The sequence below is a fragment of the Tenrec ecaudatus genome, chromosome 6 (assembly GCF_050624435.1).
Source record: "Tenrec ecaudatus isolate mTenEca1 chromosome 6, mTenEca1.hap1, whole genome shotgun sequence".
NCBI classification, from domain to species: Eukaryota; Metazoa; Chordata; class Mammalia; order Afrosoricida; family Tenrecidae; genus Tenrec; species Tenrec ecaudatus.
The window spans coordinates 36547364-36691542 of NC_134535.1; the positions used below are offsets into that span (position 1 = coordinate 36547364).

Consider the following 144179-nt stretch of genomic DNA (forward strand, 5'->3'; position numbering starts at 1 on the left):
ATAAACTAAATCATCTCTAATCATCATGGTTTCTCCAAATGACCAGAAATCTCTGGAGGGTAGTAAAGATAAACATGATAATAGACTTTGACTTTTAAAAAATAATTTATTATATCCAATCAGTTAACCTCTCACTCTATTTTCATAAAGTTTTAGCTTAAATGGCTGGAGAGGCAGTAAGGAACATTTTTAGTATTAAGTCATTTCATTCTGGCAACAAAATTGATTTCATGTCACTGATAAGAATCCTATAAATTAAGAATTTGTCATACTATAACAGAGTGTGGGTAGTAGAAGAAAGGATTCATTCTGGTTGGGGAGGGACCGGTATAAGCTATGATCTGGTTCTTTATTTGCCTCACAAGTTGAAATTATAGGAACTCAAACACTTTCTGTTTTTCTGTGACCAAGTAAAAGTCTTTAAAGGTTCAGAAAAAGTTCAATGCCATTGCACAAATATGTTTTCCACTTTTCCTTGCCAGAAAAGGGAGACAAGGGGGCCAGAAATTAGTGAAAAACTCTGATCTCACTTTGTGTTACTGGCCTCCTCTAGAGTAGGAAGTACCAAAAATCACACTGGAGAGAAGACTAATGCTTTTTTCCCATTGTTTTTGCCAGGAGTAAAAAGCATCTTACATAGCTCTATGCCTAAACTAACAACAGGCTCTCAAATTTTGGATTTCTTCAAGCTCTCAACCACTGCAAATTTTCATAAACCCAACCAAAAATCAAATATTAGACATAGTAATAAGCAAGAATTGCAGATTAACCATGAAAGGGGCTGCATTTATATGGAGCTAACAAGATTTGTTTTCTCCTAAGGAAAATGATCTTCATTTAAAATTAAGAATACAGCTCCCTTACCAATAACATTTGATCTGTCCTCATTTTTTCCCCATAAATTTGATTAAGATCCAGATTTTCTCCACAATGGCTTCTCTCTACAAGTTCTAATCAAGCCTTCCTGAAAGGAAGCCTCGCAAGGACACCACCATGTCTCCGACATACAGTTGTTTGATAAATTAGCATTCAAAAAATCCATGAAATTATCCTCCACAACATGAATCTTTCACTTAGAATAAATTATTCAAACATTATTAGTGTAACAGTTGAAGTTTTACCAATGATAACATTTTATTTCCTCGATTTAAATGCATCTTGAAGGAATGTCTTTTCATGTTGTGGACTGCAGATACATGCTCTTCAACAAGTGGGATCCTGCCTTTCTGTTGTGATTACCTTGATATTCCTCTTTTGAACTACTTAGTTGATCGTGGGAAAATGATGATGCTATGAGGGTTTTACTATTCTTCGATAAAATGTTTTAATACTTTTATTATGCCAAATGCTTTAGTTGATAAACTAGTTTGCCTGTGGAGATTGTGATTTTTCTATCTTGTACTCTGAGTTTTAACAGAACAGTTGTGATTTCACTAAAATAGCTATTTAGCATGTTTACTTTTAACAAAATTGCACCTAATATTTCTGGCATTGACCTCACTAAGTCATCCAGATTCTTTGTTTAAGTAATTGAAAATGCCATAGTAACGAGTGGTAATTTAGACTTTATTTTTGCACAATATCTGAAATGTACTAGACTGAATTTTATAGTTTATATTGTGTTTTCTGTAGGTTCAGAGACTCAATGCTTATGAAACTGAAGATAAAGTTCAAGATATTTATAGCAAGGCTTTTGTCTGTTTGTGTGGTTTTACGACATTAAACTCTTAATTTAGTCATAATAGATTATTGCACTTGCTAGCTGGCATGGGGAAGGACCATACCCGGGTCAAACCCAGGTGCATTAGGATTGGACTATTGGGCTCCATGTGGTTCTCATTGGCTGGCTTTTGAGATGTGGATGTCTAGACCTTTCTTTCTAATCTGTCCTGGTCTTGAATCTCACTATAATCTGTTCAACGTCATAGAAACACAAAAATCTCCAATGATACATAGTGACTGTGCTTGGAGTATATTTGTTGGGAATCAAACTTTGGTCTTCCATAGTTAAGGTGAAGCTTCTACCATGGAAGAGCCATAGAACCCTAGATTCCTGCACTCTCTCCCTGCTGTGCAGTCAATGTGGCCTTGTAACACCATCACTCACCCTGTGGGGTCGAGTAGAATGACCCTGTGAGCGTCGGAGACTGTAACTGTGCACAGTTGGAGAAAGGCCCTCTTTCTCCCTTGGAGGGGCTGGTGATTTCAAATTGTGGACCTCAAGGATCGTGGTCTATTTCATAACCACTATGCCATGTTGGTTTGTGGTAAAATTGCATGGCAGACTGAACAAATGATTTGATCTTAGAATTCATCGGAATACTCATTTTATTATTACCATCACACAGAATTATTTGGATTCTAACAAATCCAGCAACCAGGCTGCAAAACACTGTATTGTGTCTGTTTGTGACTCTTCCTCAATAAATGTCTTGACAAATTTTGTCCGCCCAGGCTCCTTCGGATGACTACACATTTCCTACTAAATACATAGTATCCACAAAACGCTCATTGTATAATTTAGCAGCAGGGACAACTCGTGATTTGTGTGGGTAATAATTTGGGTAATTGCGGCTTATTTACAGGCTGACCAAATTATTCATCTTTTAAAATGGGGCACTTCAGCGTGTAGAAGAGGATATTGTTAATGATGAGGCAGGAAACCTTGCATAAACCGATGTTAGTTCTCACACACAGGAAGTGTTCTGAATGAGGAACGGGCCTCAGAGCTGTGTGGTCCACCTTCATGGAACGATTTGGCAGCATATGCCGTGTTGGTTTCTGGTAAAATTGCGTGGCAGACTGAACAAATGATTTGATGTTAGAATTCATTGGAATACTCATTTTATTATGACCATCACACTGAATTATTTAGATTCTAACAAATCCAGCAACCAGGCTGCAAAACACTGTGTATTGTGTCTGTTTGTGACTCTTCCTCAATAAATGTCTTGACAAATTTTGTGCTGACAGTAGCTTTTGACTGGAGTAAATTTAACAATGGCCTTATGCCGTGGTGCTGGAAATCTATTAAATGTGCATCATTAACTTCTTTCCTATTTTACTCTGTCTTCAAGTTCCAAGGGTCCTTTGTTCATTTATAATGTGTTCCTATTTAGACATTTTTATGCATCGTCCAAGATCTCAGCGTTCCTTACTGACCAGCGGCTCTCCCCTTTGATGTCCTCCTAAGCAAGGAGAATCCCCCTTCCTGGTGCCTCCCCTCTCGGCACATCTTCCATCTCGTCCATTTCACTCAGAGTTCTGGGTCTGCTCCACTCACCAGACTAGTGCGCCTCTTGCCTCTATTTTAGTTTGGTATACATTTATTATGATTATTATTATTTTCTGTGATTTCCTCTCTTTCATCTTAGCTTCACAATATTATTTTTAGGTATTTTAACATTTTCAAAATAGAAAGGTGGAGGAATAACAAAACTAAGTGGCTACACATAAAGAAGAGGCACAAGACGTCTCAGAGATTCTTGGAATGGAGGGCATTTGTAAACATGCCCGGATAAAGCATGAATTAATCCCTGAGCCAATGACCCAATGAGTCTTCCATGACCCTCATTAGTAAGACACTAAGCGAAGTATACTTTTATACACTGCATCTCAGGGTGGGCCTATATGTGGTGCTTTGGCACTTGTGTGAGAAAGGACATTCATGGATTGCACAGACAACCCAGTTACTAGCCTGAAGTTTGGCAATTCAAATTCATCTAGCAGTTCATTGGAAGAAGGTCTGGCAATATACTTTTGCCACATCACAGGCATTGAAAATCCTAAGAAATCCAATTCTGCTCTAACACACACAAGGTGGCCAGGAGTGGGAATGAACTCAAGGGCAACTTAGGTTTTGTGTCCACGCATGTGTGTGTGTGCGTGTGTGTGTGTGTGTGAGTGTGTGTGTGTGTAGGGGTTGGATGCATGTATGTGTGCACAAGAAGGAAAAGGAGGCAAATGGTGAAAGAGGAAGGCCTTATGATATGCAAAATTATAAAAAGACAACAACCTACCACTGACATCTCTGAGCTGGCCCTCGGGATGAGGAAGGCATTGGCAGTGGACAGAGATACTCCTTTCTTCTTCCACGTGTCTACAGCCAAAGTAGCATTTCAACAGCATGACTCAAAGTTAAACCTCTACTTAGCATGGTTAAGCACATGCTGTTTGGGATAAACCCAACCCTGATAATGTATACTTACTCAGGTTCAATGACAACCTCATCTTCCAAAATGCAAAAAGGGAGACAGATGGAGAGTGGGAAGTGGGAGACATCTCAAATATTTCAAGAGTGCCACTGGCCAACTGTAAGTGGATAAAGTCTATTTTGGTACAAAAAATATAGTATTTTTCCACCATCTAGTAGACACATATTTATATATCTGAGACATCAATAGAGAAGAAAAGAATAAAATGGTCATCTCCTCAGATTAATATTATTATTGACAATTTATATGGCTATTTACAAAACAAAACAAGCTCACTGCTCAGTCAGTTCTCACAGTAACCCTTTAGGAGGGGGTAGAACTGCCCGTCTGTGTTCCAAGTCCATAAAGTTTTACGGAGTAGTCTCCTGTATCACCTTTCTCATGAAGAGCAGCTGGTAGTTTCGAACTGTTGACCCTGTGGTTAGCAGCTCAAACTATAACCCACCACACCCCATGACTCCTATATTGCTCTTTAGTAGTGCAGTAATTACATTACAATAATTATATTTTAAAACACTAATATTTTTAGAAGCCTTGGTGGTGAAGAGGCTTGCTCATGGGCCGCTCCCCATCAGATCCGTAGTTGGAAGCCAGCAGGCACCGCACAGGAGAAAGACAGGGCTGTCTACTCTCAAGAGTCTCAGTCTTGGAAAAGCAAAGGGGTTAGTCCTGCCCTGACCTGTAGGGTCACTATGAGGCAAAATTAGCTAAGTGGCAGTGAGGATCTTTTTTTTTTCAGTCAAGTTTTTTGGTTTCCTTTTTTTTTGGTTTTTCTTTTTTCTTTCTTTTCCAACCATTCTATTGGGGGTTCCTACAGATACCATGTCATCCCATAGTTCAATCACATCATATAGTAGTGTACAATTGCTACCACAATCAGTTTCAAAACAGTCCTTTCCTTCCTGAACTCCTTGACATTTGAATCCTTCCCATCAGCTCCCTTTGACCACCCCCACCTCTCCCACTGTACCTCCCCAAACCCTTATTCTACTTGCTGCCGCCATGGGTCCCTCAATCCTGGGTTTATATATTGAACAACAGAAAGGCATGTAGCAAAATTCCAGAGGGTGACCCCTAACGACATAGTACATATAAGATGAACCCCAATATAAACAAACAAAAATATATAGAAAATGTTGAAAAGCAGATCAGGCCTAATGTGCATCAAAGTGGGGATCAACTGACAAGGTTTTAACCATTCAAGTCTGGTCTGTCCCTTTGATCTTCTACAGTCATCTCACCAATGCACTCTGTTTAGTAACCACTTTCCTTCCAAGTTAATTTTTATCTCATCTATTACAAATAATTTAGATATTCCCTTAACAGTGTAATAGTCTACTAGATTAAAAGTGACAAGTTATGTAAATTATGTTCTTTATTTTGAATATAGAATTTAATTATTAAAATGTACATTTCCATGCCATAAATATAATGTTATCATGCCATGCTTTACACAGAAAAAAACTGAAGTAATTCCACTCGCTCTCTAAATGAGACAACAATCTTGTAGCAAAATGTGGAGCCATCATTGTCCCACATTTACTTTGCATCTACAGGATACACTACATGATTCTTACAAAATGAGGTTTGAGGGTTGGATCTCATATAACCTATTGGCTATGTGTACGTGTGTCTACGTCAGACTATATGATTAAGTACATGGTGCATTTGGCACAACTGAAGAGTTCTAATAGCACTGTAGCTAAGTATTGGGCTGCTAACTGAAGGGGTGGTGGTTCAAATACACTGGCCAACTGACCAGTGGGATAAAGATGAGGCTGTCGTCTCATGTTGGGATCAAGTTTGTTGTTGTTGTTGTTTCCATGATCATACAGAAACTAGGGAACACCTACTTCCTGTTGTTAAAGTATCTGCGAATCAGTTCTGACAAATAATGAACTAGTTACAACAAAGCAAAACCCTGGGCTCCTGCCCCATCCTCACAATTGCTCCAACATTAAAAATGGTTCCAAAAGATTTTCAGTGAATGTTGAATAGTCTGTTGATGAATGTTGAGCAGAACTTCCTATTGTGATGCCGTGAACTACTGTGTGCTGAGCGTGAGTTAAGTTTTTCAATGCACACCCATATGCATATTAATGAGGCAACCGAAAAAACACAATCAAATTGAAGATAAATATGGGGCATCTAATCATGTAAAGTTGTTTATGTTGAATGAAGTCAAGGTTATAAAATAATAAGAACTCAATAGAGATGATAAAGGCATTTGGGATCACTCAATTTTCCCAGTGAAATTGCTACATACTATTATTGTAAAAGATGTAATAAATTAGAGCTAAGCAGAACATAAAGATACATTTCAGTTCAGAAAATATCCCAGAGTTTAAGATCTCCCTATGGCCACACAGCAAGTTACTGGAAGAAAGAATTCAGAATGGAGGCTTCCCAAAACTAAATTACATCTAAACTCTTCTCAAACAGAAACAGTAGGAAAGTCAAGCAGAATCCTTGTGAACATGGAACAGAACTTTCCTCTGTAAAGCAATGAGCCATGGTATGTGCAACCTGAATTGCATTTTTAGTTGGAATGATAGGTAAATTCCCAAAGGTCATAGTTCACTCTGAGGAAACAGTTCCAATGGCCACTTATTTTCCCCATCCACCCAACCAATTTCCCTTTGGCCGACACGGTTGCAGACAGCTCCCGTCTTTGTGGTGTGGCAGAGATCCTTTGCTGCCGGGTGTGCACCTTCTCCCTGTGGAATGTGGACCAAGGAACAAAAGTGCAATCTTTTAAGTCTCAGCTTCTTTCCCCTAGGGCACGAAACCGGGAAAAAGTCACAGAATCACGTATTGACATTTTCTTGGTAATGTTTTTAGTACCTTCTCCCATATTACAGCTTTAGCGTATCTCTCATCTTACAGCTTTATAATGGCCTCTTTTAAAGTAAAACTATTGAATTTTGAACTTCTAGCTTGCCACCTTGAACGTCACTACTTCAAGGATAAAGTAGACCCTGGAAGTTGTCAGTGCTGATCCATTTTCTAACCAATTCAAAATTACTTCCCACTGAATAGCCTAACATTCTCATCCTTAGTATGTCAAACAAAACCTTCTGAACTATCTCTCACATTGTTCCTAAAATCTAGTTTTCAGTGTACTTTCAATTTCCTCAAAACAGGCTATATCTATTCTTAGACTCAAAGTTTATCCTACCAGTTATTGCATGTGTGTATGTTTCAACTTAAATATGAAATGCATATTTTTAGTCTGCATCTCTTAACTCAAGGTGCCTGGCTTATCTGCCTCTGTTATGCCAATTATCACATTTTTGTCAATTATTTGTCTGTCTTACTACCATATTTTATATTTTTAAACAAATAGCCCATGTATTTTAGGTGTGTGAACTTTCCCTCAATCTAGATATTCCTTAGCCAAAAAGTTAGTTTGATAATAATTTTTAAAATACAACATAGAGATGTGGCATGTCATAATTTGAAAAACATCTGGAAGGATGTGAATGCACAGTTGGAATAAAAATGTCCAAAGTATAAAGACAGGTAGCATTGCTATTTCCCTATGACTTGTTTACATATTGTCTTTGTCTCTCTCGCAGTAGATTTGATAAGGAGAAATATGAGGAGTAGAATCAAACATGCCTTCATTATGAGATAGAGAATTGATTGAAATAAAAAGTGTCAGATAATATGGAAGAACACGAGTAGAGAAATTACTGAAAGATTGTAAACATATAATTCATTAGTAAAATGACAGTCTGGGAAAATTTCTTAGATGAAGTGAATTTAAAGTATTGTCTTGAATCAATACATGTAAAAATAAATCTTAGCTCAGTATAAGAATGGTTTGTTCTAATAATGTGGCATTGTCTTTCACATATCACCTACATGATATTCTCACTAAAGACAAAATGTGTGCATAAGCAAATGTGGTGAAAAATGCTGATGGTGCCCAGCTATTAAAAGATACAGTGTCTGGGGTCTCAAAGGCTTGTAGTTAAACAAGTGGCCATCAAGTAGAAAAGCAACAAGTCCACATGGAAGAAGGACACCAGCTTGTGTGATCACGAGGTGTCTATGGGATCGGTATCAGAGTTCAAAAACAAGCAATGAAATTGATGTGAAGGGGCATGGAGACCCAAAACCCACCTGTGACATAATTGGACAGAGCCACACAGAAAGGATGCTAAGTCCAGGATGCAGTATAACACTGATGAACCACATAACTATCCTCTAGTTCCTTAATATTTCTTCCCTTTACTATTATCGTTACTATTATGGTCTTTATTTGTTTTACCTCATTAATCATGTTAGATTTGTGCATGTTCACTTGCATATTTAAGATCGTTTGGGGCAAGAAAGCAAAGATAGATAACCCTTCAGGAAGAACAGGAGTAATGGTTCCCGAGGGTATGGGGAGGAGGTAGGGAGAGGGAATAAGAAGCAGATAGCACTGATCACTGTATTCCCACATTCAATGGGATTAAACAACAGAGATATAAGTGAATGGATATATTGCATTGTGTAAGATATGTCAAAAAATAAAAACTATTATGGGGGAGAAAAAAGTGTTCTGGGTGGTAGGGTGGGGTTGAAAGGGGCTAAAGGGGAACTTAAATCACAGAGTTGAAGAAAAGGGAAATATTTTGAAATTGATTGTGGTAGCAATTGTACAACACTGATTGATGTGATTGAAATATGGAACATGATGATATTTGTAAGAGCTCCCAATAAAATGATTAAAGGTGAATATATATATATATGTAGTACAAAAATAAAGAAATTCAATAAGAGTCAATAGAACAAGGTCAAAATTATGAGAATCAAATAATGTTACAACCAGTTTGCTGCTTTAATGATCATTCAAATATTAAAATGATATATCAAGTGTAGTCTATTATTTCATACATTTAATAAATAAATACAATTAATAAAAGTTACACATCTGGATTATAGAAATATTTTAAAATTATTAATGAAAATATATTAACTAGGATCCAACAAAACCAATAAAGCTGTTATTTAAGATATTTTCATATTGTTTCTTATTTGTAATATTCTTCTCTTATACTGAGAATCATTGGCTGTGTGATTTTTCCCTAACCATCTTCTCACTGTAGGAGTAGTGTGCCATTCCTTTAAACATAGGTCAATTAGACAATGGGCATTGGGTTTGATGTATTAGAAACAATTAGTCACCTTCATTCCTCTGAACATATTTTGGTCATCTTTGAAAAAAACTCTTTCAGTTTCTGCTGATCTTACAACAATTGTTCTGATAACATTTTTAGCTCTTTGAAAATTTTTAGGAACTGTCTAATTCTCTCATACTATCTCATGGGAATTTGGTACATAACACCAACCTGAAATAAATGGCAGCTCACCCCCCTCTGGTTGTTTGACACTTTTTCTCCTTATGTATATGTTTGTTTACTGAAGTTGCAAACACAGGGGAAAATGCAGTAATTCATCAGAAGTATAATGATTTTTATGAAATGAATAAATTAATATTACCACTATAGTCTTATCTCATTTTTTATACCTATGGATGGAAAGAACATTACTACAGGCACTTAGAATAAGCTGTTAAGCAGCTGAGCTTTAAAAAAGTGTAAGAAATGTAAGTTTGTAATTTCCACATTGGATGGCTGCCCACCCACCCTCTTTAGAACTCTGATTACAAGTGCCATTTTAACAACTGGTTCTCCAACCTCAACAAAGAATTCAACATTGGTTTTATCAAACTGGTATAGACATGCGATCTCACCAACTGAATTAGAATTATTAGAAGAGTGAAGAGGAAGGAGAATATGGTGGGATATGGCTCTTCGAGTTTGGCTCTGTGTAATTGCCACCAAACAACTGACTGGTCCAGACCATGTACTTTGGGTGTTTTTCCTAAGGAGGCTAAGAAAAAGAAGGTAGGGAAGATGATAAGAACTACATGATTCTACTGTAAATGACAACAAAGTTAATTGTGGTTATAAAAAGGTAACTCTAATGAGAAGATTAGGCAACTTTGCAATTCTACTGGGTATAAAATGAACCACTCAGGAGAAAAACAGTGGATCTTGCTCCAATCATCAGAGAAGAGCTGGGAGTCACACTTGTCCTTCGGACCCAACGATCTCTGTGTGCTGAATTCAGGAGACAGAAAGCTGTGACAACAGAGGGGCAGCACAGGAGCAGCAGTGACTAAACCAAGAGCCAGAGCAGGGCCAGAGCGATGGATTTCCCAACCCATGAAGCAGGAATAGCTGAGTGTCTTTGGGCGGGAGACTGACTGATGAAGAAATGATACCTCCAAGGCTCTTAATTGGGGTGATTTTGCTGCCCTATAGAACTGAGTTTTGCTGCCCTATAGAATTGAGTGCCTTTAGTGAAGAGGCTTATGATGGAGTAGTGTGCCCTTTGGGAATTTATGGACAGCGCTAAGAGATATTTCTAACATTGCTTGAGCAGGGCAGAGGTCAGAAAGTCCAGATCAAAACCAGAAAGAGGTTTGCTCATAAACATGACTCCAAAGAGGGTATCCTTACCGAAGAGCTGTATCCTGAGCATTTCTGATCCTGAATGTGCTCTAAAGTTCCTCTGTCAGCGCTGTAATCATTGACATTGTCCAAGAGCTCTGTGTTGTCACTGCAGTGCAGGCTTGAATCCAGCAGAATAGTACAGAGTCTAGGGTAGGAGGAATGGCTTTTGCCTGACCGCCCCTTCATCAGAATCATTCTTGGGCTGATGAGTGTGATTCTCGATCTACGTAAAGAAGTGAGAGGAGGTCAAATGTTGACTTTCTTACAGATGAGAATTTTTGTATGACCTAATCAGAGAAGCCATATTATGAATCAACAAGATGTAGAGGTAGATGGGAAGCAGCAGGCAAAGAGATTTTATTGTATTGTGAGACTAATATATTGTTGTAGTCCTAGGGAATTCTGTTACGTCCCTCGTGGTGGTTACAAACCTAACAACTAGAGAATTGAAGGGATTGCAAAGCCAGGTCTTGGGTGTGGCATGGATAGTATGACTTGGTGAGCACTAGTGGAAAACCACGCAAACAAATGGGAATAGTACTGACAAACATTTCCCTAATGTTTTGCAAGATCCAGCTTATGAAATGCTCATCCTGTCATTGGAGAATAATGGAAAAATCAGAGGACCAATCCTCTTCATTGGGTTATTATAAATATATTTTTTAGAGATGAGTGTAAGCAATGTTCTAGCACTCTACAGTTCTCCTATTTGTCTTAAAACCTTGTGAGATTTTGCAAAACTCTTAAGCACTCCGCTTCTTTAAGGAAAGCAGGAAAATGTGTTTCATTGGATAAAACCTCAGCAAGGAAAAGGAATTGCAATAAAATTATGATTGCTTTGACTCATTTCATTAGACTTTTGAACAACTTCCAAGGATCACAGGACTTAAAGACAACTCTTGTTTTAAGAATACTGTTGTCTTGCAGTGAATCCAGCGAATGACAATATCAGCCATTCGACTGCCATCCCCATTATTTCTTAGGGAAGGATATGTCTTTGCAAATGGCTTTGGCCTGGCAGACACCCTTTGCAGGTCATGTCTGCTTCAGTAGCTTTCTATACAATATGGAAAATGGAAACTTACAACCTCACATTGTACATATGTGGATGGACTCTTATACTCCGTGACACATAAAAAACATTAAAGTTGGAATAAATTTTGGATGGGAATGTTAGATGCATATTTATATTTAGCAATATGGAGATCCCACAAAGAATGACCAATTGGAATATGTTAACTCCAATAATCTTTGTTATATAGAGTGGCAAGAAATTGTGTATCAATTGTTTTATGACACTCTACAGGAACACCCTGACTTTTAAAATTAAGCTCAAGAATAAAATTAAGCTCCAGAATAAAGATCAAGAATTTTGTTCTATATCTGTATCTCAGATGTAATGAAAAGATTTGATTAGCCTAAGGAAATATATTTTATCTGAAAAAAAGCATTTATCTCAAAAAAGCATTCATTTCATAAAACCTTATTAAACCAGAAAAACTAACAAACAAGCAAATGGAACAATCTAACGTTCCTTATAGACAGTCACCACCACAATCGCTCTGCTGAACTAGCTGCTTCAATCAAATTAGCCTGCAGATTCCCTCAGAGGGCACTGTCTTGAGTGACCTCTTTCAGAGAAGACACCCTAACAAGAGTGATATGAGTGTATTTTGGAGACAATTTAGCAGGCACATCTACTGATCACAGATACATGTTTAACCTTATCTACTTGACATTACTGTGTTAATATGGACTGAAACTCCAGTAGCAATCCAAGGACTGAGCCTTGCATATCCTACATAACTGAAGAACTTTCTATTTTCTGAACACTTTGGTGCATAATCTAATGTGATTCTCCTCACACAAAGCTAGGAGAACTTTTACTTTCATGGAATATTAAAATGTAATATATCACAAATAGAAGAAACTTCACTGAGTTCATAACCCTTATAAGAAGACCTTTGATCAAATTTTCATCTCATTAATGGAAAGCCTTTTATTTAGACAGTTGTTCATGTTCTTATTGTCTACCACACCAACCAGAAAATAAGACCCAAGACAAAAAGAGAATTTGATTTCTGTATCGTCTTGTTTATATCTCTGTACCTGGAGTAGACGAATCCTTTGTGAACTTAATAAGTTCTTCCTCCCTCTCCCTCCCTCCCTCCATCCTGCCCTTCCTTGCCTTTCCCCTTCTTTCTTCCTTCCTGCCTGCAGTACTCACTCACTCACTCACTCACTCACTCACTCACTCACTTCACTGAATAGAGTAAGGAGTGAATGAATGAATGAACAGATGGGTGGAGGAATAAATAAATAGAGACCTTGTTTGTGCCAAATTCCAAAAGAGTGAAGGACCAATAATCTGATCTGGTGTCTGTCTGTGCATGAATCATTATCAAGTTACTTTTAAAAGAGCTCAGGAGCCCTCTCTTGGGTTTGACTGCATCAACTATCTGAGTTTGCTCATCCTGGGAGTTTGGGAAGGTGTACTTAGTGGGCAATGGATGATTCCTCACAGATGACACATTTGTACAGACTGCTGGGAATTTGTGGTTCGGAAGGAGACGTCTGGAAAGTGCAAGTCAGTAGAGTGGTCCAGTAAAATATTTCTATTCACTTTGTAAACTCTGGAGGAAAAAATAAGTCCTTAAAGTAATAGTCAACTGAACTCCAGATGCCTTAAGCCAGGAGAATGGCCCATCTCTGGGAAAAAGGCAGTTTAAATCTTCAGAATGCTTAGAGTTGTTGATGAATGTCTCCCATCCCTTACTCCTGTGCGAAAAACATCAAATAAGACATCAGGTAAACTCTGTCCCTATTATCAGCCCTCAGGACTCTATTGGAAGTGCATTTGGTTGGGGCACATATTTTATTCTACAATTTTGCTAACTTGAATCTCATTGAGTAGCCATAGTTCAGAGAGAATGATTTTTTAAAATTAAAATGTCTATTTAAAATATACTAAGAACGTGTTTTCTTTCTTTTTAATATTATTTTAGCAACTTTATCAAATGCATTAATATGCTTTGTGACTTCTGTAATTTAAACCAATATCCACCCAACTGCCATTGAGTTGATTATGACTCACAGTGATCTTATACAGGATTATCCTAGGAGTGTAAAAAACTCTTTATAGGAGTAAATAGTTTCACCTTTCTCCTGCAGAGAGGCTGGATTGTTCAAATTTAATACCAATACTTCAACAGCAACTCTTCCTCTAGAAATGTACTCTCTTTTCTTTCATGAGAGGTAGCTCCATTGTAATACTTCTGTGTAACTGCACATATGAAGTTGTATCACATTTGTAGTGATAAAATGATAGCACCTATACCTCTACCAAGTCTGGAATTTACTTTTCAATGAATCTTCTCTATTAATATATTTGTATTTATCCTTCGCTTGTTCAGATAATTAAATACAAATTAATGTAGGTTCCTAATTTATGTGGTTATAGTCTGTTGGATTTATGTTTTACTAGGTTGAAGATAAAATGAAACAATTGAACTAAGTGAATATCCAAAAGTAAGAATAATTTGTATTTATTTTATTCAAACAAATAATAACTTCTTAAGCATACTGAAATGTCATTAGGAAAACAAACAAGCAAAAAAACAAAAGAACAAAAGTCAACTATCAAATCAAAACACTATATAGTGTGCTCATTTTCTAGAAGAAATTCTAGTACTTATTGCCTAAAGGAATATGAGGAGGTGTCTTCAATTGCCAATTAGTTTGTAGGTCTATACTTTCTTTAAGGAGCAGCTATGACCTCCACATTTAACGTATGACAACATATTAAGGAAGACACTAGACTATTTCTACCTATTTTAAAACACTGTATTTCGAGTAGAAACAAAAATTAAGGAAAGCCTGATGTGCCCCCATGAACTTATCACTCAGTAGTGGCCACAGTCGATTTGGTTCCCTTTAGTGACATACTGGTTACTTGCTTGGCTGCGATCCCCAAGTCTGCAATTAGAACCCACGAGCCACTCTGAAGGGAGCAGGACTGGGTTTGCTACGCCCATGAGCAGTAAGTCTCTGAAAGTCACAGGGCAGTTCTCACCTGGCCGATAGGGAGGCTGTGATTATACATCCACTCGACGGCAGTGAGTTAGGTTTGTTTTGTTTTTAACAGTTGCCCACACTTGAGTGCATTCACTCTTAATGTATACATTGAGTGTTTGGGTAGAAAATCTACTGAATCGAAACCAAACTATCTGTGCCTAAGTCTTTGCTCCAGTGGGCCGAACCCTTTAACCTCTCTGGAGCTCACTCCACATGCAGCACATATACCCAATTATCTTTAGACTCTTCTGAACCTTTTCATCCACTACAATGTGGTAGCATTTCTGGATCACTGAACACTCTCTTGCATCTTTAATGACCTTTCGTTTTCTAAATAGAGAGATGGGTATAATCGACCTATACCACAAGGAAAAATTATAACCAATTTAAAAAAGAAAAGAAAACTTACAACGAAGTCATTCTTCTAACCACAACTGTGCAACCATTATTGTGATGTCAGTGCTCACAAACAGCTAGTGTCCAAAAGAAGCATAAATACATTACGTCGTTTATGTATTTGATACAAATTAAAAACCAGTGAAAAACAAATCTGGTAATATAAATATGGTATAAAAATAAAAAGTCCTGAAGTGGGCTGGTCGAATTCATGAAAATATGAAATACATTTTTCTACTTCAGTAATTGAATATAGCATTCTTAAATTTATTCTAATATTATGAGAAGGCAGTTAATCTAATAATTAAAATTGATTTCCCATTCAGAATTACTGAAATAAAACAAAAGTAAAAAGTGAAATGGAATCAGCCCGTGTTAAGGTTTGCCACGATTTTTGCTTGTCGTTGGTGTTGTATTGCCTAGGACTTCTTTGTCTGTATCACAGTTCTGTTCCTTACACTAAGCAACATGCATCAAACACAATTTTGGTGTTTTAATCAGTTTGCATCATGAAAGAAAGGTACACACGACAAATAAAGCCATACACATCTGGTTGGTTGGTTTAAACTCATTGATGTACTCAGAATACACTTTTGGGTACTGATTATATTATAGACAATTAGCCTTGATACTGTAATGGTTAAGTGCCCAGCTATTAACCAAAAGTTTGGCAATTCCAAACCACTACTAATTCCATGATAGATACATCTACTGATGTTCTTTCACAAAGATTTACAGCCTAGAAAATCAACTTGATGGAATACAAGAAAAATACATGATAGCTATATCTACCTCTTCATCCACACACGGGTAAAGATCTACATGGTTTTTGTAAAATTAAATAAGTTGAAAGTAAACAGGTAGGAAGAAAGCGTGGATGCCCGTGGACAGAATTTATCCACAAAAAGTTTCAAAGAGAAGAACATTTCAGGAAGTTGTTATGAGGGCTAAATATGAGCTCTTCCTTCATAGGCAACCAACTCAAAAAATGGAAATATAGCTGAGCAAGTATTAATTAAAAGTAAATTCAATATCATGTAAAGGGTTGTTTCAACACTAAGAGGATGATATTAGGTGGTATCAAAATTCATGGAAAATGGAATTACAAATAATACATTTTTCCCATGAGTTTTGGAAGCCCCTTTGTATAATTTCAAATGTTATTAAGGAAAGTAAAACTGAGGTGGTGACAGTCCACTTTTGTTCTTTTTGGTCACTTTTTGGACTGTTGCTTTCAGAAGATTGTGGCTGGATAGGAGCCATCAGAGCAGTTCCAACTTGTAGCCACTCTGCATGCGACAGACAAGACACTGCCTGCTTCTGCCCCAGCCCCAAACTTGTTCTCTTTGCGCCCACTGTTGCAACCATTGCGTAATCCATCCCACCGTCCATCTCACTATCCCCTCTTTTACCAAGCATGATGTTCTTTTTCAGGGACTGTGTACGATGATTTTAGAAGGTTTGAATTGGTTAAAATATATTTACACAAGACTGGTTTGAAGACGTGAGGAGTTTAAAGGCCGAAGAAATATTTAGGTTACAGATGTGTAGTTTCATAAAGAGAAACAGTGAAGTTTAAAAAATACATCCATTCATCAAAAAGAATTTCTGTCCACTTTAATTTCTTGTTATGTCTTATTTTAACTCTGTTTTCTCCAATAGAACTTCTCTCTCCCTGACCACAGTGCCTTTATGGCCTCGACAGCAGTTTGCATTTTCACATCAGCCTTTACTCCGTATTCTCCATTTTCCCTATCTATTGGTGGTCGCTAGGTGTCATCAAGTCAGCTCTGACTTATAGCGACCATAAAGACAACAGTATGAGAAACTGCCCTGACCCGTGACAGATTCACAATTGTCCCTATGTTGGAGCCCAGCTACGTGGCCATTGTGTCAATGCTTCTGTCAAAGGCCATCCTCTTCATCATTGTCCCACTGCATTGCCAAATTGATGTCCTAGGCCAGGGACTGACTTCTCTTGACATGTCCAAGTGTTGGAGGAAGTCTAGTCCTCCTTGGCTCTATGGGGATCCTGGCTGTACTTCTTTCAAGACAGAGACGTTGGTTCTTGATCATTCAGTATTCTTTGCCAGCACCATAAGTCAAATGAATTTAGTGCTCCTTATTGAATGTCCATCGTTCACATGCATATGAAAATAAAGGAGAAACAGCACCAGCAGCAACAACAACTACAAACAACCCTGAACTCAGACTGCCATGAGGACAATTGCAACTCCAGCAACCCTGTGGGGCAGGGTAGAATTGCTCAGGTGGGTTTCCAAGAGTATCACTCTTTATTGGAGTAGAAGGCACCATCTCTCCCCCAGAGCAGCTGGAGAATAACCACGGTGCCACTGGGCTCCTCGCCATGCATGTGAGGCATGAAGATACCATTGCGTAGTCTACAAAGTAACATCCTTGTAGTTGATGAACTTTAACAATGCAATGTGTCCTTTGATCTCTTGGCTGCTGCTTCTATGAACATTGATTGTGAATCCAAGCAAGATGAAATCCTTAACAATTTCAATCTCTTCTCCGATTATCATTGTTACCTACTTGACCAGTGTTAGAATTTTGGTTTTCCTTTCAGTGAATCATAATCCTCCCTCCAAAAAAATCATAGCATTGTGAATGAGGGAGACTGCAGAGTGGGGACCCAGGGCCCATCTGGGGGAAATTGGACATCCCCTTGCAGAAGGGCTGTGGGACGTGATGAACCAGTCAGAGTGCAGTGTAGCAACGATGAAACATATAACTTTCCTCTAGTTCTTGAATGCTTCTTCCCCCCGCCCCCAACTATCATGATCCCAATTCTACCTTACATAACCGGCTGGACTGGAAGATGTATACTGGCATGGATAGAAACTGGAAATATGGGGAATCCAGGACAGATGAGCCCCTCAGGAACAGTGGTAAGAGTGGTGATATCAGGAAGGAGGAAGGAGGGTAAGGGAGAAACGGGAAATAGATGACAAGGTCTACATGTAACCTCCTCCCTGGAGGACAGACAGTGGAGAACTGGGTGAGGAAGATGTCAGGTGGTGTACGATATGATAAAATAATAATTATTTATAAATTATCAAAGGTTAGGAAGGAGGGAGAGTGGGGAGGGAAGGGAAAAATGAGAAGCTGATACCAAGGGATCAATTAGAAAGCAGGTGTTTTGCAAATGATGATGGCAACAAATGTACAAATGTGCTGGACACAAATGATGTATGTACGGATTGTGAAAAGAGTTGTATGAGTCCCTAATAAAATGACTATAAAATAAGCATAATCCATACTGAAGGCTTTGGTCCTTGATCTTCATCAGCAAATGCTTTACTGTCTCTTCACTTTTGTAAACAAGGTTGTGAATATTGCATGTTGTTAATAAGCCTTCTTCCAGTTCCATATGTGCCGTTCTTCATTTAAGTCGGTTTATCTGATTATTTGCTAAGCATACAGATTTAATAAGTATAATGATAGGATAAAATTCTCACATATACCTTTTCTGACTTAAAATCATGCAATAATCCCTCTTGGATCCATAACTGTCCGTGCCCAATGAGGTGTTCTAGAACTCCCATTGTTCTCAGGGTTATTCATGGTTTCTATTATCCGCACCTGAATGCCTTGGCATAGTCAACGAAACACAAGGAAACAGCTTGTCAGTATTCTCTCCATTGAGTCAAAATCCATCTGATGTCAGATATCCCTGTACCATGTCGTCTTCTGAATTCTGCCCGAAGCTCTGGTAGCTCCTTGTCAATGCTCTGTTGAAAATGTTGCTGGATATTATTGAGCAAAGTGTTACTAGTATGCAATAGGATAAATTATATTTTTCTATATTTTGAGCATACTGCTGAGTCACCTTTTTTGGGATTAAGTGCAAATATGGATATCTTCCAATCATTTTGACAACTATGTGTCTTCCAAACTTCCTGTCATAGACTAGTAAGTTTTTCTTGTGCTCCATCAGCTTGTTAAAACATTTCGATTCATATCCCATCAATTCCTGGAGTTTAGTTTTTGGTTAATGCTTCCAGTGTACCTTGGACTTTTTCTTTCAGTACCATTGCTTCTTTCTCATATGTTACATCTTGCAATGGTTGAATGTTGACTGGTTCTTTTTTGGTATAGTGACTCCCTACTCATTCTATCTTCCTTTGTTTTTTCCTGCATGATTCAAAATTTTGTCCATAGAATCTTTCAGTATTGCAACTCAAGCCTTGGATTTTTTCTTGTTTTTTTTTTTTTTTTTCAGTTTAAGATGGGTGAGCTTGTTCTTCCTCTTTAGTTCTTTGAACATTTCATTATACTGTTTTTACATTGTCTCCTCAAACTGACCTTTGAAATTTTCTATCCAGGTCTTTGACTTTATCATTTCTTCCATCCGCTTTAGCTACTCTATGATTAAGAGCAAGTTCCAGAGTCTTCTTTGATCTCCACCTTGATATTTCCTGACTTTCCTTTCTTTTTAGTGACCGTTTGCTTTCTTCATTTATGATGTTCTTGATGCCATCCCATAGCTCTTCAGGCCTTCTGTCAGTGTTCAATGTAAAAAATCCTTGAGATGTTCTTGAAATTCAAGTGACATAGTCTCCAGATCATATTTTGGTTTTCATGGACTTGTTTTAATTTTCTTCTACTTTAACCCAAACTTACATAGAACTATTGATGATCAGCCTTGACCTTGAGTTGGCTGTCAGTATTGAGCTTCTCCATCACCTCTTCCTACTGATACTGTCATTTTTATTTCTGTGTATTCCATCTGGAGAGGTCCAAGTGAATTGGACTTTTGTGTTGTTGAGAAAGTTATTTATGATGAAGAAGTCATTGGTCCTACAAAATTCTACCCTGTGATCCACAGTTTCATTCATATCAAATCACCATGGACACATTTCTCTTCCAACCCCCCCCAATTTATGCATTCAACCACGAATAATTATTAATGCATCTTGGAACAATTTCAGACTTAAAAGAATGGTAGAATTCTTCAAATGTTTCATCATGAGATTAGTGGTTGAAGTTGAATGGTAATTTTGAATAATAGTTGTATAAATTGGATTTCTTGAATATGGATTTATATAACCCCACACAGACAGTAGTTTGGTTGAAGAAAAATCTTGTAATATCCTTTTGGAAGATGAAGGAATTCCTCGTGATTGTGTCATTCCCATCATAGTAAACCACACGATTTCCTGTTTCAAAATGGTCAATACCAATTCATTTCAGCTCACTAATGCCTAGAATGATGGTTTTAATGATCAATTTAGTAGTTACAGAATGTCTTCTAAAGGGACATTTGATGTAAATAGATAATGACAATCAATTTCAATATTATATTCATCTTGTTTGACCTTCATTACATACATATGAAGTAAATGGCATTAATCCAATTTTCCTGGAAAAAAATACATTTTCAAACTGTCAAATGGCATGTTCACAAGCATACAAAGTCATAGATCTCCAATTAGAAAGTAGGCTTATCTTATTCTGCACTTTATAAGAAATAGTTAAGTGCTCATTCTGGGACTAGCAGGAATGTGAGTTTGGGGCATCGAGAGTACAGTCTGAATCAGACTTGCATTAATAGTTACCAAATAAATATTTCAGTGAAGCAGATTATATAAATTGTTAAGATTAAAGAGTGTAATGTGTATTTATAAACTTTGACACATTTTGACATTTTGGGGAGTAACTTGGCTCCGATCTCTGATGAAATTGCATTCCAGATGTTGGCTGCAGCTGCAATCATGTGGAGCTGAATATTCTGTTTCCACGATGTCATGCTCACATAACTGGCACATTGATGCTGGTTGATGGTTTGGAGAACTACATTCCTCCCTAGTATCCCTTTGCACAGAGCAGCTTGAATGTCTTTACAACATAGAAAATGGTCACACACACACACCAAAAATCAAATAATCCAATGGAAGATGGAGGAAGCTACATCTTCTATGACTTATTTTTGGAAGTCATGCCCTATCATCTCAAGGGTCATTTGCACAAAGGCGAAAATTATACTAAGAGACAAGAGAGACTGGCAGGCTATCTTGGAGGCAAGCTACCAGAACTCCTCTTGAACACATTTAAATCAAGATAACATAATTTATTTTATTTAAGCCAACCCAATTACCTCATCTGTTTTATTCACTTTCATTTTGCTCAGTTCCATGTCAGTTCACTCTACATCAGTGGTTCTCAACCTGTGGGTCGTGACCCCTTTGGGGGTCTAACGACCCTTTCACAGTGGTCACCCGATTCATAAGAGTAGCAAAATTACAGTTATGAAGTAGCAATGAAAATAATTGTATCGTTGGGGGTCACCACCACATGAGGAACTGTATTAAAGGGTCACGGCATTGGGAAGGTTGATAATCACTGCTCCCCATTCTCAAAAATGACACTTTCATTGCTTCTCGGCCTTTTGGCTAAGATCAAGTGTAGTATCTGTTCTTATCAGTTTAATATCTGATACGTCCTCTATCCGAGGACAATATATTAAATGGATTTTTGGAGCAGGGAGTTGGAATAGGAGCTTGCTCCGTCCACTCCACGCATCGACCTGGTATTGCAGTACCTCCAGGAACGGTGCACCCCCTCAGGGGGATGTATTTCCTTTGTACAGAAGGTCAGACGGTAATCCTTGATTTTCCTGCTGCTTGTTTTTCTCTTCCATTTCTTTTCATTTTGTACTTATCTTTAGGCATGTTTTCGGTTTATTGGCCAGTGTTTTGCTAGTAATTTCACTTGCTACTCCTTTCTGTTTGTTGCTGCTGCTTTTGCCTGCCTGGTCCTTTACCACACGCTTTACAATGATGCAGAAGAGATTCTAAAACAAAGTCAAGAAAACAACTGGGATGGATCATTCTGAAAGGAGATAACATGACTCTGCTACAAAGTGTGTCCAACTAGAAATGACCATTGAAGCCAGAAGCTGAGCACAAGAGCTCTCCCACTCTCCCTTTTAAGTGTTCTTTGTTGTGAATATAGTTCTAAATTTTAAAAAAATGACACTTTCAAAATGTTTGACTTTTACTGCATCATTCCTAACATAGTTTAGGCACTACCACCAAACACACTGACATGGGAATTCATATGCAGGTGGTTTTATTTAAATGAGGCTTTTCTTAGAAGGAACATCTGTGAAGAATTGAGGGAAACAGAATTGTTCTAAGAGAGAAATGAAACAGCAATGCAGGTTTTCAGAGTTTCCAACTGACTTTATGTGAAGCTGAAATAGCCAGAGAAATGTTCTGAATTGAGGCAATGGGTAGAATTTTTCTTATTAATATTATCTAGACACAGGCACAAGTTATTATCAAGAAGGGAGCATAGTCTTTGGAGAGATTGTTCCATTTGTCCCAGCATAACTCCTGTCACAAGTCTTAGCTGTCACCTGTCAGCAGCCTCCACTACCTGAGAGTAAGTGGTTGGATGCTGGAGGGCAGATCTCAGTGATGGACACAAAGTCCACTGCAGACTGTCTATATGCTGCTCAGATCAATGTTCCTCATATACTACGTGTTTTCCCCATATGGTATTATTTTCTGTACGTTTAAATTAGTTTATGTTTTCCTACAGACATTTCCAAAGTGGAAGTTAGTTGAACAAACTGGAGCCACTACTACAAGTTCTAAGGTGAAGCAAATTCAAGGGTGGAACAGCACAAGAGGCTGAATACAGATAGGTCTACACAATGAGAAGCGGGGCTCAAAGTAACAGTAGGGCAAAGAACTAACCTATCTTACTCCTGTATTCCCTTTCTACACTCAAGTGCCTGACACATGTTGGAGTTTGTCGCCATTGTGTCAGCTCCAACACATAGCAACCACGTGTATAACAGAATAAAACATTGCCTTTAGGAAATTGATGGGATTCCATTGTTGAGATTATTCTATGAATTCATCACATTGAGAATTTCACCTTACTTTCACTGGCCCTCCATTTTTACCAAAAAAAAGAGTATATTCCAGCAATCAGTGCTTTCTAACGATGCCCCAAAGATAGCAAGTCAATGTCTCAGACAATATTTTGTGATATACAGGTTTTCAATGGCTACTTTTTTATAAGTGGATCACCAGACTTTTCTTCCTAGTCTATCTCAGTCTGGAAGGTGTACTGTAGCCTCTCTACCAGGTATAATGCTATTCATATTAGAAATACTGGTGGTACCATCTCCAAAAGTCATAGCGACTCACAGTCACCAGCGTACAACAGACTGACAGATCTATGACAGATTTAGCACTTAGTGGGTAATTGAAATATGCATGGAAATGATTGAATAAAGGAATGAATATACTATATGAGAAAAAATTAAATGTCAGTCATTTAAAGAGAAGAAAAATGAAATGAAGGATGCCATAAGTGATTTTTTTTAATTTTGAAGCTATTTAAGCGTTGGGGAATTCATCGGGGAGCTTTATGAAGGTAGATGTCATTGGGAAGACAGGAAGCTGCCAGAGAGCCTGACCCAAGGGAAATCTGTCATCCAGAATCAAAAACATCAAACTATCTAAGCACTTTAAAGTTATGGCATGAGCCATGTCATCTTGTATTCTTCATTCTCTCAACATATGGCAAGCAGACATAAATGAGGTAAGAATTATATAAAGAAATAAGAAAGGCTGCAGAACAAAACAGTAAATGATCATCACCTATGTAAATGGTTGACTTTTGTATGAATAAGGGATCTATCTTAGTGGTATTGGTTAAGTTTAGAGGGAATGAATCAAATCCAGAGAGATAGAGAGATAAAGCACTAAGTAGCCAAGAAAGAACTATCTCTCTAATGTAGACACTAATTTCTTTACAATTTTATGGGTATACTGAAGTCAGGGCTATCCATCAACTTGGATGTATTTTTTAAGTTTAAATGTATATTAGTATGTCTCTTCTTCAGAGAAAAATCATATATGTCCATCTATTCAGCATGGTCCCATAGGGACAACTCATGTTTCAACTGTGATAATCAAATAATGAAGCATATATTTTGAACTTTATCGCAACATTTTTTATATCCCTGAAACTTGGACAAATGTTCTGAAGACCATGAAGGGCTTACTAATAACATGCCTATTACACCATTTTTTCATTCTCATTTGACAGTTGAATTTCATTAAAATGCAACAAAATACCAAAGAATTAAATATTAAAATAAAAATATGCTCAAAATTAAATTTGTTTGTCAGGAATGTTTTTAGCAAGGAACCAAATAAATAGAAGTCAGCATGGTAGAAAATAGAGAAGGATCCAATAAGACAGTTTTCTTGCTTGGGTTAGTATTCCATATAGAATAAGCTTGAAATCGAGACATGAATAAATGGATACATCTGTGTAAGCTCCTTCGTTCATTCACTTTATATGGAGTCTATCATGTGTCAAGTACCACTACATGCATTTATAAAAGCAGTGAACAAAATATTAACCACTACTCTTTTGAAATTTATATTCTGATATAAAATGAGGGGAATGCAGATAAATGATAAAGTATAATGGTGGTTGCTAAGGAGTTAACAGATTTGAGAAAAAATGTAAGTAGAAGAGGAAAAGGGGGATGAAGGTCACACTGAAAGGAAAAAGAGGCTCACGGTGCTAGGGCTTGTGGAGAGGTAACATCTAAATGCAACTTGAAAACAATGGCTCATGGAAAGGGAATTGCTCAGGGAAGACCATTCTTCTCAGAGCAAGAGCAACCAGGTCACTGCGAGTGGGGATTTGGGAGACAGTGGGGGGAGAAAGATGGTCATAGAAGATGAAGTCAGAAAGGATCGTCTAGTGCTGGAAATTATAGTGGGCAATATCCCTGAATGTCTCAAAGGCTGTTTTATATCTTTGTTTCTAAAAAAATTGGAAGCCATTGTGGAGTTTTATATCTTTGTTTCTAAAAAAAATTGGAAGCCATTGTGGAGTTTTTTGCAAACGAGTGTTATGACATGCATAAATTATAACAGGTCGCTCAATTTGCTACATGGACAATAGCCTGTCCTATCTTGTTCCTCCTGTCATGCGTCTAGTGTGTTCGTTCACTGGAATTCCCTCCTGAGTCATCGGATGCATCTGATCATGCCGCTGCACACGTAACTGGAACAAGTCTGCGGAACATATGTGCTTTCTGTTATCCCTGTTCTCTTTTGCCATGCAGGCTAATCATTAGGAAATATTTTTTTTGGAAACCCTAGTCATCTAGTCAGAACAAATGTGTTTGTTTTTCCCCAATTTCTACACTCAATCTCCCTCAGTGAAGTCCAAGCATTGAATATGCAAAGTAAACTAATTAACCTACGTTTTGAATGTCTCCTATAGATCAGAAGCTGTTCTGAGTTGGAGATTCAGTAGTGAAAAAACAACACGCAAGGATGTTTTGTCCTGCGACTCATGTTGCTACTGGAACAGCACATGCAACTTACTTCAATAAGTGTGGAAATATGGAACTAACACACAATACATGTTCTCTAGGAACCTTTGAAATGCCCTCACATGTGAACATCTGATTTTTATACATATTATTATATTTTCATTGCCAAAAGGGAGACATAGGACAGTATAATGTTTAGATACCACATAGCAACATAAATGTCATGAAACTCAAGATCACAAGATATTTTGAATCAACTTTTGTGCCTGCAAAGGGAGAGTAGGCTTCCGATACTTCCCTCTTGCCTGGCTCGTTCCCTTAACAACAGTAATGCTCACTTTGCTCCAGTTCTGTCTTTATCCATGTAAGTCATATAATGAGGGGAAGACAGCTACATTCAGACTCCAGTTGACCTCAACTAATATGTTTCACCTCCAAACCTGGCCACTGTGCTCTATACTAAGATACACGCATGGCCAAAAGTTCTCTTATTTTTCTTTTCTAAAAGCCTACTGATATTAAAAAATCTTTAAGTTCTCCACAGACAGACACATGGAAGCATGTTCTCTCCTTTGCTCATTGCCAATGGAGAGCCTTATAGCCACTAGCCAGTATGGGCACCTGTTTTACAACTCCAAGAGAAAGTTGTACGGATTGAAACTGCGCCGAGAAAGATGCTGTCACAGTTTCCAAAGGGCTTCCTTAGTACAATAACAGAACATGAGTGACTTTATGGTGTTCATGCTGACAGTCTCATAGGTCGGGAGAAAGCCCACATGTAGGTGTCAGTAGGCTATGCGCCCTCTTTCTATCCTCTTGCAGAAACTATTTTTATCTCTTTCAGTGAGTTCCTTTTAATAGCTCATGTCAGGCTGCTGACTGGAAGGGATTGAATCCAAGAGTGGCAAATGAACGGCCACTCTGAAGTGACAAACTACCAGGATCCACTGGCTCAAATTCAAAGAACTGCAAGTCGCCTGATGATGAGCCAGATCCAGCCACAAGCAGGGGACATTTGCAGGAATACACACCACACACACACACACACACAATCTATCTATCTATTTATACATAAAATATTTCAACTAATTGGTTGATCAGGGTTGGTATCCTATCATACAGGGGTTACATTATATCAATGAGCTGAAGTCAATTAATATGACTTTTCTAGCCATAATTCCTGTGTGCATGATAATTTCAAGAGGTGTCTTAAGGAAACTTCTGTATGCATATTCCTGACATATTCTTCTTTACCTCCATCAGGTAATGTAGCTCTGAATTCCCCTTGGTAATCAAGGAAAAACACCTGTCATATTATAATTACTGTCTTTTCTTATTGATCCAGTGACCCCCAGATTGGCTAGGTGATATTAATTTGCAGGTCAATGTAATTCGCATTTTGTCTGCATGGCCTCTACGTCCCAGGGAGGTTCTTTGAGTAGTGGGCCTCCATTTGTGCTGTGGGAGGGGCCATGTGCAAGGATTTATTCTTCACTTTAGAGAGAGGATCTCAACGTGCCTCACACCAGACTCCTAGAAACTTCACTGCGGTGACAGGGACCTGAGTTTGGGTCAGGTACATTCTCCAAACTCTAGAATGCAGACGTCCTGATTCTAACTCACTCATTCACTTTCCTTAGTGGAAGCAATGAATAAAATGCCATAAAAGCAATAGGACAGCATTGGTGCGTTGGTGGGATTAAAATAATTAAACAACAGGTTCACCGCCCTAAAGACCATTTTGAATTTAAAATAAGGATTTAGGGAATGGTAGTTTATTACCTCATACAGTTAAAACTTAAATAAGAACAATAAAAAGAGGTACACAAAACTAGATTCTGTTATAAGAAAGAGTTTTGAAATAATAATGAAAAATAAAATACCTGACCAAAATAACTTTAAAACTGTTATTCAAAATATATCCATATTGCTTCTTGATTTTCGTCCTTACTTCCAGTGCTCTTCCCCTTCCTCTGAGCACCGTGGCTGTGTGATTTATCCTTCCCCACCTTTACCCTGGAGGAGTTGGCTCCGCATACTTTAGCGGCGGCCAATTAGACAATAGTTACTGTGTCTGATGTATTGAATGTCAGATGCTTTCTCTTCTTCGAACATAATATTTGCATCCTTGAAAACCCACTTTCTGCTTCTGCTGAACATACAGCAATTATGCTAACATTGTTTTTAGCTCTTTGAACACTACAGGGATTGCATAATTCATTCAATACCTGTGGGAATTTGGTGTGTAACACAAAGCTGAAATGAATGTTAGGTTTTACCCTTGTTATTTGACACTTTTTTTCTTCATGCTAACTGAAGTAACAAACACGGAATAAAAATGTAGTGTTTCAACAAAAGTATAATGGGTTTTGCGAAATGAATAAATATTAAAAGCATAGTTCTTTCTAACTTTTTATACCGACGGATGGAATGAACATTACTATGGGCGCTTGAAACACACAGCTTCCCAGAGGAATCTTAACACAGAAGCGTAAAGAACGTGAACTTGTGATTTCTGTATTAAGTTGCTCCACAGCCACTCAGAGAGACTCCTGATTCTAAGTGCCGTTTTTTTCTATTAAATACATTTATTTCTAAGTGCTATTTTAACAACTAGGCCTCTGAATTCAACAAAAGTTAAATAGCATTTCTGCTGAACCGGTATGAACCGGCTGAATCCGTCCACTGGGCCAGTGTGAAATTTTGAGGAAAGGAACGTCTCTACATTTCCCGGCCGGCTAAACAATGACAGACCCAAGTTGCCTGCAGACTCAATTATGACCTCCAAACTCGGAAAGCGAAGATGCACCGCTAGTCTTGAAAACGTAAGGAAAAATACTTCCGGTGAATCTTTGACTAGTCACCAAAGAACACTGCTTGGAGAGGATGATACCGGAGGTGCGTTTATGAATGAGTATAATTAATCAGGCAAGGAAAGGAGAGAAGAGTGGCCAACCAGAGGAAACAAGTCTACATGATTAACTATCATAATTACAGCTAAAATACATGGCTTGCTAAATACACCTGCTGTGCTAAAAGCTTCGAAGCTTCTGTTTCCTTTAATGTCTGTAACACGTCCATCAAGCACTTCTTTTAGTGAGTGAGTTAAATAAGTTTGAATAGAGACAAATGACATAGATTTCAAAGAACAAAGAAGTGGCATCTCTGGGAGCAAGCCATGGCAGTTTGACCCTGGAAGCCCACCCAAATCCAAGAGAATCCGACCGCCTTCTAGAAGTAGGACTGATGACGTTTTTCTTCCCTAGAGCTTTGGATATTAGTTGGCATTAAATAAGTTGGTGGCCATCTAGCTCAGAAGCAACAAAGCCCACAGAGAAGAAGCACACGGCCTAAGTGAATACAAGGTGTTGAATGGACCATGTAGCAGACACCAAGGAACAAAAACAATCATTGTGTGATCACCTTCCTCACATAATTGCTGAAGACGAAAGTGTGCATAAGCAAGAGTGGTGAAGAAGGCTGATGGTGACCGGCTACTGAGAGATATAGCATCTGGGGACTTAAAGGCTTGAAAGCAAACAAGCGGCCATCTAGCCCAGAAGCAAAAAAGCTCACACGGAAGCAGCACACCAACATAGGTGATCGTGAAGGGCAGAGGAGACCAGGTCTCAAACAACAAAGGCGGGGTGGTGGTGAGAATCACATCACCGTGAATGATGGGGAGTGCATGATGGGGACCCAATGCCCATCTGTAGACAGCTGGACATCCTTTCCAGGGGGGTAGTGGGGAGGAGATGAGCCACTCAGGGTTCAGTGTAGCAATAATGAAACTCAAAATCTTCCTCTAGTTCCTGAACGCTTCCTCCCCTCCCAATCATCATGACCCCAATTCTACCTTGCAGACCTGGTTATACCAGAGGATGTACAGCGGTGAAGTAGAGATCTGGAAACACAGGGAAACTAGGACAGATGAACCCCTCAACACCTGAGGTAGGAGTGGCGACACCAGGATGGAAGGGGGTGTAGAAAGGGAGAACCGATCTTGGAGATTTATGTGTAACCTCCTCTCTGGGAGATGGGCAATGGGAAGGCAGGTGAGGGGAGACACCGGGGAGTATAAGATATAATAATTATTTATAAACTATCAAGGGACCAGGGGGAAGGGGGGAGCGGGAAGGGAGGGGGAGGGGGAAAAAGGGAAACCGAGCTGATTCCAGGAACCCAAGTGGAAGGTGAATTATGAGAATGAGTGCAACGAATGTATAAGCATGCTTTGCTCAATTGATGTATGTACAGATTGTGATAAGAGCTTTATGAGCCCCAATAAAAAGATTTATTAATTAAAAAAAGAAGAAGTTGGTGGAACATTCGGGGAAAGTATACCATGCTGAAGAATTTCCATTTTACATTTGAAAATGTAATGTGTTATGAACTTGAATCTTAAGTGATATATTTATTGGATCTCATGCATATATAAACGATCATCAGAAAACATACAAAATGAGGGCCAAATACTAAGATTAATAATGTCAATATGATGCATGATTATCTTGAAAATGTGGAAATCTCTGAAACTCATTAATCTTATGCATAGCTCAAAATAATACAATATAAGGAAATAACATTATCATATAGATAGTAGTGTTCTTAAAAGATTTTATGCAAAAATCACAATTTTCACATAAATAGAATGTGTTAGATATACAGTTTTTCAAATAAACAACAAACAATATTTTCAAAAATAATTTTATTTGGGTCTCCTACAGCTCTTATCAGAATCAATACATGAATCCATTGTGTCAAGCACATTTGTACATATGTTTCTTTCATCCTTTCTAAAACATTTTCTATCTACTTGAGCCCTTGGTATCAGTGCATTCCCCCCTGCCACACCCTTCCACCCTCATGAACCCTTGATAATTTATAAATTTTCCCAATGTTTTGCACTGACCAATATCTCCCTTCACCCACTTATCTGTTGTCCATCCCCCTTGGAGGGAGTTCTATGCAGATCATTGTGATCAGTTCCCCTTTTGCCCACTTACCCTCCTGGTAACGCTACTCTCACTATTGGTCCTGAGGGGTTTATCTGTTCTGGATTCCCTGTGTTTCCAACTCTTATCTCTACCAGTGTACATGCTCTGGGCTCTGGTCTAGTCCAATTTGTTAGGTAGAATTGGGGTTATGATAGTGGGCGTAAGTGGTGGGTGGGAGGAAGCATTAAAGAACTAGAAGAAAGTTGAATATTTCATTGGTGCTATACTGCACCCTGACTGGCTTTTCTCCCCTTTGTGACCCTTCTGTAAGGGGATGTCCAATTGTCTACAGATGGGCTCTTCACACTCCTTCTCATTCACCTTGATATTATTTTTTTTCTGGGTCTTTGATGCCTGATACCTAATCCAATCGACACCTCATGATCACATAGGCTGGTGTACTTCTTCCATGTGGGCTTTGTTGTTTCTCAGCTAGATGGCCGCTTGTTTGTCTTCAAGCCTTTAAGACCCCAGACGCTATATTTTTGATAACCGGGCACCATCAGCTTTCTTTACCACATTTGCTTATGCACCCATTTTGTCGTCAGCGATAGGGCGCATCACAGAATGCCAGGTTATTAGAACAAAGTATTCCTGCATAGAAGAGTACTTGAGTAGAGGCCCAACATCTATCTGCTACCGTAATTCTTAACATATAAATATATGTACAAAAATCTATTTCCCTATAATAATAGAGAAATCTATTTACATATGTTCATACATGTATTTAGACGTCTATAAATGTCCTTTGCCTCCTAGTTCTTTCCTCTATTTCCTTTTACTTTTCTCTTGTACCACTATCATATTTGGCCTTTATCTTACTTTCAGTAATTCTTCTGGGCTACGTTTCCCTTGATCAAGCCCCACCAGGCATCTTATACACTCCTTGCCATTGGTTTTAGATAACTTGTTGTTCCCTTTTCCCTAGGTTGGTTGACAACCCCCTTCCTTTCCCTCACCTCCCCCTCTCCCATCTCCCCCTGGAACAGTTGGTCTCATTTTTTTCTCCTCTGGATTGTTTATCCCACCTATCTTATCTAGATAGACATACAAAGACAATAATAAGCACGAAAACAAGACTGAGCAAAACAAAACAAACAAAAAACCCCAACAATAATAAAAACCAATGACAAAAAAGAAAAACCTATAAATAGTTCCAGGTCCATTTGTTGACATTTAGGAGTGTTTTTTTGTTGAACCTGATGGTGCCAGACCCTGGCCCCAAAGTCTATTTTGGTATTCCCTGGGGACTTTATTGCTTTGCTCTACTTGCTGCTCGGTGGAACCCCCTTAATGTTTCACCCCGGCGTGATGGGGTCAGATCAGATACAATTCCCACACTGTGTCTCTAGTGTTGTCCCCCATAGAACTATGGTTCAGTGTGGGATGTCGTGTCTCCTGCTGGGGCTATCCCTAAGATGAAAAATTAGAAAAGGGATATATATATGTATATATACACACATATATATGTATATACATATAATTTCTTTGAGTTGTCAGATTGCTTTTGTTGGGGGGACAGAGTGGGGCTCAGGGTTGGGCATTAGAATTCCTAAACCCTTGAGTTTTATAGTTTCTTATTTGTGGGAATTTTTTTTAATTTGGCAATTTCCATATCCGAACCCAAGAAAATCTGTTCTAAAAAAATCTCAGAAAACTTTGAGATGTTACTTTACAACTGAGCCTCAGCTAGGCAAAGCACAGCTGGATTATATTATTTTGTAGCTATTTTACTTGCATTCCTTATTCTTCAAGAATAAGTGAATTCCCACCTGGTTGGGATATTATATCATCACTTATTTATGATGAGGGTAAAGTATAAAAACAGTATTACTAAAAGAATTAACCATTACAGATAAAAATATTAAAACTTAAAAAAATTAACTTAGAAATGCAATGAAGTCTCTACAAAAGAAATAATTAAAATATGATTATAGTAATAGTTACATGACTTTGTGTAAGTAGTGTTAAAGTGAAAGAAGATATAATGTAAATACCTTTTATTCAATATGCTTTAAAATCACATATCTTAAAAGTACCTGGTATCTGTTTGGTGTTCAGTAGCCTGTGTCTAGACTCCAAGATAGTCTATACATAAATTGTGACCAAAATTCCATATCTTCCTTGAATTCAGCACAACAGGCTTATGCGGCTTGAAGAAAATATAAAAAAATATTGTGTTTCCCAAATAAATATGTCTACTGAAATCATTTCTACATTTAAATTAATCTAATAAAAATCCTTTTTGTACAAAGTACCATCATTTACATAAAACGCTCATATTTACTTTAGGATTTCACCACTACAAATTACTGTTATGTAGGCAGGATGAGTAATAATATCTAAATGTTATCAATAAAATTATGGACACTCTGAGCTAGTGAGTGATGGAGTGGGAATTTACCCCAATTCCCTTCTTTTCAGGATCATGTAGCTGCCTTTAAAGCAAATGACAGTAGAAGTTATGAAAATTTATTTTAGCTTAGTTAAGGATCATGCCAATATCTTATTTTTTCTTAAATATTTTTGTGGATGAAACAATTTAAGAGAACCAGCCATTTCATTTGAAAGGAAGTTTCTAACTTGAATTTATTGACACATCTTATGTTAACTAAGTCAACCTTCTGGTTCAGAGTTTTCTATTGAAGTCCTTCACAGGCATGAGGTGCCTCTTGGAAGCTGCCCCCAAAAAAGATGTCTTGGAAAAGCCTATGGGGGGAACAAATAGAATTCTCCTCCAGCCTCTGTCACTAGAAGTAGCCCATCAGACTAAAATCAATGGGCCTACGCCTTGTGTTCAAGTGAAAGTACACTTTGCCAGGATTGTCTACTAACAGACCAGACTGAAGTATTCCCAGTATAGAAGAATTTGTGAACTTATGACAAGATTCTGGATTTCAGAGAATAATTCAATAAAATTGAGACAGCCTGGAATCCAGAGCACCTCTGAAGGGTGGGGACCACGGTCGTGCCTTGGGTGGGACAGAATAAATGTTCACATGGCCAGCTGTTTGTGTGTCAGTAGATAAGCCTGTCTGTGTGCGTCACAATAATTACCCAGTGGTTTCTCTGCCACGGCTATCATTCTTCTGAAATCTTTAGTCCCTTCCCTTTCAGCTCTAGAACTGGGAATTCTTTGCCTCTTTGGTTGGTCCTTATATATTCAATCATTCTATCTTGGTGTCCTTTGTATATGAATGAATTCTTTATTTATTGAGAAGATAGAGGATTTATAAATAGCATGGAATCAATTCCAACTTATAGAAAATACTTGCATATCAGTGTAGACTGCATAGGGTTTTCAATATCTGATTTTCAGAAGTAGGCCACCAAAGCTTTCTTCTTAGGCAAATAACTGGACTCCATCAATCCTCTCCATTACCAGCTGAACACTTGTTTGAACTACTAGAGTATTCTACCATTTCATAGCCTTTAATGAAATGTTTTTTTTCAACGAAATACTTTGGGTATACTATAGGTTTCCTCTTTCCACCCATCCACTGCTTTTAAGTCAATTCCAATTCCTATTGACCCTACAATCCATAAACGAGAGTGAAAATACAACTTAGGGTTTTTCAGATTGTAAATCTTTGTGGGATCCCCTGGCTATGGGCAAAGAGACACCTGATTGGTGGTGGTTCTCTTATATCAGTCAGGGGCAGAGCAGACTGGCAGCCCTTTGTTCATCCTAGCTTGATGCCTAGATCATGGCCAGAGCTGTTTCATGCCTAGGGCACATTAAATTGTGGGAGAAAAAAGAAAAAAAATCTTTGTGGGATCAGACTGCTTCATCCTTCTTCCTAAGAGTGATTGGTGAGTTTGAATAGCCAACTTTCCACTTAGTAGCCCAATGCTTAACCCACTGAGCCACCAGCGATCCTTTATGATTCTGCTTAGACCTTAACAAATGTAATGTAACAATAATAGTTAATAAATATCACTATATAACTGGATTTTTGTTATTGAATTAAAATGGCTTTTATAAATGCTTCTACTAACCCCCTAAAACTGCTATGCCCATTAACTTTATTTAAAAACAAATATTTTGGCACTTTGAGAAGCTGAACGACTTCCTAAAGGTCATGCAACTTCTATGGATGAGCTAAAATTCAATCTCAGATGTTCTGGCTTCTGAGCCAAACTTCTAATTATTGTATGAAACTACATTAAGTATAATAACACCCTTAAGCAAATATCAAAGGAATCTTCATATAAAGTATGTTAGAAAAAATGTGCTGAGAACATCCAACCAAGACTGACTTTCCAAATCATTTTTCCAAAGGGTAAATTTTCCACATTCCATCTATCATGGCATAAGAAGATACAGCATGTATTCATACTGGTTTTTGCATTAGCTACATGGAAGCAGTGCCTATATAAATCTACTGACACCAGGAGCAAATGATACAACATCTGTCACGATTTTTCCTCACAGACAATAAGAGCTGTGCAGACTAAGCCCTAGAGGCTGGCTGCTCTCATCCAGCATTTTGATGTCCTGAGAAATAACTCTTCATCTATAAAAGTTAGCAAAAGCAACAAATAAAATGTGACTATCAATGGTCAGTTAGAATGTGTTAGTATTTACCTTGGCCAGGAAATCATAGTATGAATATTAAGTGTCTTTGTATACATTGTTTTAAATAAATGAAAGTGTTGTCTTAGCCTTGTTTACTGTAATACCAAAATATATTACTGTTGGAAGATGTATGGATACTTTTGTGATGAGGTCAACGGAACTAAAAAGAAAAAATGACTACAAATTTGAATATGTATTATAAATCCCAAACAGTCTGATCATGATTGGTTATGTTGAATATCAGAAACAATAAAGGAAAGGTTAGTTTTGAGAGTTAAGGACTCATTTGGTTTCCTTTTCACTACTTTTGTTCATATTATTAAGCAAAAAATGCCACACTCATAATCAGATTTGAACCCCCCAATCTGCCCTCCCCACCATAGATAAAATTGAATGAGTGTATGAAAGGCTAAAAATATGAGCAACAGCCTCCCACCAATTAAAATTGTTAAGCTGATTGATCTAGCAATTACCTTATATTGTGTGCTTAAAATTTCGAGCACTTTTGACAGCCCCTGACTCCAATCTCAGGTAGTATGAGGGAAGGAACGCCTCCAACAAGGACTCGGCATCAACTTGGAAAGGTCGTTGCAATTGCAAACACCATGGCCCGGGTCAAGTGCACCTTAGTCTTAGTCTGAGTGTCCTCCTTACTTTGCACACTTTATGTGGGTCATGTGCAACAGATCTACCCCATGCAATGTGTCATCTGATGTCTGGCTGCTGCTTCCATGAGCATTGAGTGTGGATCCAGCAAGATGAAATCCTTGACAACTTTACTGTCAGTTTATCATGATGTTACCTACTGATCGAACTGTGATTAATTTGGTCTTATTTACACTGAGCTCAACTGCATACTGAATCCTGTTCACTTTCAGCAAGCAAGGCTGTGTCATCTGCATATAATCCTTCCTCCAAGGTAGATGCCACATTCTTTCTCATACAACCCAGCTTCTCTGATTATTTGCTCACGACTTGGAAATATATTTGATGACATGAGAGATGAATTCCTCAGTTCAGACAGCTTCCAACTGGGAGAGCTCACTACTGCTTTTTGACCATGCTCCTTATTTTGGTGATGCATATATTCTCTGCTGCCTTTGGCCTCCCCACCATTGGCCTCACTACTGCTAACTAATGCAACCCATTGTTAGCAAAGCAGCCCAAGTGGTTACTAATCCTTTTTTGCCAAGACACCCAGCTCTGCTGCTGGATTCCTCTTCCAGGGCTCTGCTCAGCAGGCTCCTCAAGCCATCTTGTGTTGTTGGTGTTAGTTCTCTACATATGTTACTGCCTTTCGTGTTATGGCTCTGTCTTCTTTGTCTAGAAGGTCCTCAACTCAGAAATCCTGGATCCAAAAGATGCATTTCCCCTGCAAATTCTTCTTGGTAGCAGTGATTCGTCTCCTTCAACTTCTGTGGAATTGGTCCTTAGATTCAATTTTAAAACAGGCCCTTCCAGCTGCCTAGGAAATGACCATTTGCCATATAAGGTCATTTCATCTTTATTGGGTAGTTACATGCATCTTATTTGCATATCAAACTGAGCAATGCTGGCAAGCTGTGTAACATAGACCAGTTACTGGACAGACGCTCACCCAACCAATTTTTTTGGCAGAATAAAAAACATAAGGCCAGAAAGGTTGTGCACAAAAGAATCCCATTGCCCTGTGGGGCCTAAAAATAAAAACAAAAACTCTTAAAAAGAAAAAAAATCCCGGTCATAATATAAGGGCCCTTTAAGGAGGAAGAGGTAGATAAAAGAGTCATTCCCCACGAAACCCCTCTCACATTACAGGCCTCACCAAAGCAAAGCTGGTCCAGCCACCATGTTAAGGCTGAGTTAATTAAATATTTGACCAAATATGGCAGGCTTCCTTTTAAAGTGATAAGTTTGTGTGGCCAGCAAGTGATGTTATAAATATCCATATGGCCCTTGGCAGAAAAAACGCTTCCCCACCCTGTTCTAGATGCTATAAAGGCAAAACATCATCATCATCTCCCACAGAGTCTCCACTAAAGAATATAGTTCTTGTACCACTTTAATTTTAGGAGGTTATTGGGTTTTGGTGAGTCAGCTCTGATTTATAAGAGACACTTGTCTCATCCTGGGCCATCTTCACAAAAATTTCTATTTAAAGCCCATTGCTATTGGGCTCATTGAGGCTCTGCCTCTCCCTTCCAGCCCCACCCCCAACCTCTACTTACTAAGTGGAGCAAAATGAGAGCTCAATTGTACTTATGACTTTTAGGAATATATTTTTCTTTTAAGGAGCAATGGAAAAAAAATACAGTCTGCAAAGACAATATTCCCTCCCCAACATCACATTCTTTCCCACTTTCCATGGACAAAGTTTGCAACTAAGTATAAGATCAGTGGGCTGGCTTTGACAGTAAAATAGCAGGAATTCCAAAAGTGGAGAATGAGTATTAGAACAGATACCTTAAAGCATCTGGTGTACTCCCGCTGATTAGTTTGAAGGTGCAATGTCGGAGGCGTTAAAGAGGGAGGCCTATAAAACATAAACCGTCCTATCTCAGTGGCAGGCTCGCTTCAAGAAAGACTGCGTAAAATGTTAAAGAAAAGGCATTTCTGCAGCATTTTTTCATGAACACATTGTGCTTTGTAGGCAATTTTAACCACACTGTCATTCTGTGGCTCTGTCTGTAAAAACTGGTTACAAAAATACAGATTATTCCAAAGCAAAACAACTCCCAAACAATGTATCATGCCCTATGTCTGTTTTAACTCTGCCTTTTAATCTAATTCAAAACCAATACATTTTGTGGGGCGAAAAATTGAACACTAAGACTAACTTGTTCTATTTTAGAAACCAGTTGAAATGACTCTTACTAGTTTAGCCTAATGGTCTTTTGGGTACAGATTTGAGGACATAAGTTGTCTTTATTTGGGACACATCATCAGAAAAGAACAATTGCTTTAAAAAAAAGACTTCATGTTTGGTATAGTAGAAAGAAAAAATGTGGCAAACCTTCACTGGGATGGACTGACACACAATGCACTCAAACATACCAATGACCATGAACTTGTCTGGGTTGGACAATGGTTGGCCAACAGAGCTGTTCTACAGAAGCACTCACCGACTTGGAGTCAACTCAGTGGACATGAACAATAGAAAGATGTCTATTTTACTGGTAGAAATCAAATATTATTTGGTTTCACCTAGGGAGAGCACTAGATTATGCCAATGAGATGACTTACGGATGAGCCTCACACTTCATGGGGGAAAGTATTGTCAAACAACAAAATCTGCTGCCACTGACTTCATTCCAACTCCCAGTGTGCCTACAGCACAAGGCAAAGCTGCCCCAGTGAGTTTCCAAGACTGTAACTATTAGGGGAGTTGAAGACTACATCTGTCTTGCTCAGAGCTGCTAGAATTGAGAAAGAATTTTAAGGGGTTCTGCCTCTCAGACCATTTTTCTTCTCTCCAGCATGACATACAATTCTGAGAGAGTAATTTGCAAAACTGAATTTTCCTCATCTTTCCAATGTTTCTCAGAAATACAGCTTATCAAAAATATCCAGAACACACTTTTATGAAACAGGAATTCTAAAAGTGGGTGCAACATTTGGAGTAATCATTAAGGAAATGCACAATCAAAATAAATAGAAATTGAATTAATTAAAAGAGCATATCATTTTCATAAAATTAAGCTATTTCTGAAGAACTAAAATTTCAACATGGCCTCTGGATTCCAAGGCAGCCTTGCTCCAGAGTGGACATTTCATGGTCTGCTAACAGGGCTGATGCTTTTCTAGAGCTTTCCTTCTCAGTAAACAAAGCCTCTTGGAAGAAACTCTGTGATTCGCGAATTAAAAACAAAATTCCATAAAACACAGCAACCATGCTAAGAGATGTTGAAATACCCTTGTATCTGAAGAGCACTGGAGATGGCACGGATTAAGCTAGCCACAAGGTCCGACAGTTGAACTCACCTGAAGCTCTGTTGTAGGAAGTCGAGGCTTTCTGCTCATGTAGGGTTGTAGCCTAAGAAACCCAAAAGGCAGTTCTATTCTGTGGCATATACCCTGATTAGTCAGAATAGACTGAATGGCGGTGGGCATGGGTTGGATTTAGTATAGTTGAATCACTAATAATTGTCTCCAGTCAAGCCTATGTCATGGTGGCCCGTATGTAATAGGAGAACTATAACGCCACTGGGCTTTAATTTTTCAGCAGCAGATTTTTTCAGTGTAGTAGTAACCACAATGAACTCAAACATAGCAATGATTGGGAACATGACTGGGCTGGATAGTAGCTTGCCAACAAAGCTGTTCTACAGAAGCACTCATTGAATTGGAGTCAACTCAGTGGACGTTAACAATAGAAACATGCCTGTGTTAGTCCAGGTAGACTAGAGAAGCAAATCCATAGAAACACATATATATATATATAAAAGAGAGAGTTTTATATAAGGGGTAATTGTACATTAAGAAAGCATCCCAACCCAGCCCAGTCCAAGCCCATATGTCTGATTTAGTCCATATGTCCAATACCAATAAGTCCTCTTCACATGCACTGACACCGATTGCAGGATAATCACAGGCCAGTGGGTAGGAAGTCTTTTGGATCCAGTGGCATTGTAAGCATCCCTGCTGCATCTCTATGCAGCTTCTCTGGCTTCAGAGGTCTGGTTGCATCAGGGTAGGTCCATATGGCCTATCCAGCTCATAGCACTAGCAAAATTTCGTGTGTCTTGTCAACTGCAATGTCTCCCAGGGAGTGAGCAAAGAAGTGTCTTCTGCCTCCAAGGCAGGAAAAATCGGATTTCCCAGAATTCTCAGGAGAAGGCCAGGCCACACAGAAATCTCACTGGCTATGATCCAATTGACAGACTCGACTCCACCCCTTCACTCATAATCCTCTCACATTGACACCAGATTATGTAACTACCACAGTGCTGATTTTACTTATAAAAATCAGATTTTACTTTGGTTTCACCTGTCTTCAGAATTGCTTCTGATTGAACTGTTAGAACATTCATCCCTTAGGGTAGCAGCTAAGTACCTACTCATTCATACTGTGCAAGAGCAGCCTGTTGACAGGATTGGACAAAAGGCAAGAATCATGGAAATGACAAACAAATGAACAAACAGTAACATAGCAATTACATAGAAAAATGTTAGTAGTAAAATTATCATTTACTTCTGTGAAATGCTTTGTCATCAATAAAGGACATTGAAGTAGGGGATTGGTGCTTGGTTCAACATGGAGTTCAGTTATATTTTGACTCTAGCTTTAAACCCTTTTCTAAGAAATCCCCTTGCCCAAATCAACAAACTCATTGGATCAATTTTCTCTAGTTCAAGTTATAATAGTAATTTTTAAACTATTAGATGGTACTATGGAGTGCCATTTTTATTGGCCTGTAATATTTCTCATCTGATTTTGACTAAAAAAAGAAATCAATATACTATGCTCCCCAGTATTCTGTCCTAATATGGAATTCTGTTACTGAAGCAATACTACTCTTCTGGGTTCTGCCATCTTAGTAGAAACTTTGCTTGAAGAATCCCATTTAAACAAGAAAATGTCCTAATTGATCATGTAAAAAATTGGACATATATTTCTGACAGGGAAAAGAAAGCAGGGAGATAGATACGAGATACAATCTAATGAACTGAGATAATGAGGCACAGAGTCCTCACTTATAATGTTAATGAAATCTCATAATCATGCATCTATCAACAGATTCTGCTTTAGATTCACGAATGGGAAAAGAATCATGCCTTACAGAATTAATTTCTAAAGAGGTAAAATTAACTGCCTGGTGGAGGTGTTTAATGGTTACTGCTATTTATATTATTCCTAGAAATTCCCATAAAACAAATTAATTATTTTCTGTGTGATAATGGTCTATATTTTAGGGCAATAATAAATTTTGTATTCTAACCTTCATCCACGCTATACCTATAGGAATTGTGTGTCCATATATCACACACAAACACAAAAGAAGTTCAAGTAATATTTTCAGTTAGATTTAGGGTATGATTCAATGCAAATGACAATATGGGATAGTGTATGTATAGAAAACACTTAAAGTACCTATCTTTATGGCTTTATAATCCCTTGTTCCAAACAAATATTATGAGAAAATGAACTTCTTTTAAAGAACAACAAAAAAATTACTTAAATGGGAAAATTAAAATTGGTAAGGGATTTGGAAATTTTGTATTAAGAATTTCAAAAGACATATCTATATAATTTTATGTTCACAATGTATTTGATTTTGTTAGGTGCTATCTAGTGAGTTCTCACTCTTATCAACCCTATAGATGTACAATAGAACTAAACATTGCCCCGTCCTGCTTAATCGGCACATTGTTCCTGTGCTTCAGCCCGTGGGGGCAGCCACTGTGTCACTTCATCTCTTTGAGGATCTTCCTCATTCTTTTGTTGCCCTTCTGCTTTACCAAGCGTGAGGTCTTCTCCAGGGATTGGCCTCTCCTGACAACATGTCCAAAGCATGTAAAAGCAAGCCTGGCCATCAAAATGTATTATTGCCCTTATGATTGCCACTGTTGTTTACCTCTCCCAACACGGTTTTTGTTTTGGTTTTCGTCCTTTTGGCTGCCCATGGCACTCTCAATGTTCTCTGCACGCACCACAGTTCAAACGCTTCAATAGCCAACTTTCACGTGTATGGTAGTTACATAATTTTGTGTCAACTTGAAGTGTGGATGTGCTTGTCAATCAGGACACAGCCCATGGCACCTCATGATAGGTGGGACCTTCTCACAGGGAGGATCTGGGAACCACCCCACTCGCTCTCCTGCTGGCAAGCTACTTGGAGACCTGCTGAAGACCTGCAAGAGCCCTGGAGATGTGTCCACTGCCATTGGATCCACGGGACATTTCATCCACTGGTCTGTGATGTTCCTGCATTCTGCATGATTGCATACCTCTTCATGAGGCTGAGGAGGGGATTATGGACTCGAGTTGGACCTGTGGACTTGATCTGGACTGGGCTGGGATGTTTTCCTGATATATAACTGCTTCTTCATACAAAGCTCCTTCTAACAGCTAGATGAGTGTCACTGGATTTGTTTTCTAGTCATCTTAGTCTAACACAACATACTTATAAGGTGATTGAAAATATCATGATTTTGATCAGATTCACCTTAGTCCTCAAAGGAGCATCATGCTTGGTCTTTGAGGCAGTAGATTTTTATTTTAGCACATATCTCAGGTTGCTAATAAGCCTTCCTCCAATCCTGATGCCACATCCTTTATCATACAATCTAGCTTATTTGATTACTTGCTCTGCATATAGATTGAATAAATATAGTGAAAGGATAAAGCACTGGTGCCCAACGTGCCTGATTGGAAGCCACCACTATTCCCATGTTCTGTTTGCACCACTGCCCCCTTCAGCCATGCACAGGTGTCACATGTGCACAGTGAAGTGTTATGGAACTCCCACTCCCCTCACGGCTATCCATAGTGGGTTATGATCTACACAGTCGTGGTCCATACAGTCAAATACCTTAGCATCGTCAATAAAATCGAAGTAAGTATCTTTCTAGTCGTCTCTGCTTTGAATCAAGGTCCATCTGCTGTCAGCAATGATAGCCCTATTTCCGCGTCTTCTGAATCTAATCTGAACCTCAGGCAGCTCCCTGTCAATGTTGCTCTGCAACTCTTGTCTGATGATCCTTAACAAATTTTACTTTCAGTACTGTCAACGATCTTTTTCTTTGAGCAATTGTTGGGTGACCTTCCTTTGCCATGGGTAAAACTGTAGATCTCTTCCATTCACTGAGTGAAGACCGAGCAGCTGTCTTCCCTATTTCTTGGCATAAGTGATTGTTTCCAGAGCTTGCTGAAACATTTTAATATGCCATTAATTCCTGCAGCCTTGTTTTTGAGTAATTTTTCGATAGAGCTTAAACACTGTGCCTCCAATACCTTCCATCCTTGCTCGCATGGGGCCTCCTGAAAGGGTGCAGCGACAGTGAGCCCTTTTGACCCAGTTCTTCTGGGTATTCTTTCCATCTCCTTGGACAGTTCCTACATTTTGCTCAGGGAATCTTTCAATATTGCAACTTGAGGCTTAAATTCTTCCTTTAAAAAAAGACATGCGTAGGCGGGGAGCAGGGCACTAACTCATTGAGGGGAGGGTTTTGTTTATATCTCTTGAGATAGTTAACGTTTATTGTGCCACCTTGGCCGATAAACACATGTGGGGTCTATTGAAGCGTGTAGAAGTTAATGGCTCAGTGAGCCTCAGCATTCTAGTTCTCGGGTCTCTTGCTTCCTGGTGGTTGGAACAGAGAGCAGCTGCCTTAGCCAGTTCCACGCCTTAGCTGTCAAGGCTCACTTCTTGCAAGACATCCCCGAGGAGAAGCCATATGGACCTACCCTGATGTAGCCCTGGGTGCTGGAGAAGCCTCATGGAGACTCCTGCCAGCACTGAGATGCTTACACTGCCACTGGATTCAAAGACTTACTCCCCACTGGCCTGTGAACCACCTGTATTCAGCATCAATGCGTGTGTTTTTGTGAGTTTGAGGAGGACTATGTAAATCTGTGTCAGACATATGGGCTAAGTCCTAAGGGCTTCGATCGGACTGAGTTGGAATGCTTTCTGAATGTAAACTTATCTTATGTATAAAACTCTCTCATATACATATGAGTTTCTGTGGATTTCTCTAGCTTACCCAGACTAAAACATCTCCACAGGGGAGGGACAGAGAAACCAGACTTCAAGCCAATGAGCCAAGATGTAAATACAACATTCTGGCATGTACCAGGGAACTAATAGAGAGGTCTGCTGACCTGGCACCAATCCAAATTATGTGGATACTCCCACAAACCCTTCAGAAGCAAGCACTTCAGAGGAGAGCACTGGGGCTACAGCTTGGGAGAGGGATGCATCTGATTAGAGCACATGGGAGAAATGAAAAGGGATGGAGAAGGAGGGGGAAGACATCCTGGCCCCCCAAACCCCAAGGATAATAATTCTGATCAGAGCAGATAATGCACAGAGAGGACCAAAGAGCCAGCCCCACCACTGGACACGATGTTCTTCACTAAACATAGCGCTGTGAGGGACAATACTGGAGACACAATGTGGGAATTGTGCACAATATAATCTGACCCCATCATGCTGGGGCAAAACACTAAGGGCATGCAACAATGCAGCAAGGGGAACAAAGTGATGAAGTCCCCAGGGAATACCAAAAATAGACTTTGGAGACAGAGTGTGGCACCCCATCAGACTTAATGGGAAAGCACTCGTAAAGGCCAACAAACAGACCTTGAACTATTTAAAGGGCTTTCCATTATTTGTCAAATGCTTTACTTTGTTGTGTTTTTGTTGTTATTGTTTTGTTGTTTTATTTGACTGTGCTGGGGTTTTGTGTTGACTAATGTATCTGCATGTCGACCTAGATAAGCTAGGTGGGATAAATAACTTGGAGATGAAAAGAACAGGACCGACATCTTTTTACCAAGCAGGAGCCAGGAGTGGAGCAAGTCCTCTAGACCCAAGATTCCTTAAAAAAAAGAAAGGACCCAAGATTCCTTACAAAAAGAAGAGAGAGAACAGGACCAATGGTTCTGGGAAGATATGGGAGAAGCGGAGGTGGGAGGAAGGGAGGAGGGGGTACCAACCTAGGGACAAGGGAACAACAAGTGAACTAAAATCAATGGTGAGAAAAGTGTAGGATAGTTATACTTTTAAGTGGGGCTTAATCAAAGGCAATGTAGCAGTCAGGAATTACTACACCTGGATGAAGGCTGAACATGATTGTGGGACAAGAGGAAAGTAAAAGGAAATAGAGGAAAGAACCAGCAGGCAAACGACATTTAGAAAGGTCTAAATACAGGCATGTACATATATAAATATCAATCTATCTATCTAAAATGAGAAGGGAGTAACTATGTATGTTCTCATATCTATGTGTTAAGAATTAAGGTTGCAGATGAACATTCAGCCTCAACTCAAGTACTCTCTCAACACAAGAGCACTTTGTTCTAATAATCTAGCATTCTCTGATGCTCACCTTCCCAACAAAATCGCTGAACACAAAATGGGTGCATAAGCAAATGTGAAGAAAACTGATGTACCTGGCTATCAAAAGACATAGCATCTGGCTCGAAGGTAAACAAGAGGCTGTCTAGCTGAGAAGCAACAAAGCCCACATGGAAGAAGCACACCAGCCTGTGTGATCATGAGGTGCCGATGGGATCATATATCAGGCATCAAAGACCCAGAACAAAATCATACCCAAGTTGAAGGAGGAGGGGATTGAGTGGAGATGCAAAGCCCATCTGTAGACAATTGGACATCCCCCTACAGAGGGATCACAGGGAGGAAATAGTACTGATGCGGCACACAACTTTCCTCTAGTTCTTTGGTGCTTCCTTCCCTCCACTAGCATGACCTCTATTCTGTCTTACAAATCAGGTTAGACCAGAACATGAACACTGCTACAGATGAGAGCCCACAACACAGGGAATCTAGGTTAGCTAACCTCCACAGGGCCAATGGTGAGAGTAGAGTTACTAGTAGGATTAGGAGAGGGTGGGGGAGAAATGGGGAATTGATTACAAAGATTGACCTATAACCCTCTCTCAGGGGATGAACAATGGAAAGGTGGGTGAGGGGTGATGGAGGACAATGTGAAATCTGAAAATAATAATCTATAATTTATCAAGTATTTGTGAGGGAAGATTGGCATGGGAGGGAGGGGGAAGGAATGGGGAGCTGATATCAGCGGCTCAAGTGGGAAGAGACTGCTTTGAAAATGATGATAGTGGCATAAATACTTGACATAATGGATTGAAGTATGGATTGTGATTAGAGATGTAAGAAACCCAATAAAACTATTTAATAATAATAAAAAATATATTTCCTTAGTTCATTCAGTTTAAAATATGTTGAGCATGCTCCTCCTTTTGGGTCTTCTACCTCTAGGTCTTCACACATTCCATTATAATGTTTTGCTTTGTCTTCTTGATTGCCCTTTGAAATTTTCTTTCTTTTCAGCTCTTTGACTTCACCATTTTTTTCCAATTATTTTACCTACTGCATGATTAAGAGCAAGTTGCAGAGTCTCTTCTGACATTCACTTTGACCTTACTTTCTTGCTTGTCTTTTTAATTACCTTTGTTTTCTTCTTGAATGTTGGTCTTAATGTCTTCCCACAGCTCATCAGGCGTTCTGCCCTTTAGTGTTTCATGGATCAAATCTGCTCTTGAGATGCTCTGGAATACAGACGGGCTCTCGTGGACTTGTTTTAATTTTTTTCAATTTCAACTTGAACTTACATATGAGCAATTGGTGGTCTGTTCCACGGCTAATGCCTGGCCTTATTTTAGCTGAAGATATTGAGCCTCCCCATTAGGTCTTCCCACAGATGTAGTCTATTTGATTTCTGTGTATTCCAGAGATGCCCATGTATACAGTTGCCATTTGTTTTGTTGAAAAAGCTCATTGCTATGCACAAGTCATTGGTTTTATAAAATTCTATCATGCAATCTCCAGTTTCTTTTCTATTACCAAATTCACATTTTCCAATTCCTATTTCTTCCTCTTTGTTTCCAACTTTTGCATTCCAGTTGCCCGTAATTATCAATACAGCTGAACATAGATGCAATAACATAGATAAATATCAGGAGTAGCATCCTGAATAACCAGTGCTACACAAAATCTAATATACCCTCAAAATTCTGAAATAGCCAAAGCTATATGTTGTAAAAGTCTGGGGAAATTGCCTGAGGACAGGGTGAAAAACAGCCAGGAAGAATCAGAGGATCATTTTTCTCCTTCTTACTGGCTCATAGGGACCCTGGAGGAAAGAGTCCCATGGGTTTCCAAAACTCAAGGGAGTAGAAAGGTAAACACTGTACGAGATCATTGCACACTCAATAGAATGGCTCTACAGCAGTTGGAACTCTCATCTTCCCCTTGATGGCTACAGGGGTAACTTTTTTTTCAGGCTCCCTGAATATAGACTAACATGAGTGCATATATATATATATATATATATAATAAATCTGATTAAAAATAAAAATACAGCTAGATTTCAAATTCAGTGCAACACAACTTCATCTTTTAACCTTAATTTGAATTCATACAATTCTTATTGTTCCACTCAGTTGATTTTTAACTTCTGGCAACCTTACATATATAAAAAGAATTTCTGATCCTGTGGCATATTTATGACACTGGGGTACTTGATAACAGTCTAATTTTTAATCATAGTTTGTCTTTAAATCCATGGAAACCTGAAAACATGGTTGTTTCTTCTTCTAGGCATCATGTGAAATGAATTTGATTCAAGAATGATAAGTCATTTCTTTTGTAACTCTTTGTTTTTTGCTCGGGCTTGAAATACAAAACTTTATATTATAAGACTCTTAGCTTGTTTTGGAACTAGAACACTATGATTATTTCTCATGCTGCACTAATTTATTCAGTATTCAGTGCCACAATAGATTTTTTCTTTATTGGGGGCACATACAACTTTTATCACAATCCATACATACATCTATTGTGTCAAGCACATTTGTGCATCTGTTGCCATCATCATTCTCAAAACATTTGCTTTCTACTTGAGCCCTTAATACCAGCTCCTCATTTGTCCCTCTCCTTCCCCCTCCCCCTCTCTCATGAACCCTTCATAATTCATTAATTATTATTATTTTTTGTCATATCTTACACTGTCTGATGTCTCCTTTCATCCACTTTTCTGTTGTCCATCCCCCAGGGAGGAGGTTATATGTAGATCCTTATAATCAGTTCCCCCTTTCTACCCCACCCTAACTCCACCCTCCAGGTATCGACACTCTTATCACTGGTCCTGAAGGGATCATCTGTTCTGGATTCCCTGTGTTTCCAGTTCCTATCTGTACCAGTGTATATCCTCTGGTCTAGCCAGATTTGTAAGGTAGAATTGGGATCATGATAGTGGGGGGAGGAAACATTTAAGAACTAGAGGAAAGTTGTATGTTTCATCATTGCCAGTATAAATTTATGTCTAACCTACAGCTCCTGGGACTTGACTTAGGACCCTATTTGACCTGGCTTTCTGGCTGACAACGTCTTGTGAGTAGGCAGCCAGTCACCTGCCGATTTAGGTTCATCACTCCCTATGACCATATACTGGTCAGGAAAGACCTCCAGAGCAGTGCTTGACCCACAGTATGGGAATTTGGAATCCTTCACAATGGATGAACCATTTCTCTAGGTTTTGAGTACTGTGAGACTTTACAGTGAGTTCCAGAGCCTAATGAGAGGTGAGGAAAGTACTGAGTGTAGGAAGAGCAGCTAATGACAGAGATGGATGATGGAGTAGTAGAGCAATTTGGACATGTTGAGCATTGGGTGCATTTTTGACCTCTACCTCATAGGATCCAGTGCTATGCTGCTCCTCTAAAAGAAATTATTCATTCCATTTATATTGTTGTGACTGGAAATCATTTGTAACACTCAAAGTATCCTCACAAGTTCTGAGCAATAGGGACATTTGTCATATGACCCCTATGGACTAAAGAGAATTCAGATGAGAGCTTCCTAAGATAAGTATTTACCCAGCATACATTATGGATGGTGATGTGTGTGTGGGGGAGGCGGGGAGGTTTGCTAGGGACCATATAGTCAGTCCTAACTAATAATAACCCCATGGAAAACAAAACAAAACACTGCTCTGATCTGTGCCACTCATACTTGTAGCTGTGTGTGAGTCCATTGATGAAATGTCTATTCCTGGTCTTGCTATTTTCCAATGGCTAATGCCCTGCTTTACCAATCATGACAGCCATCATCCTTCTCCAGGGACTAGTCTCTCCTGACAACATGGCCAAACTGTGCAAAATGAGGAGTGAAGAAATGGTGCTGTGTGAGCTGCATCTGACTTCCTCCATCTTCAGGAGGGAGGAGAAGCCAATGAACTCTAAACAACCCAAGGTTGATTGCCACAAGTCAGAGGTCAGACATGCCTCCACATTCCATCATTTTTTGCTTTATTCTGATACTAACCATTCACCCAGGACATTCTGAATTCTCATTCTTCTCTCCCCCCACCTTTTTTGCATTGGACACACCAAACTCACAGACAATACTCACTACATGTCTTATTAGGGAAATGAAAAGATAAAAAAATGTTAAGGATGCCAGACATTTTTCCACAGTATCTCTTCTCAGCCATGCTGGCAGGCATCTATCTCTTGTCCATCACTTATGAGTCACGTGATCACTGGTCTTCTGCCTCTGTGGACTAGGAATCCTCAAGGTCTGAGTGCCACTTCTCTGGGTTAACTAATGTTCTTCCTGTAGTTTCTATGCCCCTGCCACATCAGCCAGGGGTTTAACACACACCCTTCTGATAGCTCTTCTTTCTCTATAGTAATGGAGTTTCTGGTCCAGCTTCTGAAACGGCACGCTATTATACCCAATGCAATGGCAGAACAAGCCAATCCCCAGGTTAGTGCCCGTCACACCTTACTTTCACGCTCCCGCTTGTTCAATGGGTGGGAGTTACAAAGGACAAGGATAGACAACAATATTAGGCAATTTCACCTCATGACAAAGATACACTATTCCCCCTTGTTAGGATCATTTTCATTGTACTTCTTCCAAGACATGTGTGTTGTTCCTCTGACAGCTAATGAAATCTTCAGTATTCTTCACCAACACTATAATTCAAATAACTGATTTTTCTTGGGTTTCTGAATTCACTCTTCAGCTTCCACATGATTACAAGGCAATTAAAAATGCCACAAGATTTCCACAAGTCAAAGTCAACTGCATGGCTTTAAAAAAAATATTAATGGGGTTCCGTGTGAACAGGAAATTTAACATTACAACTTAAAAATACATTTATTCCATGACAACTGTTATTTTTAAAATAAAGAATGCCAAGAATTTTCAAGTTCCACCTTTGACAGCATCACAGCAGTCTCTCATGCTCAGGTATCAAGATTTCAGTCCAAGAAACCAAGAAAGGAGCCATGATGGCTCTGTTCTGGGGAAGAAAAAACACCTCTGCTGATCAGGTCCCATAACATCCCTAGCCTATGGGAAAGTCCAGGAGGCATTTGTGCTCTGTGCTCGGCTGTCTCCATGACTCGGAATCTCCTCAGTGGCAAAAGAGTCTAAGGGGCGCTCCTTGAAGTCACACACTGCTTGCTGGTCAGTTTGTAGCCTTTCAGAGTCTCTCTCTACCTCATTCTCTCCTCATTCAGTGCTGTTAAGAAACTAGCTCATTGGAAGCCCTCAAACACTGCAGGATTTGTAATGGCATCATGAAATACTTGCTCATGTAACATGGGCGCCTCCACATTTTTATTGCCAGCTGGCAGCAGTCAATGTTTGCAACTACACGGATTTGAAAACAACAATAAACAATGTTTGCAGTATTTCCTGTAATCTCTCAGCGGCTTTCCTCACGTGGGTTTGCTTGCCCTAGACAGGCACATCATGTTCTTATCATGCACAAGTTCACAAATCACCCAGTTAGAGAGTTGTTTTCACAGCACACATCTCTACAGTTGTTGGCCTGTGGAAGAAATTGTGATTTCTGTTTCTAGTTGGACTTTGTATTGTCGGTGACCATGAGTAATGCTGGAGACGTTACTAAACCTGGCCTGCAGGAATAAAGACATTTCATAAGAAGCCAATCTTTTGATGAAGAACGTTCCAGAGATTTAACCTGAAACACCAAATGTGATTATACCTCAATTTTCATTTATCCCCATAAGCTCATGATTATAACTAAGTACACGTACTAGTGATTTAATATTATTCTAGAAAGACTGGGCCTATTTGTTATTCCTAAATGGCAACGTTTCCTCAGGTTCTAGAAGTAGATTTATTCAAGACATTGAATGGCTTCTTAAAATTAAAAAAGCTTATACTTTTCAAAATTAATGTGTATCTTCATAAAACATCCTTCTCATGAATTATTAAAGACATGAATCTTGTTAAATATTAAGAAAGCAAATTGCAAGGGATAAATTATGGTCATTAAAACGAAAACGAGTGAAATAGTCCCCAAGGGGTTATAACTATCTTTAGTTTCTAACCTAACTCCTTATCTTACCATGCCGTTGTAAAGACACAGGAGTACAACTTTTCCTTCATTTGCTTACTAAAATTCTGGACGGCTGTATTCTGCAAGGCTGCATGTACTTTTCCTAGGAGACTGGGTAAATTGAAAGGAGAGCATTTACAGACCAAACAGATGCCATGAAATGAATACACACTACACATTCCTGGCCGTAATTTAGGGTTCCAAAGTCAACAGGGCCTAGCTTTCAGCTAGTAAATGAATAAAATATCATAAGGGAGGAAAACATTTCTTAAAATCCTCAGCCCATTTTAAATTATTTTTTATCGGAAAAAGCTTAGGTTGTGGATCCTGAGTTCTGCACCTTTTCCCAAAATGGACCATTTTATCCTCCCGTGACATTGTTGTTGTTGTTAGGTGCCGTCAAGCCCATTCCAACTCATGGATCCCTGCTGCACAACAGACACCACGTCGCCTGCCCCCGCCTCCCCCTACGCCAACCCCCTCCCCGGCCAGTGTTGTTCTGGTTGAGCCCATTGTTGTAGCCCCTGAGTCAAGCCTTCTCCTTGGGGATCAGTCTCTTTCTCTGACCCTCTACTTTCCGGAGCATGATGCCCTTCCCAGGGACTGCTCTCTCCTGACATGTCCAAGGTACATGAGATGAAGTGTTGCTGTCCTCGCTTCTAAGGAGAATTTTGGTTGGGTTTCTTCCAAGAGACCTATGTTTGTTCTGGCCGTACATGGTACTAATGGTGCTTTCAGTGTGAAGTAAGTACCATCCTTAATGAGAAACTGCTGAGTTTGCCAACCAGACACTGTGCACACTTAACCAAAGGACAAAAATTAAACCCGCATCATCAGGCTTCCGGGTCTGCGTGCAAAGCTGTGGAAGAAAAACGAACTTTGTGAATAGACACTACAAACCCAAGGTTGTCTTACTTCCAACAATTTGGATATTGCCCATCACCTTATTCAATCACAACTTTCAGTTTCCTCAGACTTTCATCTTCACGGAGAACATACTTCCTTGTTTGAAAGGAAGTATCATATGGCCCGAGGTGTCTGTTTAGTGGGGTTTATAGCACCATGTCCTATTCCCAGCAGGTCTAGTCAACTGATAGGCAAACTACCAAAAGCTCTGGCCACAGACGTGATCTTCCAAGTGGTGCCTGGTTCTCATCTTCCTCTTTGGTCGTTTTCACTCACTTCCAAAATACAGGGCTTCCAAGCTGGTCTTATCTGTAAAATGTCAACATTCCCACTGTCACTCCCTGTGAAGCCTTTCCTCCCACGCTGAGAATTTGGCCAATTGAAAAGATTCCATATTAAACCTTCCAGACTTCTTTCATTTCTTAATTCAGTTTGCATGCTTTTCCCCCAAGAATTCTTCACTCTAGATTCACGATCAAGACTAAACCTTATTTTGATAGCTTATATATTGAACTCATGTCAAGTGGTAAATTCTTAGGTATTTCGCATGCATCAGGAACACAAGTTCATCTCCTAATTGACATACATTGCACTTTTCTATTTATAGAATGACCTCCTTAGAGGTGAAGACACAAGCACGCAGGCTCTGCAACAGCTAGGCCTTTCCTTATGGTTGCTCAGGCGACAGAGGTCGCTGAAAGAGAGGTTAAGAGGAGTGTTTTGGGTATATGACGGCTTCCCTTCCTGGCCTTGTGAATTTTAAAGTTTTTCTCAAATACTTCTCTGCTGAGTTTCTGCCTCAAAAAAAATTCGTGATTATGAGAGCACCCAATTGTTTTGTGAGCCTTCGTTGAGATGATGACTGCAAAGTACACACCTCCGGCCGGAGCACAGAATCAGTGCTCTGCAGACTTATTAATATATCCCGCCAGTTTCTCAGGCAGCAGTCCTGTTTTTGCCTTGTTTATTTTGTTACAAAAAAATGAATACACTGAGACTAAGCAATTACCTACATCTTATTTCTTTGACTTTGGTTTTACTGCCTTCATTCCATATCTGCCACCTTTACTACCTTGTTAGACAGGACTTACGAAAACAAAGTGGTATCCAGTTCTCTTTCATCGCGGAGCTTCAATAGCAGCTAGCTCCTAGCACAGTGATTGGCACTTAATACATATTCACTGAAATGTCCAATGAACGAATTAGTAAGAATTTTGAGGGGAAATTTCAAACTTTTCCACAGCCAGAGTCTCTGTCTTCTTTCTAGCTTGTCTCCCTTCAGTTCGTTTCACAAGCAGGTAATAATATTTGCGTGATGACATCATGTGACACAACTTGACCCTTGTTAGATAGATGAGGATCAGTAAAAACCATGACTGTAAAATCACTGAAACCTCTGTTGGACAGAAATATCAGCACGGGAAGCCGATGATTTCTCAACACTCCCTCCATGCCGTTCCGTGCACTTATGGATGGACAGGCAGCGTTTCACCCCGCTTCCCTTCCCTGGAGAATCCTTCACGAGAGCTCTTCATTCCTCCATCTACACCATGGCAAAATGACAGTTTGGGCATCTTCAAGGGACTTAAATCGCATTCCTCATAAAAGTGACTGCAGTTTGGCAACAGAAAAGAACTCAGAAGAAGAAAAGATAGGACTGAAGGCTCGTGGGATAACGGTTTCCCTGGAACTCACTGTTGCGGGACCAGGACAGTGAGCAGGTGCACGGTTGTGAGGGCAAAACACAATTCTGTGCAACATTTTGGGATTTTTTTTACTTCAATGTCATTTTATATTTTCTTAAGCCCTCTTCATAATAATCCCCATGATTAACCCATGTCTTTCAGGAACATCTATCAAGATTACCCCCTTTGGAATCTAAAAAGAAGTTGCCATAACCTATGAATTGACCTTTCTGCCTTATATTGAATTGGCCAAGCAGATACCCTCAGAGTCTCTTGATTGGACCTTTTATTTTAAAATAAACAAGGTACCCTAACCACATTACAGGAAGTTTGGTGGCAAAATGGGCTACGCATGGAGCTGATAACCGCAGCTCCCTGTTCAAACCTATCCATTTCTCTCGAGGAGAAAGGCGAGAAATGTCTGCTCTCATAAACACATTCATTTAACGGTTGCCTCGGTTTTCCATGGCAGATTTTATTAGTGCCGTTCCCTGAGGCTAGAGAAGCCTTTGGTCTCCCTTTGCCCCTGCACATTCTTGCACCCTTCAGCGCTCAGCTCGCATTTTCTTGTTCCCATAAACAGTCATCGAACCACTCGTGTATACACTGATCTCTACCCAGGGCTCCTCTGACTTGCTAAAACATTATTTTTTTTCTACGTCACACTTTACTTTGGTCAGGAATTATATAACACACCATGCATTGATGTTTCTGGAGTGTCTAGTTTTAAAGCATTATTTTCAAAGTCGAAATGAATCTACCAAAATGTATCTGCACACATACAAGGTGAATAAAATAGTATTGCTCTGTGTGTGTGTGTGTGTGTGTGTGATGGTTGCAGTGGAATCAATTACAGAGACCCTGACACTTTACCACAGTACTGCCGTGCGATCAATATTGCTATTAAAATCTAACTTCCAATAATCGCTGAGTTGGGACTCACTTGTGAGAGCACTGATAGTTTTGGTATTATATGGCTTTGCGTCTTTCTAGCTGTGACAAATAGCCCCCAAATGAGATCCCATTGGGTGATGGATGACAAGATCTTTGTAGCTGTCAGGGACAGAAAGTCACCAATTGACTTAAACTAGAAGTTGGCAAACTACCATTTGTTGGTCACATTCAGTCTGGCAATACTTTTAATTTTAAAAAAGTAATTGAAACAGTGCAGAGTTGAGTAATAGTCATAGGAACCTTCAGAGCCTAAAATACTTAGTTTCAGCTTTTTATGGGGGGGGAGTGAAAGTTAAATTATTAAAAAATATTTCATCTTTGTAACAGGAATCTTAGCATGTTAGCAGTTGGTCCCTTCTGATAGATAACATGTTCACAATCCACGAGAAGAAAAGCTTGGACTTGTTTCTAGAGGGAATATTCTGGCTGTACTTCAGTGTGACGTTTTTTTTTCAATTGCTAAATAGGAAGCCAGGGTCTATTTAACAAATCAAAATATCATCTCACTTTTCCTCCACAGACCAACTTTTCTCTTAGGTCTGTGTCACCTCATTATCACATGTTAGTTGAAGAAGTTCCAGACATCATATTGAGTTATACAAAAATATCCAGAGGAGGAAAAAAGAACCAGTGTTAGATTACTCAGTAAGCAAGGTGAACCTGGGCTTACTTGTGTTTATGTACTGATCTGCAGTGAGCAAATTCACATTTTCTTCACCACATCAAAGACTTTGTTTCTAGGAATGACTGTTCCTCTCCTAACCTTACATCACCTTCCTACAGAATCAAAGCCTCTTTTCATATTTAAAATCCCTAACAGGGATGTATTACCTGAAAAATATGAAAAACAAACAAGCTAAGGTAGAAATATAAATGAAAAACATGCAATACTTTTTGCTACTGATGAGTAATGAAGCACAAACACGACTGCATTATGTGAACCTTGCTGGTAGAGTGGTTCCACGGTCGGCTGCTCACCACAAGGTCACCAGTTCAAAACCACCCGAGGGAGAAATGCTCCTGTAAAGAATTACAGTCTCAGAAACCCCATAGGGCATTTCTACTCTATGGATCTCTATGAGTCAGAGTGACTTGATGGCAATGAGCTGAGAAGATTGTGTTTCACTTGCTTATGAGGTAATACACCCCCGGAGGGTGCTTCTCTTCTTTATGTCTCAATTTATGAAGTAGCTGCAGTTGACTTCTCTCAGGACTGAACAACATACCTTTCCTAAAGGAATTGTTGAGAAGGAATATATGATAATAATTGGCTATGACAATTCTTTTAAATGGAATATATGTTGGGGAACCAATCACTTTTACCACCACGATTATCTATAGACCTTTCTTAATTTACCTTTTCAGTCTTAATTTACCTCTTAGAAGCCAAGGTTTCAGCATATTTATTAAGAGCTGGGTGATGAAAATTCAAAAGAACGCATTTTTATATTGGATTTGGAAGAGGCATTCCACTGGACTTCACCCATCAAGGCGTGGTTAGATGAGATTAAGAACCACAAGCACAAGTCCATATGGACTGTGTCATATTTGTTGTTGACAAAGTTGTGTACGGTTAGAAAACAAGGGTCCCTTCAGGAAGGCTGAATACAGTGGTGGGAGAGGCGAGGCAGGTGTGAAGAAGGAATCTCAAAGTAAAGCTTTCCAACTACGTAACTAGTTTTCAAGCCATGCTGAATTCAAAGCTCTCTTGGATTCCAGGCCACTCTACTTCTGAGGTTAAGGACGAAATCTGTGTATGATGGTTAAAGACAGAGCCAGACAACCCATTCCAGCCTCTGACCTGCCTTGGAAGAGTCAATCTAAGAATAAATCCATCACATCAGCTTTGTGAAGATAATTATTGCTTCCAGACCTCGTAGGAAATAAAGGGGTGTCAGAAGGAGACCTTTCTAAGCTCTGGCATTCTTTACATCCTTAATATGCAGGTACAACTGACATCACTTGTTTTTAATGAGAGTGGGAAAGAGCGACTAGCCCTGAAATAAACTTTGACAGGATGAAGATTATACTTAGCTTGTTAGCTTGTGGGATGTCAGCAGAAATCACAACTTGAGAGATTTCAAGAGCAGATGTGACATGGACTCTGAATATGAATATTCGAACTATCTATATAGCAGCCAATGTTTCAGTGAGACTTACTCATACGCTCCAAGCCAGTATGAGTTTATGCAATCTCTTCATAAGTGCTGATTCTATCTCTTCTCAAAATTGTTCCATTTCATGTTGGATTGCAAGAAACCCGACTTCTGGTAACAGGGACATGACCTCTTTGTGACTTAACTGTCCATGACTTTTTAATGACTTCATTTTTCCAACTAAAAATGAATGTGCCAAAATTTGGAAGTTGACTTCTGATTAAAGAAATGTATTTTAAGATGGTGTTTGTGAAAATGCTTGGTATTTCAAAGGGACATGCTTATTAAAATAAAAAGGATGAGTCTGCATTCTTTTGTTCTTGCACACATATAAAACGTTTTTCAAAAATTGTCACAAAAACACCTTGTTTGAAAAGGAAAGGTCCGGTCATTGTGTAGGAAAACCAGGCATTGGAAACCCTTTGGAACCCGCGGAGGATCCCAGTGAGTTGGAGCTTGGACCTGGTAGGTCAAGTGTGCTCCAATGTGTGCAAGTTTTCAGCGCTGGGGACTGTGAGCTTATTCAGGAATGGAACAGGGAGGCAAACTCCAGCGCCGTGAAACCTGTCCCCTCCTTCAAGCAACGACTCAAGAATTTAATTCCTTCAAGTTTCATCAAGGCAAAAGCTGATTTACTGCAGAGTGCAGAGACGTGGATGGGGACAGGAGAGGGAGGATCTGAGAAGGGGTCACCTCTCGGCTTCAAAGATGCTGAATTCAAGTTCCACCTGGTAATAGCCTGGAGGCCAGTGCAGAAAATGATACAAGTCAAAACTTCCACAGAAAGAGACTTCCACAGAGAGGACCAACCGCCCCAGCAAGGAAGTCTCTCTCTCTCTCTCTCTCTCTCTCTCTCTCTCTCTCTCTCTCTCTCTCTCTCTCTCTCTCTCTCTCTCTCTCTCTCTCTCTCTCTCTCTCTCTCTCTCTCTCTCTCTCTCTCTCTCTCTCTCTCTCTCTCTCTCTCACACACACACACACACACACACACACACACACACACACACACATCTTTCCAGAGACTGAACATAATTTTCTTTTCTGGGATTTGTATCCCCCTACACACACACACACACACAAACACACACACACACACACTCATTTTCTAAAATTTGGAAACAATCACAGTATCTACTGTTTGTTTTTTTTCCCAAAGTTCCAGATTATACATATATAAAATAGTCTGTTAAAAGCAAAGGTTTCAAATACAGGCTACACTTAATTGTGTCAACTTTTATATCCGTGTGCTTTCTTAAGGGAAAGAAACAGAAAACGGATGAAAACGCAAAGAGATTTTAAACCAAGATGAATGAAAATAATGCGGGGCATGTTTTTATACAAAGCCATGGCTTCATTTCAGAGCATGTTAAAATATGTTTTAAATATCTAGGAAGACTTCACAGCACTCAGATTTCACAAACACCAAGGCGACTAAGACCCCGAGAGTATTTTCCCATCAAGCTTCTTCTTTTGTTTTCCCAGACCACACTGAAAACCAGCACAGATCGATTTCTCGGCATTTGCAGGGCACACACGTCCTGGAAGAACGAAAACCTGTTCTTTGGGACAGATGATAAATGTTACTTACCAACAAGACTAGAAAGAGTGGAGAGCGGAGTGGAGGTGGGGCTGGGGCAGCAGACCTTTTAGTTTAAAGTGTTTTAAGGGAATAAATCAACAAAATATGACACACTTCAAGGCAAGTTGTTCCGGTGCACTACATAAGCAGTTGAGAATCCTAAACAGATGCAAAAGGAATAAAGCAAAAGGGGCGGGAAAGCAGGCCGATAAAGTTTCTGGCTCCAATACAAGAGACATATCATTACCATATGATCTAATGTGGGTGTCAGCCGGAGTGTGCTCACTGAGGGAAACTGTTTTCTAACTGTGCTATGGAGTAGAAGCAGGAGCTTCGCAGCCTAGTGACAGTCACAGAGCAGCACCTACCCCCTCCTCCTTTCCACACCTGCAAACTCTTGTTCTGGGGCCGAGTATTTAGTGTAATTACATCTCAGCTTTGAGGGCTCCTGTGGCAAAGCCCCGGATCGAAAGGTATGGTTTTCAATAATGGTCCTGAAGTCTGCTGCAGACTAATAAACTTCAGTCAAGTTGAGAGAAAAGAGAATTATTTTGTGAGGGGGTGGGAAAAAAGAAAGTAAAGAAAAAGAAAAATTGTACTAAACTTTTAATAATCTTTATGCAGCATTGAAGTTTTACTTGAAAACATGAATGATTTGGTAAAATGATTGAATGCCTTGTGTTAATTGATTTTTTTATCCTTTTCTGCTCTTACAAGGGTATTTATTAAAAGAAGTGTAACCTAATACCCTAATCTACATTGATATATTCTGCATTTGTCCTAATGAAATGTTAAACTCTGGAGGAAGTGTTAGCAGAGAAGTATTCTAGGCTAGCATATTTTATTTGTAGCTCGGTTATTTATTTAATGATTTCTTTCCTTCCTGAATTCTTGTCCGGTTGAGGAACTTTGAAAACCCCAGAGAAGTGAATTCTGGTGATTTGCTAAATAAGTCTGTTATTTCTGCATCCCTAGAAAAGAGTAAAACATTATCACCAGATAACCGGCCATAAATATAAAAAATGTGTATACCAAATACTAATCTTCTCACAGCGGCATCCCATGCCAATTTTTCAATGCAAATGAGGTTTTCCTATAAGATGCATCCTCATTGAGATGAGGATGTGGGTTATTTTTGTTTCTAATTTAAGGCAGGGTTACTGGATGACCACTGGGTAAGTGGTCTCCCACTTATATAAATACCTGAGGGTTTTTTCCTCTTACTGTTTGGACCAGGGGGGTGGATAAAAGAACCAACTGCCTCCTATAGGACACTTGATTTATGGATAAATGCCACATTTGTTGATGATGTTGTTGTTATTGCTTTTTTGAAGTTTTACCCACTAAGGGGGGATATTAATGCTTCTTTGCTGATAGGATCACCTATCCCCTGAAGTTAGTTTATTTTTACTTTGAAACCCACTCCAAAAAATATAAATAACATCGTAAAAAGGTTGATGGCAAATGAGACAGTACATTTAAAGGACTAAAGTCATTTTATTTTTTAATAAAATATATAATATTGGCAACACTTTTTGTGGAACAGCAATATGTTTTGAGAATGGTTCAAATAAATTCAGTGAAATTTTAAAATATATATACTGCTAAGTGGGTGCCTTGGTTTCTACATGAGGATTTACTATTGGTTGGTTGCTTATTTTTCTGATGTATTAAGAAGCAATGGATTCAAGGAATTATTATTATGAAAAACACACATATATTGTTTAAGGAGACTGAGATTTGAAATATCATGAGACTAATTGAAAAGAAATTATTCCTAGGAGAAATTTGTATAGCTTCTTTTTCTTCCTCAGGGCATTATCGGTGAACTGCATGCACACACACACACACACACACACACACACAACAGTAAGTGAATGCGATATAAAATAAATGATTGAAGGTATTAGTTGTCTCTGCATTCAGCTTTACTGTAAAGGATATTGTGCAGAGAATTTGCAATATTTTAATGAAAGGAAGGAAATATTAATGATCATATTACTCTAAGATATGCTTCATTGTTTCTTTTGGGGGAAGTTAGAGAAATAGGCACTTTATACTTAAGAGAATAGATCAAAAAGTGGCATCTCTATTAACTCTTGTTGCTATTTATTAAATCTGCAGTCACTTTGCCTCATTTTTCTTCTAAAATTATAAGACATTAAATATGCAAAGCTAGCAAATGTGTGGTAAGCTGTAAAAATTGCATTTTAATGTGAAACAGACAGAAAACTATATGCTTAAATCCAATCCAAGTAAATCCTGCCAGGCCAAAACAATAGGCTCTCTTCTTAAAGAGCACTGCAGTCACTGGGGGAAAGGGGCTCCAAGAGAAAACTTGATACTGAATTTAAAGTGCTTGTGTGAACCGTGATCCAATCCATATGGTGCTTTGTAATGAAAAGTCTGTCTTGTGTATGTGATGCCTTACATTTCATTTGGTAGTAAGTATAAACAGAACAAAAATATTAAAAACTAAAAAATAATAGTCCCTCTTATCTCTAGTAGATCTAGAAACGCATAAGGTTAGGATATGCAAATATTTTAAGTTATTTTTGGTATATGTTACAATTTGATGGTGAGTTAAAGTAGCAACTTAGTGATAGTTACAAATGAACAGTTTTAGTATAGAATCATGCACTTATAAATAGAGATAATACGCATAAAGGCAAGCCACGTCTAAATGTTTTAGAAATAGTAAGAACTGTTAGAAAATAAATTAAAAATACATTTTCTTAGCAATAGACCAGTCCTGTTTTACATCATGAGATTTCTTGGATTCACATTGATTGAGAAAGTGTCGTGTTCACTTTAGCTAAGTAACTCAATGACATAGAATGATCGATTTATCGGGCCTGTGGAATACAGGAATGCATACTATGTGAATCCATCAAAGCTGAGCTTGTAGCTGTGTTGTTTTGTTTTTGTTTTCTTTTTACAAAATAGCCGAGCTCAGAAGACCAGAGCAGTTACATAAAAAGCTATTAGCTTTTCCCCGTAGACGAAGTAACTTCAAAAACGTATTGAAAAATTCCAATATCTTTCAATTCCATTTTTTTCATGAACTTTCGATGCAGACTCCTACATTTTTTGCTTCTTATTTAAAAGGAAAAGGTTAGTTTGAGAAGCCAGACAATGGGTTCACTTTTAAAAAAATGAGTATTTTTTGTATTAGGTTGAGGTGTCCAATAAATTTCCTGTTCCAGGAACTGGATTTTTCAAAATATGATGCTGTTTTGTTTTTGGAGAAAAAGAAAAGATTGGTTACTAGCTTGGAACAAATTGAATATATTTTATTGTTAATAAGCTGGTGGTCAGTGGAGCTATTTTTTATGCAAAATGTTATGCAAGGTTCAAATACTGTGTGTGAAATAATAAGACACGCCCTGGATGAGTACATAGCCCTAGCAGGGGGACAGACCGGATGTACAAAACAAATGACAATATGTGATAAGATCTTTAAAAGAGGTAAGAGCAACGTTCTTTGGAAGCCCAGAAGAGGGAGAAAGCAACCTCTTCACCTGAATAAGTGAGGGATTTCAGAAAGGAACACCATTATCTCACTTACTCTTTACAACACGCTTACAAGGTAGGTTTTTTTGATGGAAATTAGTTTGGGATATTAGGATTCAAATGTCGATTCACGTGGTAAGAAAATAGATATAGATAAATAGAAATGCGGCTACAAACGTAAGTGGACAGCCAATTGCTATAAGTCACACAAGGACATATAGAATTGATGACAAGCCATTGGAAGTTAATAAATGGTTTTCAACAGATAATTAAGAAGAACTCTAGCTAGAAGATCAACAGGCAGCAGAGTAGAACATGACTCAGGGAAGAGGGAATATTCAATACAGAGATTAGCTGGAAGCTCTTTCAATAGTTCAGGGAGTGACGAGAAGGGCCTCTACGAACGCCATTACACTTGGATGGAAAGAGGCATCAGGAGCCCTGGTGGTGCAGCGGTGAAAGCATGGGCCTGCTAACTGGAAAGTTGGCTGTTTGCACCCACTCTGGAGAAAGACCTAGCAGTTTACCTCTATAGAGATGTACAACCTGGAAAGCCCTGTGGGGCAGTTCAAGTCCAGCCTACTGTGTTACTCTGAGTTGGAGTCAACTCAACCACTGTGAGTTTGGTTTTTGGAGAGATGAGTTTGACTTTCTTGAAGTAAAAAATTTAGATCTCCCATCATGGATTTAGACCAAAATATTTTTTCACCTTGGCATGATGTGTTGAGTGAACATCGGAAAGTCCACCATGATTTACATGGTAATTTTACAAACAATGTGAAGTACTGTATATTTTCTGAACTCAGACCCACAATAATTTTTTGAAAGTAGATGTAAATAACATTCTAACTTTGGTTCATAAGTAAATATCTGAGCAATTAAGTCTGCAATATACTTAACAGTTTTTAAATATATTTTCAATGTCCTGTGGTCTAATAATAAATGAAAGTAAGAATTTTTTTCATTGCATTTTTCTCACTCTGTTTTGGCACAGGCAACCTTATTTTTCCTAAATCTTTCATTTTTTTCCTAGGTAACCTGGTTTGTGACAATAGATGCGATAAATCATGAAGACAGCTATCGTCTTGCTCCTGCTTGCCCAAGTGTCCTGGGCAGGGCCATTCCAACAGAGAGGCTTATTTGACTTTATGCTAGAAGATGAGGCATCTGGGTTAGACCCAGATGAGAAGCCTACTCCTGAGCTTCCTTCCTTGGATCCCCTGGGACCAGTGTGCCCCTTCCGCTGCCAATGCCATCTCCGAGTTGTCCAGTGTTCTGATTTGGGTGAGTGAGCCACAGGCTCTCTTTCCCTGCTTTGTTTCTTTTATTCTTCGGACCAGATACGCTTACAGTTCAACAATTTCCATTTGAACCTCTGGCAATTTACATGCAAGAGACAGTGCCATCTAATGAGAAGGGCAGGGACCAGAGAAGAGTAGAAAGAGATGTACTTTTGAGGTTGAAACTTTTCCTTTTGAAGCCAGGGTTCCCTCAATTTGTAATCTTAGAGAAAGAGCTTTTAATCTTTCCGGGAAGTTTCGTATGTGCTATAGTTGCAGCATGATGGCTCATTGTATTTCTAAGATTTGCTTCAGTAAAACATTAGATATGAATGAACAACGTCTTTCCTCTTGATTTAGCCTGGATAAAAGACTTCAGCTTGAACACAACTAAAGTGCAAAGCATGCAATCATCAGAAAGAACACAAGTAAAGTTGACCCCAGCCTGCAGTACCAAAACACACTCGGAACTTCTGGGTCATAATTCTGTCTTTCCCACTAGCATTGCAATCCAGCTGTTGTGTTTTTTTTTTTAATTCAGATGTGATTTCAAATGACATTTTAAAAATAAGGCATTATGAAAAGATCCATTGTCAGCATAGATCCTACATATTTACCTCAACATCCCAAATTCAGTTTGATTTATCATCTTTGTAAAAATTTAGACCTGGCATTCCAAGTAAAGTACTCAGAAGATAAATCTTCAGAAGTTTAAAGCCCCAGAGGATGAGTCAAATGGAATGTGCTTAGTTTACACTGCAGACAAGTCGCATTCCTGACTTATCCTTCTTCATTTTTGAAAGGAGAAGAGGGCAGATTTGTTTATTGGAAAGGAAGGCAAGGAAACCACATGGACCTTCATAGTATGATACTATCTTCCTGCATTTCATTTTCAAACAATCCCACAACATGTAGGGTGCTCTTTCTCAAAGACATGTTTACTCAGAAGACGCTTTGTAGCAGTATTTTCTGGGGGAAATTGCAAACTTTGACATTCTTTCCTGCAGTTGAAATAACATACACAAATGAAACACAGAAAACTTAACACAGTCCATGCTGCAATATATTATAAGAAAATTCTTTGACACTAAATCCAAAGCACAGCATAAACGTTTTCAAAAGATGGCAGGGTTATTCCATTGGATTAGTTCGCAAACACAGTGAGTGGCTCAGGGAGTCGGACTGTGCTCTACTCCGTGACAAGGAAAGGACCAGGGGGGGAAATACGATCATCATCCTGTGGATATTTTATTCTAGTCTGGGTATTAGTTTCCTTTAGAATTGTATCTTCACTATGGGGGAGATTTGGTTATAATCAAATTATCTAGAAACATTTCTCAAGCATCCCGAGACTGCATACGCTGTGTCTTGGGCAGATTAAATAATGGCCCTGGAAAATCTGAACAAACAAGTCACCAATCGATGGACAGACTACTTGTAAACTTTTTCTAAAGTTACAAAGATGTCCAATTCACCAGGAACTGTGAAGCAAGGTAAGTCTCACTTTGCCACCGAGCACAAAGTGGACATGATTCATCATTACTCCCGCTAGACAGTATACATGGTGAACCCTGAAGGGCTGATGTTTTATAGATGGGAAGAGATGGCCAGTCACTTAATTGAAATTTTCCTTATATTTTTATAGATATAATTTGCCTTTGTTTGCATGATAAATAGATCATAAAGCTTGACTCTAACCAAAACTTAATGGAGCACATTTCAATCTGCTAAAAAGAAAAAAAGGTAATCTTAGGAAAGATCAACTTTATTGATTTGGGAGTCTCATGGGATGTTTTTGTTTTTGTCAATAGTGTATTTTGTTTCATTTTGTTTTCGGGAGACAAAGCTCTCGTATGCTATCAAGTTTTTAAGAGCACAAAGTGTACATCATTTCTTAATTATTCGTAAGTGTGTATACTTTTGTACTAAGTAAAAGCTGAGATTATAACAATGATACGTTTTTATGAACTGTATTTAAGTAATAGAACACAACTTTACTAACCAAGGTACTTTTCATTTTTTTAACTCAGATGCGTACCTAAACTAAAATTTTCAAATTTTAGTCAGCTATCTCTAAAACATACAACTCATTTCTTAAAAGGGAAAGAACTACTAGCCTCATGCACAGCCACCTTAGGAGACAGGGTCGAATTGTTCCATCGGGACTCCAAGGTTGTACATCTTCATGGAAACAGGTGGCTACAACTTTTCTCCATAACAGCTGATGTGTTTGAACTATTCAATTAGCAGTTGAGCACTTAATCACTGCAGCACCAGGGCTCATTGAGAGCAATGTACTTGTCTTTAAAGAGAGCAAACTCTATTTCCATTTTAAGTAATTATTTGACTGATTTTCTCTTTAGACCTTGGCAAATCATCAAAGCCTTGACATCTTCATCTGAAGAATAGGCAGTTGTTGTTGTTGTTGTTGTTGTTAGGTGCAACAGTCAATGTTGCCTCATAGCAACCCTGGGGACATAGGGAGAAAAAAATACTGCCCAGCCATAACCCTTGCTGTATTTGAACTAATTGCAGCTATGGTGTCAATCCATCTGCTTAATGATCTTCCTGTATTTCACTGATTCACTCTCTACCAAACACGATGTCTTCCAAGAATTGAAAAAATGTCTAAAGTCCCTAAAATGAAATATTGCTAGTCTCATTTCTAAGGAGCTCTCTTGCTGTCCTTTCAAAATAGTCCTGCCTGTTCTTCTGGTAGTCCATGGCGTGTTCTACATTCTTCATCCACACCATCATTCAAAGGCACCAATCATCTGATACCCTGTGCTCCAGGTTTCATGTATATAAGACTATGAAAAATATCATAATTTGGTTGAAGCTCACCTTAGACTTTAAAGTGACATCTTCACTTTTTAATACTTACAAAAAATCACTCACAGTAGATTTGCCCGAAATAATGCATCATTTGATTTCTTGACTGTTAATGTCATGGTCACACAGTCTATAAGAAATTGTATTAGATCTGTGAGTTACCTGGATGATACTAGATTTGTTTTTGGTTGTGTTTTGAATTAAAAGATCATTTATTGGGAGCTTTTACAGCTCTTCTAACAGTCCATACATCAATTGTATCAAGCATATTTGTACATATGTTGCCACATTTACTTTCTATTGAGCCCTTGGCATCAACTCCTCTTTCTGACTCCCTCCACCTTGTGACCTCTTGATAACTAATAAATTATTATTATTTTCATATCATACACTGACCACTGTCGCCCTTCCCCTGTGCTTTCTGTTGTCCATCCCCCTGGTGGTGGTGGGGTGTGTGTTCCTGTGTCCATCACTGCAATGCATTCCCTCTCCTCCCCATCCCACCTACCCTCCTGGTCTCTCTACTCCCATTCCTCTTCCTGGATTCCATTATTTTTATACAACGATGGAATTTTTCTCAATAATTTTGAAAAATGAAAGATAAACAATGTTAGGCATAAACAAAGCGTAGATATAGTCTCATGCACAGTAATGACTATGCATCTTATATTGCTCTTTGTTATGGGACCTCCCGTGATATTAGCATGACATTTGAGTTGTTAAAATTAAAAAAAACAACCAAACTAAACTAAATAAAAACCAAGTTTCATTTAGGGATGGGGAGTGCTAACAGTTTAAAATGTTTCTCTGAATCAGAAGCTAATATTTAAGGATTATCCTTCCTTAATAGTTCTAATGATTGAGGAGGAGCCCTGTCAGTGACAATACAATTATCCTGATCATCTTGCTCTCTGTGTAAAATATATTATACATTTCTAAAGTACTTTGTAATAATGAGTACTTTTGAAAGAGTTAAACAGCAGCACATTTTATACAGTTCTTTCAAAGCTAAAAAGTAAAAAGTATGAAATTAAAATTAAGTAATTCATGAAAAAACACTTGAGACAAAAAAATGGCCTAGTGACTCTTAGTTCCTGTCTCTCATTTAGCAGAGTAAGATTATAATTTGTCTTTATGGCGTATGAGAGGATATATGTCCTGCTAGTTCCAAGAAACTAACTTACTCTTCATAGATATGAACCAACTTTCTTACTAACATTGTTGAAATTTAGCTCATAATTTAATAAGTGAATTGATTATTCACATTTGCAACAAAATTATTTGAGACAATTTCATCTTTATTTGTTTATCTTCTTTAGACATAAATTCATTCAATCTTAATTAAAACATGAATAATAATAGTAATATGCAAGTGATGGTTGAACTAGAAGTCTTAGAAACCTAAGAATTTCCATATAATGAAAAAGACAGTGTGACTCACTTGTGTCAGAACTGTAGAAAGGTTACAGAACTGACTGTCTCCTCTCTGTTTGGATGCTGGGTGCACTAAGGGAGACTGTGTCCTTACTTGTGCACCCTTGATTCATTCATGTTTGAAGCAAGGGACACTGGGTGGCTTAATTTGGTACTGATTTTCCTCGTATTACTGAAATGCAGATTCTGGCTGCTTATAAAGGTCAAAGAACTCTGCACAATAGGCTGATATTGCCTTTTGACTCATCTGTATAGTTCATTGTCAATTTATAGCTTATAAATTTTAAAAGACTTGAAATAACTCTTACACTGTGTAATAGTGGCTATGTAATTGGCTTATACATTTAAACATATCAGCACTCGCTATTTTCTAAGAGTGGCTATTTATCTCACTATTGGCTAAGGGTGATTTTATAACTCTTGAAACCTATTTCCTCATTTGACAAAGGAGAATATCTACTTCATTGGATAAAAATGTAAATATGTAAAAATATGTATCACAGTAACTTTTATATTCAGCATACCGCCTCAAATAAAGTGGGCTCAAAGCAAGAGGCTATTTCTGATATCCTTTTTAAAATTTCCTCTCAAAATAGACCTCTATAATAAGTATTTGTCCTATGAATATATATACAAGTTATTCTTCCCTACTTCCCCCCAAAGGACCACATCATCTCCATCTATAAAAAGCAAGACTCAGATCATTATGGATTACCAAGTAATTTAATCTTTCCTACACTGATATGCCTTTGAATAAAGTTGATTTCATTGATTTGAAAACAATGAAATATTTGACCAGATTTCAATGAGCACATATGTTCATCCTTATCATACTTATACCTCTAGACAAGGTGCCAGAAGATAGGATAGTTTTATTTTCCCATAAATTTGAAGAATGCTATCTCCTTCTAAAATTGACTATGTAACACAAAGGATATTTTCACTCTTTAAAAAAAGATTTTATAAAAGGAAAAAGAGAATAAATGATTATTACATAAAGGTGGCTTACTTTTTTTTATTTCATCATTTTTATGACCTGGTGAAAATGTTGCTAGTAGTCAGCCCTTGGAAAATATGTAACACTAGGTTCCTTGCCTGTAGAAACTGGTGTCCCAAAACTTGGTCCATGAGGTGAATGATACATTAGAATTCTATGAAATCAGCCCAGCAAAATAAATAAGGGTCATTTTGCTGAGAAGCAGAGTTTCCTTCATAGACAATGTTTGGTTCATCAGCAACCAAGGTATGGAGTGACCCTCATTGGGAATTTCATATTCAATGAAAGCACGTCTCCGAAATGTGGTACTGAAGCCCCAGCTAGTTGCTTAGTTCACCTTGGTCAGCGCTGGGACAGAGACCATCCTCAGAGGACCCATGTCCGACGCTCAGTATGACCCACATAGTCACAGGCTTACTAGGGTTAAAAAGGAGCAGAAGGAACAGAGGAGACAGGGACGGCCAAAGGAAGTGTCTGTCTCCTTGACCTGACTGAGAACTGACAGATTCCGGCTTTTCTTCTGGGTCTCAGCGGAGAGCAAGAGCCAGCTGCTTGAGATCAAGGCATTTTCTCTGTTAGACTACAGCTGTGACCCATTTCCTTTTGGAAAATCATCCGGGACTCCAGGGGACTGGAGGGAAATAAGTTAGTTGGAATATCAATTCCCTGGATAAAAGAAGAGCATAGTCCCTCTAATCTTAATTTTCCTCCTTCAAAGAGTAACAAGATTATATGGTATTTTAGAAAAAATAAGTATAACGAAGAACTACATCAGTTTGCAAATCCCGGTTTAATCAAAGGAAAAGAAAAAAATTCTTAAAGCAGCTGAAATTGAAATCATGGTTCAATGAACCCTTTACTTTGTCTGCTTACTGCTTGCAGCCCAAATCTGTTTACTCCTTAGCTTTTAATGTAGTCTGCATGGGCCTTGATTATAGTATTTATCTCATGGTTTCTTAATTACCTATGTTTTCATCTGTCTTTACTAATAAAAGGAGAGGTGGGATTATCTTTCTTTATAGAATCTAGAAAATCCATGGCATAACCTAATGCCTTGTCCCAGACTTTCAAGCACCGATGAATGGTTCATGCATGAATCAATGAATATATGCACAACCTGGTAATTAGATAAATGAAAAACTCTATAATATCCTTGTTTCTACCCAGTGGAAATGGGAGAAAACATAGCCGACTGAGGATGAAATGACATGTGGCTGTAGTATACCTTTTTGAGGGTGACTGCAGAACCACAACTTGAGTTTGGCTGTTTTTTTCTTGTTTGTTTTATTTTTAATGTTAAATTTTAGCAGATCAGGAAGCTTAAACCGTTACTGAGTTTATTGGTAAATCAAAAACGAAACCTACTGTCACCAAGTTGATTATGACTCATTCAACCCTACATAGGGTTTCTGAGGCTCTCCATCGTTTAGTGGGCAAACAGCCTCAAGTTGCTCCCATGGCAACGCTAGTAGGTGGAAGTGCAGATTTGTGGTGAGCAGTCCTCTGCTTACCCAACAGTCCCTCCCCAGGCTCCTTGAGTTTGCTTGTAAAGATCAGGAGATAATAGGCTTCTGCTTTATTTCAGGAGTCCAACCTAACTGCCATCACTGAGTTACCAGTGTCTGTGAGAAAGAAAGAGAAGCATCACTCTGTTGAACAGAAAGATGTTGAGTGGTATTGAGTCTCCCAAATGTATTCTGTGTGTCAAAAATTCCAGTCGATCACAATTGTCCTAATTGTTTACCTGAAGGCAGATTTAGAGAAAATAGCGATAGACATCAACAAAAATAAATCTCGAAGTTGTCTTGATGGCCTCGTGGTAACACATCCGGAGGAGAACAGCAAGGTCAGCTGTTCAAACCAGTAGCCGCTCCACGGGAGAACGGGAGGGCTGTCTACTCCTGTACACAGTTACAGTCACAGAAACTCTCGGAGGCAGTTCTAAGAGTAGCTGTCAGATGGGGTTGATGTAAGTCAGCACCGACTGACCTGCAGTGAGTGTTGTTTTGGTGTTTAATTTTATGAATAGTCACAAGACATATCAGTGCCAGCAATATAATTTAGTTAAACTCATATATGTATAGTTAATAAAAGTACGTGCAGTTAAAAAGAGAATTTAAATGTGAAAAGTCATGTTAATAAACGAGTGAACTTAAGGGAGACTATTTCTTAGAATTCTGCTTATTTTCATACTCTTGGAAGTTTAGTTTTCATCCAAAAAGCAATATTTAATAGGGAAGAAGGCTTTTATTTTCTTCCTTACTATAAAAAGCTCTGAACTCTACAGTATTGCTCCCGCAGTTTATACGATCCTCAGCAATTGCAGGGAAGAGACAGAGGATAAGGCATGCAAAGATACCTGTCTGAGTCATCTGTAGGTAGTGCCCAAGTAGGTTTTATTTCAGACCATTTTATTTCTAAAGATTATAATATTGACTAGAAAAAAGAGTAGCCGAATGCCAACAATGATGGTTATCTCAGGAAGTTGCAGTGTATAACATTTGTCCCCACTAAGATCGGACTAAATCTTCCAGAAATAGCCTCTGGAGAGTGCAGTTATTTGTCAAGGTGCTGAGCAAAGGAAGTAGTTACTATGCACAGTAGAGCTGCCAGGCGAGATTTCCAAAGGCCCAGGATTTCATAGAAAAAATAGTGAATAGAACAGGACCAGGACATGTGTGACAAGAAACATCTGTTGCTGGCAGTTGCCATCAAGGCAGTTCTGACTCAGCGGCTCTCTGCATAACAGAACTAAACACTGCCTGGTCCAGCACCATCCTCACCATTGTCCTTACGTTTGAGCCATTGTTGAAGCCACCGTGTCCCTCCATCTTGTCCGGGGCCTTTCTCTTTCTCACTGTCCCTTTACTTTATCAAGCGTGGTGTCCTATCCCGGAACTGGACTTTTCTAATATGAAGTCTCTCCATTCTTGCCTTTTTGAGGCAGCCTTGCTGTACTGCTTCCAAGAGAGATTCCTTTGGATTTTTTTGGAAGTCCATGTTACTTTCAACATATTTCACTGGCAACATAGTTCAAACGCATCGATTCTTCTTATATCGTGCTTACTCCATGCCCAGCTTTCACATGCAAAGAAAACTCTAGTGAGGACCAATAGCTTTGTATGAAAAACCTGTCCCTGGGATGAGTACAGAAAAGATCTCCCTCTCCAGAATAAGGTTTATGGCAGGGAGAAATGGTGTAGAGGTCACATATGACCTTCTCCAACTCCCATGACGGATGGCCACAAAGCAGCTGTCAAGTAGTCCTCCACATTCCATCCTTCTGAAAACTCTATTATGACAGCAAGCAGTCCTCCACAGCACTGTACTTTTCTGTTGGGCTGAATAAGTCATTTCAATGACTACATGGACGAATCCTGATCCTGAAGTTTATGAGGGAAGTCAAGGGGTTACAATTCAACCGAGAAATGCTCAGAATACAGCTGTTCAGGAGCTGATGATTTGGGGCTAGCCACTACTTATCTAAGGGGATGCTACAAGTTCTTTGGAGCTGCCAATAAATGTCCCAAAGTTATGTCATTCTGTCATAATTCTCAACCTGAAGATTCAAATCTGGGTCAGCAAACCCAGTTCCCTCAATTATGTGCCCAGAGGTCCCCTACTCCACACAGAAGCCTCCTGCTCACATGTACTCAGATTCATGTGCTCTGTGTGATGCGATTCCCACCATTCTGCCTCATGCTTTAGTTCATGGTTCTGCCACTCCTCAGGTGTGGTAGCTGTCTTTTGGGTCAAGGCAGGCTACTGTCCAAGGACTTTGGAGACAAAAGGATGCTCTCCTCTCCTGGATCTTCTATTTTGCTGGTGGTAAAATCTCCAGTTTCTGAGTTGGCTGGTTTTATATTTATCAAGGCAGCAACCATTACTAAGCTGGTTAATAATCACACAGGTGAATCATACAATACAAACAACACCTTCCCTTACCTTCTGACCAAGAGTCATTAGGAAAATAAAAGTTGTTTGGAGGGAATCCTGCTGATGTAGTGGGTACATGTTGGGCTTTGCTATGAGTCAGCTTGACTTGATGGCAGTGAGTTTGGTTTTTTTTTTTTTTTTTGGTTTTAGGGTAGTAAAAAGGCAAAATATAGAAGAGTCATCTTAAATAATCCGCTGCATTATTTTGTATTATAATCATACTGACACACAACACACAAAAACACAACCACTTTTCCTGAAACTATTTATAGCCTTCAACATTTTTCCCCTTATTATTTATTTACATTTTTACTTAAATTTTTTACATTTATGTTTTATATGTTTATATAAGATATGCAGGATAAACAATTCCAAGGAGAAAGCAGCTGGACTGATGATTCCCGGGGAGAGGGGAAGAGAACATGGGAGAGGAGTATATGTGTGGGGTGTAGGGCGAGGGAGCAGGAGGACAACAAACTCAGGGACAGGGAACAACAAGGGATCTGAAGGTGTAGAATGTCTGCTGGTGTGTGATCGATGGTAAAGTAACTGAGAGGAATTACTGAGAGCCAGTTGAAGGAAGAACATGACAGTGGGGCAGGAGGAAAATAGAAGAAAATAGAGGAAAGAACTAGGAGGCTAAAGCTATGTAGAGACATTATGATATAAACATGTATATATGTACATATATTAACATATAAGGATAAGGGTATTGGTCTATGTACATATATGCTAATGTATTAAGGTAGCAGATGAACTTCTACCAATGTCTTCTCTTAACACAAAAGCACTTTGTTCTAAAACCTGGCACTGTGTGTTATGCACCTTCCTGACATGATTGTTGAAGACAAAATGGGTGGATAAGCAAATATAGTGAAGAAAGCTGATGGTGCCTAGCTATTAAAAGCTATTAGCACCTGGTGTTTTAAAGGCTTGGATTTAAACAGCGCCATTTAGCAGGGAAGCAACAAAACCCACATGAAAGTAATATACCAGCCTGTTTAATCTCAAAGTGTCTTCAGGATCAGGTATCAGAAATTCAAAACGTATAATTATATTGAAGTAAAAGAGAGGGGTCATGGTAGAGACCCAAAGCCCATCTGTAGACAATTGGGCACCCTTACATAAGGGCCACAAGGAAGGGATGATTCAGCCAGGGTGCAGTTTAGCACCGATGAAACATACAACATTCCTCTGGTTCTTTAATTGCCCACCCCCCTCACTATCGTGACCCCAGTTCTACCTCACACAATGCTGCTAGATACCAGAGTATGTACATTGGTACAGATAAGAGTTTTTGACACATGGATGCCAGGACAGATAGACCCTCAGAAATAGTAATGGGAACAGCAACACCATGAAGGTATGGGGGAGGGGGGGAACCTATAGCAATAATGGATGTATAATCCCACCCCCACCCCCAAGGGGGACAAACAGCAGAAATGTGGGTGAAGGGATACCGTGGATGGTGTAAAATATATATATATATATATATATATCATATGTACTTCCTCTGTCTCAGGCTAGCTGGCACTACAAGAAAACATCCTTTTTTTATAAGACAGCAGAGTGGCGTAGACTATGACATGTGCTCTGGATCTCAAAAACTAGAGTTGATAGGGGAAAACTGGGTGCATTTCTGGAGTCTGCAGGTCAGATATACCTAGAAACAAATCTACATTTGAGGTACTAAAATGGGTGCTGGCCAGTGTCGTAACTGTAGGTAATCATCGTCATAACTTTCATCACAGCTAAGGATACAAGTTTCTTAATCTTATCAAATATTCACTCAATGTACAATCATCTAATAAATGTCAAGAATGTTTTATTTTACAATTTGTGTACATCAGAATCCAAATGAAGTATGCAAATTTCCATAGGTTAAAATAGCTCCTACATTTTTAAATGATCATTTTGTCGGCATGTCTTCATTTATCCTGGTGATACACTTTTTGAAAACACCAGAATTTTCTTGATTGCATTTCTGTAGGGAGCTTTAAAATATTTCCTTTGAATCTTTACGCTGCTGTTGTCCAGTACCGTCCACCGGTTCTGACTCAAAGCCACGCTGCGTACAACAGAAGGAAAAATCACCGGGCTGTGTGTCATCTTCACAGTCGGCGTTACATTTGACCCCATTGTAGCAGCCACTGGGTCAGGTCATCTCTTCGGTGATCATCCACTTTTTCTCTGCTCTTGTCCTTCAATCAGCACAATATCTTCCTCCAGGGACTGGATTTTCCTGATAGCATATCCAAAGTCAGGAGAGAAGTCTCACCATCATTGCCTCTAAGGAGCATTCTCACTAAACTTCTTCCAAGAAAGATATGAGTGTGTTCTTTTGGCAATATATGGTACTTTCTTTATAGATATACTTTTATTGGGGACTCTTACATCTCCTTATCACAATCCACACACTTATCCAATGTGTCAATCACATTTGCACATAGGCTGCCTCATCATTTTCAAAGCAGACTCTTCCCACTTGAGCCCCTGATATCAACTCCCCATTTCTTCCCCCTCCCTCCCCACCCATCCTCCCTCAAAAACTCTTGATAAATTATAGATTAATACTTTCATATCTTACATCGTCCACATTCACCCCTCACCCACTTTTCCATTCTTCAACCCCCTGGGGGAAGGTATAGGTTGATCCTTGTGATCAAGTCTCCTTCTTTCCCCACACCCTCCCTAGTCCTCCTGGTATCTTTACTCTCCTTGTTGGCCCAGAGAGGTTTATCTATCCTGGATTCCCTGTGTTGTAGGCTCTTATCTGTAGCAGTGTGCATGCTCTGGTCTAATCCAATTTGTAAGGTAGAATTGAGGTCAGTGGGGGGAAGGAAGCTCAAGAAGACTAGAGGAAATTTGAGTGTTCATCGGTCCTATATTGTACCCTGAATGGCTCATCTCTTCCCTGTGACCCCTCTGTGAGGGGATGTCCAATTGTCTATAGATGGGCTTTGGGTCTCTACTCCCTGCCCCCCCAAGTCCCATTCACATTGGGTATGATTTTGTTCTGGGTCTTATATGCCTAGTACCTGATCCCATTGATACCTCATGATCACATGGGCTGGTGTGCTTCTTCCATGTGGGCTTTGTTGCTTTGCAGCTAAATGGCTGCTTGTTTATCTTCAAGCCTTTAAGACTCCAGACAATATATCTTTTTATAGCCGGGCACCATCAGCTTTCTTCACTATATTTGCTTATATGCCCATTTTGTCTTCAGCAACCGTGTTGGGAAGGTGAGCATCATAGAAGGCCGGATTATTGGAACAAAGAGCTCTTGTGTTGAGGGAGTACTTGAGTCGAGGTCCAATGCCCATCTGCAACCTTAATTCTTAACATATAGATATGAACAAAAAGTTCTATTCCCCTCTCCTTATATATATTATATATATTTATATATGTACATGCCTGTATTTAGATTTCTATAAATGTCTTTTGCCTCCTGGCTTTTCCTCTATTTCCTTTTACTTTCCTTTTGTCGCATTACCATGTTTGGCCTCCATTCAGGTTTACTAATTCCTGGCTGCTGCATTGCCCTTGACTAAGTCCCACTAAGCATCCTACACCTTCTCTCCATTGGTTTTAGTTCACTTGTTGTTCCCTAGTCCCTGGGTTGGTTCTCTCACCCCTGCCCCTTCCTTTCTCCCATCTCCCCTTCTCCCGTATCCCCCCCCCCACCCCAGAAACCAATGATCCCATTCTTTACATCTCCAAATTATTTATCCCACCTATCTTATCTAGATAGACATGCAGATTTTCTTTTGCATTACCACAATTCAAGTGCTTTGATTCTTCTTTGATCTTCCTTATTGAATGTCCAACTTTCACATGAGTAAGAGGTGATTGAAGTTATCATGCGTTAGAGCAGGTGCACCTTGGTCCTCAAAGTAACAAAGTACCTTTGAAAAGGTTGAAATTCAACTACTAATTCTTGGTAAATTAGCTCTATGTAAACTTTCCATTTTCTTTTGATGCTTCCAGCGTCGTTCAATATTTTACTCATAAAATCCTTCAATATTTCAATTTGAGGCTTGGATTTTTTCTTTAGTTCTTTCAGTTTAAAACATACTTTGTTCTTCCTTTTCAGTTTTCCAACTCTAGGCGTTTCCACATTTGATTTCTCTATAGCCTATACATTAGAAAAGGGATCTAGCAACATCCTCAGACTCAACATAGACCATCTTTTTATTTGTTTGTTTGTTTTTGAAATGCTAATAAATAGATGAAGGTTTGTTTTCCTATCTGGAGGCATACTGTTGACTGTTGCCTGGAGAAATATAGGCCATCCAAATAAAAAGCTATCAATAGATTAGTGTCCATACGGAATTGTAAAGGCAGGTATTCTTTGAACACAAATCACACAACAGGTGCCAGATAAATATATTGAAGGCATAGATGTGAGAACAGTTTTCACAATCAGTTGAGAGAGATGAAATATTTGATAGAAGTATTCATTAATAAAATAGTCCAAGTAAAATGGGAATCAGAAAATGATCATCATTGCATCCACCTTCATCCTAATACTCCTGAGGAAATATAATAAACTCTAGGAAAGCAGTATGGAATTACTATCCCAAAATTGGTTAAAAAATTCGAAGTGAACTTTTTAATATGGGATAGGAAGAGAAGGCTGTGATCGAAAATTAGCCAACTGATTCAAATGGAACCTCCTTTGGAAAAGCAGTACGTTCAAAGCTATAATTTAAAATATCAATTTGTTCCTGCCTACTCAAACATTTCATAAAGAAATTACAGAAAGAACAAAAGCTAAAATGCAGGATAAGCCTGTAAGTATGTAGACCAGGCAGAGTTTTGAAGTAGAAGACAACTATTATCTGGGGCCTTTCTGACCAATATTATAGAGGAGGGGGATTATGGTTAACCCTTAAATGATGGTTAGAATTAAATCACAAGGAAATGAGTGGATGGAGCATTCCAGGAAATATTAATTGTGTGAACAAAAATGACTACCTAGACATAAAGGGAGCAAGTTCAAGGGACAGTGTAGAGTGCATACTTTAAATTTAGGGATTATGTTTAAATACATCAATGGCATTATCAGGCAGTTCTGGAGTTCACTTTCAAGTCATCTTGGCTGCCCGTGGCCAAGGTTCCTTGGATAAACTAGGCCATTTCTTTGAGTTTCAGTTTCTTTACCGACAAAAAGGAAGAATTTGAATAGCTTAGAAATGTTGTGATTTGGGATACAAATAAGTGTTTTTGAATGTTGAGCACATTAATTTCTTACTAAAGTGAAAACTATGCCTAACAAAAAACAGAGTGCCACCTGTTATTATACTCATCCTTTAAAGAAATACATTTCAAAGTAGAAAAGCCCCTAGGTTCATAAATATGTGGGTATGTCTGTGCATGTTTCTGTGTGAACTGTATATTAAACCTAGTCACATTAAAAATCATATAAGTAGCATACAGGAACAAAGAAAGAATTATGTTGAAAGACATATGAGTTTATTTTTAGTCTCCACTTTTCTACTCCTAGTAATATCAACCTCTTATGTCATTAAGCCATTTCTGGAAATCATTTGAAAGAGATGAAAATGATATTTCCACCAGGTTGATATACTGTTTAAATGAGATAGTATGTTTTCAGCACTTTCAGAAACTTTAGATGTATATAAAATTATTCAAAAAATGCCAATATGCATCTCTCAAACAAAGACAAATTCATTAATAATTTAGATGAAGTTGTACAATTATGATGTTGATAAAATAACTCTATGAATTAAACTGAAAAGGCACAGTCTTAAAGATCTACTTCCTGAAACCCTTATAAACTCCATAAAAATCTCCTTCCCCAAATTCTTATAAATAAACTCCATATCATTCACTGCAAGTATCTTCTGTAGTAAGATTCTGAGAGGATATCATCAGCAACATTGTCTCAGACACAAATGCCTACTCCTTTGCCCTTAAACCTGACATTGCATCTGCCTGTAGCCTTAGTCCGATGTTATGAGCATCACTAGGCTTTGTTCAGCAATGTGAAAAATAAGACAAGTGAAAATGTAGAGTTTGAAAAAACAGTACAAGATTTACCGATGGAATATAGGCAGTAACTGTAGTCCAAATGAAAGGAAATGTGCCTTTTCTTGGTTGGAGAACACTAATTATGACAGACTTGGCAGAAGTCTGCCACTCCTAATTGCGTGCAATTAGCAAATTGACATTTTCAAAATTGACAGTGATCACAACTACATGCACGGCTAACTGTCCTCCTACGTGGGAGCCGCTGTGCTGGCGGCTGGCTGCTCGTCACTGAAAACACAGCACTCTTCGTGCTCTATCCATCGCTCCTCCGTGAGCTCTTGGATGGCATCCATGTGTGTCACAACCATCTGCCTTTGGGGTATACAATTTATAAGAAAAACTAATCCCTGGATTAGGAGAAAGATCTTTTTTTGCTATCACCAGATTAGTAAAATCATGAACAAAATAATATTCTTTGAAAATAACTCAGATATAGGTCAGATTGGACAAATATTTTTTGTGGTTTTCCCGGAAGGGAAGAAAGTAGACTTACAGCATGCTGCTGGTTTACTAGTGATGTGCTTATCTGCGATGGAAAATCAGAACGGCATCTTCCCCGCATCATAGTCAGTAATCCTGTTACAGTACTCCATTGGAGGATTTATTGTGGGACAGTGGTTCTGCCTTGTACTGAAAACTACACAGTCGGTGCTCTGAAAGCACCGGTGATCCTCTGGAGGAAGACAGCTTTCAACTCCCTTAAAGAGTCCCAGTATCAGACCCTCAAGGGGACCATTCCCCGCTGTCCTATAGGGGAGCCCTCAGTGGCCATCGACCCTATGGCAGAGAGTGAGTGAGACCATTCCTTTTAATGGGAAACAGTGCATTGGGTTGTATTTTCTGTGACCATGTGATAAATGTCTCTCTCGTTCCTTCATTTGATATCTTTCTAGAAACTAATGTAGTGAGGGTGCCTGAAGGCACACTCAGCAAAGCTTTATTGAATGATTAAATAATTATCTTTGGTATTTTATTTTCAGATAAAATGGAGAGGTTATCACTAGCAAAGTTTGAACATTTCAGAAATATGCCATGCAATCTCAAATTATGGAAATGATAATATTATTTTGAGTTAGGATATTAGGTTTTAACTTAACATCTTGTAACATATTTTTAAATGGTAGAAATGCAAAATGTTACATTTAATATTTCTCTATTAATATTTAAAATGACTTATTCAAATTATAATATGATTTAATAAAAAATGTTCATTCTTAAACAGCTACCTCAATTACTAGGTTGAAATACCGTGGACTACTTGGTTATGTGACACCTGCTAATCACAGATTGGTTGTTCAGACCAACCAGCTACTTAGCAGAGAAAGATGTCTGTCTATTCCCCTAATAATTTATATTGTCAGAAACCCTTAGTTAATAAGTATGTTTATATTTTTAACCCAAAAGCAAATACTCTGAATCAATCCTCAACACCAAATGTAACACTTTATGTCACTCATTTCAGTGAGGCTGCAATCACAAATGCAGGTTTTTTCATTTTAATTGGCCACATATTTCTATTTCTAAAATTATAAAGTCACAATGATGTTGTTTTTGCATTCTGAATACAACAGAAAGAAAGAGTTGGATAACTTTTTAAGCTGTTAGCAAATGAACGAGTTAGAGGTCCGCATCATTGTGCTGTGGAACTGACAGCTTCGGCTTCATAAAACGACTCCACCTGATGCCTCAGTGAGCCTTTTCGAAGAACAGGGATAGGATGAGAATGTACGAGTTTACCCAAAATTCATATCCCATAGGTACACAAATTCTAAAATGATTTTACCTAAAAGCATGGAGGTAAAAAGAGATTTGTTTTTGTATTTTTTAAATTATATCCTAAAAATCACAAACGCTGACCTTACAGAGAAGAGCAATTACATGGGGGGGGGGGTCAATATTGGGCTCGGTTTATGTGATTTAATTTAGTCATAAAAGATAAATATCCGTAACTAAATTTGATAGAGTTCTTAGGATGGGAATAATGTTACTGGTAAAGTTATTGCACCATTATTTCCTTTATAAACACATTCTCGTTGCTCTGTCTTTGTGTTTCTGTTTTGTATGAGATATAAAAATCACTAGATGCCTGTCATTCTCTTGCTAGGGCTGGACAAAGTGCCAAAAGACCTTCCCACTGACACAACGCTGCTGGATCTGCAGAACAACAGAATAACGGAAATCAAAGATGGAGACTTTAAGAATCTGAAGAACCTGCATGTACGAACTTTACTTTTGTTTTGAAAACTATAAAATTTGCAATTCAAAAAATATTTTCAAAAGTAAACCTAGATAAGTCCATGGGGAGAGAAAAGCCTCATATGTATGTCCCTCAGAATAGCATCCCCTAACGGAGGGTAGGTGAGCAAGCATTGCTTCCTGTTCAAACCTGCACAGCTTTACTGCAAACCTAAACTACTTAAACAAGTCTCTACAACAAGGGGATGTCTTCAGACAACTTCCCTTAGTAACAGATGCACTTCTCTTAGTCTGCTTAGGGAGACTTTAAAAGACAGTGGCTTAAAGAACAACTTCTGGACGAGTAAAACGACAAGTCAGAAAGGTCATCTCTAAAGGTCAGGGTCATTGGTTTTTGAAGTTTATGCTTCTAAAGGGATAATATTGACATATTTTCTTAAAGAATACATGGAAACGCTATATGACTCAATAAACAATAAGACATATAAGAATACAACTAGCAAGCATGAATTCAGTCAAATAGACAAATCTTGTGTAAGCAGCTTCTATGAGAATAAATGTATATTTGTTAAGGCACCCAATCCATAGGAAAATTAATATATAGTTGAACTTTACCTGTGAGATGATCAAGATGAACCTGAACCTCACCCACAATATACATTTTGTATATTCTCAGTTATATATCTTCACTGACGAAACATAAATAAAATCCAAACATATACCTATGTCAGGCTTTACATCAAGCTATCTTATTCATATTAAGTATATGAAAGCATACATTTTGACAGTGTGAAAGAAGAGTGAAATCTATTCTCAGTCTTTTAATTCCATCCCAGTATGAGCAGAATGTCGATTCTGCATATTATCTGTGGTGTGCTGCTGCAGTCGAGGTTGTGATGCACGTGGGGCCCTGTCAGAAGACAGCGAAAGTCAGAAGGGTTTTCAAAGGCTGATTTTTCAGAAATGGAAGACCAAAGCACATTTAATATAAATCATGTAGATCCCAATATCCAAAACACAGAATATAAAAGTTTTACCAAATCTATCGTTTGGTTAGGCCACTTGTATACTATTGAGTTCAGGTTTAGATAAAACGTTTTATAAAAGATTCTCTGTTTGGAGCATCCTGAGAAGGATGGCGCTGGGGAAAGGGGCCTGGAAATCCTGTGCTCTCGCAGAGTAGAGGGAGCCCTTGCTTCCCAAACCCCAGGAAATGAACGTCCCGAATGAGCTATTGGAATGGCGGTGAAGGATAAAGTAATCATACTAATTGTATGCAAGCATTTCAGGGAAATATAGTTGTGCTCAAGGTTTGAAAATAGCTTCAAGAGTTAGAGTATTTGTGAAATGAGCAGGTTTATCTAGTAATGAGCGGCCTATTTGTGGCAACAAGAGTCCCAGCCCCTTAGGTGGCACAGCATAGGAACGCATGCTTTAGGGACATGGCATGGACATGGTCAACTCTGAGTTTGCATGCATGGATTTATTTTAGTCATTCAAGAATTAGATTCTGGATAAGAAATACAATCATGGAAATATATAAAATATTTACTCACGAGTGAGTTTTATTAGAATGAGAAATGTAATCTAGAAGGGAACATTGCAATAGAAACAGACCTGTATGCTATATAAAATAATCCAGTAGAGCATTAATATAATCAATCCAAGAGTTGGTCGTGGGAATTGTTAAAGCAAGGTAAGGAAAGGAGTAACCATATTTTTATTAAAAGAAAATATAGGAGGTTTTTTCTAGAAAGTGTATATCATAATAATCTACAAGGGACATTTAATAAAAATAAAAGCATATTCAAAACTCCTAGTCAATTTATTAAAATGCCAAAAATGTGCGTGTGCAAAGTCGTATAACTAGTGAGTAGTATGGGCACCAAGAGAGGGGAACTTCGGATATTGTTGTGTGTTAGGGTATGTGTTAGTGTTTTAAGTACATGTATGACAAAAGGTTTACAGAATCAGTAAAATTTTCAAAGTTAGCCTAAATAAAGGAGGCTTTCTGTGAAAGAGGGGAAAAACAAAGCAGAATAAACAATATGACTTGAGAACGTAGTAGCCTAGCCTGAAGGACAGAGACCCAGACACCGTCCAGGACAGGGTTGAGCGAGCGCGTTTGAGTCCTGAACCACTGGATCCAATGAAGGGACAATCGACCTGAGCAGCAGTGTGTCTCCTCTCCACTCTGTGCATGGGTCTCCCTGGGAAAGAACTAATGATGACGCCCTCATTATCTATTTAAATTTTCATTGGAAATATAGAGTGATAATAAAAGTGATCTATATTAGCCCTTGAAATAGAATATTTTAAAAACTTCCTTTTATTTTCATAACACATATTGACACTATTTTTAAGGTTTGAAATTTTCTCTTATTCTAATTACCTTTATAATATGATTATAATCTGAAGAATTCACTTATACGTCTTTTGTCCTTAAATAAGAACTACCTAGCTCTTTGATGGTCCTGTTACATCTGTAATAACATGTTCTTTCTTTTCCCAAGCTTCCGTCTAAGTGTGCTTTCAGGCAATGTTCATCTTGATGAGCTCTTTCTGGTTCAAAGAGCACACCAGAAGACAGGAAGAGAGGGAGTCTGTTAGAGCTTCCAACTGTTCATTGGACATTAAACTGCTATTTTTCGCTTACTCTTTCATTCATGATCATATATATCCTTGTCATTATGCAAATAACATGATCATTTCCACTTAGAAACCCACATTTCAAAGAAGGAGAGAAATGAAACCTGTGCAAGGATTGAAGAAGAAATAATATAACATAGAAAAGATACTTTTTCTTTAATAGTTTTATCTGTGTGTAACTATGTAACTAATTATGAATGATTCACACCTCATAGCAGCCACTGTAATGATGTATATATGGAGCTCTGATGGTCCTCTAGGGGTAAGCATCTGATTGCTAACCTCACGGCCTGTGGTCCAAACCCACCAGCGACCCTGTGGGAGAAAGATGACATTAGCCGTTCCTGTGAAGGTTCACAGTCTCACAAATTCCGTACAGTCACTGTGTTTCAGAATTGACGCTACGATAGTGATTATAGGTAGGTAGGTAGCTAGGTAGGTAGGTAGGTAGAGAAATAAAACCACATAAGCTATAAAATAATGAAAAAACCATATATATAATTACATTTTATATATGTTTCCCTTGAATAACCATCTCAAAAATCTATTAATAATGTGTTGAAATAACATTTAAAGTGTCAAAGACTGATATTAGAAAACATATACTGTACATTGATATTGAAATAATTACAACGAGCATACTTTTTATAAGCAAGGATGTCCCAACTTTGTCTCCCATACTTTGGACATGTTATCAGGAGATATCAGTCCCTGGACAGGAACATCCTACTGGCTACACCAGAAGGCAGCACAAAAAGAAAAAGAGGAAGACTCAATGCTACGGATTGACCCAGTGGCTGAGATGATAGACACAAACATAACAGTTGTGCAGATGACACGGGGGCGGGCAGTATTTTATTCTGTTGTACATGGGATTGTTATGAATCAGAGCTGGTTTAGAGCACCTCACAACAACGTGGAATCCTGGAGGAGCAGTGGCTTACAATTTGGCAGCTAACTACAAAGTCAGCAGTTCAAAACCAGCAGGGGGATAAAGATGAAGCTTTCTACTCCCATAAAAATGTTCAGGTTCTTCATTTCACATTGATTACATATTTATTTTCCAGCCTAATTTTTAAAATATGACAAAAATAACCTCTAATGTCACCTTTAAACCATGTAATGTTCTTGTTGTTAGGTGTCATCATTTGTTTGTCTCATGGCTGCTCTAAGTGCAACATAACAAAAGGCTCTCCAGGTCTTGGGCCATGCTGAATAACTGTTGTGCTAGGACCCATGGCTGGAGTCACTGTGTAGTCCATCTCAAAGGGACGTCCTCTTCTTCATTGCCCCCCTCCTTGACCAAGGCCGATGGACTTTTGTGGGACTGGCCTTTCCTAGTAACAGGTCCAAAGCACTTGACACAAGTTATCTCCGTCATCCCTCCTAAGGGGCATTCTGGCTGTGCTCATTTCAAGTAAGAATTTTGCTTAATTAGCAATGAAGGTTTACCTTGAGGATTAGGTTCTTTCAAAAAATTATGTAGATGTGTAGAACTAACAACGACTTGAAAGGTTAGACGAAGACCTCAGAGAAGAGCGGGTTCATTGATAGCGGGGAAATGATTTGGGAAAGGAGCTCAAGAAAAATCTCCGGACGTGAAACGGAGCGTCACAGAGCTGTGCACATTGAAATGGTTGAACTGGTATTTGTTTTGTTGTGCAGATTTTTAGCAACATTTTTGAAACTGTTGACCATTGTGAAATATTGTCATCTTCAAATCTTCTCCCCCCACAAAAATATGAGTTCTAGGAAGGCAAAAGAAGCAGTGAGTTGCAGCACCGTCAAAGTTCCTTTGACAACCACGTCAAAGAGATTGAATTCAACTTTGCAAGGCTGCTGCCAAGTTTCACCGTCTGAGGTGCCTGGCACAATTGTGCTCACCTTTGGCAGTAAAATCCACGAGGCCAATCACTGAAGATAGATTTTGACGTTGAAACCTGACTGAGGAACACTTGTGGTGGCACTGGGTTTTTCTTGGGATGCCTATATAAGTCTAGTAATTAATGTTAATAGTCATGAATATTTCTGTGTGGCATAGCATACCTGTTTCCCTTTTTCCTGAATTCTTGGAATTTTCCAGTTTCCCTACCAGTCTCATGAAAGGATTGATTAGTCTAGGCACTTGCTTTCTATATGTAGACAGTTTGGGATTTAAGATGACACTTTTATTCTTCACCTATAGGCGTTGATTCTTGTCAATAACAAAATCAGCAAAATCAGCCCTGCAGCTTTTGCACCTTTGGTGAAATTGGAACGGCTCTATCTGTCCAAGAACCAGCTCAAAGAATTGCCAGAAAAAATGCCCAAAACTCTTCAGGAGCTGCGTGCCCATGAGAACGAGATTACCAAAGTTCGAAAAAGTGTGTTCAATGGAATGAATCAGATGATCGTCATAGGTACGGATTCTCTCGAAGACCACGGTTTAAGTTTCTCCTTATGAAATGTCAAGTACGCGTTAGCTCCAGAAAGGCAGCTAAGCCAACGCGCCTTAATTGTATATCAATCAGAGCAGCACGTGTAGGAGAAATTGGATTTAGATTCCAACATTTCAAAGAATATTTTATTCTTTCTCTTTGAGGAACAGAGAACACAGAGAAAAAATTCGGTCTGAAGTTATACTCCGGCACGTAAAGCATGCGGAACGCTTCTGCTTAGAGACACTGCTGATGCATTTTCATTGTGTGGAATCATTGTGCTTGGAACAGCTATAAATTATTTGCATCAAGTCTTAATGTTTTTCTACCCATGTAGAAAAATGTAATTTTTAAATTTATTTTAAAATTCTAGACACAAATAATTTAATAAGATTATAAAGTAACTTAAGAGAACAGAGGCAATTGCAGTGGTGCTGCAAGGAAAGGATGAGACTGCTACCTGAAAGTTCAGGGTTCAAAGCCTTCAGCCTCCTCAGGAGATATGTGGCTGTATGCTCCCATAAAGATTTATAGCCTTGAGAACCCTATATATGGTCACAGAATTGACTTGCTATGGCAATGAGTTTGATTTTTCTGGATAAAAAAGTAATAGCCTTAACATAGGGATGATCTGATAGCCCTTGCTTTTGTTGATTTCTGAATAAACCTATATATGCATTAAATTTAGGGTGGATTTTGTACTTCCATGTTTTACTTTTCTTTCTTTTAATATGGGAAGTTTTCATTTGTTTTTATATTCCATCGAGGAGTATAACCCTTAGCTACTATTTTGCTTTTCACACCAGCTGTTATTGACACGGATCTTGAATAAAACTATTGTTGAAAGAGATATATTGTGACTTGTATTACCCAAATGTTTTCCTCTAAAATGTAGAACTTGGCACCAACCCGCTGAAGAGCTCAGGAATTGAGAACGGGGCCTTTCAAGGAATGAAGCAGCTCTCCTACATCCGTATTGCTGACACCAATATCACCGCGATCCCCCAAGGTGACCAAACGTGCTTCAATGTTTTTTGATTATCTAATTCCAAAGACTTTGATGTTTGACTTTTTTTGAGGGAGGTGGGGGTGAATTTTGGATCCGCTCATTCCTGACTCTTCTTTTGGTGTTCTGCTTTGTCTACCTGAGCTCTGCTTACTTCTTTATTCCCATTGATACCTCAGAAGACTATGGCTTAAGATGCAGCTTAATCCTTTAGATTGGATCCTGTGTTCTTAACAGAACTGCCTCTACCCCAGCCCCACTAACATCCTAGAGGTGAGGATTTGCAACACCCAGGATAATTACATCAGATCACAAAAGAAAGGGTAAATTTATAATATTTAGAATCATGATCCAGCCAAGTTTACACATTTAGGAGGAACACAATTCAATCTATAACAATGTGTTTAAAATGTGAAGATATTATAAAAAAGGAGGGGGCTGGAATACATGAAAATATTTCTACAATGGAGCCAATTTTCAATAGGGCCAAACTTTTATTGAATTCTGTTTCATCTTAGGACATTTCAATTATTATTATCTGAAAAAGACAACCCACAGTAGTCATCAATCTTATTCAATAGTAGTGATTATATATTATAGGTAAGAAGTTAGTAGCCATTACAGATAGAGATAGACAGGTAGATAGATAATTAAGTATTTTAATATTTAGTTATTAGTCTATCATAGAGAAGTAGTTTTATATGTCCCAACTACAGTGATGTTCTAAGAAAATATATGGTCTTTCCCATGTTTCATAGATTTCATGCATATGATGTTTATTTTCTAAAAATTATCTGGACACTTGACAATTATTGACTAATAAGCATATCACAGATTGGGAAAATACTCTTTACTAAGGTTGAAAAAGAATAGCTCCCGACATCCACAAAACCCTCTGTCACTGAGCATTGAGACCATTCCAACTCAGAGTGAGCCTCGAGAGGGTTTCCAAGGCTATACATATTTATGGAAATTGATGGTCCTATCTCTTTCCTGAAGCGTGGCTGATGCATTTGAACCACGGAACATGTAGTTAAAGTGGATGTGTCACCAACATTCCTTAAGACTGGCTCCTTATTTACTGAGTCAATGCTCATCGGAACTTTCCCATAAATTAGGGAAACATACTTCATAACTATTCCTTTTATTATGTGTGTGTGCACACATGGAATTGCTACATATGAAAAATGAATAAGGAGCAAGTAAAATTACTTTCTACATTTCACAGAAGGCACATGATCAAATATTAAATATCCTGCCTAAAAATACATCACTTTAGGGGGTGAAGAGTCTGTCTTTTTCCAGTACCTTATGCTGCCAGAAGACTCACATAAAATGTGTCCCACAAAATTTCTCTAGGAAACACATTTTACATCATAGCGAGTGCCAGACATTGTGCCCAATTCTTTTGATGAATTCTTTATGTTATTCTCCAAACATTTCATTATAATCTTTGCTTTATGAATGAGGAAAATGAGGTTTCAAAAGATTAAATAAATAGTATCCCTTTCAAGGAATCAGAAAATGACAGAACTAGGGTGGCATCAGATTGACTTCAGAACGCACGTACCTACTTTCTTAAGTCTTCTCTCCTATGCGCATGTACGTCTTTTTAGTTTAGAAATCTCCCTTTCCTAGCCTGGAAACCTTCCTTGCGCCTAGACACTCCCAACCTCCTAGTGAGTTGATTTGCAGGTGTTCTTGTCCAACCGTCATGGAAACAGAAAGACAGAGTGTTGTGTAGAGGTGGGAACATCACTCTCTGGAATCAGACGGATCTAGGGCTGAGTCATCTAGCATGCTGCACGGTGACTTTAGACAAAATCATTGAATTCTCTGAAACCCGTTTTGGTTTCTGTAAATGGAGGTATTAATAACACCAAGCTTCTATAGATTATTATGAGGATTAACTAATGTAAAGCCTGTAATGGGGGCCCTGGTAATGCTGTCAGGTAAGTGTTGGCTTGTGGTTCAAACCCCAAAGGAGAAAAGGAGGTGATCCATTTCCTCCTATTGACAGTTGTACTCGACGTTCAGATTCCGCCCACCTCTGACACAGACGAGCCAATTACGCCCCTCACAACACTGTAAAAATTACTCGAGGGCCATAAATCTGGTTTTACCAAAAAAAATGAAATCGGTATTATCTAAATAATAACCTTTAAATGATTTCCAATTTTACTTCAGAAGTACGTGTATATACCGAAAGCACTGCACTATGGTTCAAGAGGCCGTGGCCAACACCTGGACCAGGTGGCAGTGGGTTGGAGGGTGCACACCACAGTACCTGGCCAACAAAACTAATTTTGGAAATCTCAACATATACGTATCTTCAAAACAAAAGTTACCTGAAGTATAGGCTCTATAGCTAAATATCTCAGGGCAAAGGCTAATGGTGTTCTTCATAAATGGGTCTCTGCCTTATCTGAACGGTTTTCTTTCATGATCAGACTTTATATTCCTACAATTGTTTTCTGAAAATCAGGAAACTAACAGCCCTAAAGGGAAGACATGTAGCAATGAGGTAAGACTGATGGATGTGATTATTGTGAGGATTGATTGATATAAAGCTTGTAACGAGGGCCTGGGAGCACTATCATTGGCAGATCATAGACACTTTTTGAAAAAAACTTTCTAAAGTGAAAAGAAGAGGAGGTGCATTTTCAGTTTACTTGTTTTATACTCATTTGCTTTACTTAAGAGAGTATTAAATAAATTGCATTCATTTTAAAGAGAATCAAGTGATTGAAACCTCTGTTGCCATAGTGATATGATTTCTGAATATGGATTGATAAAGACAATGCAAATTTTTTTCATTTCCTCCAGTTAAGTGCGTGCTGTTTTCATTTCCTTAGGCCGTCAGGGAGCACACTGCAGTCCTTACTCAAGCTGTGAAAAGTGTAGCTTCTTTGAGCCTCTGCTTTCTCATAAAAATGACAAATGAGTCAAACGTTATGAAGATTTAAAAAGCTGAATTATGAAAAGCTTCAGGACAGCCACCAAAAAGAAGTCTAGTTTCTTACCATCTCCCCAAACAGGACATAACAACTCTAGAGAAATCAATCAATATTCAATGAAGTGTAATGTGAATTCAATATTTACATGAATTCAATATTTACATGAAACTGATAGAACTCTATAAGATATCATCTGTGGTGTTCCAATTTTGTATCCTTATTAATAGTAACCAAGAGTGCCAGGCAATCCAAAGTCAGTTCTACATGTAAAACGTTTCCACATTATTTGCAGTTGTTGCTTTTACTAAACTGGGAGCAAGGTGTTTTAAAATGTTATATGAAAACATAACACACACTCAAATAGCAGAGGAAATAAAATAAAGTATTTCAACTTCTATATCTACATTATAAAATCTTTTAAGAATTTGATTCATTCCGGCAGTATTGTCCAGAGGGTTAGTGGCTACTGTGTCTGCAATGGTCTCCTCGTATGCTGGACCTATGGCAGGTCACTTAAGAACAGGCCTCTGCACTTCTCTTTGAGAAAGGAACCATTTGTTTTAAAAGCTGTCAATAACACTTAGCTCTTTCCAAAGACGCATTGAGGAGACATTTGTGCTTTCATGGAAAGTGGATTTAGACTTAGGCCAGCAAAACAGTGTTAATTATTAATGATGCTCATCAATTAATTTCCTTACTTTCCATATGTACACATAAAATTACACGAGTTTAACTTAAAAGTAATATGGTTATTATAGTTTTATTTTAAATTATAGTTCAAATGTCTATTGCTCTATTTCAAAATTTGTATGTCTTCATAGTGGCGGTGTTTGCCATTAACGATGGTGAAAGAGAATATGGGGATTTAGTGTTGTGCTTCACTTCTGTATTATGTCCCAGTAATTACTATGGCAAACAATTACTTACCATAAACATGAATCCATGTTTGTATTAGCTAACCAGTTTTAGGAGAAACATAATAAGCACTAGAGCTACTTCAAAAAAGTAGGCTTCAGAACGACCAGTGTCTGGAGTCTTCAAGCCTTTTCTTCCAACAAGCCGCCATCTAAGTGAGTTGTCATGGAGTTCACATGGAAAGAGCACACCAACCCATGTGATCCAAGAACTGTAGGTGATAGAGTCCAAGAGCAGAAGAAGGAATTGTATTGGAGCTTAGCTTCAAAGTGCTTGGTTTTCAGAAGGCTATGGATGACAGTGAAAGCCCAGATCCATTTGCAGAGCCAACATGGATCAAGCGTCCTTTAAATGGCCTCAGTCTGTGGACCAGCTAGTGCAGTCTTGCCCTCCGAAATGTTGAAAAGTGGATTGCTGAAGATGTAGTCATGGTGAAATTTAACAGAATATCATGTGTTCGCTTTTTTAAGATAAGTTTTTTAATTTGTTCTAGATAGTTTCTGTTAACTTCTATTTTCTCTTAAATTGATGTTTTTTTCTGTGTTTTATCTGGTTGTCATTATTGTTGTTCTTTGGTGTGATTTTCTATATATGAAATCCAGCATAGGTAAATTTATAGAGGCAGTAACTAGATTCATAGTTCCTTGGGGTTGCGGGAGGGGTAGTTGATGGGGCAGTGGGGTGGGGAGCTAATAATGATGAGTACAAGATTTAAGAAACTGTGCTAAAATTGATTGTGGTGGTGATGGTACAACCCTTTGCACCATATTATAACCTTTGAATTGCATGGTACCTGAGTTATATGTCTATAAAACTGCTAAAAATGAAAAACTGATATATCAACTTAGAAGAAATGAAAGAAAAAGATGAAAAGCCACACCAAGTCTTTAAAATGATAAATCTTCTCAATGGAAGAACATGTTGTTCTATTAAATTGGCACTCCATGATACACACCTTCCTGACACAATCGCTGAAGACAAATGTATGCATAAGCAAATGTGGTGAAGAAAGCTGATGGTGCCTGGCTATCAAAAGGCATAGCATCTAGGGTCTTAAAGGCTTGAAGGAAAACAAGTAGCCATCTAGCCGAGAAGCAGCAAAGCCCACTTGGAAGAAGCACACCAACCTATGTGAACACAAGGTGTAGAAGGGACCAGATAACAGACATCAAAGAACAAAAAATCATATCAGTGGGTGCCCACCTTCCTGATATAATCACTGAAGACAAACGTGTGCATAAGCAAATGTGAAGAAAGCTAATGGTGCATGGCTATCAAAACATAGAGCGTCTGGGGTCTTAAAGGCTTGAAGAGAAACAAGTGGCCATCTAGCTCAGAAGCAACAAAGCCCACATGGAAGAAGCACACCAGCCTGTGCGACCACGAGGTGTCGAAGTGATCAGGTATCAAGCATCAAAGAACAAAACTCATATCATTGTAAATAAGAGTGAGTACAGAGTGGAGACTCAAAGCCTATTGGTAGGCAACTGGACACCCCCTTACTGAAGGGTTGTGGGGAAGAGAGGAGCCAGTAAGGGTGCAGGGTAGCAACGATGAAACACATAATTTTCCTCTAGTTCTTAAGTGCTTCCTCCCCCCAACTATTATGATCGCAATTCTACCTTACAAATCTGGCTAGACCAGAGGATGTACTTTGATACAGATAGCAACTGGAAAAGGGAATCCAGGACAAATGACTCCTTCAGGACCAGTGGTGAGAGTGGCAATGCCTGGAGGGTGGAGGGAATGTGGGGTGGGAAGGGGGAACTGATTACAAGAATCTATGTATAACTTCCTCCCTGGAGTATGGACAATAGAGAACCGATTACAAGAATCTATGTATAACCTCCTCCCTGGGGTATGGGAGAGGGGAGATGTAAGACAGTGTAATATATGACAAAATAATAATTATTTATGAATTATGAGGGGTTCATGAGGGAGGAGGGAGTGGGGAGGGAGGGGGGAAATGAGGAGCCGATATTAAGGGCTCAAGTAGAGGAAAATCTGTTTAGAATGATGATAGCAACAAATGTACAAATGTCCTTGACACAATGGTTGGATGTATGGACTGTGATAAGAATTGTACGTGCCCCCAATAAAATGATTTAAGAAATTTATAAAGCTTCAAGAAAACGAATTATGTGTGTCCTCCTCAAGTTTTTCTACATTCTGTGATTAAAATGTTTATCTGTTATTTTAGGATCTTTTTTGTCTATGTTCTAGGTCTTCCTTCTTCCCTTACTGAATTACATCTTGATGGCAACAAAATCACCAAGGTTGATGCAGCTAGCCTGAAAGGATTGTATAATCTGGCTAAGTAAGTAATATTATCACATGACATTCTTTCAGTACAATGACTAGGTGCAATATAGCATGTACGTGCTCAGAATTCAAAACATGGCAACTGGTTTTTTAATGATGTTATATTATGTTTTTGGTGAAGGCTTATACAGCACATTAAGTTCCCATTGAGCAATTTCTACACAAGGTGTTATGACATTGTGTATATTCTTGCTATTTCATTGATGACAACTAAATTTGAACTGCAACATTGGTTGCTATTATTCACAACCTCAACTGCAACTTTGACCATTTTTTTCTGGGAAAATATTCAATAAAATAACATAGCTAATAATAGCCACCAACATTGGCCTTGTATTTCATGGATATCATACTATTTAAGAAAATCTGTATGTCCATTCAATGTGTTCTGATTTAGCTGCATAAAACAGAAGTTTAACAGAATTACAATGTAGAACCCAAAATTTGAAACTATGTTAAAATTAAAGGTACCAGGAATATGGAACACATCCTATGTATAGTATCAGAAATTTTATTATGGGATCCTCTAGCCCTTAATTATCAGGAGACTTAAAAAATAAAATGTCTTTATATTTAATGAAAACCAACAGAAAAAAATGGCATTTTAGGCCCTTCTTAACTTATTTTTTATTACCTCTCTTGATTTCTAAGATAACTTGTGTTTTGTGGAAACCTAGCAAAGTAGTAAGAGTGGGAGAGTGCTGTCAGACTCCTTCAGATGTCTTCAAGGGAGGGATGTATTGTTCTTGATCCACCTGTATAGCTAAATGTTGCCACAGACACAACATTCATGCCTAACGATCAATCCTTTTTCAGTATATGAATTTCACAGTACACAAATAAATACTATATATGTATAGTATCATATATATATGTATGACATCACTAAGCCCAGATTGATGTACAATGCAGGTTTTCCCCTTTTGTGTGGGTATTTATGATTGACTAACAGATGGTGAGAGTTTAGGTTAGAATGAGTTTATCACAATTGTCTGAAAATCGGCTAGCTACAGTTATTTTAATTAGGGTTTTAATTTAAATAAAACTCTCACAGTATTAGTAATGTATAGTATCTAACTTTTTTCTTTAATATGTCCCTCTCGCCAAAGGAACACGTGGGAAGGTAAATGGCATTGCACATAGTGTCCAATTATATTTAAGATAGTTTGATGTATAATCAGAGCAGTAACAATGCTAACTACTATTATTCAGGAACACTAGTGGCACAGTGGTTACACAATGGTCTGTGATCCCAAAGGTTCAAAACTACCAGCTGTTCCACAAGAGAAAGCCAGGCTTTTCTACTTCTATCAACGGTTACAGTTCTGGAAAACTCATGGGTCAGTTCCACCCTGCCCTATAGGACACTATCAGTCGCCATCTACCCGATAGCTGTGAATACTAGTACTAGCAGGGGTAGTAATAAGAATGAACAGCATTATAGAGTTCTGAGTAAATATTTCATACTACATATATTATCCCCAAAATGTTCCCTTTATTCTATAAGTGGAGTGGATGTTTCAGAAATTCCAAACTTAATATTCATTGATGTCTTATATAAGGAATCTAATAGTACATAGAGAGCTATCAGACTTTTTTTTAATGTGGAGAATTCTGATTTCTCTCCAATGGGATGTGTAATTCCACTCATTAAATTAGAGCAGATTGTCCAATGGCTAGACAAACTTTCCCAAGTCAATAAATTGTTTAATGCATTACTTTTCAGAATCAAATGCCGAGAAATCTATTAAAGCATGAAATCCTTATGCTGTTTAGTTCTTATTAATGTTGGGACCTGACAAGCATCCTGGTGGTGAAAATAAACAGGGTGAAAAGAAGAATCAGTCTCTTAGAATATTGTTGCCAGGAAAATATTCGGTGGTTTACTCGGGAAAATTGGGAGAGCATAACGCCTGCCTCTGTAGAGGATAAAATGATTTTCAGGTCAATTTCCCTTATTTCTGCTCAGTATACCAATCCTCATATCCCTAACTAAGTTAAAATATTCTTCAACGGGGAAAGCATCATTTTAGATCCATGTTTCCACTCCCCCTCTTCATGCCTGAATTTACATCGTTCACAAAAAATATGACTCTCAAAAACATTTATTAAGTATATTAAAATCATAGTTGAACAAATTAATAGTGTCCTTGAATATATTGTCGGGGCTATTTCACTCCTCTAATAAATGCATTACTCCAAAACAAAATGGCAAAGATTGGGGTGTTTTCAAAATTAGGAAACAAATCTGGAATGTAAAATGGGAAAAAAACAGGATTTAGAAATGAATGCCTTCTTGGTAGAGAAAAACAGCCCATTTCAGAGCCGCCATGCCAGGCTGATCCCAGCTGAGTGAGACTATGTGATTAATCCCTGTCATCAGTAAACCATGAACTCAATTATTTCAAATCTCAAGGCTGAAAAGGGGAGCCAGAAAACTTCCAAAAGTTGTTCCAAAAGTTCCAAAAGACCAGACAGAACTGGCTTAAGACAGGGAGACATCATCTCACAAAATATACCCAAAGGCCCTTCCACAGTGTTTCGATGAACCCAAAAGATTGCCTCTTCCATTTGCTGGACCTTTCTGACTCTGTTCCAGTACCTTTTTGCTTCATGCCTGACCTCTCCTCTAGGTAATTTAGGATTTGTAGCACCTGCTGGCATAATTAGTAACATGTCAGGCTGATCACCACAAGGTCAAAAGTTCGAACAATCCAACGACTCCACGGTGAAGATTACTCTTCTGTACAGGATTACAGCCTCGGAAAGCCAAAGAGGCAGCTCTGCTCTGTGACATCAGGTCCCTCGGACTTGCTGACAGCCTTTACGTTTTATTTTGTTTGATTTTGCTGTACTTTTGATTCCATTACATCCCTACAATGTTAACCAGATTGGTGTTTGTCTCCAAGTTTCTTTGTTTGTTTCTAGCACTGCAGGCCCATTTATTTTGAGGCAATATTACATCAGTAGAATTCTCAAATGTTTGGGGAAAAATATATACAAGCCACAACTTTGAATGTATTAAACTTGAAGGGAAGATTATTTGTGAATTTAATTAGAGATGTGAAAGGAACCAGGAGACAGAGTTTTAAGTAGACAGGCTAGGTAACAATCCAGGGTGGGTGGCGCCAGGTAAAGTCTGAAAGTGATATTTATATAATCATTGAAAACCTCTTCCATACTAATGCAAAATAAGGCTCTCTCCTTGTTAGCAGGCAGGTCTATTGACTTATGAGAACACTGGATCTTTTATTTCCAATGAAGACATCCATATGATTCATACAAAGTGACTGACGTGATGGTGTGGTTAATTCTCTATCAAAGAAACATGAGAATTACCCGTGAGACTAAATCTAACAACAATCCACTGAGCAGGTCCAGCATTGGGCTAGTCCTGGGTGTACGACAGGTCTGTAACTATTCCCAAGTAACTGGCATTTTACAGAGAGACTTACACAGGCATTTTAAACAGTTCCTTAAACTTTACTAGAGGGTGAGAACAAGACCCCACATCATCACTGAAGAGGAGCAACGCTTCAGAGTTGTAGTGACAGAGGAGGAGACAGTGACTGAACTGAAACCTTAAAAAGAGTGGCTATAGAAATTGAACAATGCAGAAAACCTAGTTGATGCCAACCAAAAGAAACATGCTTTCCAACTGGCCTCCTTCCTCGCAGAGCGCCTGAAGAACCGAGTGTGCTACATGCATTCAACGTCTTTCTCGGTTGCAGGTTGGGACTGAGTTGCAACAGCATCTCTACGGTGGAAAACGGCTCGCTGGCCAACGCACTGCATTTGAGGGAGCTCCACTTGAACAACAACAAGCTTCTCAAAGTGCCTGCTGGCCTGGCCGAACACAAGTATATCCAGGTAATTCAAGACCAGTCCATGGGGAGGCCCGGCTCTTCCGTGCTGTCCAGCTGGTCTGACTGACGTACCACGGAAGGGAGCACTGCCCAGACCTACATCCTTCTTTATGTGAGCCCATGGGTGCAGTCATGGTGCCGATCTCTCTTTCCTAGTGTCTTCCTCTTTTTGTCACCCTTCTACTTTCGCAAGCATGACGTCCTTTTGCAGGGACTGGTCCCTGGGTGGTGTAAAATGGTTACTGCCCTCAGCTTCTAACCCAAAGTTTCGAGGTTCAAGTTGCACTTGCTGCCTCCGAACAAAGCCCTGATAGCGTAAGCAGCCATTAAAAACCCCGGGCGGCAGAGTCCCCCTCTGACACACGTGAACTTTCACGGAGGCAGAGTGGACGCCAGAACACCTGGGAGCAAACGGACAGGACTCACACTAGCCTCCCCATTGCGGACTTAATGGGGCTAAGGTTAGCAGCTCAAAACCCCCCTACTGCTTTCCCCCACCCCCCACAAACACACCCCAGCTACTCCAAGGAAGAAAAGACTGAGAGAATTGTTCCCACAAAAAAGTTCAATCTAAGATATTCTGTGGGGACAGTTCCACTCTATTCTGTAGGGATTCTGTGTCCCAATCGACTCAGGACATGCAACGAAGCCACTGCCATGCTAGAGGCTTGGCTTAAAAGCCCTCCTGGAGATGGCACATTTTTTATGTTTTCATGTAAATATTCATTGTGCTTTTGTGGAAAATGTGTTAAATTATTCATCTATTTTTAATGAGCATTTGAAATTATATGCTTCATGATGCTTGCTACCAAGGTGTAATATATTGCATGAGTAACAGGGTAATTTTAAGTCACACCAATACGATGCACCAACTAGATGCATAAAAATTGGACAAGGTAACTTCTCTGCAATGTGGTACATTGGTATGGAATAAAATAGTACCTTGAAATTGTAGCTTGAACAGGATGTCACATAATTTGAAGGGAAATTAGCTGCAGTATGACTGAATCAGGTTCCCATAAATTGTCATGTTTCAATAAAAATAATATGAGGGTGTTCACTTTTGAAATTTATAAATCTAGATATGAGGTGTTTAAATGGTTTAAATAATTATAACTTTATCCATGAAGATGTGTTATGTTATTACTTTGAAGAAATGAAACGTTATTAAAATTATCCAAATTTTAAGATCCAACAGTATGACCATCTGACTCCTTAATAGATATTTTCCTTCTTTATTTTAAAATAATATTTGTTTTTAATAAGATCATACTTAGATTTTATTTCTTTTGGAAATTTACACAGGCATTTGGTTCCATCAAGATAACTCAGAAACAATATTTTTACTTTCTCTTGTAAGTTAAATAATTTTATGAACCTGTCCTTTTGACCATCTAATTTTCTACGCCTGTGAAGAGTTACAGTCTCAGAAACTCACAGTGGCAATTCTACTCTGTCCTATAAAGTCGCTATGAGTCAACATCGATTTGATGGCAGTGCATTTGCTTTTGAGAACTTTCTCTGAAAGGATTTCAAATATCTTTTACTCTTCAATTAACAATATCAATAAGTTACTTATATATTTTCTGCAAAATTTTCATTAAAGCGGCAAGCTGAGTACATATGTAAAAATCTACAGTAGTTATATTTCATTTTAAAGTTCTGAGTTATATAAATGAACATCAATGTAAGGCCGTTTTAATTCCTGATTCTGTTTTTGGCTGCTGGTAGTAAACTGGTGAGTAGTGGGTAAAGGTAACACTGCTATGGCTTTTACCATTGGGTGGGGATGGTGGTTTCTGTCTTAGTGTAATCCTTCCCTCCCTTTCCTTGGTGATTTTCCAAGGCCAGTCTGGGCATCAAATCCCAAACCAAAATCAATTTCAATTGCAACTCAGTGACGCGATAGGCCAGGAATCACCTTCCCAGTGGGCTGCCAGGACGGTCAACCTTAGAGAAGTAGATAGTCAGTCTTCAACCTGAAGACTAGCTGGTGTTTCCGAAATGCTGACTTGGCAGTTACAGTCCCAGACATGACCCACAAATCTACCAGGGTTCCTGAACAGCACAAGAGGTTCATAAAATCAGTTTAATGGATTTGGTAGCAACATTTGTCAAACAAAGTGAAAAGAAATAAAATGAAGTGGGAGGGGAAATGAAAAAAAGAAAAGCAATCAAATAAAATAAAGGGAATTATGTTATGAAATAAGCGCTCAGATAGCATAGTTGCTCACGCTCAGTTGCTAACCATAAGGTCAGTGGTTTGAACCCACCGCCTGGTTTTTGGATGGAGATGGGACAGTCCATCTATAAAGATTACCTAGGAAGCCCTGCGGAGCAGTTCTTCTCTGTCCCATAAGGAATAAATGAATGAGAACTCATTGAACGGTAATAGGTACGTAGTTTCACATACACAATGGCCATATACAATGAGTTGGACAGAGTGTTTTTGAATGCAGTCTGAAAAAACGTTAAGAATTTTCTATGTTTGAATACTTAACTGCAAGGAACTACAAGGTCAGCAGTTCAAATTCATTAGCAGCTTAGAGGAAGAAAGAAGAGGCTATCTGCTAATGTAAGGCTTTACAGCCTTGGAAACGAGGGTTTCTATGAGTTGGAATCAACACACTGGCAGTACATTTTGGTTGTAAGTGTGTAGTGATATCTCATTCTGCTTTTAATTTTCATGTCACTATTGTGTCTATTTTGGAAAAAATATTTTCATATATTTTAGTCATAATTTGTGTTTTTTAATTGTTTGTATTCCCACTATTGAGTTGCTGAAGTTATGATGGATTTACATCTTTAAGTATATAAATTGCATATATGTCTCTTCCAGGCAGTGGTTTGTATTTTCATATTCTTATTAATATTGTTTAAGGCTCAATTTCTTTAATTCAATTAAGTCTAAATTATTAATTTTTAAATCAATAGTTCAATGGGTATTATATTTAAAAGTCCTTTTCTTAACTTTGTTGAGGAATTTTGTATTTTTAATTCTCACATTTGGTCCTATTACTCATACTTGAGTCAATCTTAGTATGTTGTATGAGGTTGAAATCTATTTCAATCTTTTGTCTGTTAATAATCAAATGTCTCAACACCAGTCGTTGAAAAGATTATCATCTCTGTAATGACTTTCCTTGCAACCATGTTGAAAATCCTATGTTTATTACTATAACAATATATATCTAGATTTATAAAACTATTTATACATTCATACTCATGTCACACATTTTGATTAAAGTAATTTTATTAAATTTTAAAATCAGTCAATATAGGTTTCTCATGTTCATTCTCCAAAAATGCATTTCCAATTAAATTCAGTTTCTTTCATCTTTCCAAATAAATTCAGTACCGACTTGATAACTTCCATAAAAATAACTGACCCATAGGAGCCCTATGCACAACAAAAAGAAACATTGCCATCCTCACAATGAATGTTAGGTTGGAACCCCTTGTTGCAGCCACTGTGTCAACTGATCTTGTCCATGTTCTTCTTTTGAGTGACTCTTCTATTTTACAGTGTAGGAGATCTTTTTCCCATGGGCTGGTCTCTCCTTATAAGATGTCCAAAGTATGTAAGATGAAATCTCACACACTCGCTTTTAAGGAGCATTCAGGCTGTATCTCTTTCAGGACATAATTGTTTGTTCTTTTGGCAGTCCAAGATCTTTTCAGTATTCTTTGCCAGCACCATAATTCAAATGCATCACCTCTTCTTCAGTCTTCCTTATTCAATGGCCAAACTTCACATGCATATGAGGCGATTGAAAACAGAATGACAAGGGCACCTAGCCTCAAAGTGACATCCTTGCTCTTCAGCGTTTTAAAGAAGTCCTGTGCAGCGAATCGGCCAATAGAAATACATCATTTGGTTTCTTGACTTCTGCTTTCATGAACATTGGCTGTGAATCCAAACAAGATGACGTCATTGACAACTTACATCTTCTCTCCATTTAGCAGGTTGTTATTTATTGGTCCAACTATGAGGATTTTTATTTTCTTTCCATTGAGCTACAATCAATATTGAAGGCTACAGTCTTTGATCTTCAGGAGCAAATACTTCAAGTCTTGCTCTTTTAACAAATAAGGTTGTGTAATCTGCATATCACAGATTCTTTATAAGTTTCCTCCCATCTTGATGTTGCATTGTTCTTCATACAGTGTAGCTTCTCAAATTTTCTGTTCAGCATGAAACTTGAATAAGCATAGTAAAAGGAATGACCCTTGGCCCATAGTAATTGTCACATGATCCATGTCCACTTGCACACATTGCACATATGCACAACGAAGTTGAAATGCTTTGGAATTCACATTCTTCTCAATGATATCCATAGTTTTTATGGTCCACAAATGAGTGCTCCCATGTGGCATTCGTTTGCTGAAACATTTTAGTTGGTATCCCATCAATCAATAGAGCCTTGGTTTTTTGCTAAGGTCCTCAGTGAGGCTTGAACTTCTGACAAATTACCATTGATTTGAGATCATATGAACCTCTTGAGTGGCTGAGTGTCAGCAGTTGTTTTTGATACAGCGACTCTATGTATTTCTTCCATCTCCTTAATGTTCCCTGCATTGTTCAATATTTTGTCCCATGGAATCCTTCAATATTTCAACTTGATACTTGAGTTCGTTTTCTTCAGTTCTTTCAGCTTCAGACATACTGAGCATGCTCATCTTTATATTCTAATTACACGTCTCTGTACATTGTATCGTATAATTTGTCTTCATGAGCAGCCATTTCAGACAGTCTGTTAAACTCATTTACTACATCATTGTTTTCTGTTTTCCTGAGTTGCTCAATGATCAAGAGCATGTTTGAGAGCATCTTCTGACATCCACTCTCACCGTTTCTGTCTTTTTAATGACATTTTAATTTCTTCATATGCTATTCTTGATATCATCCAACCATTTTCCGGGTTTTCTGCCATTGATGTTCAGGGAGTCATAGCTATCCCTCAAATGCTTTCAAAATTCCAGGGGAATATACTCAAGTTTGTATTTTGCCTCTTGAAGACTTGCTTTCATTTTCTTCAACTTCAACTTCAGCCTTTCAGCAATTGATGGTCTGTTCCCCTGGAAGTCCCTGGCCTCCTTTTGGCTTCTGATGTGGAGCTTCTCTGTCTCCTCCCAGAGATGCAGTCAACTTGATTTCTGTGTATTTCATCTGGAGGAATCCAAATGTACAATCTCATTAATGGTGTTGAAAAGGGGATTTGAGATAAAGAAATAATGGATCTGGCAAAATTATATTAGTCTCAAGCTTAGTTCTATAAATCACATTTTCCAGCTCCTCTCCCTCCTCTTTGTTTCCATTATTCTGCATACCAATCACCAGTGATTATCTGCATATTGATTGCATGCTTGAACAATTTAGACAAGAAGTCAATAGAATTTTTCAATTTATTCATCTCTAACTATAGTGGTTGGTGGTAAATTTGAATAACTGTATTTTGTTGTAAGAGTACATATATTATACCATCTCAGACATAATTATATTTCTGTGTATCTCCTCTGGTGAAGTCCATTGTGTAGTTAATATTCATGGTGCCTAAAATTATTTTCACTGAAGAAGTTATTGGTCCAGAGAAATCTTATCCTGTGGTCTCTATTAGTGTTTCTCTCACCAAAAGGCTATGTTCCAACTACTGAGCCTTCCTCTACTTTCTAACTACAAAAATAAATAGCTTGCTAAAATTTGTAATAGAATTGTGTTGAGCTTACAGATCAATATTTATAATGATAACCAATATTAAAGTGCCAAACATAGAATATTATCTATTTAGATATTTAAGTTCTCTAAACAATGCTTTGTAATATTCAGTGTACAATTCTTCCATTGATTTTGTTAAATTGGGTCCTAGATATGTCATCCTTTCTGATGCTCTTCTTAGCTGATTGATTTCTAACTTTCATTTTGCATTACTTGATGCTCTTAAAAGAACTGCAAATCAGCTTTGCATATTGATCTTCTATCTTGAGACCTTTTGAATTTAATTTTAGTTGTAGAAGTTTGTGAATTTTTTAGAATTGATTATATTTGAGATCATGACAACTGAAAATAGTTATCGTTACACTTAAAGTTTTCCCTTTCCAGTCTTGATTGCTTCCATTTATTATTACATTGTCAATATTCTCCAGTATACTGTTGAATAGCATCAGTGATATTGGGCCACCATGTCTTACTTTCTGTTTTGGAAATAAGAATTTTTCATTATTTTACCACTAAATATAATGTTAGCTGAAGGTTTTTTTAACTACCTTTTTCTAAGTTGTGTAATGCTTTTGTAGCCCTAGTTTATTGAGATTTTAAAAATATGAATCATGTATTTTAGAGGTTTTAAAAAATTCTTTCTCTATGTATATTAAGTGATTATATGATTTTGATTCTTTATTTTGTTAATGACGTATGTAGACGATCATAATTGGCTTTTGGGCTAAACTCACTATTTTTCCTAGAATAAAGTCTGCTTAACTGTGTAATACTTTTATATGTTACAGGATTCTGTCCCTGACTCATTTTTTAAAATTCTGCCACAAAAGCATGTTCAGCCATTGGCTACATAACATTTGATCTCTTTATATCACACATAGTAAATATTGGTCCATATAGTGTAGAAGTAACAAGGGAGCCTGTATGGTTTAATAGTAATGGGAGATTAGATACAACCTGAGGAAGTCAGATAATGTGAGATTTGTAAACGACCAGGAAAAGTGTGGCTTTTATTCTGAGATGGGATGCGACTGAGGTAGTGATGTAAGGAAGACATGTTGTGATCTACTTTTCAAACGATGTCTCCGGTGACTGAAAAAGGAACAGACTTTGAAATGACAGAGGAGGAATCAGAAAGAACTATTGGGATTAAGGCAATGATCCAGGCAAGCGATGATGGTGACTTGGATAGGTTGTATAAGTAGATATCAGGAGAATTGACTGAATTCTTTATGCATTTGGAGCCAGAGCCAGTAGCACTTGCTGACAGCTGGATATGGAGTGTGAGCAACAGGAGGAGGGAAGTAATTTCAAAGATTTTACCTGAACATCTGGAATAAAGTAGATGCCACTGATATTGAGTTGGGAAAAACTAATGAAGGGAACACAAATTGGGGGGATAGGGGTGGAAACCAGATAAATAAACAATTTGGTTTGCAAAGTATTCTAATTCAATTATGGAATATATATATGTATATATACTGTACACACATATATATACATACTTACACAAAAGGCCTTATGATATTGAGAGGAGAATAATCATTCTCCATTATTCCACATTGCAGGTTGTGTACCTTCATAACAACAATATCTCTGAAATTGGAGCCAACGACTTCTGTCCAGCTGGATACAACACCAGAAAAGCTTCTTACACGGGCGTGAGCCTTTTTAGCAACCCCGTGCAGTACTGGGAGATTCTGCCATCCACCTTCCGATGTGTCTATGTGCGCGGCGCCATTCATCTTGGAAACTACAAGTAACTCCTAAAAGGGTCCTCATTTTTATAACCTGGCAAAATCCCATTTATGGCATTGCTAAAAAAATAAATATATGAAAGCTAGATACTGGAAATTTAACTGCAATGTGGATGTTTTTGTTTTGTTTCTCACATGACTTATTATGAATAATCCCAAATATGCATTTTAAATAATTGCCTACAATAAAAAAAAATTGCCTGCCATTTACAGAGTTCTTTTTTGAAGTACTTTTTGTTAACTGAGCTCCTATACCTGTTTTACTAGATGTAAAATTCGGAGTAAATAAATTTGTCGACTGATAGAGTTTCTTGTTCATTTTCAGAAGGAATTAAATGAAAAAGATCAGTCTCCTGTGATTTATAAGGTAGTTGTTGCTTTGACATAAAGCTGAGGTTCCGATGCTAGCTCTTCACTCATCCTTATTATCGTTGGTCACACCTCATTTGAGTGTGTGAAGTCACAAAAGCTATGTAAAATTTTTGCTAATATAATTATTTTGCAAAAATAAATTCAAATATACATTCAAAATTACTATTGTATGAAAGCTTAATTATAGTTCATCTGAATGCTTCATATTCAAATCTCTGAGAAAAATAATCTGTACTCTGCTGGCTCGAAAAGAAGAAGCATTGCTTCCAAGTTCTTGACTGTTGATTCTGCTCATTCCCCATGACAGTTGAGTACAGAAACTTATATTACCTACAGTTAGTGGTAAGCTTATCAGGCTTTTTTCCCTCTTTTTATTGATTGGTCTAAATGACTGAATTTTTTTAGTTGCTAAATTACTAAGTTAATTTTAAAGCTATCATGATTATACCTGGTATGGTAACATTTATGAAATCACCACATTTCATGGTATTTTTCAGTAGGATTTTGAATCATCTCTCTAAAACAAACCATCCAATCAGCTTAGGGATAGCCTGACTTAGGCAGAGGGGATATTTCTCAGACAATCCCTTCATTTTAGGAGCCCTCGTGGCAGGATGGATTAGCACGTTTAATTGCTAACTCCAACCTCAGCAGCTCAAATCCACCATATTGCTCCATGGGAGAAGTCTGAAGCTTTCTGTTCCTGGAAGGATTTGGTCTCAGAAACACTCAGTGGCAGTTCTACTCTGTCCTATCTGGTTACTTTGAGTTCGTTAAGTCAATGTCAATGAGCTTGGTTTTGGTTTTGGACATTCATACTATCATGATCTTGTAAGAAAACATGTTAAATGGTTAAGTTCATTAACAAATGTGGATATTTTATGTTAACTAATACTATAAAAATGCTCAAACCAGTTTAAACTATAAAGGAAATAAAATATTAGATGAACCTTCAGTTATTGTTTTATCAGATCTCTAGTGTACCTTCTTTGCACTTTCTGGCTACTTTTCTTGTGATTTAAAAATATGCACCTTAAGTTTTATTCACCTCATTCAGAATATAAATTTCCAGGAAGATTTGTGACAATATCCAATTATCACATTCCAACTGCACACTTACATAGAATAAATATTATCTCTATTTTGCAAGAAAAAAATAATTCACTAAAAGAACTAAAGTCACTTTCCGATAATAAAATAATCTAGAAAGTATCAGGCACCAGTTCTTCCTCCCTTGACCTTTATGCAAATTAAGCTCAGACAGAAAACAGAATGGCCCAAAGGGGTTCAGATGGGGGTAATTTACTATAGCCACTATGAGAGCGCGTGGGCGGCATTTGAGCACTCAAGTGAGGTGATATGAGTCACTCAGTAGCAGGCGTTCAGGGGAAATCATTTCAACCCCGGGCCCCCGGCACAGCCCAGAGAAGTGAGGGGTATGGAGCTGATAGGGCACAGAGACTAAGCAGCACAACTGCTGAAGAAAAAAAAAAATTGGATAATGCTTTAGTCACCAACCTGAGCTTCCTGCATGGGAGGCATGGATTTTACCACTAAATCTACTACTGGCCCCACCACAGTCTTCCTGGTCTATGCAATGCGGATTTCACAGTATGTTCAATAGCAAAGATGAATTTAGTTCTCACCTTTTTGCCTTTCTTATACTTCCCAGTAGATTCATTCTAATGAATACGAGTGCAAAGGGAATTTAATGGGGAGGCATTTATGTATTCAAGTTTGTGGTTCATTGCTGACAATTTTACTGGCAGAGTTGGATGTTAAATAGAACACTTTCCTCTCTCCTCCTTCCTTTTCCATATGTATAATTTATCTCTACTGCTTAGCCTACCACTTGATTGGGGAGAGGTGGAGCAGAGAAGGAGAGGAAAGACCATTTAGGGTTTTCATCCATGAACCAGATCTTCCCAACAGCTTTTCTAGCAAACGGCCCCTAATGTTCATGATCAAAAGGGATATCGATCTAATAGTTTGGCGCCTCCACCCTAAATATCAGCACAACTTCCCCTGTCTTACAAATACAGCTAAGTTCCTTGAGCCCAGGATTTACTGCTTGTATTAGTCTGGGTAGACTAGAGAAATAAATCCACAGAAACTCATATATGTAGACAAGAGAGGGGTTTATATAAAGGGTAATTGTACATTAAGAAAGCATCTCCACCCAGTCCAGTCCAAGCCCATAAGCTCAATATTAGCCCATATGTCTGATACCAATCTACAGCGTCCTCTTCAGACGTAGGAAACACATGCAATGACACTGAATACAGGACAATCACAGGTCAGTAGGTAGAAAGTCTTTGGATCTAGTGGTGTTGCAAGCATTTCAGTGGTGGCAGGGGTCTCCACGTGGTTACTCCAGTTCCCAGGGTGCGGGGTCTATCAGTGTAGTGCCATGTGCTGTGTCAGTAGAGTGTCTCCAAGGGAGTGAGTACTGAGAGAAAGTGTGTTCAGTCTCCAAGGAGGAAAATACAAGAGGTCCCAGAATTCTCAGGAGAAGGCCATGCCCAAATAGAGGCCTCATTGGCAGACTAGACTCCACCCCTTCACTCTTAATCCTCTCAAGTCCCAAATTGACACCAGATTATGTAACAATCACACTACTTACCTGATTTAGGTAAAATTTTGTGCCTCCTTTCTTTATCTGTAAATTTGGGATAATAATAGTATCCACATTGTAGATTATTGTGTGAATTACATTAGTTAGCACAGGGGATAATCTTTCAATCATAATCTGGTACTTGGAAAGGGCAGACGCACATTAATTGCAGTTCTGTGGTTAGACTCTGTTCTCTATAGAGGAAAACCAGTGAAGCTTATGAAAATATATATATTTGGAGAGTTTTATAACAAAGAAATGTTTCACACAATTGTAGAGAAAGGCTTGTCCCAAGTCAGTGGTACATACTGCATGTGAGACTGGAGGCTTATATTGACTCTCATAACTGCAGGGGCTAACAATCGCGAGATCTGGAGGCCGGAAGGCTGGCTTCTGCCTGCAGAGGCAAATGAATGCAAAATAGGCGTGCTGCTAACAACTCCCAGGATCAACAGTCAAAAGGACAGGTTGCTGACTCAAATTCAAAGAAGACAAGCCAGATGCAGGAACCAAAAACAATAAAAGCAAGCAGCTTTTCAACAGGGTTCACTTGAATTGGAAGGAGGTCACGTCCCTATGGAAACGTTCTGTCAATTAACTGGCTCAGGGCCGGGATCTACTTGTGGGTGTTGTATCCACCTGAATTTCTTACAATTGTCTGGCTGCTTGTAGTATATATGGTTATGGAGGTGGTTATGTTGTTAGCTCATATCCAGTTGTACCTACCAGAACACGGAGCACCCCGGTTCAACCAAGCTGACACAAAGCCCCAACTAACCCTGTTCACCGTGCGTCCACTTGGCACCTGCACAAATCTCCTTAAATCAAATGTAATCTCTTTAATAACGGCAATTTAAAAAAAACATTCTCCCACTTAACGATATCTTGCCCACAAACAAGAGAAAACACACGAAACTCAGTGGCATCATACATATGTATGTGTATTATAATTATAATATTATAATAGCTTATGAGCATATAATTCACATAACATGAAACTAAGTAGTTAAATCATAAAAAGAAGAGTTGAACAATCATTACCACCATCAATTTCAAAATGTTCTCCTTTCTTGTCCTCTTGTCAGCGCCCCAATTCCTCATGACCTCCCTAGCCATGCCCCTAGGTAGCTGTTAATGCCATAACTGTTTGTATCGATATTTCCTCTCCTTCATTTCATATACAGAAAAACATAACCAAAAAAAAAAACAAGAAGCAGACAAAAAACAATGGCAAAACAACACAGCAATTCCTCAATCAACAAGAAAACAGAAAATATTAAAACTGAAAATACTTTAAAATGGGTCAAAAGAGTATCAAATAATAAGATGTTAGATTTTAATTTAACCACATCTCCCATCATCAACCTGACAATGCTCTCTGTCAGAAACCACGGCTACTACTGTCCCTGGCCTGTACTCAGAGGGGATCAATGGGTCATAAACTGCATGACGGGCCAACAAATGGATTTGGGGCCTTCCATTGTCATCCATACTCATCTGAATATTGAACATTCACAAGTTAAACGGTGAAAATGTACCCTCCTTTGGATTCATATTGTAGGACTTAAAATACTTGGCTCACACAGGGTTCTGTTCTTTCATGAGGACGTAGGTGAGGCCTCACTAAGATGCCTGCTTGTTTTAAAATAAGCCTTTAAGACTCCAGATGATGTTTGGTCTCATTTCTTTACCACATTTGGCTACAGCACTCAGATCTCTTTATGTTTAGAATTTGAATGCTCTCTTGGCTCTTGAATGATTTGTGTTCATCTGGCAGGCATGGTTCTGTCTCTGTGATTGAGTGTTATTGAAAGTGGTGTCCTGTCCCTAAGCCTCATTGTTCGTTTAAATTATATCGAGTCACTGAAGCTCTTAATCTGTATAAGTGAGCAATTCATGACTTGCAGACAGAAACCAGGCCTATACATGCATAATTTCCTTTTCTCAACAGCGTTTAAAATTCTATAAAATTGGCTAAATAATATTATCAATAGATTTACCTTATATCCCATGGGAAGTATATATAATGTTCTCTCATAAAATGATAATTATGTCTCTGAAGTGAACTGAAGACATATAAAAAACAGATAAATGAGCAGATTCGGGGCTTGCTCTTAATTGTGGCCAATCCAAGAACAAGTAGTTCTTAAGACATGACCCTACTCAACATGTTATATTTTATAAATTCTCATCCAATTACAGTCCTCATTTCTGCCATCATGTGGCTGGAACTAAGATTTAAAACTCTACATTTCCACCAGCCATTTCATCTATTCTTTGCCCTCAGCAAGCACCTCAGATGGCTGTGGTTCTCTTAATGTCTGAGGGACCAAGCAGTCATTGTGTAAGGTTCTTGCCCATTAGTATTCTTGTCAGAATTGGATTGTTATAGTCTCCCCTTAACTTTAATCACAGGCATGATAATGTTAAAGAATTTCCTGGGTTCCAGATGCAGTCTTCTTTACCTCCATTTTGCATTATCAGTTTGATTTCCCCTTGGTAATCAGAGTGAAACATACCACTCATTACAAAACCCAAACCAAATTCACTGCCATTGAGTTGGTCAATCATAGCATGCCTAAAGGACAGGGTAGAACTGCCCTGTGAGTTTCTGAGACTGCAACTCTTGATCCAAGTAGAAACCCTGTCTTTCTCCCATGTAGTGGTTTTGAACTGCTGGCCTTATGTAAGCCACACAATTTGTAGCCTCTATAGTAATCGTTCGGCCACCAGGGCTCCTCTCTCACTCAGTCCTGTAACTCCCTCATTTGTCTAATGATGCAGAGCACAAAATGTCCAGTCAGCATTCCTAACTTCCAGTTCCAAGGAATCAGTGTTGGGTCACTGGGAGGGAGGACTCCTCTTAGCGACTAAGACCTCCACACCCAAAAGGCATAGGCTAACACTGAGAAAATGTGGCAGGTGGGCCAGTAAGAGTAATAGTGGTTGGTGACACTTCCATGTCCCCCCATTTATGTCTGGATCCATAATACTAACTGCTGGAGAGACAGCACCATATGACATAGGTGTGGAGCAAACCGTATATACTCATGAATCAGCCCAGGTTTCCAGCATATTTTAGTGCAGTTTTTGTGGTAAAATTAAGTGCCTCGGTGATACTTGGGTCAGCTTATACTCAAGTAGATACGGTATCTAACTTCATACAGAACATTGCCATGCTGTCTAAGCTATTTCACCTAGCTGGAACCATAGTTGTGTCTTTAGAAGGCCATTCCACCATTCTGTGAAACCAGTTACATCAGAATGTTTGGGAACATGGTCAAAACAGTAAATTCATAAGCAGGGGTCCATTGCGGTACTTCATTTGCTGTAAAATGAACCTTTTATTCCAAGGCAGTGCTGTGTGGGATTGCATGTTGGTGAATAAGGCATTTATAAGCACACAAATGGTGGATTTAGAAAAACCATTGCATGCAGAGAAGGTAAATCCTTATCCAGAGCGCCCATTGCGATAAGAAACACTCCCCTTTTCATTAGGACATGGTCCTTTGTAATGAATCGCCACTAGGTTGCTGGTCGATCTCTCTTAAGGAGAGGAGGAATGGGCGCCATGTCACAAATCCAGTGCTGATCTCTGCTGCTGGCAGATGGGGCATTGAGCACTGGCTGAAGGCAAGTGAGGCTTGGTGATTGGAAGTGCATGTCCTTGAACATGGGAACAACCTCTGGGGCTGCCACCATGGTCACTTGCTTCATGAGCCCATTGGGTGTGTGGAGCCGAGGAAAGGTTTCTGCAAAATATGTGATCATATCCTCTTGTTTGTTAAAATCCTCATCTGCCGAGGTAGCCTTTTGATGAGTATTCATGTGAGACACAAATGTCTCCATTTTCCAACCCGTTGAAAGAGATATATCCGCAAACTTCTTCCCCATAACCCCTTAGTTCCTTCCTTTTTACTGGCCATCCAGGCAAATTAGTGGTTGCAACCCACGGGCCATTATATAATTACACATCTGGCCTGTTCTTCCTTCCAAGAAAATTAACAACCAACTTCGCTGTGTGAAGTTAGGAAGGTATTCTTATCCATTAGGAGAATACCCCTTCCCCACTGTCTTTCAGGGACGTCCAAGAAAGGGGTGTAGTGCTGATGTTTGCTTCCCACTTTCTTCCTTCCTTCCTTCCTTCCTTCCTTCCTTCCTTCCTTCCTTCCTTCCTTTTCTTTCTTTCTTTTTTAATCATTTTATTAGGGGCTCCTACAACTCTTATTACAATCCATACATATACCAATGGTGTAAAGTACATGTGTACATTCATTGCCCTCATCATTCTCAAAACATTTGCTCTCCACTTAAGTCCCTGGCATCAGCTCATTTTTCCCCTCCCTCTCCGTTCCTCCCTCCTTCATGAGCCCTTGATAATTTATAAATTATTATTTTGTCATATCTTGCCCTGTCTGACATTTCCCTTCACCCACTTTTCTGCTGTCCGTCCCCCAGGGAGGAGGTCACAGGTAGATCCTTGTAATCGGTTCACTCTTTCCAACCCACCCTCCCTCTCTCTACGTTCCCAGTATCTCCACTCACACCACTGGTCCTGAAGTGATCATCCACCCTAGATTCCCTGTGTTTCTAGTTCCAATATGTACCAGTGTACCTCCTCTGGTATAGCCAGACTTGCAAGGGAGAATTCGGATCATGATAGAGGGGAGGGGGGCAGCATTTACAAACTAGAGGAAAGTTGTATTTTTCATGATAGCTACATCGTACCCTGTCTGGCTTGTCTCCTCCCCAGGACCCCTCTGCTAGGGGATCTCCAGTGGCCTACAAATGGGCTTTGCTTTCCACTTTCAAGATGTGACTGTATGTCAAGTAGACCCATGTGTGAGCCAAGCACATGTTTCCTCTTCTGCTGTCAACTGATCAAAGGGTTCATCTACTGGAGTACAGCTGCTCACTGCAAGAGGGAGGTAATGTGATAGACTTGGAGACTCCTTCGCGCTTGACTTGGTTATATACAGACCACTTCCGTTTATTACTGGGATGATACTGTGGATGCCCAAATGTATGATTCTGTGGTTCAGAAAACACCCAGTTCATAGTGGGAATCTCAGGCCATGAGGTGACTTTGTGATCCATGCTTAAATGTTCAGTCTCTATTAAGGCCCTGTAACAAACCAAAGGGAATATATTTATCTGTGCAGGATGTAGGAATCTGCTCTATAATCCAGAGGGTCTGCACGATGATTCACCTACTAGGGCCTGCCAAAGACCTCAAACCGCATCTCCATGTGAATGGGCTCTGTTGGGTCAGCTGGACTATATGGCCCAAAGGGCAGAAAGCATTCATTCCCGGTTAACCTGGACCTTGTGCAGAGCTTGTCCATGTGCTGAGCTGGGAGCGAAGCTGACGGTACAGATTTCTGGAGATGGCATGTGAGGCCATGAATCTCTTTGGGGAAGGCTGGGAGCAAGACTAGCAATACCAGGGATGTCATTCCTGACGGGATCCAGTTTCCCCTTCATTTAGAGGTTTATGGGTCCATAAACTGAACCAATTCTGGGAATTGATTGAGGAGTCAGTCATTACTCTGTCATAATAACTGAGACTCAGCTTGGACTGTAATCCCCTCGAAGATGATTCTTACCTCAGGGCCTGAGGTGGAGTCCAATATTTCTATATAACATCACTGTTCCATGGTCCATACTTAGATTAACCAGGCTAAAGAGTTCTTTAATTGTTCATTAGATGATGTCTGTCTCTTCTTGGTTCCCCGGAGATAGCTTCACTTTCTTTTCTTTTGCTAAAATGTTCAGCACTTTAAGCATTTTTTAAAAATTACATGTGGTTTACATAAGAGGTTAGAAATCATGAATTTGCCTCAAGCCCCTTTATACATTTTGCTACATTACACTGTACTAAATGCTGTCTAAAGGGGAATTATCTTACCATATGCAAGTGACTCATATTTTCCAGACACAATATTTATCTTCTCTCAGTGCATTCCTCATCGGTGACTTGGATCTGGCAATGAAACATACTATGTGATTCTCCACATAAATTAGGCAAGCTCAGGGCCTCTGCTTTCCTTCTGGCTCATGCATTTTGCTGAGTCAACACTATTGCGCATTGTAAAATGTCCCTTCCCTGAAACTCCTTCACTGAAGTTTTATTGTGATTGTAAATGCAGGATGTTACCACCTTATCTGCATTGCAAGTGAAAAACAAAGCAAAAATCCCAATCCCTCAAGTAAACTCAAAATACTACATCCAACCGTCTCCTCATGAAAAGTCTCAGCCAAACTTGGTGAAAGACGACTCATTAGTGTAGACAGAACTCTTGAAAAGACAGAAATGCCATATACAGTCTTCTCCTGAAGCCCTCTGCTTTAGGCTGCTGAATCAATTCTAGTCATTTTAATCTTGACCTTGTGCCTCAGTTTTGAACAGCCACGTGAATTGCCAAGGCGTGCCTTCAAATAGAATTCTTTAGGGATACTCGTGTATCATCTGTCACAATTACCTTAAGCAACAGGTCTGGCGTAGACTGTCACTTGCACACTCTAAAATATAACAGTGAAGAACAAAGAAAAAGCCAAGATAAAAAGCATTAAATGTGTTAACAAGAAATTCAAGCACAAACAAGGCAGGATACTAAACTGAGCTTCCAATGAGGTGAATCAAGTTGGCTAAACCATATGTCCCCAATGCCAGATAAGCAGAAAAGACAAGGCAGCTGTCCCCTAAGTATATGTCTTAGTCATGGATTTGCTCTAGAGGCTTTGTTCCCACTGATTTCAGTGGAGACTCCAAGAGCCTAGTTAAATCTTCCAGATCACCAGGAATAATCTCTATGCTTATAAATGAATTTTTAAAATTCACTTGTTAGCAGAATAATGTTGCTCTTTTATCCACCCCAGTTGTCGGTGTTTCTACTCTAAGACAGTATCAGAGTGTCACCTTACATGGCAAAAGAAAGCTTATCAATGTTATCATATGTGGACTATTTAGATGGTGAGCCAATGCTGGACAATTGAGCAGAGTCAAGTTTAATTATAAGGGTAGCAGAAGAAAGTAGGGTAGTCAGAGAAGCAGATGTGAGAGCATAAACAGTTGTTGGAATGATGTTGTTGATGACTAGAGGCCATAAACCAAGAACAGTATGCAGACTCCTCAGTGGGAAAAGTCACAAGGAAGGGGGCGTCTCCCTGAGAGCCCACAGAAGGATGTAGCTTTGCTGACCCTTGAGTATGGTGCCATTTGAGATGTTTTTGGTACTTCTGATGTCCAGAATCATGAATCTGTGTTGCTTTAAATCACTGAGGTGTGTAGTGGTTTATTGTAACACTAATAGAAAACTAATACAACACTCAGAACCTACTGTGTGCGTGGCATTGTTCTTTAATATATTTTTCTAGTAATTTTCTTGTTGCTGTTGTTGGCTGCCATCAAATTCAAGTTCATGATGACCTCATCTAGAGAGAGTAGAAATGTTTCATATGGTTTTGAAGGATGTGCCTTCTCAGAAGCAGATCACTAGGTCTCATTTTCATGGTGGGTTTGAAACTCTAATTTTACAGAGAGCAGTTCAGTGCTTACCCAGGCACACAAGTCAGGAATCCCACCATTGTTCTACAGGCTGGGCTAGAGCAGTGAGCAATGCCTTGCTGTTGTGCAATAAGTACCGCAGTGGGAGGAGACAAGTCAGGGGATGACAAATGAAATGGAGAAAATCCAAACAATATTTGGAAATCGGGAATACAAGACTTGCTGTCTTATGTAGCCTGGTCAGAAAAATATGTATTGACAAATGGATATTTGAAGAGTAATATAAAGGAGGACAAAAGGCTAGCCAAGAAAAGGAGCCTCCAGCTGCTGGGACATTCATGGAAGTGCCAGTAAAAGCAGAAACTGTGAATTGTAAGCAAACGGAAGGAAGCACGAAAATGCAAGAGAAGGCAGAATAAAAAAGAGGTAATGAGAGCCGAGGACACCCGTATCGGGAATTCCTGGACAAATTTAAACATCAGCTTTCACCCTCAGTAAGATGGGAAGGCTTCTTAACAGAGAAACAGCACAATTCAACTGTCCCTTAAAGAATACTTTCTCTACTTAGACTACCGAGCACAGATAGATTCCTAAACTTCTTGGACTTACTACCCCCTTTTCAGGAAAAATAAATTACTCAGAGACCCCCTGGCAATCAAACACTGTTGTACTATAGCCCATAATCTGGGATAAAGTGAAGAGATCTACTCTTGTAACTTCTTCTTCCCCAGAAATGTTTCAGTCCTCCACTCCCCCACCCCCTGAGAATGACCACCCATTTGGGGAATCAGTGCTAAGAGCTAGAGGAGTGAACCCAGAAAGGGTCTAAAGGGCCTCTACAGTAACCCGGCCAGGGGAAATGGTGGTTTTGACCAGGAGAGTCTCAGAGAAGGCAGAGAGCAGAGATCAGAATCTGGGTGTGTTTGAAAACAGAGAGGACAGGGATGACTGAGAGAAAGAAGAGAAACAGAATGTTCCAAGGATTTTGACCAGAGTCACTTGCAGGACAGAGTTGACATTTATTGAGGTAGGAAAGATTGCAAGGGTGATGAGGTGCATGGGATAGAAATAAAAATTTAGTGGGAACTGCTCATCAAAAAAAAACATTTGATTTGAAAATCTGGACCCAAAGGGAGAGGTCGTGTCAGAGGGCTGCGTCTTGGAGATGTCAGAATATAGATTTAGTATTTGCTGGCACAGTCATAGCAGTACCCAAAGGAAGCAATCATACTATACATGTTAGCAACACTTTTTACAGGGCCAATTCTGCCCTTCTGCAATGTTCTTGTGGTTTCTAAGATAAATAAACATATTATATGTTTCCCGCTGGATGCCTTTGCTAAGAGCCGGATCAGCGTATCCCAAACAGACCTTTTGCTTGAACAAAAGTAAGAAAGAAAGTCTCTTGGAAAATATTATATTATTTTCTTTTTAATTCCTGTGTTTTCTCTTACTAGTTTAAAAAAAATAGTTTCTATTTCCCACAAGAGCTCACATTAACAAAAGCTCAATTTGGTGCCTGCCTTAAATGGGGGCTGATAACTCACTGATGGATTCATAGTTATAAAGAAACAGCTCTGTGCTATAAAGAAAACATAGTTTTGAAACTACAGGGGTTTTCGGGGGGGTCTCGGGCACTGCACCAGCACATTTAATTAGAAAGCTGTGGGAATATATATATAAATTCCACAGTGGAGACCATTTAAATAAAAAAAATAAAACATAGCACAACAGACCAGCGGGCAATTCTGTACTTATAATGATCATTAGTTTGCAAAAAAATCCGTATATATTGTTATGTAACAATTATATCAATATCATGAAATAAATATTTTATGAACAATGCCCCCTCTTTCACATAGCCAAATATGTGGTGATGAAAGTGGGGCATCTTTTTATTATCTGTCCATGATCATATGTGAAAATACTTCAATTAATTTAATCATTCAACCATTTATTTCTTCAAAATACACATATATTGAAGACTTGTAATATGACAGAAACTATATGGTACACCTTGAGAAGGAGAACAGAAAACAAAGGGGGGAGGGATAGCAAAAAGATACCCCCCTTACCCTCTGGTAGATAACTTTGGGATATGAAAAAGAGATTACTTCAATAAATATTAAAAATGAATAAAACACAATATCAGAGAAGGTTCTGAGAGGAAATGAAAGTTGAAAGTATTCTGTACCAGTTTATGGTTAAAACTTAAAATGTAAAACACATTTCCTGTGGCTGCGCCAGACTGCAGGAAAAACATCTGGAGCACTGTAAGAACTACCAGGCCACATACAAATCAGGAGACAAAGCTTTTACTGAGGACCCTGAAATGATAAACAAAGCTTATGGGCCCAGATGTGTCTGGACGCTGTTGATTTGAATGTGATCTTTCTTATTCCATCTGAATTGATACTTGAGGTGGGAGTTTGTTGTTGTTTTTATTTTTTATGGTTATCCTTAAGCAAATCCCATTAATAAATATAGTAGAGATGTAATTACCTGATATGAATATACACAAATTTCTAAATGGGAACAGCTACTAACATAAGTGGGCAGTTCGATTTAACTGAGGTTTACAAGTTGTTGTTCCATTCACATGGACTAGAAACCTGGTAATAATATAAAAACTTAGAGACTGTTTAATTTTGATCTTTTAGTGACTCCTATAGGTAACAAACTGCTTTGAGATTTGTATCTATTCACTGCATATGTTTTTATTGCTGTTAAAACTATCAACTATTCTTTATTTGATATTATATATAAACTTCACTGGCATATATTTCATTAATTAAAGAATAGCATTTTATAGATGGAATTTTTGTTCAATTGCTATAGTTAAAACCCACAATTAACAATAATAAAACAGAAAAAGGATATTTTACCTTATATATATATATATATAACCCACTGCCATAGAGTTTATTCCAACTCAAAGTGACAAAATAGGATTTCTGAGGTTGTAAATCATTATAATAGCAGACAGCATTATCTTTCTATCTGATAAGCTTAAACCATCAACCTTGCAAGTAGAGTCTGCTACTTAACCAGACATTGCAATGGCCCTTGCTCTTAGATTCAAAACCAAACTCAGTGCTATGGAGTGAGATGTGAGTCCTGATCTTCAGAAAATTAAAATCCAATTTTGTCAGTACCATTTCATAAACAGATTCCCTATTTGCTCTGTTTCAGTCCTTTAACTAAAAGTAGTTGGCTGCAGGTGTATGTATTTATTTCTGGGTGATTGTGCTGTTCCATTTGCCTATGTCCCCATCATTATACCAGTACTGAGCTGATTTGACTACCATGGTGATGCATTGGGTCTGGAAGTCTGCCTCCTACTTTGTTCTTCTGTATTAGTGCTTTCTGTACCAGGTTTCCCTTTCCTTTCCATATAAAGGTGATCATTAACTTTTCTATCTCTTTGATTGATGGATTTTCACATTATGAAGTATTCCTATCCATGAACATGGTATCATCATCCTTGTATGTAGGTCTCTTTTGGTTTTTTGTTGTAGTGTTCTCCAGTTTTCTTTGCACACCAAAGAAAACTGTGCTTAGTTTAATGTGGTAGTTACGTAATTTGGTGTCAGTTTTAGGATTAAGAGTATAGGGGTGGAGTCTAGCCTGTCAATCAGGATATAGCTAATGAAGCCTCTGTGTGGGCATGGCCTTCTGAAGATTCTGGGAACTTCGGTATTTCCTTCTTGGAGGCGAGACCCTCTCTCTCTCTCTCTCTCTCTCTCTCTCTCTCTCTCTCTCTGCTCACCCCCTGAGAGACATCCCTGTTAAGAAGATACATGTTGGATTTCTTTTTAGTTGTGTTGCTAAGTAAGACTACAAAGTTATAAATGGTTGAAACCTTAAGCTAGAGAAAGAAATCAAAATTCCTGAAAACTGGGCCAATAAACAACATAATGCTCAATGAATAAAATGTTGACATTTTCAAAGATTTAATTTTACATTGGGCTACAATCAACATTCATGGAAACAGCAGTCGAGAAATCAAATGAGATATTGCATTGACCATGCTACAAAAGACTTCTTTAAATGTTAAACAGCAAATATGTCACTTTAAAAATTCAGATAAATCTAATGCAACTCTTTTCATTCACCTCAGAAGTATATGAAAAATTACCAATGAATAAAGAAAACTGACAAAGATGGATGCATTTGAATTTTGGCTTTGGTGAAGAATATTGAAAGTACTTTAGATTGTCCATAATACAAACAAATCCCTGTTTCCTGGAAAGACAGATTTCTGGAGAAAAACAGTATGATTGATACTGTAGAGAATCAGCAAAAAAGAGGACTCTCAAGATAAAGTGACATAGTAGCCACAAAAATGAGTTCAAATATGGCAATAGTTGTAAGGATTTTTCGTGACAAGGCAATGTTCTGTTCTGTTGTTCGTGAGTCATTATATATTGGAACAACTTGAGGCTCAATAAGAATGATTGTTGTTAACTCTGACTTTTAATAATCTTAGAGATATAAGAAAGTATCCCTGGTCATGTAACGGTGCGTTCGGCTGCGAGATCTGTGTGGTTTGCAGGTCAAAACCACAGCCAGCAGCTCCATTCGAGAAAGACTGTGCTTTCTGTTTCCATAAGCAGTTACAGTCTCAGCAACCCACATGGAGTTACTGTGAGTCATCACTGACTCAGTGGCAGTGAATTTGGTGAGAGATGTGTATCAGAAAGAATGTTTTCTGGTTCTGTACTATCTTCATGATTTTGTGTATGTTTGAACCTATTATGTAATGCCTTCATCTACATTTATTGGCTAATTTTTGGAAGTAAATCTATTAATCTGTCAATCTATCTTAGTATGGAATTTCCACTGAAACCTGTTGCCCATGGATGAACTTGCTGGTATTTGGAATGCGAGTAGCTGAGCTCTCAGCATTTTAAGAACATGTAAGTTACCCAAAGTATTATTGCATGCCTGATGCCTAATCAAACTATCAATCAGTACACCAATTCTGTTTACTGACCATTATTGCCAATATCTTTTGTCATTTAAAAAAGATAATGTCAGCTCTCTAGCTTTAGGCTGAAGATAAGAAGTTCTTCTTTAGCAGTGTAATAGGTTTCTTTGTTGTTGTTGTTGTTCACCCTCAAAGATGAAGTTTTCTAATGGCACAAATGGTTAATTACTAACTGAGAAATACAGACCTAGCTAGACACATTTGATAAGGTGATTCTCAAGACATAGTTGAGCTTTCAATATTTTGGGGTGACTAAAGCATTAAATAAATATATCAGTAAGTGGGCAGAGAGTATTTTTCAAATCCCTGTACTCACATACGGTCACCACGTATCTTGCAGTTTGTGTACTGTGGTGGCTTGTGTGTTGCTGTGAAATTGGAAACTATGTCACTGGTATTTCAAATGCCAGCAGGGTCACCCAGAGGGAAAAGGTTTCCGTGGAGCTTTGAGACTGAGAAGAGATGATGAAGAAGGATTCAGCTCCACACTTTGGAGTAAAAAGCCACTGACAACCTTATGCAGACCTTGGAAGCATTTTCAAATATGAGAGAGGAACCAAAGAAGACTGTCAGACATATTGCCGGCAGATGGGCCCTAAAGGTCAGAGGGCCCTCCAAATGTGAATGCAGAGGAGATGGGTTTTTGGAAGGGAGTTGTCCGTGGTGGTGTGAGTCTGCTAAAGCCCGTGGGAAGGGGGCCTTCAGGATCTTCACTGTTGATGGGGTGCGACTCTAGGGACAGAGAAATAGCTTCAAAAACCTTCTAACGATTGGAGCTTGGAATGTACAAAGAATGAATTCAGGAAAATTGGGTGTAGTAAAAATTGAAAAGGAATATATGAAGATTGATATCATAAGCATTAGTGACCTGAAATGGATTGGCAGTGGTCAGTTTTAATCAGAAAATTACATGTTTTGCTGTGTCAAAATAACACAATTAAGGGGAGTGGTGTGGTATTCTTTGTTAAAAAGGATATTGCTAAAATCATTATGAAGCACTATGCTATTAGTGATAGGGTTATTTATGCATAATCTGCAAAAAATAGTGCTGAAGAAATTGAAGAATTATACGAAGACTTCAGCCAGAAATTGATCAAGCATGAAATCAAGATGCATTAATAGTTATTGGTAATTGGAATAAAAAATTGGAAATGAAGTGGAAGGAATGGTAGCTAGAAAATGTAAATTTGGTGATAGAAGTGAAGCTAGAGATGGCATGAGAGAATTTTTCAGAAGCAATGACCTTTTCATATCCTGTTTCAACAACACAAAAGGAGACTACACCCATGGGCATCCCCAGATGGAACACACAGACATCAAATTGACAACATCTGTGGGAAATCATGATGGAGATGCTCACTGTCAGCAGCTCAAACCAGACCAGGGACATACTGGGGAATAAACCATCCATTGCTCATAGGTAAGTTCAGGTGGAAGATGAAGAAAATAAAAGCAAGTTCACAAGACCTAAATATGTCCTTGAGTCTATCCCACCTGAATTTTGAGAACATCTCAAGAACAGATTTGAAGTATTAAGCACCAGTAACAGAAGACTTGATGAGCTGTAGGAGGACATCAAGACCATCATTCAAGAAGAAAGTCAAAGGTCATTTAAAAAGACAGGAAAGAAAGAAAAGATCAAAGTGGATTTGAGACTCACAATTAATCATAGAGTAGCTGATGCAAATGGAAGAAAGGATGAAGTTAAGTAGTTGAATAGAAAATTTAAAAGGGCAACTTGAAAAGACAGTCAACTGTTATAATGAAATATTCAAAGACCTAGGATTAGAAAAGCAAATTGGAAGAACACGCTTAGCATATCTGAAACTGGAAGAACCTAAGGAAAAATTCAAGCCTTAAACTGCAATTTTGAGAGATTCTATGGCCAAAGTATTGAATGATGAAGAAAACATCAAGAGAAGATGGGAAAACACACAGAGCCACTGTACCAAAAAGGACTGGTTGACGACCAACCATCTCAGGAAGTGGCATATAAGCTGAAGGAAGAAGTTCAAACTGCACTGAATCCATTAGACAAAAACAAGGCGCCAAGAATATATGGAAGGTCTTTTGAAATGTTTGGAAGATCTGGTCAACGGACTGAAAGAGATTCACATTTGTGCCCACTCCAAAAATAGGTGACAGAAGAGAATTCTCAAACTATAGAATACCATTCATACTGCACAGAAGTAAACTTTTGCTTAAGATTATCCAACAGTGAAGTAGCAGTTCATTAACAGTGAACTGCCAAAAGTTCTGGCCAAAATTAGAAGAGGATATTGAACAAAGGATAACATTGTTGATGTCAGATGGATCTTGATTCAAAGCAAAGACACAGAGACTAACAGAAAATGTCACTTGTGTTTCATTGACTATGCAATGGAATTTGACTGTGTGGACCATAATAAACTGGATAACTCTGAGAAGAATGGGAATTCCAGAACACTTAATTGTGCTCATTCAGAACTTATACATGGATCAAGAGGCAGTTATTTAATACAACAAGGGAATACTGCATGGTTTAAAATTGGAAAAGGTGGGTGTCAAGGTTGTATCCTCTCACTATACTTGTTCAATCTATATGCTGAGTAAATAATCAGAGAAGCTGGATTATATGAAGAAGAGTGTGGCTTCAGGATTTGAGGAAGGCTTATTCATATCCTATGCAGATGTCACAACCTTGCTTACCGAATGAGAGGAGGAATTGAAACACGTGCTGATGAAGACCAAGGAATATAGCCTTCAGTGTGGACAACTCAGTGTTAAGAAGACTGAAATCCTCACAACTGGACCACTAGGTGGCATCATGATAACTGGAGAAAAGCTTGAAGTGGTCACGGACTTTTCCTTACTTGGATCCATGATCAATTCTCATGGATGCACCAGTCAAGAGATCAAAAGATGTACTGCAGTAGCTAAATCTGCTATACATGACCTCTTTATAGTATTGCAGAGCATATACATGACCTCTTTATAGTATTGCAGAGCAAGGATGGTACTTTGAGGACTAAGGTGCACCTGATTGAAGCCATAGTATTCTCCATTGCATCATTTGCATCTGAAAGTTGGGCATTGAATAAAAAAGCCTGTAAAAGAATAGATTCATCTCTATCCCCTTGTCTATGTACATGCTCCCATCTAGTACCATCTAGTACCTATGTACATGCTCCCATCTAGTCTACATTGGGAAGCGGCAGAGGTTATGATAGTAGGGGGGGAGGTAGGAGGTGAGGAGGCATCCAAGAAATAGAAGTATATTGCGTGACCCATTAGTGCTCTACTGCACCCAAAATAACCCACCTCCTTCCTGTGACCCCTCTGTGGTGGGATGTCTCATTGTCCATAGATGGGCTTTGAGTCTCTGCTCCAACCCCCCTGCATTCTCACCAATGCATTTTGTTTGGTTGTTTACTGTTTGTTGTGAATCTTCTGATGCCCATTGCCCAGTCTTGATGACAGCTCACGATCGCACTGGCTGGAATAGAGATGCCAAAATGGTATGGGGAAGCGGGGGAGTGGAGGGGAGGGAGAGGAGCACCGATCGCAATGAATGGCACATAACCACACACCCCCATCCAGGGGTAAGAACAACAGAAACCAGAAGGGAAGGGAGACAGCAGTTGGTGTGAGATTTGAAAATAATGAATAATCTATAATCTATCAGGGGGTCACAAGGGTTGGGGGGGCGGAGTGGAACTGATCCCAAGGGATCAATGGAAAGTAAATGTGTAGAAAAGAACAATGGAATATATATATATATATATATATATATATATATATATACGAATATGTCAGATACAATTGATGTATGGTTTGTAACAAGAGCTGTAACAGCCCCCAATAAAATGATTTTAAAAAAGAATAAATTCATTTGAATTATGATACTGGACAAGAATAGTAAAAGATCCACAGACTTCTAAAATGACAAACAGATCTATATTGGAAGAAGTAAAACTAGGTTGCTCCTAGGAGGCAAGGATGGCAAGACTTTGTCTTTCATTCTTTGAGCATATTGTCCAAAGGCAGACTTTGGAGAGGGACATTGAGTGCTGGGGTGGTAAAGCATAGGAAGGCCCTCAAAGAGATGGATCGACACCATGGCTGCATCAATGGGCTTAGACATAGGAACAATTGTGAGGATGGTGCAGGACGGTGCAGTGTTTCATTCTATTGTGCATAAGGTCACTGTGGGTCAGAACTGACTCAATAACACGGTACACAGCAATAACACTCTCATAGCAAGCTACTCAAATGTTTTGAATTATTGCCTAACATATAATTCTCTCTTAGCTTTTGTGTTTATTGACTTTCTCAACCTTTTCTGAGAATGCTGAGTGGAAATATCCAGTTAATTCAATGGTTTGTTACCTGGGTTCTACCAGAGGAACCTAAGGGAGGAACTTGGATATATACACCAAACTCAAAACCAGACTCGGTAACATCAGATCAATACTGGATCATAGCAGCCTTGTAGGTCAGAGGAGAACTCCCTCTGTTGGTTTCCCAGACTGCAACTCTTTGCAAGTTTAAGGTGACATAATTCAAGGATATTTAGATTAATCCCCATCCCTACTTGTAAATACCCACAGAGTCAACATTGTGAAACAGAGGTAAGCTAGTAGCATTTCTGATACTAGCAACTCATCAAATTTCAGAAAATTAGTTCCTTTTGGACATGAAGTGTCCAAAGAATGGTCCGTGTGTTGAAAAATAGTAATTGGAAAGGAAGGGACAGAGGACTAGGAGAGAGAATGAGAAAGCAGAAGAAGAAAGAGAGCAGAGAAGAAAGCAGGAAGGCAGGAAGGCAAGAAAAGATGAGGAAAAGATGAAAGAGAATTAAAGGAGCAAGAAAGAGGTAAAGAAATAACAGTTTAGAAAGAAAAAAATTGCACTACAATGCTGGCCAAAATTAGAAAAACAAATAAAAAACTCTGGATGGGATTCTGGACTGAGAACATTGCAGTTGTGGCGAAGCACCACATGAAGTGAGGCAAGCAAAATGAGGACAAGTCACATCTGCAGTTACTGGACTCTGTGGATTTGGGTCAATTAGGCAGATACTTTAGGGAATACTCCCCAATGACTGTAAAGTATTGTTACTGCAGAAATGGAAAGAAAGGATGTAATTAAGTTGAAAAACAGTTACCTCAAAGATTCCTTTTTGCAAATGGAGCCAATATTTATTTTAAGTTTGCTTATGTTTATACCAGGCATAGAGCCTGAAAGGGTTCTTCAGTCTTAAGGTTTTACATTGATTTAAAAACAGTATTTTTCTAGTGTGAGGTAATGATTTGTGAATTTATTATTTTTTATAAATAAACATAGGTATAAAATAGTTTGTTTAACAAAATATAATATGAACCAACATTTATGGTACCATTTTTCTACTATATACTTCTAATTTATTATTTTATCTTTTTCCAAATTTGAACATTTCATAAAGCCACTATTAACTTTGAAAGTGACAAAATTAAATGAAATGATTTCCAAGTTTTATCCATAATACCCAAATAAGAAGCTTAACAGTCAAATTTTTGGGTATATGTTTGATAAAGGTTTACTGTCTAAAATACATAAAAAGATGCTGTAATTTACAACCAAAGAAAGCAAGCAAACAAAATGACCAAGAAACTGGAAAATACATTTTACCAAAGTAGAGATACAAATCACCAGCAAGCACATGGAAATATGCTCAGCATCATTAGTCATTAATGAAATCCAAATCAAAACCATTATATTACTTAATTGCCAGTAAAATAGTTGTAATGAATAAGAAAAGGTAAATAACTAGTGTGCATATTGAAACATTTATAACTGATAATATTTTGTCATTATGTATGTATTTACAATAATAAAAGAGACAACAAAGAATATAGATATGGTGAGAAATATTAAATCAGAGTTATAAAACTAATCCAAGAAATGATTCATATCCATATTAATAAATTATACATTGCAGGACCCTTAGAAAAACATTAATTTTGCCCAAGATTTAGCAAAATTACAATGCTAGAATTGAAAGGAATCTTCTAGTTCAAGAAAATGATTGTTCCAAGAATTTTTAATTTTATTTTTGTTTTTTCTTTATGCCAATTTAAGTGTACATTTTATATAATTTCAAATACAATGTATGAACTTTTTGTTGCTGATTTATATTTCATCAATACAAATGTTTCAACTTTATAATGTTAGTATAATTTTAATCCTACTACATTTCTTTATATGACTATACCATGTATATTTCTTATCTACTCTTTGTGTTTAAATTTTATCCATCTTTATATTGTCATATAATGTTGACAAACATCTTATACTGATTTTAAATCATTCAATATGTTTATACCTAGTTGTGTTAGTCTGGGTACTTTAGAGAAACAAATCCACAGAAACCCATGTATAAGAGAGAGTTTTATATAAAGGGTAAGTGCACATCAAGAAAACATCCCAACCCAGTGCCGCCCAAGCCCCCAAGGCCAACATTAACCCATATGTCTGATGCCAATCCACAAAGTCCTCCTCCATCTCACAAAACACACATGTTGAGGCCGACTGCAGGAGGAAAGCCAAATCAGTGAGTGTGTAAGCATCTCAGTGCTGGCAGGGGTCTCCACACGGCTGCTCCAGCACTCAGGGCTGCATCTGGGTAGGTCCATGTGGCTTCTCCTCAGGGATGTCTTGCAGGAAGTGAGTCTTGCCAGCTGAAGCAGGGAACTGGCTAAGGCAGCTACACCCTGGTCCAACCATCAGGAAGCAAGAGACCCGAGAAGTTGAAAGGAGAGGCTCCCAGAGCCATTTATCCCTCCACATGTGTTTATTGGCCAGGTTGGAACAATAATCTAACCACCTAACTAGTTACTGGAATTTCTGGACCAAAGAATATGGCCATTTTGGCATATATTGCTAATTTTAAAAATGTCTTTAAGGTAACATCAGTAAAAAGTAAAGTGCATATATTTAAATTTATAATTTTGATAAGTCTAATATGACACCCCAATTTAAGTGACTGATTTTCTACTATTTTTGTTGTACTATTTAGATGTATTTTATTAATTTCATTATGATAATAAAATTATAAAGTCCAAAGATGTGTAAAGATTTCCCAGAAAAAAAGACCAATTAGTGGAAAAGAAACCGATATTGCTACCTGTCTTCTTTTTTTCACATTAGTCATATACAATTCTAGTTTTCATAGTATATTATATTTTGATTTTTGACCCAAAACTATTAAATCTGTGAGATGACGACCATGAGTACTTTTAAAACCCAAATTGTTGGGAAACTAGAAGCTATAAGTATCTCCTGAAGATAATCCCAAGACTGTCCTGATGTAGTTAGCCTTCTACAGTTCCCAGTGAATAGCTGAGATATCTGCGGGGGGTGGGGGGCGGGCAGTGCAGCGGGGAGGAAGAATCAGAGGGATTTAGACCTAGCCCTGGTCCTGCCATGCCCCAGAGGCCTTTTGTTGGTTTCCGCACCAGCCACTTCCTGTGCCTCACAACAATTCCCAAGACCCTGTGTCCATCAGTCACCTCCTGGGTCTGCTGGCTACATCCTGAACTCCCCAGGCCCTCTGGTCACATACCACACCTGCTAGCCAATTCCCAGCCAGTCACATCCTCCGGCCATCTCCAGCCTCAGACAATCACTTTACAGGCTACCCACATCCACTGGTCACTCCCTAAGCCACCCTATGCCTACTGGCCTAGACTCCTAATAAAATGCACCTACCTCCAACCAAAAGACACGTAGACAACAACCCACTTCAGCAGCCACTACAAACAAGCAAAAGAAACAAAATGCAGTGTCGGAGGAGGAACTGAAGCTAGGGCTATACATAGAAGACGCAGACTTTGAATGGCCACAGAAATAAATCTTCAGTATGCTGCTTAGTGTCATTTAGGATACAAGGGATGCTTAATAGCAAAAACTGTACATAAGAAGAAGGAAGAGATGTATGGGCAATACCCTTTCACAAAACCTTCAGCAGTTGGAACAGAGTCAACAGAATAATCCATCTAATGGCAAACAAAAGCAGAAGTATAAAAATTAGGGCAGAGATAAATGAATGGGAAAATAAAAACAGTGGAAAAAAATCAACTCAGTAAAAAGCTAATTCTTTGAAAGGATCAACAAAATCGACAAACCAAATGAAAGACAGGAAGAAGCAGACATCAATATCTAGGGTGAGGGTGAAATGGGAAATCACAACGGAACCCAATGAAGTTAAAAGGCTAATTGCACAGTATTATGAAATGCTTTACTCCAACTAATTCAACAATGAATTCAACAAGCATCCTCGGATGACTGCCTCTTCTGTATCCCAGGAGTTTTGTTATTATGTATTCTCATTTTGATTAATTTCTAGAAACTGCCTAATTTCATCTTTAATTTGGGCCATAAACTGATCCTTTTAGAGAAATAAATTATTTAGCTTTCGTGTATTTGTCCTTGCTCTCTTTTCCCTTCTTGGACAAATACCTGGAAAAATAAAACTTTACCAAGTTGTCTTATATGAACATCAAGAACCCCGATAGACCCTAAATAATAGAATAAACAGATAGATTATTAAAGAACTACTAACGAAAAAAGCCCTGCCCCAGATGGTTTCAGGGGAGAATTCTATCAAGGATGCAGGGATGGTCAACATTTGAAAAACTATTAACATTATCCATCAAGTTAACAAGAAAAATAACAAGATCCCCATGATAATATCACTAGATATATGAGGCATTTGATAACATTCAAAACCCATTCCTAATTAAGACACTGAACATGTTTGAATTAGAAGGAGATTACCTTAATAGAGCAAAAGCTAAATACGTAAAACCATCAGTCAGTATTCTTTTAATGGAGTAAAAGGAAAATATTCCCAATGAATAAAGAGATTAAGGATGCCACTCGTGCCCACTTCCATTCAACATCGTCTTGGAGGTCCTAGCTAATAATATGACAATGGAAGTATATCAAACATATATGCTTGAGGAAAGAAGAAGTGAAATTATTGCTATTTGCAGATGACATGATTTGATATGTTGAGAACCCCAAATATTCCACTGTAGGATTGCTGGAAATGATAGAGGAACATGGTAGAGTGGCAGGATATAAGATCAACAATCAGAAGTCAATTGCTATATACAATTGACAAAAAAAAAGTAGTAGCCTTCATAATAGCCAAGAATAAACTGAAATATTTAAGAATATGCCTAACCAAAAAAAAACAAACCAAAGAATCTGTACAAGGAAAATTATAGAACATTATTAAAAGAAACTAAAAGGAATTTTCACAAGTGAAAGAGCATTCAAAGTTTGTGGATTGGAAGACTTAATACTGGACAGATGTCAATCCTGCCCACGGTACTATATAAATTCAATGCAATCCTGAAACAAATTCCAACAACACTTTTCAAAGAAATGGCAAAAATGACTACCAACTTCATATGGAAAGGGAAGAAGCCCAGGATCAGAAAAGAAATCCTCAAGGAGAACAAAGTGGGCAGGGTTGCATTACTTGACCTCCATGCTTTTTCTACATCCACATGGTCAAAAACAGCATGGCACTGGTACCACGACAGATACTCAGACCAAAGGAGAAGGGCAGAAATGCACTACTATCTTTGACAAATGCCCCAAAATTATGAATTGGGAAGCGGATTCCCTTTTCTTTTTTCTTTTCATTTTGTTTAATCATTTTATTAGGAGCTCATACAACTCTTCTCACAATCCATACATACATCAATTGTGTAAAGCACATTTGTACATTCAATGCCCTCGTCATTCTCAAAACATTTGCTCTCCACGTAATTAAGCCCCTGGCATCAGCTCCTCATTTTTTCGCCCTCCCTCCCCACTCCCCCCTACCCTATGAACTCTTGATAATTTATCAACTATTTTGTCATATCTTGCACTGTCTGATGTCTCCCTTCACCCACCCCCAGGGAGGAGGTTATCCTTGTAATTAGTTTCCCCTTTCTACTCCACCATCCCTCCACCCTCCCGGTATTGCTACTCTCACTACTGGTACTGAAGGGATCATCTGTCCTGGATGTCCTGTGTTTCCGGTTCCTATCTGTACCAGTGTACATCCTCTGGTCTAGGCAGATTTGTAAGGTACAATTGGGACCATGAAAGTGGGAGAGGGTAGGGGGGAAGCATTTAGGAACTATGGCTAAGTTGTATGTTTCATCGTTGATACACTGAACCCTGACTGGCTCATCTCCTCCACATGACCCTTCTGTAAGGTGATGTCCAGTTGCCTACAGATGGGCTTTAGGTCCTCACTCCACACTCCCCCCTACTCACGATGACATGATATTTGGTTCTTTGATGCCTGATACCTCATCCCTTCGGCACCTCGTAATCACACAGGCTGGTGTGATTCTTTCATGTGGACTTTGTTGCTTCTGAGCTAGATGGACACTTGTTTACCTTCAAGCCTTTAAGACTCCAGATGATATATCATTTGATAGCCAGGCTCCATCAACTTTCTTCTCCACATTTGCTTATGCACCTGCTTTGTCTTCAGTGATCGTCATGGAATTCCAGTTTAATAGAACAAAGTATTCTTGCATGGAGGGAGTACTTGAGAGGAGACCCAATGTCCATCTGCTACCTTAATACTAAACCTATAAATATATGTACAAAAATCTATTTCCACATCCTCATATATAAATATATTTACATATGCACATGTCTTTATTTAGACCTATACAGATGCCCTTTGCTTCCTATTTCCTCTATTTCCTTTGACTTTCCTCTTGTCCCACTATCATGCTCAGTCTTCATTTGTGTTTCAGTAATTCATCTCGGTTACATGGCCCTTGATCATGCCCTACCACGCCTCCTACACCCTCCTCATCACCAATTTGGATCATGTGCTTTTCCCTTGTCCCTGGGTTTGCTAACATCACTTCCTTTTCCCCCACCTCCCCCTCTCCCATGTTCCCCTGGAACCATCGGTCCCATTGTTTTCTCTTCTAGATTATTTATCCAGCCTATTCTATTTATACAGACCTGCAGAGATAATAACATGCACAACTTTTCAACAAATGGTGCTAGAAAACTGGGTATTCGTCTACAGAAGAATGAAACAAAACCCTTACATCACTCCATGCATGAGAACAAATTCAGAGTGGATCACAGACCTTGAGGTAAAACCCCAAACTATTAGGGTCATTAATTAGAGGATTAAAACCAAACTAAGAACATTAGCTCAGGAAGACAGGGCTATCAGAAATTACAAGGATACACACACCCAGAGTAGGATACAGTAGATGGGAGGGACATTCCAAAGATAAAAACCTGTGTACATCAAAAGAGTACAAGGGAGTAACAAGAAAGCTCAAAGGCTAGGAAAACATATTTAGAAATGGCATATCACACAAAGGCTTATTACTGAAATATACAGAATCCTGCAAGCTTATAGAAAGAAAGAAACAAATAGCCCTCTGAGGAGGTGGTCAAAAGCCTGTAACAGACGATTTACAAAGGAGGAAACCCGAATGGCCAATAAACGCATGAGAATGTATTCCTGATCATTAGCCAGGAAATGCAAATCAAAACAACTAACACCCACAAAGATAGCCCAATTCAAAAACACCCAGAAATTAACAAATGATGGAAGGGCTGCGGGGAGATAGGAACACTCACTCCCTGCTGGTGGTCTTGTCGATATGTGTAGCCGCTTTGGAAAGTGACTTGGTTATCCCGAAATCAGGTGGCAATCCAGTTACCATAGGACCCATGAGTCCACTAAAATAAGTTCAAACAGCAGAGTAGGCATAAGGGAAAATATGGGTAACACACAGTTCCAAGGCTGAGGACCAGATATTAGGAAAAGAATCAGGCCAAAACCAAACCACTATTAGGCACACACCCAGAAGAAATAAGAAACAGACCACGAACAATCATCTTCCTAGTGCTTGTTGCTGCACAGTGCACAATTGCAAAAAAATTGGAAACAACCTAAATTTCCATCAAAAGATGAATGGGTTAAAAAAAACCTGGTATATACACACAATGGAATATTACCCATCTGTGGTAATTACATAATCATTTGTTAATTTGAGAGGATTAAAAGTGAAGGGGTGTGTCATAAGTGGCACTATCAATAATTAACACTCTTAGACATTGTTGAATGCTCTGTTTATTCCTTGCAAACACACATCAAACAATCTAAAAATAACTCAAACTCCTAAGGATAAAGATCTTGAAGCAAATATGAGCTTAGGGGCATAATAACAGCACTCTTCACACACGTCATTGTAGCATCATAGTCCCAACCAGCATTGCCTCATCGGTGTACTCACCCCGGGCAGAGGTGGAGAGAGCAGGAGTTGATGTTCTTGGTTCCTAGCTCTCCCAAAAAGTCAGTGTCTCTACTCAGGTTTTTATGGACAGCTTGGCTGGCTCTTTGACGTCTTCACTGTCGCAGTCATATCTTACCGGGTTTCTCCACACTTTAGGTGACTTGGCTGGCTTTGGAGCTTTGGTCAGGTTTCAGTCAAGTCTTATCAGGGTTCCCCACACTTCTGAGGTGGCTCCTTGGATCAGCTGTTGAATCTTGGTGAGGGGCTAACTCCTTGGCTGGGCCCTAAGGTCACACTTTATTTCTTCTCTAAAATGGAGTTTCTTGTGTTTGTTTCTTTTGAGGTGGCTCAACATCTTGCAAGGTTGTTCAACGTCTTGCAAGGAAGTTCTATAGTGCTCTCATCAGAGTGGAGATTAGCCTGTCAATCAAGTGATAGCCAATGAGGCCTCTGTGTGGGCATGGCCTTCTCCTGGGAATTCTGGGAACTCCTGTATTTCCTCCTTGAAAGTAGGAGACTCTCTCTCTCTCTCTCTCTCTCTCTCTCTCTCTCTCTCTCTCTCTCTCTCTCTGTCTGTCTCTCGGCTCACTCCCTGTGAGACATCCCTAAGGAAAAGCCACTTGGACCTACCCTGATGCAACCATAGCACGGGGAGCTGAAGAAGCCAGGTGGAGACCCCTGCCAGGACTGAGATGCTTACATTGCCACTGGATCCACAAGACTCCCCAACCACTGGCCTTAGATCTTCCTGCTCTTGGCCTCGTTGCATGTGTTTCGTGAGTCTGAAGAGGACTTTATAGATTGGAAATGGACATATGGGCTAATATCATATTTATGGACTTGATCTGGACTGGGCTGGGATGTGTTCTCTATATTCAACTACTCTTGTATATAAAGTTCCTTTTTATACACATAAGAGTCTCCCTAGATTTGTTTCACTAGTCTACCCACACTAACAAACAAGGCCAAAACCAAAGATATGCACATCATCAACAACAGATGCAATTGAATTTGTGATGAAAGGCACGCTCCCCCCACCACCCCACTCCAACATGCCTTTAAAGGCCACAGAGGGGTGGGGGAAGAAAAAAGTAGGCAATTGGGGGAGAGGGGGTCAGAGAACTAACCAACCAAGGGGAGGGTATTGTTTATGTCTCCACAGGAAAGGGAGAGCTGGAGTGGACCTCATTCCAGCATGCTAATCTACGAAGGAAATGTTCCCAAGCAGAGCAGCTCATTCCCAGAGCTGGCTGTGGGACTGGCCTCTGCCTGAGATGTGATGGTCTCTCCTTAGATGACAGTGTTGCAGAGGCCAGCCCTGAAGGACAGTTCAGGGAGAGCCATCAGCCTGTCTCTACCCCTGAGAGCAGACTAAGCGGGGAGAGCAACAGAGCAGCAATGGAGTGAAGCCAAGAAGCCCTGAGCAACCCCGAATACGGGCTTTTGACACAGGGGGCAGCACTTGGCACTCCACCAGAACTGGTTGCTGGTTACTCACAAGGGGAAACAATGAAAATCTAAGGTGTAAATGGTCGGGGTAGGGGTCAGGGCAGGGATGGCGGCCACAGAATGCTCTAAACCAGACTGGAAATAACTACATGGATTAACGGGAAACTTGTCTTTTTGACATCATCCCTGCTAGTCTCTATGTTGGTTTTTGTCTTGTTTTATTCTTTTCTTTTTTTATTATTTTGTTTTTGCTTTGTTTTTAGCAGTCAATCTATACAAGAAAAAAGGATGGGAAGTCTTACAGAGACAGCAGTCAGTCTGACGGTTTCTGTGGGCCATGAGAGGGGAAAAGAGGTGGGCAGGTGATTGGGGAGTCAACAATGATGGGTCTAGGAGAATAGTAAGAATTCTAAAATGGACTGTGGACAGAGCACGACAATGGGGACACACAGCAGGGAGTGAGTCTGCTCTGACCATCTCACAGTGGGACAAACCAAAAAGGGAGCATAACATAGCAGCAACAGGAGTAAAGCAAAGTCACAACACCCTGAGGAGCCCCCAAAATAGACTTCAGCTTAGGAGCGGGGGTTCCCAGAACCAACCTGAATTGGTGAGGAGATAATTATATAGGTCGGTGTACTGACCTGGAATGATGTATGCTTTTTCAGGATTTTTCTTGCTAGGTTTTTTCTTCTTTTTATTTAATCTTTTGTTCTCTTTTTGTTTTGTCTCTGTTATTATTGTTTTGCCTACCTATATAAGATAAGTTTGGAAATCAAGCCTGAGGAGAATCAATGGGACCAACAGTTCTGGAGGGATTTGTGGGGAGGGGGTGTTGAGGGAACAGAGTGATGAGTAGACGCCATAGACAAGGGAACAACTAGGGAATCAAAAGCAACAATAAGGAGGACATAGATCCTGGAAATGTTGGAGCAACAGTAATCTACCTGAGAGGAAATACTTATAGGCAGAAAAATGGCACACATGATAACAGGGCAAAGGAAGGTAAAAGGAAATAGAGGAAATATCTAGGAAGCAAGTTTATGGATACAGGTATAAACATAGATGTGTACATGTCTAAATATATTAATTCATAAATATAGAGGTATTGGCTTAAGTACATATATTAATAAGGCAATACACTGAGGAAATTGATGGACTTTGGGCCTCTGCTCAAGCCCTCTCTCAGTGCAAGAATACACTGTCCTGACAACCCAGCATTCTGTAATGCTTGCCCTCCCAACACATTCGCTGAAGACAAAGTAAGTCCATAAGCAAATTTGGTGAAGAAAGCAAATGGTGCCCAGCTATCAAAAGATATAGTGCCTGGGGTCTTAAAGTTAAACAAGTGGCCATCTAGAAGAGAAGCAACAAGTCCACATGGAAGAAGCACACCAGCCTGTGCAATCATGAGGTATCAATGGGACCAGGTAACAGGCACCAGAGAATGAAGGGGGTTGGAAAAGGGACGCAAAACCCATCTGTAGACAATAGGACATTCCCTCAGAGAAGGGTCACAAGGAAAGGATAAGTCAACCAGGGAGCAGTATGACACTGATGAAACACACAATATTCCTCTGGTTCTTTGAGGCTTCCTTACTCCCTACTCTCATGACCCAAGTCCTGCCTTTCAGTTCAGGCTGGACCACAGCATGTACACTGGTACAGTTACAGAATCCAGGTCAGATAAACCCCTTAGCAACAGAAATGGGAGTAGGGATACCAGAAGGGGAGGGGGAGAGGGAGAATGGGGGAGAAGTGGAGGGAGAACCCATTGCAATGATCCCTCACAAACACCCCACTGGGATGAGCACCACAAATGTAGGTGAAGGGAGTCAGTGGTTGGTGCAAGATATGAATAAAATAATAATTTATAATTCATCAAGAGTTCACAAGGGTGGGAGTGGGAGAAGGGAGGGATAAAGGATGAGCTGATATCAAGCGCTCAAATAGAAAGTAAATGTTTAGAAAATAATGATGACAACATATGTACAAATGTACTTGATAAAATTGATGTATGGAATATTATAAAAGCTATAAGAGGCCCCAATATAATGATTCAAAATAACAATCAATCAATAAATAAAATGGGCCATGAGGAGGGTGTAGCTTTTCTGGGTGTGCTTGAATAATCGAATTGTATCTGAGAGGAATTACTGAGAGAATAATGACAGAAAAGCATAATAGTGGGGTAGGAGGATAAAACACAAAACAAAACCCAAGATATGTGTGCATATATATATACACATATGAATATGTGTATATTTGTTGCTTTATATATGAAACATGGAAATAGATGGACTTCGGGCTTCTACTTAAATCTTACCTCAGTACAAGAATAGTTGTCCTAATAATGTGGCACTGTAGGATACTCACCTTCTTGACATGATTGCTAAAGACAAAGCAGGTTTATAAACAAATGTGAACAAAGCTGGTGGCCATCTATCAAAAACTATAGCATCTGGAGTCTTAAAGGCTGGATTTAAACAAGTGGCTATCTAGCATGGAAGCAAAAAAGCCCACAGTGTTGATGGAAAGAGGTATCATGAGTTCAAAAAAATTGCATCCAAATTGTTACGACAAGGTCTGGATGTAGTGAAGATCCAAATCCAGGATGTGCTTTGGCCCTGATAAACCACATAACCATTGATTTCCTCCCCTGACTATTATGGACCATACCTGATATACCTCATTGGTCATGTTAGACTTGTGTATGTTCATTTGCTCATTTAAGATCGCTCAGGACATGGTAGTCAAGATAGAGGAACCCTATGAGACACTGACAAGGGTACAGGGTCCTGGGGGATAGGGAAGTGAAGGAGAGGAGGGAGAAAGGGGGAGTCGATAGCACTGAATGTAGAGTCACAACAGATGAGACTGAACAACAGCACTGTATGGGAAGGGAAGGGATAAGATACATCAATAAAAATATTATTTGAGAGAAAAAAAAATGAAAGGAACTCCTGCAGTGCCTTAACAGGAAACATTTTATGCTTGCAATGATAAGGCATGAAAGTGTGGAGAAATTCTAATGTTTCCTTACCTCTTCCAGAACACCTGGCTTAATACATAGGCCAATCACCATTATGAATCAATTTTTTAAAAATTTTCAAGATACTACAAATACAATTTATAAATCTCTGGCTTAAATAATATTTTCAGGTCTGATTATATTAAGCCATCCTCTTCAGGTAGATGGTTGGTCATTCATTTCACAAGTAACTGAACTACATGCTGAAGGACAGGAAAACAAAAAGGCACAACAGCAAAATAACACCTCTCTAACATTCCTGTGTTGAGGAAGCCATGCACATGAATACACCTACAAACAGAAAGCCGAGAAATAAGAGACAGGTTAGGCCAGGTTCTAGGACAGATACAAAGGGGCTACAGAGAAGAGTATGCTGACCTTCAAGCCCATGGGGAAAATGTGAGTGCAGGTGGAGGCAGGGGAGAGGGTCAATGAGAGAGCTAATACTCAGGGCATGTGGAACATGAAAGAGAAATATTGCTTACTTTAAGGGAGGTAGAACAGAAAGATCATGACATTTGGAAATCACAGTTCTTTTGGAGGCCTAGTTTTCTTGATCTTTCTCATGATTAATAATTTATATTTTATTGGATTTAGTAAGGATTAGGTGAAATAATATACTGAAGTCAATAAATGATGGGTTAATAATGCTTATAATCAAGATTGAAAAATATGAGTTAGTAAAGAAATTGTCATGAGGCAATATTTTCATGAATAATTTTAAACTACTATTAGACCACTGTGTATACTATAAGATCAATGTTTTAAAGGTTCAAAATATTCCTGAGAAGAAAATTATATTTGGAATTGATGAAAGGAAAAGTAAAGTTCAATGTAAATCACTTATTACATATTGTAAGAAGTACTTTATCTATTTAATCTTTCTTTTTCTTACTTATTTTTCCCAAAATGTATAATACTACATGTGTAGGCCACGGATCACAAAGCAGTAAAGAGGGATATAATTAAGAACTAGGAAGTCAGGTGGGGTGGGGAGTATTAACAAGGACACTGATCATGTTCAAGGCCCAATAATATTAGAAATTTAGAGGGGTGGTCTTGATGAATGACCCAATACTCTTGAACTCTTTTTTTTTCTATTTAAATATTTGTCATTTTCTGTTTTCTAAAGTGGCAAGATGAAATTATGAGTCATTTATGTATTCCACTCTGAGCCACACTCGTGGTGATCACCTAAGTAATTCTAGACATAGGAAGCATTCATGTCTTCCCTTCACTGGTCCCTGAGTCAAGTCGACACATCACTTCTGGAAAGAACAGTCCGCATACCCACAGGAAAATTCATGAGGCACTTTTTAGGTTGTGCCAAACTCTATTCCCAGAAAGGACATTAACCAGACCTTGAGTAAACCTATTAGGATTTTAATTTCCCTGGCTTCTAAAGGAATAGTGAGTCCACACTTTAAAGAACTAATAGCTACATTACCCTATTGAATATCACATCTTAACTCATCTTCCTAGCTACATATTAACAGCTTTAAAAAGAGAAAGGAAAATTTTCTAATGTTAATGTATAAATTATACACTATATAGTATATAAATTACCCACTACAAAGAGTGACTAAAACTGACTATAAGAATGATTTGGGGAAATAATCTAACTTTCTCTGACATCACAAGGGGGAAAGAGATTCCAACTCAACATCAGCTCAAGACCAATATCTTTGAGGCAGTGGTCAAATATGCCTCTGCCCTCCATCCTTCTTAATGCATCTTAGCCCCAGCCATCCCTCCCACTGAACTCTACTCCTCTGCCGAGTTTAGTAATTCCTTATGACACACACATGAAACTCAGACAATACTCATAGTTATTGGATTTATTATGGACGTTAACAAGCTATAATTTAGAACCAGGCATGTTCACACAGAGTTCTTTAGTCATGTTAGCCTCTTCATATCCATGAGCACAGGCAGACCTATGACCCTTTTGTCATGGCTTTGGTCATGCTCCGGCAACATTATACATATCTTTTACTGCTGCTAACAAATACCCAAAAAGGCAGAACGATCTACTGTGATATTCCGCGCAAAGGTGCTCAGGTTCATGGGTTGGTAAACTTGGCTCCACTAATTAAGTGCCTGGAGACATTATATTCCACTGCTTCACCCCATGCTTGAACTATTTTACTTGTTCACTGGGCCAGGAACCCACCAACCTACTTCTTGCTCTGGCTTTTGGTTCTGCTGCTGGTGTTCTGGTGGCCTAGTTCTTCTGATCAGTGAAGCTCAAGGTGTAGGAATCGCAGGGTCGAAGGGACATGTTCCACTTCTGTCCTTTACCTTATGATGATAGTGAGATCACCACTCATGTTTCTGAAATCGCTCGTTTTAAACCCACAGGATGGCAACCCTTATTTCAGGTTTCCAACTTTTTACAATCACAACCATTTTAAAAACCATTTAGAACTAATTTGTGTTGTCCTATTGGCATCTTCCACTGTTTGATACTCTGTTTGCCATACTCTGGTGGCTTGTGTGTTGCTGTGATGGTGGAAGTTATATCATCGGTATTTCAAATATCAACAGTCACTCAAAATAAAACAGTTTCAATGGAGCTTCCATGCTAAGCACAGACTACAAAGAAGGAATAGTCTTTCTATATTGGAAAAAGTATTCACTTATGAACAGCATGGAAACATTGTCAGGTACTAAACACCTAAGAAATAAAAGCAGAACATTGTCATAAATAGTGCCAGAAGATGAGCCTCTCAGATCAGAAGGCACTCAAATATGTCCGAGAGAGAGTTCCCTTCTCAAATCATGGTCAACCATATGATATGAATGGAATATAATTTGTGGGAGTGAAGCCTCTGTGACCTTCATTTGCTCATGGGGCACGACTCAGAAGACATAGATACAAAAATCTAATTATTGAAACTTGGAATGTACCAAGTATGAATCTAGGAAAGTTGGAAGTCATGATAAGTGAAATAGAATGCATATAGATCAATATTCTAGGTCTTGGTGAACATAAATGGATTGATATTGGTCATTTTGAATCAGAATATCATAGGGTTTATTATGCTTGGAATGACAAAATCAAAAGGAGTGGTACTATATTCATAAATAAGAAGGACATTTCAAGATCTATCATGAAGTACAATGCTGTCTGTTATAGCATTTTATCTATTCTAATTCAAGCAAATCCAAGAAATGCAACCATTATTCAAATTTATGCACAACCACTAAAGCAAGTGATAAAGAAATTGAAGAAATATACCAATGTCTTCAGTCTGGAATTGATTAAACATGCCATCAAATGAATATGTAATGATTAGTGGTTGGAATGCAACAATTGGAAAAAAAGATGAAGAAAAGTAGGTGGAAATTATGGTCTTGGTGATAGAAATGAAGCATGAGATCCCATGGTAGAATTTTAAAGACCAATGAGCTGTTCGTAGCAAATAACTTTTTTAAACACCACAGAAGCTGATTATACACACTTCTCTAAATGGAATACACAGAAACCCAATTGACTACATGCTTGGGAAGAGACGATGAAGAAGTCCAATAACATCAGCAGGAACAATGAGACTGGGAACTGACTGTGGAACAGATGGTTGATATGTAAATTCAGGATAAAGCTGAAGAAAACTTTAAAAAGTACACGTGAGCTGTGATAGGTTTATTGTGCCAACTAGATCAATAGGAATATGTGGGTGGAGATTAATCAGGTGGCAGCTTGATTGGAGGACAACAAGATAAATGACTGCAAGGCCTGCCCCCTCTCTCTTGCTCCCTGGTGATCAGACCAGTGTGCTGCTCCTGAAGCCAGTTGTCTGCCTCAACCTGGGTGCTACACTACCTGCGGGCCAAGCTAACATGTGGATCATGTGGCTAGAGCTTGAGACCCACTCCACCACGATGCCAGTGCACATATTGCTTGAGCTTGAGGCTGGTGGATCCTGTTGCCATGCTTGAGTTCAAGATGCCATTAGGGCCAACTTCACTAAGCTCCTGAGCTATTGACTGTTGTTAACCCACCCTTCTGTCTACTGCCTTTGGGCAGACTCTGCCTGTCCTGCCCGAGGAAAGACTCTGCTGTTTTCTTCCTTGACCTTGGACTTAGTAGACCATGTGAGTTGAAGGTCTCCCAGTGTATTAACTGTTCCACGAAAGTGAGTTGAACTGAGCCCTCTGTACTGCTGTGTGGACCAATTAGCTGTTACATTCCTTCTCGCTCTCTATATATGTAATCATAAGAGGCCAGGTTTTGTTTCTCTGGAGAACCCTGCCTAACACAAGAGTCAAATATAGCTCCGAGTAGAGTCTATCTGAATTTTAAGAGTATTTCAAGACCAGCGTTGAAGCACTGAATTTCTAATTAAAGTAAACCTGATGAGCTATGGGAGTTACATCAAGAACATCATTTATAAAGAAAGAAAAATGTCATTAAAGAAATAGGGCAGACAGATACAAAGCTTCGGCATGGATGTCAGAAGAAACTGAAATTTGCTCTTGGTCATAAAGTAGATAAGGCAAATGGAGAAAAAAAATGATGAAGTCAAAGTGCTGAACAGAAAAACTTCAAAAGGCAGCTCAAAAAGACAAAGTCAAAATTTATAATGAAATGTACAAAACCTAGAGTTAGAAAACCAAATAAAAAAAGAAAATGCTTAGCATATTTAAAACTCAAGAAAAAATGTAAGCCTTTAGTTACAATATTGAAGGATTCTATGGTACTGATGCAAGAATCATCAAGAGAAGGTTGAAAGCACACAGTCAGTCCACCAAAAAGAACTAGTCAACACTCCACTATTTTAAAGGATAACATACACGCAAAAAGCAATTGTAATGAAAGAAATTCATAATGCACTGACAGTATTAGCCAAAACAAGGCTCCAGGACTGTTGGAATACCAACTGACATGCTTCAGCAAGCTGATGAAGCACTATACCAGGAAAGTTGGAAGACAGCTGCTTGGTCAATTTAGTGGAAGATATCTGTATTTGTGTCCGTTCCAAAGAAAGGTGACCCAACAGAATGCTCAGATTACAGAAAAATGTCACCAATTTCACATGCAAGTAAAATGTTTCTGAAGATCATTCAATAATAATTGTTCCCATTAGGTGCTATCAACTCAGCTCCAACCCCTAGTGACCTTGTGAACCACAGAAGGAAGCCCTGCCCAGCCCTTTACCATTCCTACAATTGTTCCCAAACTATAGTCTTGTGTCAGTGCCTGTGTCAGTCCATCTCCTTGCAGGCCTTCTGATTTTTTGCTGCCCCATCTCCCTTGCCAAGCATGATGTGCTTCTTCTGACAGCATCGTCAAAGTATGTAAGAGGTAGACTTGCCATCTTGCCTCTAAGGAGCACTCTCACCGTGCTTCTTCCAAAACAGATGTTTGTCCTTTTAGCAGTCCATGGTACTTTCAATATTCTTCTCCAGCATCACAATTCAAATGCATGGGATCTTCTTTGGTCTTCCTATTCCAGGTCTAAGTTTCACATGCACATGAGGCAATCGAAATACCACGGCTTGGGTCGGGCGGGCGCACTTTAGTCTTCAAAGTGGCACCCTTGATTTTCAATATTCTGAGGAGGTCTTGTGCAACAGAATTTCAGAACCCTTCACTGGGCTCATGTGGAAGCTGTATGAGGATCAAATCAGCTCTATGACTATAAGAAGGAAATACTGCTTGGTTTAAGATGAAGAAAGGTGCTTGTCTGTGTCCTGTCACCATACTTATTCAATCTGAATGCTGATTATATGGAATCCAACCTTGAGTATATGGAAAAGCATTTGGCATCAGGGTTGGAGAAAGGCTTCTTAACAACATTGCAGATGACACAACATTGCCTACTGAAAGTGAGGTGGACTTGAGCAACTTAAGAAGATCAAGGATTGCAGCCTTCCACTTGCATTACAACTTAATGTAATGAAGTCAACATTCTCACAATTGGACCAATCGGTAGCATCATGATAAACGGAGAAAAGATTAAATTTGTCAGTTATTTTATATTGCTTGCATCATTCAATATTTTATCCATCCATATGCAGATATGCCCATATATGAGTACCCGACATGAAGACTCTTACCCATGCTAAAACATGCTACAAGATATAATTTCATTTATTTGTAATTAGAAATAAATATTTCACAATATATAATGGCATATTTTTTAGATTAATCACTATGCTTTAATTATGTTCAATTTGTAACAATGAAAATACATCCTGTACATCAGGTATTTACATTATGATTCATAACAGTAGCAAAATTACAGTTAGGAACTAGCAACAAAAAGAATTTTGTGATTGAGGGTCACCACAACACGAGGAACTGTACTAAAGGGTCGTGGCGTGAGGAAGGTTGAGAACCACTGAGTTAGAAATTTGCTGAGTATGTTCTTCTCTTTGAGCTCTTTAACTCCAAGTCTTCCTACATTTCATGAAAATACCTTGTCTTTTTCAGCTGCTCTTTGAGAATTTCTACTCTGCTCTTTTCCTTAATTGTTTCTTCAATGTTCCTTAGCTACTCTGATAAAATGCAAGGTTCAGAGTAGTCTCTTCTGATAGCCACTCACATCTTTTCTTCCTTTACATTCCACTTATTGATCTGTTGGTTTCTTAATGTATAATATTTTGGATGTCATTCCACAGTTCACCATCTTATGTCATTATAGCTGAATATATCATTTCTGTTGTTGAGATGTTCTCAAAATTCAGGTGGGATAGACTCCAGGTCATGTTTTGTTTCTCTTATATATGAGCAAAATTAATGGTCTGATGCCATTGTTGACTATGAAAATAGAAAGAAGCTTTGAGCCAAGGAACTTTACAGTCTTTAGAAACTAGCATAGGTAAGGAAATTATTTGTCTTTTCTAGCCCCTTGATTTTAACCCAGTGATATCTATTTTGGACATGTGATCTCCAAAACTATAGGATATCTGTTTGGTTGTTGTTGTTTGTTTTGTTTGAAAATACTGAGTGACAATTTTTAAACTAGCATAGGGATTCCATTATGTCCCTTTTCGGTGTCCTTTAATATGCTCCAGACAATCTTTCAAGTGCTTAAGGAGTCCACCAACTCGCAATTTGATTAGGAGTCATAGTCAGACAATAGGAAGCTGCTTAAACCAGTCAGCATGAGGTAAAATGAGTCCTTTTTGAAGTCTAAATTTATATAGGAACTCTGATAACAAAGTGGTTAAGTACTCAAATGTAACTAAAATCAGTAGTTTGTATTATTGTGGACAAAATATGAATGCCTGCTTCTACTAAGACTTATAATGTTGGAACTTACGGGGAAGTTTCTATTCTGTCCTATAGTCACTATGAGTCAGAATTGACTCACTAGCTTTGAGTTTGATGTTTGTTGTTTCATTGGTATATGACTGATGAAAGAGATAGAGGTTAAAGGCTGTTACCTACACTCTCCACCTGGAAGAAATCAATATAGTTACTGAGAGGAGCAAAGAAGCCTGGTGGCCTACAGTTAGAAGTTGGGCCACTTGTAAGGCATGGGTTGTATCATGCTTCTACCGTCACTATGGGCATTTGTGCTTTACTGATCTACAATCTCTCCTACTGGAGTCACTCATTCTTCATTTAAAAAGAAAGGATGAGAGAGAGAAAGGAAA

At 38.7% G+C, this 144179-nt stretch overlaps 1 protein-coding gene, 1 long non-coding RNA gene and 2 other non-coding genes across 6 annotated transcripts; 3 read left to right on the plus strand and 1 right to left on the minus strand.

Moving 5' to 3' along the window:
* Window positions 1-9246: 9246 nt before the first annotated feature.
* On the minus strand, window positions 9247-58926 carry LOC142449886 (uncharacterized). Its single transcript, XR_012784892.1, has 3 exons — window positions 58466-58926; window positions 10733-10949; window positions 9247-10100 (listed from the first exon to the last, which is right to left on the minus strand). It is a non-coding gene; the product is annotated as an uncharacterized LOC142449886 (long non-coding RNA).
* On the plus strand, window positions 21593-21783 carry LOC142451952 (U2 spliceosomal RNA). The gene has a single exon (XR_012785046.1). It is a non-coding gene; the product is annotated as a U2 spliceosomal RNA (small nuclear RNA).
* Window positions 34133-34276, plus strand: LOC142452256 (small nucleolar RNA SNORA48). Its single transcript, XR_012785279.1, has one exon. It is a non-coding gene; the product is annotated as a small nucleolar RNA SNORA48 (small nucleolar RNA).
* DCN (decorin) lies at window positions 57203-105630 on the plus strand. 3 transcript variants are annotated; one of them, XM_075551186.1, is made up of 8 exons: window positions 57203-57345; window positions 63003-63253; window positions 80607-80719; window positions 85533-85746; window positions 86660-86773; window positions 92866-92959; window positions 96696-96834; window positions 104115-105630. In XM_075551186.1, the coding sequence occupies exons 2-8, from the start codon at window positions 63037-63039 to the stop codon at window positions 104307-104309; spliced, it is 1086 nt and encodes a 361-aa protein (XP_075407301.1). In that variant the 5' UTR covers window positions 57203-57345; window positions 63003-63036; the 3' UTR covers window positions 104310-105630. The 3 variants fall into 3 exon arrangements, with proteins under 3 accessions (XP_075407301.1, XP_075407299.1, XP_075407300.1); XM_075551184.1 differs by lacking the exon at window positions 57203-57345 and adding an exon at window positions 58635-58929; XM_075551185.1 differs by lacking the exon at window positions 57203-57345 and adding an exon at window positions 61895-62045.
* Window positions 105631-144179: the final 38549 nt, after the last annotated feature.

What these genes read in the sequence shown, in the direction of transcription:
- DCN (XM_075551186.1), top strand. Translation starts at nt 63,037, where the DNA reads ATGAAGACAGCTATCGTCTTGCTCCTGCTTGCCCAAGTGTCCTGGGCA. An exon ending in AGAATCTGAAGAACCTGCAT is followed by an intron (nt 80,720 to 85,532) that starts GTACGAACTTTA and finishes CTTCACCTATAG; the next exon opens with GCGTTGATTCTTGTCAATAA. An exon ending in TATCACCGCGATCCCCCAAG is followed by an intron (nt 86,774 to 92,865) that starts GTGACCAAACGT and finishes TCTATGTTCTAG; the next exon opens with GTCTTCCTTCTTCCCTTACT.